We start from the raw sequence: 116,124 nt of genomic DNA, 5'->3' as shown, positions 1-116,124 counted from the left end.
TTAGAGAAGCCTACCTCATGAGGTATATAGAAGAAGTCCACGCTGGTTTATTTAAGTCCTCCCGGCTCCTCACACACAGTGAACGATGGCAACAAACAGAAAAAGGATGTTGATGACGCGACAGTTTTTGCTGAAATAAAGTGACACCCAGCGGGTCAAAATGCTTATGTTATCGTGGCTTAACGCAGCGGTTCCCCAGTCTTGTTTCCAAACTGCGTTGCTAATTCAACAGTTGCAACAGCTTGAAGCTACACGGAGGCAGCTGGCTTCCCCCCAGCTTCCACACACAGTCAGCAGGGACACCCGATACTAACTACTACCAAGTGTTTGCTTCTAACCTGACGGTGTTTGAATGAAACCTCCTTGCAATCCAAGCTCTACCAACCTTCAAGCAGCAACATGAGTTCCAGCTAAACAACGAAATGCATAACGGCTGCACCGCACATTAGAACCACAAAGGCAGGAGCCACAAAACCAGCAAGACGACTTCACAGAACTTCGAACAGCACAGAAACTTTTTTCCCCTTTCCAAGGATGGGTAACACAACTGGGCTTAATAATCATACTAGGCTAAGCAAAGACTGTTTATTGGATTCTTTGTGATGTTTATAAGTTTGATTTGTGTTGATGTGATACTTTGGCGTGGCCAGCCGCCATTTCAGAAGCACGCTCACTCACACAGACACACACACACACATGCTCACATACACATCTTTATATATTATGTACACCTTTAGTAATTTGTGTTTTTATACTTTATTATCTTCATAATTAATGTTTTTTTTAACAAATGTTTTTTCATTAATGTTGCATAAGTGAATTTAGCCAACCTCAACTTCGGTAGCAAGTGGGCCAGATAAGAAAATCATGGTGGGTGTGAGGGCCGCACAGAATATTTATCAATTAATGGCTAAAAAGGAGAAAAAGTAATGTACATTTCCACAGGTAAACAGTCACACACGCATCTCTTTTCTTTCACTTTATATAGGTAACAGACTGTCATTCTATTCCAAAACACAGGAAAGCTATCAAGCTTTGATACAGAAGTGCAAAAGTTGTGAACTGAACATCTTGAAACAGTATCCATCACAATAATAGTAAATAAGTCTTCAACAACATTCCAAAGCAGAAATAAGGTGCTTTACAGGTTAAAATCCATGAACGCAGACAGCCAGATGAATCTGGTAAAATGGGATCCACCATATTAACAAAAAATGGGCCGACTCATAAACAACCCAAAAATAAGGTGCGTATAGCAGGTTCATGTCCATATTTGTTAAAGGTAAGAACTAAAACTCCAGTCAAACCAAAATGGAGTCTCTTGAACCATAACATAGATTTGTAGTCTGTGCGTTTACAGTTTTATAGCATCAGATGCCTCAGTCAGAGTATTTTAATACTACACAACTAGCTTAACTTATCAGAACTCTGATGTTTCGAGCCTGTTTAACTCAGTGAGAGAAATTACATTGCCTTGATTTGGCACATTCAATATAGTTTGGCTCATAAGTAGTAAGGGCAACCCTGAGACACTCGTGTAGCTTTTCATTGGTCATGGAGCAACGTGCCCTGGTTTTAATTGCATTCATGTGAGAAAAGCTAGGTCTAAAGTGAAAATCTTTAACTTTGTTTTGAAGGCGCACATCCTCTCAACCAAATCAGCGATAGACTTTTCCCGCCCCTGAACGTCCAGATTCAGAGTGTTCAAGTGTCCAAAAAGGTCACACAGAAAGTGGACTTCTGCCATAAACTGTCATCCATCATGCGCTCCAAGAAGTGTGCTGCCCGTTTGTGTTTACACGTGCGAAGGAAAGACAAAATCTCCTGGCGGAGTTCACAGAAACGAGCCCAAACCTTTACTTTGTTAAGCCAGCTGACATCACTGTGAACCAGCAAGTCAGTGTGCTCTGCAGATGCATCAGCAAGCAACATACGGAAGAGGCGATGTTGAAGGCTGGAGGTTGAGCGGATGAAATTCACAGTGTTCATAACAGTATCCATGGTGTTTTTCAGATCGCCGCTGAGCTTTGTGCACAGTACCGCCTGATGAATGATGCAGTGTAAAAACTGCATATGCTGGGCCATGGCTGCCAACCTGGCCACCAGCCCTTTCACTCTACCGGTCATAGCAGGAGCTCCATCCGTAACCAACAAGCAGACTTTTTGTAAATCCAGTTCATGCTCATTCAAAAACATGAAAATCTTTTGGATGATCACTTCACCTGTAGTGTGTCCCTCCAGCAGAACGAGCCCCAGCAGTTCCTCCTGAAAGCGCATTCCATCATAAAACCTCACATATATGCACAGCTGGGCCACGTCGGTACAGTCAGTCGATTCATCCACAGCGATAGACATGAATTCTGCTTTTCGAAGGTTTTCCAAAAGCTTCCCCGCGACATCTGTTGCCAGTAGCTCCAGTCTGCGGAGAGTTGATGAGTCCACTTTTTTAATGGCTGAAGTGACGCTTTCCTTCACTTTTTCGTCAACAACCATCTCATCAATAACTGCAAGCATGCAGTCTTTAACAGTCTCCAACTCGGTAAAGGGCCTCTTCTGCCTGGTTAGTGTTCAGGCTACGTGTAGAGATGCTATCATGGCTCTCTCTTGTTCCGTGCAAAAGCGACTAAGGGCACACTGACCTCGTTGAAAAGATGCTAACAGTCCATTTACTTTCCTCCTCCGTTCATCCGAGCCCTTGGGAAACTGTTCGAAAATGAGCCATGACTCTACTTGTAGTGCCTCTTCACATTGTATTCGTTCATCACAGCAATCGATTCGCTGCACAATAAACACATTGGCTTCTTGCCCATTACGGTGGGCAAAGTAAATAAATGCTTTTCTGTCCATTCACTTTGGAATTGGCGGTTTTCACCGTCAACTTTACGACGCTTCGGTTTTGAGAGAGACATTTCGCAGCTTCTTGGTAGCGTTAGCTAGCGCATGTGTTTCAATGGGCAGCCAGACCAGAGCCATAGTGATTAGTGGGTTGCGGCAACCAATACAGGTGCTTAACATTAAGACGTAACACAGTCTATGGACGTAACCATACAGGCTGGTTGAGGCAACAGTGGAATTTTTTTTACCAATCTACACTGATTTGCAGGTAGTCTTGCGGGCCATAGTTAAATTCAAACAGGCCGCATCCGGCCCTGGAGCAACTAGTTGAATAGGCCTGCTCTACAATGTCTAGAACTCTATATCCTTCAACTTAGCTAACTATACATATGGTAATTTTGGTTATAGTTTTTAATTTGATTGCTAATCAGAGTTCCGAATTTTTAGTTAGTACTTTTATGAGACTTAATCAATAAATTGTCTGACTTTTGTTGACTTTTACTCGATACATTTGAACACAAATTTCGGTACTTTCTACTTCTTATATTCTCAAATCTGGCTCGTTACATGAGCACGTTGCACCTCTCAGACCCTAAACGTCCGGAGTTTGGTCGGGCTGCCTTGGTCAACCGGGATCGGTACCAGTAATGATGCCTCCACAGGTTCAACTTCGGGGGGGGGGGGGATTTCAGCTTCCTGTCAGACTGGAGGATATAGCTGGGGGGAGTGAGGGGAGAGAATTTAGCTTCCTGATAGCTTGGTGTATGAAACTATTTCTGAGTCTGGTGGTGCGGCAACGGAGGGTAGGAGGCTGAACAGACCGTGTGCGGGGTGGCTGGTGTCACTCACAATCGAGGTGGCTTTCCGGGTGAGGCGGGTGGTGTAAGTGTCTTGCAAGGAAGGGAGTGGGGCACCAATGATCTTACCAGCTGTGTTTACTATGCGTTGCAGTTTTTTCCTGCTGTGGTCAGTGCAGCTACTGCACCACACAGTGATGCAACTGGACAGGATGCTTTCAATGGTGCCCCTGTTAAGGATTGAGTGAAGGTTTGGACCCCAAAGCAGACACGACGAGTTGTTGATGGGTAAATTAACAGAGTTTATTTGCAGGAGAGGTAGATGAAGGCTGGAACGGCAGGGTGCTGGCTGGCTTGGGGATCCTTGCAGAGAAGAGGATGAGGAGCCGGGTGGTGAGGCACATGCAGGTTCTGGGTTGAAGGAAAGCACAAAGGTTAGAGTACATCTAAAGGACACGAAGGTAGAGAGTTCTGCAGTGCTACAGCTACCATAGTAGACCGAATAATCTGAAGTGGTGAGTAGACCAGGCTTTTATGGAGGGGGATGATTAGATGGATTGGGAGCAGGTGTGCCTCGTCCTGCTGCAGCCACGAGACAGCCACGCCCCCTGCCACACACAACACACAGGGAGAAACCAGAAGGGAAGGGGGAGACACAGCAACACAACACAACAACAAACACAAACCCCACAGCCCCGGGAGAAAGTGTTCAGGATGAGTGTGGGATCTCTCGCTCTCTTGAGTTTGCGGAGGAAGTATAGGCGCCGCTGGGCTTTCTTCGCCAGTGATGCAGAATTGGTATCCCAGGAGAGGTCCTCAATGATGTGCACCCCCAGGAATTTGGTGCTGCTCACTCGCTCCACAGCAGCACCACTGGTGGGTACTCAGTGTGGCTTTTCCTGAAGTCAACCACAATATCCTTTGTCTTACTGACATTCAGCAGGAGGTTGTTGTTTCTGCACCAGGTGGTCAAAAGGTTGACCTCCTTCCTGTAGTGGGTCTCATCGTTCTTGGTGATGAGACCCACAAGAGTTGTGTCGTCCGCAAACTTCACCATGTGATTGGTGCTGTAGGCTGATGTGCAGTCATGAGTCAGCAGGGTGAAGAGCAGGGGACTGAGCACACAGCCTTGTGGGGCCCCTGTGCTGAGTGTGATGCTGCTCAAGTCGTTTTTGCCGACCCGTACTGCGTGTGGCCTCTCACTGAGGAAGTCCAGAATCCAATTGCAAAGGGAGGTGTTGAGCCCCAGCTGGTCCAGTTTACAGATGAGTTGTTGTGGAATTATAGTGTTAAACGCTGAACTAAAGTCTATGAAAAGCAATCTAACATGAGCCTGTTTTTTACCGGTGGGTGAGGGCTGGGTGGAGAGCAGAGCAGATTGCGTCCTCTGTCGAACATTTGGCCCAATATGCGAACTGAAAGGGGTCCAGGGTGGGGGGGGGGGATGGACTTGATGCGAGACATGACTAGCCGTTCAAAGCACATCATAACGATGGGGGTCAGTGCCACAGGGCGATAGTCATTGAAGCAGGATGGAGCCGGTTTATTTGGCACAGGTATGATGTTGGAGGTCTTGAACTGTGATGGAACAGCAGCCTGACTCAGAGAAGTATTGAAGATATCCGTGAAGATGTCCTTAAGCTCCTCTGCGCAGTCCCTCAGTACACAGCCTGGAATGTTGTCTGGACCTGTTGCTTTCCGGGATTAATAGTGGAGAGTGCCCTCTTCACACTTTCTGAGTTTTTCTGTGGGCTTGTGTTGTTTGTTGTTCGAACCGTGCAAAGAAGCTGTTGAGGTCATTAGGCAGAGAGATGTTGTCGTCGCAGGTCTTTGATGCAGGCTTGTAATTTGTTATGGTCTGGATGCCCTACATTTTTATTACACCACATCTAATATACTATGATGTGCAATTTTTTTTTATATTTTATACTGAAGACAAAACTTTTTTGTTGCAAAACTTTGCTTAGTTTATTTCATATTTCCAGCACGAAATGTAAATTATTTGTAAAATTAGAAAACAGAAGATTTTAAATACGTTCATAAAATGAAAAAGCATGCAAATATTCACACAAATTAGGTGAAGAACTTGTGTGCTACCATCATAAATATTCCCAGAGCTCAGATGTACTAGGATTCATTCTTGTTCATCAAATGTTTCTTGGTGTTGTTTTCGGGCTTAAACAATATGATGTAACACTTTGGAGCAAATATACACAGAATTAATCCAAAGCTGGAGGCCAGGATGGCAAATATCTCCACAGCCACAGTGAATTTACCAGGAGAGCTGACGTAAGCTGGAATAAAAGTGATCCAGACGGCACAGAATATCAACATGCTGAACGTTATGAGCTTTGCTTCATTAAAATTATCAGGTAGCTTCCGAGCTAGGACGGCTAACACAAAGCAAAAGAAGGCCAACAGGCCTATGTACCCAAGCACAGCCCAGAACCCAATGGCTGAACCTAACGCACACTCCAGGATGATTCTCTCCTTGTATGTGGTCAGGTTTTTCATTGGAAAAGGGGGACTGACAACCAACCAAATGATACATATTAGAACTTGAATAAACGTGAAGGACACCACAGTCATTCTTTGCTGTGGAGGGCCGAACCATTTCATGATGTTACGACCTGGAAGTGTTGCTTTAAAGGCCATTAACACCACTATAGTTTTCACGAGGACACAAGAGATGGAAAGGACGAAGGTGATGCCGAACGCCGTGTGTCGCAGCATGCAGGACCACTCGGAGGGCACTCCCATGAAAGTTAGTGAACATAAGAAACACAGAGTCAGCGAGAAGAGCAGCAGGAAGCTCAGCTCGGAGTTGTTCGCCCGGACAATCGGGGACGTCCTGTGATGAAAGAATACGGCTGCTGTTATGATGGCGAGACACGCGCCGCCAACGGAGAACGCAGCCAGGATGATTCCCAGGACCTCATGGATGGAGAGAAACTCTACAGGCTTAGGGAGACACGTGTTTCTCAATGCGTTGGGCCAGAACTCGTCAGAGCAGGGGAAGCAATCAGGAGAATCTGAAAAAGTAAATGAAGAAAAACACATTCAGCAGCCTTATATTTGATGTAAACTTTATATAATGAACACTATGTGCGGGACAGAGGTAATGAAAATCATACAATACGAATTGTCCATAAATGAAATGTTAAAATGCATGTGGGGGTTGGAAGAAAACAATAATGGTTTGAAAGAAAGTCACACCCAAATATAACAAGAAATAAATTATAAAAAACAGTATAACAGTGACAACTGATCCAATTTTAAAGAAATTCCCTACATCCAGACCAGAGATATCATGTTCAAGAAAACAAGATTATTATGAGGCCAAGGTTATGTGGCCACCAATGACCTGGAGCTTTGGCTCCAAAAATCAGGTCAGTACATCATGAAGTCCAATTGAACGTTTGTGTTAAATGTTAAAGGATTCCCTAAAGGTATTCTTGAGATATGTGTTGACAATAATGGGACGTACATCAAATAACCCCAAAACAATATGCTTCCAGCAGAGGCCCTTCTTCAGACCTGCTTTGTCCCAAATGTTACCTACAAGTCGGTGGGTGAATCAACTGGTGTTGAACATTCCTCATGTTCTTATTTCACCTGTAGCATTGCTTATCTCTCCCTCAGGACATGGTACACAGTCATAGCAGCAGATGGGTTTCCCTGTCTGCAGCACTTTACGGGTTCCTGCAGGGCAGCTCTCCGTGCACACTGAAGCAGGCACCTGTCACACAGACACAGACAAACTCACACAGATATCACACTATGGCTACACAGCTGATTTAAGTATTACCTTTTGGCTCCTCACCTGTGTGCCACCCTCCATCCATGTGAAGTTCTTGCTGATGTGGAATTCCTGTCCGACCGGCAGCGACGCATTGTAGTGCCCCACTGTCACCAACTCAATGCTGCCACTCGCACTTCTGTGCCAGTTGACCACGTCATATGTGGCCACCGGGTCTCCGTTTGCATCAAACGACACATCATAACCGTTCTGGGAAAAACTGACTTTCTTCAGCTCAGTAAGAACCTGTGAAGATGAAATGAAAGAAGACAGGAAGTCAATAATGTAAAGTACATTTTCACATTGCTGCGTGACATATTTGTTTGGACTGACCTGTTTGGACTCTATCCTGGTGAGTTTGTCACACTCTCTTGTAGAGTTAGTTTTCTGGCACACTGCGTTATGAATTGCATGAGCTATTGCATAAACGGCCTTGTACACCATGTTGGTGATGCGGAGCTGAGACGTGTCGGTGTACGGGATCTGGAGCGTCTGTATGTCTTCAGTTCCATCACATAAACTCTCTCCTGTGGCTCCACCTAAAAAACACAATGAGGAGGAAACTTGGCTTTTAACTAATTATCATTTACATTTATGAGATAATAAGAAAAATGTACTATAATAATATTTACAAAAAATATGAATATGATATTATCAGAGTGTATTGTGCTGGTCCGTTATAATTATATATCATTATAATTATTATTGTTATGGTATCACTGCACATTATTAATATCATGAAAACTGTGAGTATCCTTTTAAATAACTTTATTATGTTTTTAATGTTCTCCATTTTTAAGTTTACGTTTCATCTCTGTTTATTTATCTTATTTGTCTTCTATTTTTCACTTATTTAATATCTTTTTAATTATTATCTTTTACCTTTTATTTTCATTTAGCATATTATACCTTATTTATTTGAAATATTCTCTTATTTCAAATATTTTCATCTCATATGTGCAGTCATCTCCTGATTGTTCATGTATCTATGATGTAAGTCGTGAATCATAAATTAATAAACGTTAATTTCCAGGCAGCTCCACAAACAAACACAACTGATTGTGTCACTTATTTTCTATGAAAAAAAAAAAGTCAGCACAACTTCCTCACTCTGGTTCAGCCTGCAGTCGAATTCACTCTCCCAGAACTCAGTCAGCACCGGGGACGGAGACACTTTGGTCAGGGGCAGATCCAGCAGGAAGTCCCTCAGGCCGGGGATGACAGCTTGCTGGATGCCAATTCCAATGGCCCCGGCTAAGAAGGAGAACCTCCACAGCTGTGAGTCAGTCACCCAGCCCTCGCTTCCTAACCACTGACGAGGAGGAGAAGGCTCCCGGGACAGCTCCTCCAACAGGATCTTCATTTCTCCAGAGGCTGCGAAGGCCACAATAACTGTGGCTGTCGACCTGGAGAGATGATGTAATGCATGATGCACACAGTTAATATGAATAATGATCTTTTAAACCAGCAAAATGAGAAATTCAGTCTTTTGAAATTACAGTTTCTCAATGAGTATTTTTATTCAGGACTATAAGATCAGTAAACTAAAAAACATGAAGAGTCAGTTATTATTCAGTATTATTTATTACATTTTTTTTGTATTTGCACTATCTTAATAAAATCATTTCCTATATTCTAATGTTGTGTGACTGAATATATTTACCTGCGGATCACTTCAGCCACTCTCTGGATCTTGCTGCGCGGGTTGTTGCGGTAGAAAGACTCGGAGTACTCCACGCAGATGCCCTCTCTTTGCGCTGCTTCCAGGAAAGACGCCATGCCATTGTTGCCATAGTCCGAATCCGAGTGCACAGCACCGATCCACATCCAGCCGAAGTATTTGACCAGTTTGGCCAGCGCGTCGGCCTGGTACTTGTCACTGGGTATCGTCCTGAAGAAACTTGGGTACTGCTTCTTGTTGGAGAGGCAGGCGCACGTGGCAAGGTGGCTCACCTGGAGCAACACAGTGGTATTCTTCATCTCAAAAACAACTGTGAATAGCACTGGTTTATAATGAATGAACTGTACAGAAACACAAATAGATTTACTTGAGGGATGTTAAAGGGCCCGAGGACGCGCGACATGCTGATGGATGGTGTGGAGCCGGTCTCGCCAACGATGGCCATCACCATTCCGGACTGGGAGCAGTTGTGGTCATTGCCGAGGCCGAACTCCGGGTCCTGGCCGTTAGCGAGCTGTAAGGCCAGACGCGCCGCCATCAGCACCGAGGCACACGAGTCATGGATGTGGTAACCGAGTTTGACGCCCGGCAGCAGGTTCGAACTGTTGTTGATCTCCTCAATGGCGTAGATCATGGCCCGTGAGTAGCGAATTTCGCGGGACTCGATGCTGCACATGCACACATGTATGTGAGCATGTTGTTGTTTACAAAGGATGGGATTACATGTTTTTAGGGAAAATCACAGGCCTAAAAATAATAATAATAATACCAACAGGAGTGCTACTACTACTACTAATAGTTATAATAATACTCATAATTATCATCATAGCCTAATCATATTAACGGAAAAACCTGAGGCATAGTAATTGTACTAATAATACCACTACTAATGAAAATATTATTTATACATACATATGATATATATTATTAATACTACTACAGCTACTACTACAACAACTAATAATAATTATAATAATAAGTTGCTGTTACTAAGTGCTCAACACAGAACCCAAATTAAAAACAAGAAAATCATAATTTATCATATATAACTTCATAATAAGAATAGTTCAAAAATATTATTACTACTACAAATACTATTACTAATATATACTGATATAAATAATAATAGTAACTACAATTTATAGATATACCAGTCCCAAATTCTCAAAAAATGTAATGCAGGTCAATATTCAACTAATTTCCCAGCGTTAATCCATTCTTCTGTGAAATATTAATAAATGTAAAAAAAAACTGTTTTCATTTAAGAATCACAAATCATAATCTATTCTCCAATAGCAACATTGTTCACATTTTTTATATAACACATGTAACTTAACATGAGAAAAAAGTAAAACTTCAAGATTTTAAGCACAATATACAAGTTAAAACATTCATGTCCCAACACAGCCCAACATCCTTTTATTCCCCACTTCTCACTTTTATACATACCTCCCAGTGCACCTCAGAGGCTCAGGCATCGTTGTGTAGTTATACCTCACTTTGTGCATGTAGTAGTGAATGGAGAAAACCCCCCCAACCACATAGTCCCCGTCCATTGAGAAGGCAGGTGGATGAGCCGTACCCTGCAGCTTACACTTTATCCCAGCCCGGTTCAAACCAAGAGCAGAGTTCAGTTCAAACAAACCCAGAGCCCACATGAGGCAAACAAAGAGAGCTGAGATCCCCATCATCCCCTAAGTGTGTGCATGTGGGCAATAAGTGTGTAATCACTGCTTATATAGCTTTTCAGACTAAAGATTCCCTCCTACTGTACGTAATTTTACTGTACATCACCGAGAGGATGTCCTTGCTGTGTATTTTTCAGTTCCTTAGCCTTATGTACTTTATAACCATCCTGAGTCCCTCTGTTTCTCTTCTACTCTTGTTAAATTACCATTTAAAACAAACAAGGCCAAACATTTCACACACTCATGGATATCAGTCATCTGAATATGCCAGATTTGTTTTCGGTTGAGAGCCATGAATTGTTCCCTGGAAAATTTCCCCAAAACACTTAATCTCACATTGTTAGATTAGGTGTGTAGAAAAAAACCTGAATCGCCACTTTGACCTGATCCACAACTAAATTGAATGTGTCCTTTTCTTGGCTCATGTCCCATCATTCCACAAGGCTTTGTTAAAATCTGTTCATATAAGCTGCTAAAAAACAGACAAATGGACAAGGGCGAAAACATAACCTCCTCGGTGGAGGTAACTAAGCAACCTCATAATTATAACTAATACCCAAAACAAAAAAAAACTAAATTAAAATATAGTATGATACATGCAACTCAAAACACAGTGATTCAAACAATAATTAAAAATAAATGAATAAATAGGGGCAATAACAGCCCACAGTCATACAAACAGTGTTTTTTTTTAATAAAATGCAGAGATCTACGAAGGCTCAACCAAATCACAAAGAGATGGAAGGTGCTAATTATATTTAATTTGAATTATTAAGTCATTTAGTATTTTAAAGGAAACCACCCTTAAAACATGAGTTCAACCGAAACACTAGTAAATGTGCAATTGTTTACTTCAGCTTTTACTAATTCAACAGACTGTAGAGTTGTACTTTTAAATGATGGGTCACCAATTCCTCTCTACAAGGAGGTTTATTATAGTGAGGGAGAACAAATCCCCATTCAAAAAAGTATATACACCAAAAGTTCACTTCAACCTGACATGTTACCGTCTCAATTTCATGAGTAGCACTTGATGCCGTTGCCTTGTTCTTGTCTTTAATCTCATTCATACTTTTGTTATATACAGAATAACGATTTATTGATCTTTCCATTCAAGATAGTTCATGGTGATGGAGAGACAGAAACTCAAGATGACCAAGATCCACCTTCACAAAAGCAAAATAATTAAAATCAAAGTGCCTGAATTATGAAATCATGTGTATAAATTTGATATGAGCTTTCCCTCCCCCAAATGTCTGCCCCATACCTGATGGGCGGGATGGAACTATAAGGAAATCCCCCTGCATATAAAATCAAGCACTCCTGCATTAAGATCAGAGATGGGGTTGGAGGGACGGATGGCAGTAATGGGGCCATTTCTAGACACATTTTTCTCCTTTCACAGCTTCTCATTGTTGATTATGTTCCCTTCCTCCCTTTTCTCATCTGAGTCGTCCTCTCACTCCTCATCCTGTAAGATTAGGAGGCAGTTTTATCTCAATGGGATGCACAAGCCTGGTGATGTGATTCTGGGTGGGTTGTTTGAAGTCCACTACACCTCCGTGTTCCCTGAGCTGACGTTCACCTCAGAGCCGACTCAGCTCAGCTGCCAGGGGCAAGTCTCACACTCCTGCAGAATTCAACAGTTGTATCATATCAACATATATAACTTCACAACTGGTTAATTGTGTCTGTTTATGTGTTAGCTTTGACCCTCCAGGCTTCAGACATGCCATGACCATGGCCTTTGCTATCGAAGAGATCAACAGAAGCGCTGACCTGCTGCCTAATGTGACTCTGGGATACAGTCTGTACGATAACTGTGCCACGCTGGTGATTGGATTCAGTGCCGCGTTGTCTCTGGCCAACGGTCGAAAGGAGGACTCTCTGCTTCAGGAGGCATGTGTGGGGCCACCTCCAGTCCTGGGGATTGTGGGTGATCCCTTCTCAACGTTTTCTATCGCCGCTTCTGATGTGATAGGTTTATTCAAACTGCCCATTGTAAGTTTCTTTTCAATCTTAGCTTTGCTTTTGATGTTAATGAATTATTAAATTAGTTCTGCTGACCTGTATGAGAAGCAATTGCTGTATGGATACCATATGTTGCTGTTTTTTAACAGGTGAGTTATTTTGCAACGTGTTCCTGCCTGAGTGACCGTCAAAGATTCCCGTCCTTCTTCAGAACAATACCAAGTGATGCTTTTCAGGTGAAACTCTATCTACAGATAACAAATTCAAATTATGGCTCACAGGAAATTGTTTGCACATCAAAGATGACCCCTGGATTTTGCCTCAGACACAATACTGGATTTAAATGAATGAGCACCATAAGAAGAATTAACTGAAGACCTGAATCTTTGCACTCATCCCTCCCTCTGTTCACTTAGGTGCGTGCCATGATTCAGATACTTCAACATTTTGGCTGGACGTGGGCAGGCCTGCTGGTCAGTGATGATGACTACGGACTCCACGTTTCCAGATCTTTTCAGCCTGACTTGGCTGCGTCTGGTGGAGGTTGTCTGGCCTACACAGAGATCTTACCCTGGGGTGACGACCCAGTCGAACTAGGGAGGATTGTGGAGGTGATGAAGAAGTCCACAGCTCGTGTGGTCATCGTGTTTGCACAGCAGATCCACATTATACAGTTAATGAAAGAGGTATTTACTTATTTAACTCTTGTGGCGACTTAAGATTTGAGAGTCAACCTCATTTTAAATTGTGCATTTGTCTCTTACTAGGTGTATTACACTGGTCTGAGTTTTGTATGTTCTATATTTTATAATTGTTCTGTGCCACAAAGTAAATTAAAGCTGTTGTACATAAGTCTGAAAAAAATATATTCAGTATAATGTAATGCACAGGTGGTGAGGCAGAATGTGACAGGCCTGCAGTGGATGGCCAGTGAAGCCTGGACATCAGCTGCTGTGCTGCAGTCCCCTGACCTCATGCCGTACCTGGGCGGAACACTGGGCATCGCCATCCGTCGGGGAGAAATACCAGGACTCAGGGACTTTCTGTTACACATCCGTCCTGACAGAGAAGACAACACTAACAATGGAAATAGCATGGTGAGATTATAATCTTACAGGCAGATCATTATATAATGATGAAATTGATTTCAGCCTCTAAATGCATTTCAGGTGAGACAGTTTTGGGAACACACATTTCAGTGTAGATTTCCTCCAGCTCCGGCTGCTTGGATGGAAGCAGCAGGAGCGTTGTGCACTGGGGATGAAGACATAGAGAATGTGGAGACAGAGTTTCTAGATGTCTCTAACCTCCGGCCTGAGTACAATATCTACAAGGCAGTGTATGCTCTGGCGTACGCGCTCGATGACTTGCTGCGCTGTGAGCCAGGGGGAGGACCGTTCAGCAGCCACAGCTGTGCTGCTGTGCAAAGCCTGCAGCCATGGCAGGTGTGAAGTTTACAATTAACCCTTTGTTAAACTGATCCCCCATGTTTGACACTTTAATATTATAAACTGTGATATGACGAGGTCTGGTAGCATTTACTCTGTATTTTCTTTTAGTAAAAGAAAAAATCTCCTGTCTCAAGACAAAATACACAACATCAACTTCATTGGTCGAAGCATGGAACTCAGTAGAGCCCAAACCAAGATGTACCAAATTGTACACACTAGATATCACTAGATACCCGTAGCCGGGGTAAAGTGAGACACAAGACCACTTTTTTTAAAACAATCATATTTTCACTGCCCTTTGTCCTGAAGACATTCTGTTCATTTCCATTGCTAGAAAACATCCTGAATTAATGGGAAATGTATACATTTTACTGATATATCATTTTAGCTCGCCTAGAGGGGAGCAAATGTAAAAAATGTCCGCCCTTTCCCCGCTCTCCCCTAGTTTCTATGTAATCTGTCTTAGAAACATACCAACAAACCAATGGACAGGGGTAAAAACATAACCTCTTTGACACAGGTAATTAAAGCTAAAAAATGTAAGTATATATATATTGTACATTTACGGATGATACATTTTTATGTAGTTTGTATGAAATTCTGAAAGCTTGTGATCAATCGAGAAAGTAACATGTTCTCCATGATAATCTGTTGATCTTCTGTTTGCTCCCCATTGTAGCTTATGTATTACTTGGAGAAGGTCAACTTCACCACACCATTTGGTGATGAAGTGTCATTTGATGAAAACGGTGATGCCTTACCGATCTATGACATCATGAACTGGCAGTGGCTTCCTGATGGAGGAACTAAAGTTCACCTTGTGGGTGAGGTTAGGAAATCAGCCACTAAAGGTGAAGAACTCACACTTCATGACGACAGGATCTTCTGGAAATTTGAATCCAAACAGGTTAAATATATTTGTTGTGGTTTATGCTCTTGTTTAATATGGCATGGGATATTAATATCCAATAGTTTAGAATAACTGTTTCTATGATGATGACTGCAGGCTCCTCGGTCAGTCTGCAGTGAGAGCTGTCCTCCAGGAACCCGCATGGCCAGAAAGAAGGGGGAACCTGTGTGCTGTTTTGACTGTGTCCCTTGTTCTGAGGGAGAGTTCACAAATGAAACAGGCTGGTATCAGTCCAATTTTATAAAATACCATCATATATTATCCATCCATCCATCCATGCATCATCTATACTGCTTTAAGGGTGGAGGAAGGGGCTAGAGCCAATTTTTTTTTTTTTTTTTTTTCTATAGACTCCATGGAGTGCAGCAGCTGTCCAGAGGATTTCTGGTCCAGCCCCCAGCGTGACCACTGTTTTCCAAAGAAAACAGAGTTCCTCTCCTACCATGAGCCTCTGGGTATCTGCCTGACCACCGCCTCCCTGCTGGGCACGATTTTCTCGGTTGTCGTCCTGGGCATCTTCATCCATCACCGCAGCACCCCCATGGTGCGTGCAAACAATTCAGAACTCAGCTTCCTGCTCTTGGTTTCACTGAAGTTATGTTTCCTTTGCTCTTTGCTGTTCATCGGACGACCCAGAGAATGGACGTGCCAGCTGAGACATGCAGCGTTTGGCATCAGCTTTGTGCTTTGTGTATCGTGTATCCTGGTTAAAACCATGGTGGTGATGGCGGTGTTCAAGGCCTCCAAGCCAGGAGGGGGAGCCAATCTGAAGTGGTTTGGCTCTGTGCAGCAGAGAGGGACAGTTTTGGTTCTTACTTCTGTTCAAGCAGCGATCTGCACTGCCTGGCTTGTGTCTGCTTCACCAGCTCCTTATAAAAACACCCAGTATCACAATGACAAGATAGTGTATGAGTGTGTAGTTGGCTCCACGATCGGCTTCGCAGTGTTGCTTGGCTACATTGGATTACTGGCTGTGCTCAGCTTCCTGTTAGCTTTTCTGGCGAGGAATCTCCCCGACAACTTCAACGAGGCCAAACTCATCACTTTCAGCATGTTGATCTTCTGCGCAGTGTGGGTAGCCTTCGTCCCTGCTTACATCAACTCACCAGGCAAATACGCAGATGCAGTGGAGGTATTTGCCATCCTGGCCTCTAGTTTTGGCCTCTTGGTGGCGCTGTTCGGACCCAAATGTTACATCATCCTATTGAGACCAGAGCGGAACACAAAGAAAGCAATCATGAGTCGAGGCCACACAAAGTGACAAAATTAACTCTTGAGATAAATCTGTGAAATAATCTGATCCTCTGTGTTTTTTAATCCCAACGAGATTATCAGATTAAACTAAAACAATAAAGATGTGTTTATTAAAATGACTAACATGGTTGTATATTATTACATTGAAATAAAGTTTTTTTTCTTGAATTATATATTTGTTAATTCCCTGGGACAAGAACATTGTTGACAGTAATGCTTTAAAAAGAAATAAAGTAATTTTCAACTCTACTTTTGTCAGTGACTAATTGTGCATCTAACAAACAAAAACGCAGGCCCGCTACTCATTACTTTCATTTCAGGCTGACAAACGGAGACGTCATCTGACTTTATAAGTGAATCTGTGGATCAGTGTTAGCCCACACAACGGTCCAGAGTTTAATTCAAGTGGTTTCTTCAAAAAAACATGGACATGACTTTTCCTTCCTCAAAGCAGGTGACAAAAATATACAACTCAGTTGTTGTCTATATGAGAAATTTACCTACATCAGTGTCCAAAAATAATTTTGTCAACTAAAAACCTCGTTATTATAATCTTTGTTCCACTCTTTACGTCATCATAGAGATAATAGTGACCAGTGGTCGGAAGTAAACAAGTACAAATACTTTGTTAATGTTTGGACCTGGTATATGTGAACTACAGTTTGGCCTACATGTGTAGTCAAAAGGCTAAAGGCTGAATTATAGTCCTGCGACTGCAACCGCGGAATGCCACGCAGCTGCATCGACGGACTCGTTTTGGTTTATACTTCTCTAACGTGCTGCGCGTGTTGCAACGCAATTCACCGCCAGAACCCTAGGCGGAGTAACGTTTTTTTTCAAAGACAAAACACAAAAAGAAGAGATGTCTTCTTCTTCGTCGACTCTTTATTTACATCGCCACTCCGGCTCCAAATAGCCTATTTCTGGCGGACAAATCGGCCAGTCAGTGACGGGTTATACAAGTGGTCATACTTTCGGATCTCTTCTGCAAAGTGCTCTTCTATTTGGTCCATATTCGTTCTTCTAAATCTTCCGTGATTTCCGCGTATTGTGGGGCATGAAACCGGAAGCTAGACTTCGGACGGGATGTAGTAAGCAGACCAATCACAAGCCTTGCGGGCTGCGTGAGGCTCGCGTCGCTTTGTCGTGTAGTTAGAAAAATTGGTGGACGCACGCAAGCCCGCAGAGGGAACGAAAGGGGCGTGTTGCGTGTCTTGCGTGCATGCGTGCGTGCGTGCAACCCGACTATAATTCGGCCTTAAGGCCACATGTCCTTTGTTCTGGAGAAAACTAGAGCCTCCAGAACTCAGTCTCCCACGGTGCCTCAATGTCACACAGAGGTGTGAAAACCGACCAGGGACACAAGTGTCAACCACTATTGGTCACTCTGGACCCATGACCTATGAGGTCACCAAGCCAATAATAGACCAGGTCTCCTCTCTCTTCTGTCTCTTTCCATGCACCTCTCTGAGAGGAGCACACCGCTCTTCCTCGATTCCTCTTTTCTACACCACCCTCCGAAAGGAGCAGGCTGTCCAGCTCACTCTGTCCGATTCCTCTTTCCACGAAACCCTCAATGGAGGAGAGGTGCAGCTTGCAGGGCATCTCTCCAATGAAACCTCCTTGCAATCCAAGCTCTACCAACCTTCAAGCAGCAACATGAGTTCCAGCTAAACAACGAAATGCATAATGGCTGCACTGCACAGCAAAACCACAAAGGCAGGAGCCACAAAACCAGCAAGACGACTTCACAGAACTTCGAACAGCACAGCAACTTTTTTCCCCTTTCCAAGGACGGGTAACACAATTGGGCTTAATAATCATACTAGGCTAAGCAAAGACTGTTTATTGGATTCTTTGTGATGTTTATAAGTTTGATTTGTGTTGATGTGATACTTTGGCGTGGCCAGCCGCCATTTCAGAAGCACGCTCACTCACAGACACACAGACACACACATACTCACATACACATCTTTATATATTATGTACACCTTTAGTAATTTGTGTTTTTATACTTTATTATCTTCTTAATTAATGTTCTTTTTAACAAATGTTTTTTCATTAATGTTGCATAAGTGAATTTAGCCAACCTCAACTTCGGTAGCAAGTGGGCCAGGTAAGAAAATCATGGTGGGTGTGAGGGCCGCACAGAATATTTATCAATTAATGGCTAAAAAGGAAAAACAGTAATGTATATTTCCACAGGTAAACAGTCACACACGCATCTCTTTTCTTTCACTTTATATAAGTAACAGACTGTCATTCTATTCCAAAACACAGGAAGGCTATCAAGCTTTGATACAGAAGTGCAAAAGTTACATAAAAAATATAAACAAAAAATGAGTGTTTTTCTGACATGTCCATATCCACAAATGTAGAAAACAATTTGAAAATAGTATAATAGTATTCAGAAATCAGATTAAGAATAAATGAGCCTGTTGAGGAAACAAAAACAATTCCAAGCAGAAATTAGGTAGTTACAGCAGGTTCATATCCCAAAATGCATAATGTGAACTGAACATCTTGAAACAGTATCCATCACAATAATAGTAAATAAGTCTTCAACAACATTTCCAAGCAGAAATAAGGTGCTTTACAGGTTAAAATCCATGAACACAGACAGCCAGATGAATCTGGTAAAATAGGATCCACCATATTAACAAAAAATGGGCCGACTCATAAACAACCCCAAAATAAGGTGCGTATAGCAGGTTCATGTCCATATTTGTTAAAGGTAAAAACTAAAACTCCAGTCAAACCAAAATGGAGTCTCTTGAACCATAACATCGATTTGTAGTCTGTGCGTTTACAGTTTTATAGCATCAGATGCCTCAGTCAGAGTATTTTAATACTACACAACTAGCTTAACTTATTAGAACTCTGATGTTTCGAGCCTGTTTAACTCAGTGAGAGAAATCACATGCCTTGATTTGGCACATTCAACATAGTTTGGCTCATAAGTAGTAAGGGCAACCCTGAGACACTCGTGTAGCTTTTCATTGGTCATGGAGCAACGTGCCCTTGTTTTAATATCATTCATGTGAGAAAAGCTAGACTCACACTTGTAGGTGGATCCAAACATTGTTAGTATTAGCAGCGCCACTTTCCTGATTGTGGGGTACTGGTATTGGCTAACATGGTTACACCAAAGTTCACTGCACCCTCAGACAGCAAGTGCTGCTTTAAAGCAAATGAGGACTGGATCAACCATTTCCATCTGAAGGATGCTCTCATCAATGCAAGACATTACCTCTTTTGCTTTTACACAGAAGTCTGCCTCAGGTTTGATGGAGAATGGGTCACGAGCATACTGCAGTACCTCAATAGGAATATTGAAGCCTTGAAATCTCTCAGTGAAGTTATCAGTCAGTTTTCTCATAAAGTTTGTCATGACTGGAGTTATGTGTCCCAGGTGCTGCACTCATGAATCCACAGTTCATGTTGTGAGAAGTGCAGCAACCTTTCTGCCATTCTTTGTTTTGAAGGCGCACATCCTCTCAACCAAATCAGCGATAGACTTTTCCCGACCCTGAACGTCCAGATTCAGAGTGTTCAAGTGTCCAAAAATGTCACACAGAAAGTGGACTTCTGCCATAAACTGTCATCCATCATGCGCTCCAAGAAGTGTGCTGCCCGTTTGTGTTTACACGTGCAAAGGAAAGACAAAATCTCCTGGCGGAGTTCACAGAAACGAGCCCAAACCTTTACTTTGCTGAGCCACCTGACATCACTGTGAACCAGCAAGTCAGTGTGCTCTGCAGATGCGTCAGCAAGCAACATACGGAAGAGGCGATGTTGAAGGCTGGAGGTTGAGCGGATGAAAAGTGTTCATAACAGTGTCCATGGTGTTTTTCAGATCGCCGCTGAGCTTTCCGCACAGTACCGCCTGATGAATGATGCAGTGTAAAAACTGCATATGCTGGGCCATGGCTGCCGGCCTGGCCACCAGCCCTTTCACTCTACCTGTCATAGCAGGAGCTCCATCCGTAACCAACAAGCAGACTTTTTGTAAATCCAGTTCATGCTCATTAAAAAACGTGAAAATCTTTTGGAAGATCGCTTTACCTGTAGTGAGTCCCTCGGGCGGAACGAGCCCCAGTAGTTCCTCCTGAAAGCGCATTCCATCATAAAACCTCACATATATGCACAGTGTTGAGATATATTCATTATGTACTCAGATGTATATGTAATGCTGTATTGTAATATGTATATATGGTTACGCCACAGGATGGCGCCAAGGTACAGGCTATAAGAGCCAACCTGCTATATGTTAGTGTGTCAGTTAAAGTAGCTCTGACCGTGAGACTGATGTGTCAGCAGCCTGTTAATAAATACGCCAACAACGGCTAAAGATAACGCCATCATTTATTCTTTCCTCCGAATGCAACGGTAGCTGCAGCAATAGTGCAACACAACTCAACAGGTTATGGGCCCAGGAGTCGTTCGAAGAAAAGTTTGAAAGTTAGAAAGTCGCAACGAACCGCGTGGTATCGGGAAGCTAGCTACGGAGAAGAGCAAGCTTGCATGATGGAACACTGAGGGACGAGCAGGTTGCCTCGACCGACATTCGACGGAGATGAGACCAAGTATGAGATTTGGGAAACCAAAATGCTGGGATATCTCCATTTGAATGGACTAAAGGACACTGTTCTGAGAGAACCGACGTCAGAACGAGACATAGCAGCAGATGCAGGTAAAAATGCTGACGCATATGCAGAGCTAATTTTACTGTTGGATGATAAAAGCCTCTCGCTAGTTATGAGGGATGCACCTAATGAAGGAAGAAAAGCTCTGAAAATATTGAGAGAGTATTATGCAGGGAGGGGAAAGCCCCGTATAATCAACTTGTACACCACGTTAACATCGCTTCAGAAGGCAAACCATGAAAGCATAATGGACTATATCATCAAAGCAGAAACCGCCATCACAGCGCTGAGGAATGCGGGTGAAACGTTAGGAGACGGACTGCTAGTGGCTATGGTTTTAAAAGGACTGCCTGAGAGTTTTAAGCCATTTGCAATACATGTGGCCCACACGGACGATAACATCACGTTTGCAGAATTCAAGACTAAACTACGAAGTTTTGAAGAAACAGAGAAGATGAACGCAGCTGAGTCGAGCGACAGCGTGATGAAAACTCAAGGGAAAAGAGGAAGGCGTCCCGCCGAAACAGTCGCCCGTGGCTGGAACAAAGAAGACACAGAAATGTTATGTTTCAAGTGTGGCATCAAAGGCCACAGAGCGAAAGCGTGTCGACAGAAGACATGGTGTAGTTTTTGCAGAAGTGACACCCACAAAGATGCAACGTGCAGGCGTAAGGACAAACAAGATGGTGTGAATAAAGTCTCAGAAGATGCCGACGAGGACTACGCGTTCACCGTGAGAGACGGAGGAACCAGAACCCAGCGGCAGCCGGCGCGCAGTATCCAGGATAGGGGTCTGATGGTGGACACTGGAGCTACCTCTCATGTCATCACTGACATAACAGTTTTCAAGAGTTTCGACAGCGCGTTCAGGCCAGAAACTCACATTGTCGAGCTGGCAGACGGCACCCGGTGCAGCGGGATAGCTCAGCGGAGGGGGAATGCTGAGGTTTCCCTCATCGACAGCACGGGACAGCGACGAAAGGCGACACTGAGAGACGCTTTGTTCGTGCCGTCATATCCCCAGAGCATCTTCTCAGTGAAGGCAGCTACTACGAGTGGAGCTACGGTTGTCTTCAAAGAAGATAAAGATGTCCTTATAACCAGAGGAGGTACCAGATTTAACATTCATGTGTATGGAAAGCTGTATTATTTGCATACTGAATCTGAATCTAAAGATAAGTGTAATGCCTGTCACGACATACAGACATGGCATGAAATATTAGGCCACTGTAACTATGACGATGTTCTTAAGTTGCAAAATGTTGTTGTAGGTATGCAGATCAAAGGCAAAACGAGTAGGCCGGAACAAGAGTGTGAGGTGTGTATTCAGGGAAAGTTTGCTCAAACCAGAAATAGGGACCCTGATACCAGAGCAAAGGCTCCCTTACAGATGGTACACACAGATCTTGCAGGTCCCGTAGCCACTGAGTCGAGAGATGGTTACAAATATGTGCAATCATTTACTGATGACTACTCAAGTGCAGTATTTGTTTATTTTCTAAAGAAGAAAAGTGACACAATACAGGCTACAGAAAATTTCCTAGCAGATATATCCCCTTATGGGAAGGTGAGGTGCATCAGATCCGACAATGGAACAGAGTTTACATGCAGTGATTTCCAAGCACTGTTGATGAAGAATAAGATCAGACATGAGACGTCAGCTCCTTATTCCCCACACCAGAACGGAACAGCAGAGAGGGGTTGGCGTACTCTTTTTGAGATGGGTAGGTACATGATAGTTGAAAGTGCACTACCAAAGCAGCTATGGCCCTACGCTGTAAAAACAGCAGCAATGGTACGGAACAGATGTTTTAACAGACGTACAGGGCAGACTCCTTATGAGCTGCTAACAGACAAAAAGCCCAATGTATCCAAAATGCAAAAGTTTGGGTCTGTATGTTACACGTACAAACAGAGCAAAGGGAAGCTTGATTCCAGATGTGATCAGGGGCATTTTGTAGGTCACGACAAGAACAGCCCAGCGTATTTGGTGTATCATCCAGATACAAACAAAGTACAAAAACACAGACTAGTAAAGTTTGTGAGCAAGTCAGCTGTGGAAAAACAAACACAGACAGGTGAGCCAGACCCAAGTGATAGCTATGATGACACTGTGAGACCCAGGACTAGTGGAACCACGCCGGGGGTCAGTAGGAGTACAGAAAATGCTCCAGAGTCAAGTGTGACAAGTGGTGAACCAGAGAGTAGAAGGTATCCAACTAGAGAAAGAAGGAAGCCGAGTCACTTAAATGACTTCATAACTGAAAACTGTGTTAGTGATGCGGTTCATATCACAGTAGACTACTGCTGTAGAGCAGTGTGTGGCATTCCACAGACATTTGGGGAGGCAATGGAGTCAGATAACTCAAAAGAATGGGCAAAAGCCATGGATGAGGAAATCCAATCCTTAGACGAGAACAAGACCTTTACCCCGACAGCACTGCCAATAGGCAAGGAAACAGTGGGGGGTAGATGGGTTTACGCCATCAAGACTGATGTAGATGGGAGAGACAAATACAAAGCAAGGTTTGTGGCCAAGGGTTACAGCCAAAGAATGGGAGTAGACTACGGGGAGACGTTTTCACCCACGGCAGACATGACGAGAATAAGGGTGGTGCTACAAAAAGCTGCACAGGAGAATTTACTCCTCCACCAAATGGACGTGAAAACTGCGTACTTGCACGCGCCCATAGATTATGAGATCTACATCAATCCACCAGAGGGTTATGAAGAAAAAGAGGGTATAGTTTATAAGCTAGAGAAATCCCTTTACGGTCTTAAACAGTCCGGCCGAAATTGGAATAGGGTTTTGCACAATTGCCTAACTGAGGATGGATTCACACAAAACCCAGCCGACCACTGTGTTTATGCCAAAGAGTCAAATGAAGGGAAGGTGATCATAATCACATGGGTCGATGACTTGATCATTGCAGCAAGCAATGAAGAGAGACTGAAAAAGGTGAAAGAGATGCTCGCAGAAAAGTTTAAGATGAAAGATTTAGGCAAACTCAAACATTTTCTGGGTATTGATTTCAGTCAATCAGATGGATGTGTAAAGATGTCACAGGAAAGATACACTAACAAGATACTACAGCGTTTTAATATGCAAGATTGTAGGACCAGAGAAACACCCTGTGAGCAGAAGCTAGAGTATACTGAAGATGCAGTAAAGATGGAAGATGTCAGGATGTACAGGGAGGCTGTTGGTAGTCTTATATACTTGACTACTTGTACCAGACCGGATTTAAGTTTTGTGGTGAGCAGATTATCACAGTATTTTGCTGAGCCTACAGAGGAGCAGTGGGTCACTGTGAAGCATGTTTTAAGGTATCTCAAAGGCACTGCAGAGAAAGGGTTAAGCTTTAAGAGAAACGACAGTGAGGAGCTAGGTATACAAGCCTACAGTGATGCTGACTGGGCGGCTGATACAAGTGACAGACGCAGTACCACAGGATACTGTGTCAGTCTTAGTCAGAACAGCTCTCTAGTCTCGTGGAAGACTAGAAAACAACCCACAGTTGCGCTATCAACCTGCGAGGCAGAATACATGGCACTGGCTTCAACCATACAGGAGTGTCTATACCTGGAGCAGTTACTAGGGGGTATAGATAACTACAATTGCACACAAACTATTGTACATGAGGACAATCAGGGGACAACAGCTCTTGCCAAAAACCCTGTACACAGACAGAGGTGTAAACACTTTGACATAAAGTACCACTTTATCAGGTCAACTGTGATTGAGGGAAGGGTGATTTTGATGTATTGTTCTACTGATGACATGGTTGCTGATGTAATGACCAAACCTGTAAATAAGTTGAAACTGAAGAAGTTTGCAAATGCTCTTTTTGGAGATTGATATGTGTATGACAGAGGTTCACATTCATTCTGTTTTTCTGTGTTTCTTTTGCTTGAAGTATAGCAACCTGAGTACAAGTGGGGGTGTTGAGATATATTCATTATGTACTCAGATGTATATGTAATGCTGTATTGTAATATGTATATATGGTTACGCCACAGGATGGCGCCAAGGTACAGGCTATAAGAGCCAACCTGCTATATGTTAGTGTGTCAGTTAAAGTAGCTCTGACCGTGAGACTGATGTGTCAGCAGCCTGTTAATAAATACGCCAACAACGGCTAAAGATAACGCCATCATTTATTCTTTCCTCCGAATGCAACGGTAGCTGCAGCAATAGTGCAACACAACTCAACACACAGCTGGGCCACGTCGGTACAGTCAGTCGATTCATCCACAGTGATAGACATGAACTCTGCTTTTCAAAGGTTTTCCAAAAGCTTCCCCGCGACATCTGTTGCCAGTAGCTCCAGTCTGCGGAGAGTTGATGAGTCCACTTTTTTAATGGTTGAAGTGACGCTTTCCTTCACTTTTTCGTCAACAACCATCTCATCAATAACTGCAATAGTCTTTAACAGTCCCCAACTCGGGAAAGGGCCTCTTCTGCCTGGTTAGTGTCCAGGCTACGTGTAGAGATGCTATCATGGCTCTCTCTTGTTCGGTGCAAGAGCGACTAAGGGCACGCTGACCTCGTTGAAAAGATGCTAACAGTCCATTTACTTTCCTCCTCCGTTCATCCGTGCCCTTGGTAAACTGTTCAAAAATGAGCCATGACTCTACTTGTAGTGCCTCTTCACATTGTATTCTTTCATCACAGCAATGGATTCGCTGCACAATAAACACATTGGCTTCTTGCCCATTACGGTGGGCAAAGTAAATAAATGCTTTTCTGTCCATTCACTTTGGAATTGGTGGTTTTCACCGTCAACTTTACAACGCTTCAGCTTTGAGAGCGCATGTGTTTCAATGGGTGCATGTGTTTCAATGGGCAGCCAGACCAGAGCCATAGTGATTAGTGTGTTGCGGCAACCAACACAGGTACGTAACATTAAGACGTAACACAGTCTCTGGACATAACCATACAGGCTGGTTGAGGCAACAGTGTAACTCAATGGCTCTAGGTTAGATGTCTCAAAGTATAAGAGGCGTGTCCGTTATTTATTTATTTTTTTACCAAGCTACACTGATTTGCAGGTAGTCTTGCGGGCCATAGTTAAATTCAAACAGGCCGCATCCGGCCCTGGAGCAGCTAGTTGAATAGACCTGCTCTACAATGTCTAGAACTCTATATCCTTCAACTTAGCTAACTATACATATGGTAATTTCGGCTATAGTTTTTAATTTGATTGTTAATCAGAGTTCCGAATTTTTAGTTAGTACTTTTATGAGACTTAATCAATAAATTGGCTGACTTTTGTTGACTTTTACTCAATACATTTGAACACAAATTTCTTTACTTTCTACTTCTTATATTCTCAAAACTGGCTCGTTACATAAGAACGTTGCACCTCTCAGACCCTAAGCGTCCGGAGTTTGGTCGGGCTGCCTTGGTCAACGGGGATCGGTACCGGTAATGATGCCTCCACAGGTTCACCTTCAGAGGGGGGATTTCAGCTTCCTGTCAGACTGGAGGATATAGCTGGGGGGAGTGAGGGGAGAGAATTTTGCTTCCTGATAGCTTGGAAACTATTTCTGAGTCTGGTGGTGCGGCAACAGAGGCTCCGATACCTTCTTCCAGAGGGTAGGAGGCTTAACAGAGCGTGTGCGGGGTGGCTGGTGTCACTCACAATCAAAGTGGCTTTCCGGGTGAGGCGGGTGGTGTAAGTGTCTTGCAAGGAAGGGAGATGGGCACCAATGATCTTTCCAGCTGTGTTTACTATGCGTTGCAGTTTTTTCCTGCTGTGGTCAGTGCAGCTACTGCCCCACACAGTGATGCAGCTGGACAGGATGCTTTCAATGGTGCCCCTGTTAAGGATTGAGTGAAGGTTTGGACCCCAAAGCAGACACGACGATTTGTTGTTGGGTAAATGAAAAGAGTAGAGAAGATGAAGGCTGGAACGGCAGGGTGCCGGCTGGCTTGGGGATCCTTGCAGAGAAGAGGATGAGGAGCCGAGCGGTGAGGCACACAAAGGTTCTCGGTTGAAGGAAAGCACAAAGGTTAGAGTACATCCAAAGGACATGAAGGTCGAGAGTTCTGCAGTGCTACAGCTACCATAGTAGACCGAATAATCTGAAGTGGTGAGTAGACCAGGCTTTTATGGAGGGGATGATAAGATGGATTGGGAGCAGGTGTGCCTCGTCCTGCTGCAGCCGCGAGCCAGCAACGCCCCTGCCACACACAACACACAGGGAGAAACCAGAAGGGAAGGGGGAGACACAGCAACACAACACAACACCAAACACAAACCCCACAGCCCCGGTAGAAAGTGTTCAGGATGAGTGTGGGAGCTCTCGCTCTCTTGAGTTTGCGGAGGAAGTATAGGCGCCACTGGGCTTTCTTCGCCAGTGATGCAGAATTGGTAGCCCAATGATGTGCACCCCCAGGAATTTGGTGCTGCTCACTCGCTCCATAGCAGCACCATCGATGGTCAGTGGTGGGTGCTCAGTGGGGCTTTTCCTGAAGTCAACCACAATCTCCTTTGTCTTACTGACATTCAGCAGGAGGTTGTTGTTTCTGCACCAGGTGGTCAAAAGGTTGACCTCCTTCCTGTAGTGGGTCTCATAGTTCTTGGTGATGAGACCCACCAGAGTTGTGTCGTCCGCAAACTTCACCATGTGATTGGTGCTGTAGGTTGATGTGCAGTCGTGAGTCAGCAGGGTGAAGAGCAGGGGACTGAGCACACAGCCTTGTGGGGCCCCTGTGCTGAGTGTGATGCTGCTCGAGGTGTTTTTGCCGACCCATACTGCGTGTGGCCTCTCACTGAGGAAGTCCAGAATCCAATTGCAAAGAGAGGTGTTGAGCCCCAGCTGGTCCCGGTTACAGATGAGTTGTTGTGGAATTTTTTTCAGTTACTTAGCCTTATGTACTTTATAACCTTCCTGAGTGCCTTTGTTTCTCTTCTACTCTTGTAAAATTACCATTTAAAACAAACAAGGCGAAACATTTCACACACTCATGGATATCAGTCATCTAAATATTCCAGATTTTTTTTCGGTTGAGAGCCATGAATTATTCCCTGGAAAATTCCCCAAAACACTTAATCTCACATTGTTAGATTAGGTGGGTAGAAAAAAGCCTGAATCGCCACTTTCACCTGATCCACAACTAAATTGAATGTCTCCTTTTCTTGGCTCATGTCCCATCGTTCCACCAAGTTCTGTCAAAACCTGTTCAATGTTTTTTCATATAAGCTGCTAAAAAACATACAAATGGACAGGGGCGAAAACATAACCTTCTCGTTGGAGGTAACTAAGCAACCTCATAATTATAACTAATACCCAAAACAGAAACTAAATTAAAATATAGTATAATAAATGCAACTCAAAACACAGTGATTCAAACAATAATTAAAAATAAATGAATAAATAGGGGCAATAACAGCCCACAGTCATACAAACAGTGTTTTTTTTTAATAAAATGCAGAGATCTACGAAGGCTCAACTAAATCACAAAGAGATGGAAGGTGGTCATTATATTTAATTTGAATTATTAAGTCATTTGTATGTTGTATGTATTGCGTTTTTATGTTTCTATGTTAATTGTAAGCACCAATTACCAGAGCAAATTCCTTGTAGGTGTAAACCTACTTGGCAATAAAATACTTCTGATTCTGATTCTGATTCTGATTTAGTATTGTAAAGGAAATCTTAAAACATGAGTTCAACCGAAACACTAGTAAATGTGCAATTGTTTACTTCAGCTTTTACTAATTCAACAGACTGTAGAGTTGTACTTTTAAATGATGGGTCACCGATTCCTCTCTACAAGGAGGTTTATTATAGTGAGAGAGAACAAATCCCCATTCAAAAAAGTATATACACCAAAAGTTCACTTCAACCTGACATGTTACCGTCTCAATTTCATGAGTAGCACTTGATGCCGTTGCCTTGTTCTTGTCTTTAATCTCTGTCATTCATACTTTTGTTATATACAGAATAACGATTTATTGATCTTTCCATTCAAGATAGTTAATGGTGATGGAGAGACAGAAACTCAAGATGACCAAGATCCACCTTCACAAAAGCAAAATAATTCAAATCAAAGTGCGTGAATTATGAAATCATGTGTATAAATTTGATATGAGCTTTCCCTCCCCCAAATGTCTGCCTCATACCTGATGGGCGGGATGAAACTATAATGAAACCCCCCTGCATATAAAATCAAGCACTTCTGCATTAGGATCAGAGATGGGGTTGGAGGGTAGGATGGCAGTAATGGGGCCATTTCTAGACACATTTTTCTCCTTTCACAGCTTCTCATTGTTGATTATGTTCCCATTTTCCCTTATCTCATCTGAGTCGTCCTCTCACTCCTCATCCTGTAAGATCAGGAGGCAGTTTTATCTCAATGGGATGCACAAGCCTGGTGATGTGATTCTGGGTGGGTTGTTTGACGTCCACTACACCTCTGTGTTCCCTGAGCTGACGTTCACCTCAGAGCCGACTCAGCTCAGCTGCCAGGGGCAAGTCTCACACTCCTGCAGAATTCAACAGTTGTATCATATCAACATATATAACTTCACAGCTGGTTAATTGTGTCTGTTTATGTGTTAGCTTTGACCCTGCAAGCTTCAGATTTGCCATGACCATGGCCTTTGCTATCGAAGAGATCAACAGAAGCGCTGACCTGCTGCCTAATGTGACTCTGGGATACAGTCTGTACGATAACTGTGCCACGCTGGTGATTGGATTCAGTGCCGCGTTGTCTCTGGCCAGCGGTCGAGAGGAGGACTATCTGCTTCAGGAGGCATGTGTGGGGCCACCTCCAGTCCTGGGGATTGTGGGTGATCCCTTCTCAACGTTTTCTATCGCCACCTCTGATATGATGGGTTTATTCAAACTGCCCATTGTAAGTTTCTTTTCAATCATAGCTTTGCTTTTGATGCCTTTTTTGAGTAAATCTGAAAAGTGAAATGTTTTGATTAGGACATGAACATTGTATTGCGGGGCCTTTTTTGATTTTAATGAATTATTAAATTAGTTCTGCTGACCTGTATGAGAAGCAATTGCTGTATGGATACCAGATGTTGCTGTTTTTTAACAGGTGAGTTATTTTGCAACGTGTTCCTGCCTGAGTGACCGTCAAAGATTCCCGTCCTTCTTCAGAACAATACCAAGTGATGCTTTTCAGGTGAAACTCTATCTACAGATAACAAATTCAAATTATGGCTCACAGGAAGTTGTTTGCACATCAAAGATGACCCCTGGATTTTGCCTCAGACACAATACTGGATTTAAATGAATGAGCACCATAAGAAGAATTAACTGAAGACATGAATCTTTGCACTCATCCCTCCCTCTGTTCACTTAGGTGCGTGCCATGATTCAGATACTCCAATATTTTGGCTGGACGTGGGCAGGCCTGCTGGTCAGTGATGATGACTACGGACTTCACGTTTCCAGATCTTTTCAGCCTGACTTGGCTGCGTCTGGTGGAGGTTGTCTGGCCTACACAGAGATCTTACCCTGGGGTGACGACCCAGTCGAACAAGGGAGGATTGTGGAGGTGATGAAGAAATCCACAGCTCGTGTGGTCATCGTGTTTGCACAGCAGATCCACATGATACAGTTAATGAAAGAGGTATTTACTTATCTAACTCTTGTGGCGACTTAAGATTTGAGAGTCAACCTCATTTTAAATTGTGCACGTGTCTCTTACTAGATGTATTACACTGGTCTGAGTTTTGTATTTTCTATATTTTATAATTGTTCTGTGCTACAAAGTAAATTAAAGCTGTTGTACATAAGTCTGAAAAAAATATATTCAGTATAATGCAATGCACAGGTAGTGAGGCAGAATGTGACAGGCCTGCAGTGGATGGCCAGTGAAGCCTGGACATCAACTGCTGTGCTGCAGTCCCCCGACCTCATGCCGTACCTGGGCGGAACACTGGGCATCGCCATCCGTCGGGGAGAAATACCAGGACTCAGGGACTTTCTGTTACACATCCGTCCTGACAGAGAAGACAACACTAACAATGGAAATAGCATGGTGAGATTATAATCTTACAAGCAGATCAGTGGTTATATAATGATGAAATACTGTGATTTCAGCCTCTAAATGCATTTCAGGTGAGACAGTTTTGGGAACACACATTTCAGTGTAGATTTGCCCCAGCTCCGGCAGCTTGGATGGAAGCAGCAGGAGTGTTGTGCACTGGGGATGAAGACATAGAAAATGTGGAGAGAGAGTTTCTAGATGTCTCTAACCTCCGGCCTGAGTACAATATCTACAAAGCAGTGTATGCTCTGGCGTACGCGCTCGATGACTTGCTGCGCTGTGAGCCAGGGGGAGGACCTTTCAGCAGCCACAGCTGTGCTGCTGTGCAAAGCCTAGAGCCATGGCAGGTGTGAAGTTTACAATTAACCCTTTGTTAAACTGATCCCCCATGTTTGACACTTTAATATTATAAATTGTGATATGAGGAGGCCTGGTAGCGTTTACCCTGTATTTTCTTTTAGTAAAAGAAAAAATCTCAAGTCTCAAGACAAAATACACAATATCCACTTCATTGGTCGAAGCATGGAACTGAGTAGAGCCCAAACCAAGATGTACCAAATAGTACACACTAGATATCAGTCCCATAAATGTGGATGTGTTTTTTTTTAATCAAGATCCATAAAGTATTCCCTTGGAAAAGGTGGTTAATTCATGGATCAGCCTCCTGATTCAGAAATATATTTTATTTGTTTGAATTCTACCACCAAGTCTTGTGATAATCAGTAGGGGAGAGCGGGTAATGTGGGACATCGGGTAATTTGAGACACCCCCTGTATCTAGGCAACGGAACACATTTGTGGTCATTTTACCATTATGTTTTCAAGCCCCTCCCATTCCCCCCTTGCCATGAAGGAGAAGTTGGTGCTGGTGCTGTGGAAAGTATGTTTTTTCACAAAAGTGGTAAAGTGGGACAAATGCTGTGGGGTAAGGTGAGACAGTGTCTCACTTTACCCCACCATGAAGCACAAGTTAAGTTTAGTCTTATTTTGAACATATTTTAGTGATATATTACATTATATATGTTTTAATGTCATAAACATTGTAGAAAAGCCATCATGCCAAGAAACTATACACCAGGAAGACAACCTTGGGCCAAACACCCCTCGCAGAGATGGAGAGTGCAGCCGCTGAGGTCAGGCAAGGAAAGAAGTCCTTAAGAAAAGCTGGAAGGGATAGAAATATTGAAAAGACAACCCTCAAAAGATTCATACAGAAAAAAGAGAAAGGGAAAGTAAAATCAGTAGCCTGGGGTGTAGGAGCTGAGGCAAAGAGAATATTCACAGATGAGATGGAGGAGGAGCTTGCCAAACACTTGAAACAACTAGCTGACCAGTTCCATGGCCTTGCTCCAGTTAAGTGCTGTGAACTGGCATTTGAATACGCAGAGAAAAACAATATCCCTGTCCCTGCCAATTGGAATGAGAAACAATGGTCAGGTAAGCTAGGGTGTGCAAGAGATCACATGAATCATAATAATCATAAATGTGCTTAATTGACCAATCCCCATGATAGTCCGATATTAGTTTTGGAATGTGTGGTTGTCAATCTAGCTGTCAGGATGTTAACTATTACAACATGTGTTGTTATGGTAGTTTTAAAGTGGAAAAAGTAAGTGGATCACTTTACCCCGTAGCCGGGGTAAAGTGAGACACAAGACCACGTTTTTTAAAACAATCATATTTTCACTGCCCTTTGTCCTGAAGACGTTCTGATCATTTCCATTGCTAGAAAACATCCTGAATTAATGGGAAATGTGTACATTTTACTGATATATCATTTTAGCTAGCCTAGAGGGGAACAAATGTAAAAAATGTCCCACATTACCCCGCTCTCCCCTAGTTTCTATGTAATCTGTCTTAGAAACATACCAACAAACAAATGGACAGGGGTAAAAACATAACCTCTTTGACACAGGTAATTAAAGGTAAAAAATGTAAGTGTATATAGATTGTACATTTACGGATGATACATTTTTATGTAGTTTGTATGAAATTCTGAAAGCTTGTGATCAATCGAGAAAGTAACATGTTCTCCATGATAATCTGTTGATCTTCTGTTTGCTCCCCATTGTAGTTTATGTTTTACTTGGAGAAGGTCAACTTCACCACACCATTTGGTGATGAAGTGTCATTCGATGAAAACGGCGATGCCTTACCGATCTATGACATCATGAACTGGCAGTGGCTTCCTGATGGAGGAACGAAAGTTCACCTTGTGGGTGAGGTTAAGAAATCAGCCACTAAAGGTGAAGAACTCACACTTCATGACGACAAGATCTTCTGGAACTTTGAATCCAAACAGGTTAAATATATTTGTTGTGGTTTATGCTCTTGTTTAATATAGCATGGGATATTAATATCCAATGGTATAGAATAACTGTTTTATGATGATGACTGCAGGCTCCTCGGTCAGTCTGCAGTGAGAGCTGTCCTCCAGGAACCCGCATGGCCAGAAAGAAGGGGGAACCTGTGTGCTGTTTTGACTGTGTCCCTTGTTCTGAGGGAGAGTTCACAAATGAAACAGGTTGGTATCAGTCCAATTTTATAAAATACCATCATATAGTATCCATCCATCCATCCATCCATGCATCATCTATACTGCTTTAAGGGTGGAGGGAGGGGCTAGAGACACTTTTTTTTTTTTTGCTTCTATAGACTCAATGGAGTGCAGCAGCTGTCCAGAGGATTTCTGGTCCAGCCCCCAGCGTGACCACTGTTTTCCAAAGAAAACAGAGTTCCTCTCCTACCATGAGCCTCTGGGTATCTGCCTGACCACCGCCTCCCTGCTGGGCACGATTTTCTCTGTTGTCGTCCTGGGCATCTTCATCCATCACCGCAGCACCCCCATGGTGCGTGCAAACAATTCAGAACTCAGCTTCCATCTCTTGGTTTCACTGAAGTTATGTTTCCTTTGCTCTTTGCTGTTCATCGGACGACCCAGAGAATGGACGTGCCAGCTGAGACATGCAGCGTTTGGCATCAGCTTTGTGCTTTGTGTATCGTGTATCCTGGTTAAAACCATGGTGGTGATGGCGGTGTTCAAGGCCTCCAAGCCAGGAGGGGGAGCCAATCTGAAGTGGTTTGGCTCTGTGCAGCAGAGAGGGACAGTTTTGGTTCTTACTTCTGTTCAAGCAGCGATCTGCACTGCCTGGCTTGTGTCTGCTTCACCAGCTCCTTATAAAAACACCCAGTATCACAATGACAAGATAGTGTATGAGTGTGTAGTTGGCTCCACGATCGGCTTCGCAGTGTTGCTTGGCTACATTGGATTACTGGCTGTGCTCAGCTTCCTGTTAGCTTTTCTGGCGAGGAATCTCCCCGACAACTTCAACGAGGCCAAACTCATCACTTTCAGCATGTTGATCTTCTGCGCAGTGTGGGTAGCCTTCGTCCCTGCTTACATCAACTCACCAGGCAAATACGCAGATGCAGTGGAGGTATTTGCCATCCTGGCCTCTAGTTTTGGCCTCTTGGTGGCGCTGTTCGGACCCAAATGTTACATCATCCTATTGAGACCAGAGCGGAACACAAAGAAAGCAATCATGAGTCGAGGCCACACAAAGTGACAAAATTAACTCTTGAGATAAATCTGTGAAATAATCTGATCCTCTGTGTTTTTTAATCCCAACGAGATTATCAGATTAAACTAAAACAATAAAGATGTGTTTATTAAAATGACTAACATGGTTGTATATTATTACATTGAAATAAAGTTTTTTTTCTTGAATTATATATTTGTTAATTCCCTGGGACAAGAACATTGTTGACAGTAATGCTTTAAAAAGAAATAAAGTAATTTTCAACTCTACTTTTGTCAGTGACTACTTGTGCAACTAACTAAAAATTACTTAAATTTCGGCATGCCCGCTACTCATTACTTATGATTTCTTTGATAACTACAGGCTGACAAACGGACACGTCATCTTACTTCATAAGTGAATCTGTGGATCAGTGTTAGCCCACACAATGGTACACAGTCAAATTCAAGTGGTTTCTTCTAAAAATATGGATATGACTTCTTCTTCCTCAAATCAGGTGACAAAAATATACAACTCAGTTGTCGTCTATATGAGAACTTTACCAACTTCAGTTTCCAGAAATCATTGGCAGCAAAAGCACTTATGGGTAAAGTCTGGGAAACAGTGAAATCATTTCCCACTGTTGAGGCTACAATAAATAGGCAGATGAAAACATGGTTATTATAATCTTTGTTCCACTATTTACGTCATCATAGGGATAATAGTGACCAGTGGTGGGAAGTAAACAAGTACAAATACTTTGTTACTGTTTGGACCTGGTATTCGTGAACTACAGTTTGGCCTACATGTGTAGTCAAAAGGCTAAGGCCGCCTGTCCTTGGTTCTGGACAAAACTAGTGCCTCCAGAACTCAGTCTCCCAGGGCGCCTCAACGTCACACAGTGGTGTGAAAACCGACCGGAGACACAAGTGTCAACCACTATAGGTCACTCTGGACCCTATGACCTATGAGGTCACCAAGCCAATAATAGGCCAGGTCTCCCCTCTCTTCTGTCTCTTTCCATGCACCTCTCTGAGAGGAGCACACCGCTCTTCCTCGATTCCACTTTTCTACACCACCCTCCGAGAGGAGAAGGGTGTCCAGCTCACTCTTTCCGATTCCTCTTTCCACAAAACCATCAATGGCGGAGAGGTGGAGAGAGAGGATTTAGATTTTCAGGGGGGGGGGGGGGGGGGAGGCGCTCGGAGGGGATCTCGCCCAGGGCGCAATTCCATGTAGAACCGCCGCTGACAGTGCCTGTCTATTTTATAACAGTAGGTCTTGGTCCTTCCTCCTCGAAAGTGCGCACGCATAGTCCCTCCCTCTTGGCATTGGAATCCAGGAAATGACAAGGAGCACTTCCTGGATTATGTAGAATTTATTTGATTGGACCTGCCTCTTGCTTCACTCCTGAATTTTGGTCCACCTGCACCATACTCTGGGCACATTAGCATTGATGTATGTTTTGCCTTGAGGTATTTTGATCTGTGAAAAGAGAGGAAATGAAAAAAGGAAATGGTAAATGTTTATGAACTGGTTGAAAAAACTTAATTCAGCAAAGCTGTTGTTATTAGGATATATAAAATGTATGCTCCTCATCTGTGAATTTGAGAACCCCCGAAAATAATTTGGTATATTTCTGTATACCCTCTATAGTGGACATGGCAGATTAACCTCATGTAATGTTAATATTTGTCTTGGTTTGTAATGTTCTTTGAACACCATGACAACGTTTGATGAGTGTCCATAAAAGGAAATTTGTTGTCCCAAACATCTGCTTTTGCTTTTTGTTGTGACTGAGTTGTTTGAAGTCCGCTACATATGTGTCTTTTCTGCAGTGGTGTATAAAGTATTTGAAAACCATACTTGAGTAAAAGTACAGATATCTTACCTGAAAGTGACTTCGGTAATAGTAAAAGTCACCCGTAAGAAAATGACTTGAGTAAAAGTCTTAAAGTAGCTCATATTAAATGTACTTAAGTATCAAAAGTATCTGGTGTTGAAATGTACTTAAGTATCAAAAGTAAAAGTACACGTACCAAACTTAAACATGCTAAGTGTTTTTATGGTAGCCCTATACAGACACAAGTGTCACAGTTCTCTGTGCCCCTCGTCCTCTCTCTTCTCCTTTTTCCCGCAGGTGCTGCTCGTCTCACTAGATGACCCGGCTCACCAGGCGCACCTGCACTCATCAACTGCTCCCTATATCTGCCCTGGCTGAGCACGGAGTCATCGCCAGTTCGTCCTTGTCACTACAGTGGTAGTTTCTCGTTCTCGGCTCATAGTCATATCCTCCTGTGATTATTCTCCCAGTTAATCCTCGTGTCTGTTCTCCTGTCCTCCAGTTACCCCGTCATCCTGCTCACCTGATTCTCCTTCCCGCTGACGAACTCCCGGAGCCATCAGCTACCCCGTCATCCTGCTCACCTGCTTCTCCATTCCTGCTGAAGAACTCCCGGAGCCATCAGCACTCCCTCGTCCTGCCCTCCTGCCTCTCCCCTTCGCTGAAGAACTCCCGGAGCCATCAGCACTCCCTCGTCCTGCCCTCCTGCCTCTCCCCTTCGCTGAAGAACTCCCGGAGCCATCAGCACGCCGTCTATCCACCTTGTCCCACGTTAAATAAATATCATTGAACGCACCACCTCAGTGCTCTGTGTTTTGCCTCCGCTCTGGGGTCCACCCGTCGCGTATCGTAACAACAAGCAACCCAAAATTATTCTCATCAGGATTTATTTCAACTAACTGAAAAATTATAACAAAAATATACATATAAGGTATATTTGTAAACATTCAAACCCCAGATGCTGAGGTTCAAATAGTATTGGACTAGTGCATCTGATCTTCTAGGGACAATACAAAACCAACACAACAGAATAAACAAGGGCCTCTTAAGTCTTCCTAAGATCAATAATAGACCACAGTATAACCACTAAAAAATTGTTAACTGTAAATATCACTAAACTTGGACCTTTCACTTTCTAATCAGCAGCATGAATGATACACAATGCCCCTTATGATAGCTCAGCAAAAGGAAACAAGTTCTAGGCAAACAAAATAAGATAGTTTCTCTTTCGTTAACAAACTGCAGAGTGCTAGTACAGAGAAGAACAGGCCAAATTTCAGACCGAATAATAAAGACTGAACTGAAACGAGCTCCTGCATGAGCACCTGGATAATTCTAAAGGGAATAAATGGATGGGGAATGTGCTCGCATTGATCACATCCCTGCCCTTTGTACACACATCGCTACTCCCCATTGGATGGTTTAGTGAGGTCCTCAGAATTGCCCCTCCAGAGTCGGTAATGGCCATGGCGGAATGCCAAGAAGACGATCAAACTGGACACTAAAGGAAGTACAACTCGTAACAAGGTTTCCTCCGGACGATTAGGGTCTTGCGCTGGACTACCCCCCCCTGAGAGATTGACAATTATATTCAGATTTTAATTTGTAACGAGTAACGAGGTGTTCAATGTCAATGTAACGGAGTAAAAGTAAATCTTTTTTCTTTTTTCTTTTAAATGTAGTGGAGTAAAAGTAGAAGTCCTGATGAATATAAATACTCAAGGAAAGTAAAGTAAACTTTTGATCAGCTGATGAACAGCCTACTTCAGTTAAATTGTTGTTTTCAATAAATTGCCTGCTCACAACTTTTGGGCTCTTGTTCCCATTTCTTCTTTTTGCATTTTGAAACTCTACTTAGAACCTTCCTAAGATTCAACAGTGCAAAATGCAAATTCATGAAATTTTTTAACTGGTCTTAAGATTTTGATCAGGAGTGTATGTGTGTATACACACATATCTAATGCATGTATTTAAATAATGTACATCTTTATCAGAAGATGTAGTAGTTTGAAAAATGTAGCTTCAATGAAGAAACACAACAAACGGATACAGAAATATATGAGTAGGACAGTGACTTAAAATGATTTTAACAACATTAAATATGCTAAGGGGAGATTTAAGACATGAAACTGGATGTGTGTGCGTGTGTGTCTGTATGTGCGCTCAGAATATATGCCCTGTATGAATACATATACACATACAATTATATAGTGTATACACACATATCTAATGCATGTATTTAAATAATGTACATCTTTATCAGAAGGTGTAGTAGTTTGAAAATTGTAGCTTCAATGAAGAAACACAACAAACGGATACAGAAATATATGTGTAGGACAGTGAGTTAAAATGATTTTAACAACCTTAAATATGCTAAGGGGAGATTTAAGTTTTGTGTGCGTGTGTGTCTGTGTGTCTGTGTCTGTGTGTGTGTGTGTCTGTGTGTGTGTGTGTGTGTGTGTGTGTCGGGGCGGGGCGGTGAGAGGGGGAGTGGGTTGTTGGTGAGGGGGGGGGGGCGGGCGGTGAGGGGGGGGGGGGGGGGGGGGGCAGACAAAACAGGTCAAATCTGAGGAAGGCTGTTTTAGACAGGGTAAAAAGGGTGCTGTTTTAAATGATCCTTGTGGTATTTTGACCAAACATTTTTACAGACATTTCATTAAGACCCCAAGGAACCATATCAACTGTGGTGAAATGGGCATAATATGTCCCCTTTAAAATAACAGAATATAGGCCACTCTGTCAAATGCCAAATTTCTTCCTTCAAACATGAATTTGTTTTCTTTCAAATAAATCAGATTATTGTCACTATGTAATCAGATTGGCCCATTTGAAACCTGATTGAAAACATCAACCTTGTCCCTTCTTAAACTGAAGGATCGGCTGTGGTTCAGGAGGTTGAGATGGGTTTGATTCCTGTCTTCCTCATTCCGTCAAGGCGATATTGGGCAAGACCATGTATGGTGGCGTATGAATGATGAGTGATCGAGAAAGTGCTGCACATAGAAGTATTGTATGAACTTGTGAGTGGGTGGATGACAAAACTGTACAGTCTTGGTGGCACTGTTAGGACCCAAATGTAGAACAATTCGGCTGAAACCGGAGAAACCTGAACAAATCATAGGTTTTCTTATTTGTTACATGAATAAAATTATCTTATGTGGTTGATTTAAATTTTAAATTTGTTTAAGTTGCTGCCGACCATTTCTGATGTATTTGTTAACACTCCAGGCAAACAATGTTACAATAACACTTGAGGGCACTGTAACCAGTATTTATTTTATTTTAATTACACCACATCTACTATACTAATATGTGCAATTTGTTTTTATGTTTTATGATGAAGACAAAACTCTTATTTTTGTTGCAAAACTTTGTTTAGTTTATTTAATATTTCCAGCACGAAATGTAAATCATTTGTAAAATTAGAAAACAATAGTTTTAAAGACGTTCACGAAATTAAAAAAAATTAAAAAAGCATGCAAATGTAAATATTCACATAAACTAAGGGAAGAACTTACGTGCTGCCATCATAAATATTCCCAGAGCTCAGATGTACTAGGACTCATTCTTGTTCATCAAATGTTTCTTGGTGTTCTTTTCGGGCTTAAACAATATGATGTAACACTTTGGAGCAAATATACACAGAATTAATCCAAAGCTGGAGGCCAGGATGGCAAATATCTCCACAGCCACAGTGAATTTACCAGGAGAGCTGACGTAAGCTGGAATAAAAGTGATCCAGACGGCACAGAATATCAACATGCTGAACGTTATGAGCTTTGCCTCATTAAAATTATCAGGTAGCTTCCGAGCTAGGACGGCTAAAACGAAGCAAAAGAAGGCCAATAGGCCTATGTACCCGAGCACAGCCCAGAACCCAATGGCTGAACCCAACGCACACTCCAGGATGATTCTCTCCTTGTATGTGGTCAGGTTTTTAATTGGAAAAGGGGGACTGACAACCAACCAAATGATACATATTAGAACTTGAATAAAAGTGAAGGACACCACAGTCATTCTTTGCTGCTGAGGGCCGAACCATTTCATGATGTTACGACCTGGAAGTGTCGCTTTAAAGGCCATTAACACCACTATAGTTTTCCCAAGGACGCAAGAGATGCAGAGGACGAAGGTGATTCCGAACGCCGTGTGTCGCAGCATGCAGGACCAGTCGGAGGGCGCTCCCATGAAAGTTAGTGAACATAAGAAACACAGAGTCAGCGAGAAGAGCAGCAGGAAGCTCAGCTCGGAGTTGTTCGCCCGGACGATCGGGGACGTTCTGTGATGAAAGAATACGGCTGCTGTTATAATGGCGAGAAACGCGCCGCCAACGGAGAACGCAGCCAGGATGATTCCCAGGACCTCATGGATGGAGAGAAACTCTACAGGCTTAGGGAGACACGTGTTTCTCTCTGCGTTGGGCCAGAACTCGTCAGAGCAGGGGAAACAGTCAGGAGAATCTGAAAAAAGAAAGAAAGAAAAACACTTTCAGCAGCCTTATATTTGCTGTTAACTTTATATAATTAATACTAGGAGCTGGACAGATGTAACAAAAACCAGACAATTCGAATTGTCCATAAATGAAATGTCAAAATACGTGTATGAGGTGGAAGAAAACAATAATGGTTTGAAAGAAAACCACACCAAAACAAACAATACTGTTTATTTATGAGTATAATATTAACAACTGATCAAATTTTAAGAAATTCCCTACAACCAGACGAGAGATATCATGTTCACGAAACCAAGATCATTATGAAGCCAAAGTTATGAGGCCACCAATGACTTTGACATTTGTGCTTTGGCTCCCAAAATGAAATCAGTACATCATGAGGTCCAAGTGAAAATTTGCACCAAATGTTAAAGGATTTCCTAAAGGTATTCTTGAGATGTGTGTTGACAATAATGGGACGTACATCAAATAACCCCAAAACATAATACTTCCAGCATTGGCCCTTCTTCAGACCTGCTTTGTCCGAAATGTTGCTAACAAGTCGGTCGGTGCATCAACTGGTGTTGAACATTCCTTGTGTTCTTATTTCACCTGTAGCATTGCTTATCTCTCCCTCAGGACATGGTACACAGTCATAGCAGCAGATGGGTTTCCCTCTCTGCAGCACTTTACGGGTTCCTGCAGGGCAGCTCTCCGTGCACACTGAAGCAGGCACCTGTCACACAGACACAAACAAACTCACACAGATTAACACACTATGGCTACACAGCTGACTTAAGTGTTACCTTTTGGCTCCTCACCTGTGTGCCACCCTCCATCCACGTGAGGTTCCTGCTGATGTGGAATTCCTGTCCGACCGGCAGCGACGCATTGTAGTGCCCCACTGTCACAAACTCAATGCTGCCACTCGCTCTTCTTTGCCAGTTGACCAGCTCATATGTGGCCACCGGGTCTCCGTTGGCATCAAACGACACATCATAACCATTCTGGGAAAAACTGACTTTCTTCAGCTCAGTAAGAACCTGTGAAGATGAAATGAAAGAAGACAGGACGTAAATAATGTAAGTACATTCTCACCTTGGTACGTATATGACGTATTTGTTTGGACCGACCTGTTTGGAATCTATCCTGGTGAGTTTGTCACACTCTCTTGTAGAGTTAGTTTTCTGGCACACTGCGTTATGAATTGCATGAGCTATTGCATAAACGGCCTTGTACACCATGTTGGTGATGCGGAGCTGAGACGTGTCGGTGTACGGGCTCTGGAGCGTCTGTATGTCTTCAGTTCCATCACATAGACTCTCTCCTGTGGCTCCACCTAAAAACACAACGAGGAGGAGACTGGGCTTTTTACTTATGATCATTTACATTTATGGAAAATAATGAGAAGAATGTCAATGAAACCTGTATTAATATGCATAAAATAATTAAATGAATATGATATTATTATAGTATTATGTAGTATTGTGCTGTTCCATTATAATTATATATCATTATAATTATTATTGCTATGATATCACTGCACATTATTATTAGTATGCAGCATGTACACTGTCAGTATCCTTTTAAATAACTTTATTGTGTTCTTAATGTTCTCCATTTTTAAGTTTACTTTCACCTATGATTATTTATCTTCTATTTTTCACTTATTTAATATCTCTTTCATTATAACCTTGTACCTTATTATATTTTCAGCTTGCATATTTATACCTTATATATTTGAAATATTATTTTTTTCATGTATCTTTGATGTTAATTGTGAACCACCAATAAATAAACGTTAATTTCCAATTTCCACACAACACAACTGATAGTGTAACTCATGTTCTATGAGGAAAAAAAACAAGTCAGCACAATTTCCTCACTCTGGTCCAGCCTACAGTTGAATTCACTCTCCCAGAACTCAGTCAGCACCGGGGACACAGACACTTTGGTCAGGGGCAGATCCAGCAGGAAGTCCCTCAGGCCGGGGATGACAGCTTGCTGGATGCCAATTCCGATGGCCCCAGCACAGAAGGAGAACCTCAGCAGCTGTGAGTCAGTCACCCAGGCCTCGCTTCCCAACCACTGACGAGGAGGAGAAGGCTCCCGGGACAGCTCCTCCAACAGGATCCTCATGTCTCCAGAGGCTGCGAAGGCCACAATAACTGTGGCTGTCGACCTGGAGAGATGATGTAATGCATGATGCACAGAGTTAATATGGATAAAGATTTTTTAAACCAGCAAACTTGAGAACTTCAGTGTTTTGAAAGTAGAGTAATTTTATTCAGGCCTATGAGATCAATAAACAAAAAAACAAAGAGTTCTTAATCAGTATTATTTATTACATTTTTTTGTATTTGTCACTATTTGAATAAATATATTTCTATTCATATATGTGACTGGATATATTTAGTGGCTTTAATGCGCAGAAGTTCAGTGTCAACACAGCCTCTGGTGAAGAAACCTGCGGATCACTTCAGCCACTCTCTGGATCTTGCTGCGCGGGTTGTTGCGGTAGAAAGACTCGGAGTACTCCACGCAGATGCCCTCTCTGTGCGCTGCGTCCAGGAAAGAAGCCATGCCATTGTTGCCATAGTCCGAATCCGAACGAACAGCACCGATCCACGTCCAGCCGAAGTGTTTGACCAGTTTGGCCAGCGCGTTGGCCTGGAACTGGTCACTGGGAATCGTCCTGAGGAAACTCGGGTACTGCTTCTTGTTGGAGAGGCAGGCACACGTGGCATAGTGGCTCACCTGGAGCAACACAGTGGGATTCACCATCTCCAAAAACAACTGTGAATAGCACTGGTTTATAATGAATGAATTGAGTAGAAACACAAATAAATTTACTTGAGGGATGTTAAAGGGCCCGAGGACGCGCGACATGCTGATGGATGGCGTGGAGCCGGACTCGCCAACGATGGCCATCACCATTCCGGACTGGGAGCAGTTGTGGTCGTTGCCGAGGCTGAACTCAGGGTCCTGGCCGTTGGCGAGCTGGAAGGCCAGATGCGCCGCCATGGGCACCGAGGCACACGAGTCATAGATGTGGTAACCGAGCTTGACGCCCGGCAGCAGGTTCGAGCTGTTGTTGATCTCCTCGATGGCGAAGATCATGGCGCGGGAGAAGCGCACCTCGCGGGAGTCGATGCTGCACATGCACACATGTATGTGAGCATGATGGAGTTTACATAGGACGGGATCACATGTTTTAATGGGAAAATCACAGGCCTAAGAATAATAATAATAATAATAATAATAATACGAACGGGAGTACTACTACTACTACTAATAGTTATAATAATACTCACAATTATCATCATAGCCTACAACGAAAAAGTTACAGGCATAATAATTGTACAAATAGTACCACTACTAATGAAAATAGTACTGCTTGTACTACTAGTACTACTACTGCCACAACAACTCATAATAATTATAATTATAATAACTTACTTTTACAAAGTGCTTCACAGACAGACCATATCAAAACAAGAACATCAAACGCCTTCATATATAACATCATAATAAGAATAGCCGAATAATTGTACTACTACTACAAATAAAATTACTAATACTACTAATATATACTATTATTAATAAGAATAATATCTACAATTTATAGACATACCTCTAAAAATTCACAAGAGATTTAATGCATGTCAATGGTCAACTAATTTAACACAACTAATGACTTTTAAATTCATATTCATCTGTTCTTATTCTGTGAAATATTAATAAAGAAGATGTTGAAAAAAATCGTTTTTCATTTAAGAATCATTTATCATAATATTTTCTCCTACAGCCATACATTATAATATAATACATTTAACTTGATGTAAAAAATGAAAACAACAAATTTTAACCGCAATATACAAATTTAAAACATTCATGTCCCCACACGGCCCAACATCCTTTTATTCCCCACTTCTCCCTCTTATACATACCTCCCCATGCACCTCAGAGGCTCAGGCATCGTGGTGTAGTTATACTTCACTGTGTGCATGTAGTTGTGAATGGAGAAAACCCCCCCAACCACATAGTCCCCGTCCATTAAGAAGGCAGGTGGATGAGCCGTATCCTGCAGCTTACACTTGATCCCAGCCCCGTTCAAACCAAGAGCAGAGTTCAGCTCAAACAAACCCAGAGCCCACATGAGGCAAACAAAGAGAGCTGAGATCCCCATCATCCCCTAAGTGTGTGCATGTGGGCAATAAGTGTGTAATCACTGCTTTATATAGCTTTTCAGACTAAAGATTCCCTCCTACTGTACGTCATCTTACTGTACATCACAGAGAGGATGTCCTTGCTGTGTATTTTTCAGTTCCTTAGCCTTATGTACTTTATAACCTTTACTGAGTTCCTCTGTTTCTCTTCTTCTCGTGTTATATTACTATTTAAAAAAAACAAGGCTCAACAGTCCCCTTTACATTCAGTCGAGCCATACAACATTTCACACACTCGTGGATATCAGTCTTCTAAATGTGCCGGATTTTTGGGGTGTTGAGAGCCATGAATTACTCTCTGGGAAATTGGTGAAAATATCCAAAAAAAATCTCACATTGTTAGAGTAGGTGGTTTGAAAAAAGTCTGGATTGCCACTTTCATCTGATCCACAACTAAATTCAATGTGTCCTTTTCTTGGCTCATGTCCCATCATTCCACAAAGCTTTGTTAAAATCTGTTCAATGGTTTTTCATAAAAGCTGCTAAAAAACAGACAAATGGACAGGGGCAAAAACATAACCTCCTTGGTGGAGGTAACTAGGTAACCACATAATTATAACTAATACCCAAAACAGAAACTAAATTAAAATATAGTATGATACAAGCAACTCAAAACACAGTAATTCAAACAATAATAAAAAATAAATGAATAAATAGGGGCAATAACAGCCCAGAGTCATAAAAACAGTGTGTTTTTTCATAAAATGCAGAGATCTACGAAGGCTCAACCAAAAGAGATGGAATGTGGTAATTATATTTAATTTGAATTATTAAGTCATTTAGTATTTTAAAGGAAACCCCCCTTAAAACATGAGTTCACCCGAAACACTAGTAAATGTGCAATTGTTTACTTCAGCTTTTACTAATTCAACAGACTGTAGAGTTGTACTTTTAAATGACGGGACACCGATTCCTCTCTACAAAGAGGTTTATTATAGTGAGGGAGAACAACTCCCCATTCAAAAAAGTATATACACCAAAAGTTCACTTCAACCTGACATGATACCGCTCAGTTTCATGAGTAGCACTTGATGCCGTTGCTATGTTCTTGTCTTTAATCTCCTTTGTCATTCATACTTTTGTTATATACAGAATTACGATTTATGACTCTCGATGACTTGCTGCGTGTGAGCCAGGGGGAGGACCTTTCAGCAGCCACAGCTATGCTGCTGTGCAAAGCCTAGAGCCATGGCAGGTGTGAAGTTTACACTTAACCCTTTGTTAAACTGATCCCCCATGTTTGACACTTTAATATTATAAACTGTGTTATGACGAGGTCTGGTAGCATTTATTCTGTATTTTCTTTAAGTATCTTCATTTATTACTATTTATTTATTATTTAAATAAAGTGTTTTTTTCTTGAATTATATATTTGTTAATTCCCTGGGACAAGAATGTTGTTGACAGTAATGCTATAAGAAGAAATAAAGTAATATCAACTCTACTTTTGTCAGTAACTACTTGTGCAACTAAATAACAAAAAAAAATATTTAAATTTCAGCAGGCCCGCTATTCATTACTTATGATTACTTTGATAACTACAGGCTGACAAACGGAGACGTCATCTGAATTCATAAGTGAATCTGTGGATCTGTGTTAGCCCACACAATGGTCCACGGTCTAACTCAGGTGGTGTCTTCTCGAAAATATGAACATGACTTTTCCTTCCTCAAAGCAGGTTACAAAAATATACAACTAAGTTATCGTCTATATGAGAACTTTCCCAAAAATCAGTGTCCAGAAACTGCTGTCAACTAAAAACATGGCTATTATAATCTTTGTCCCACTATTTACGTCATCATAGTGATAATACTGACCAGGGGTGGGAAGTAAACAAGTACAAATACTTGTTTACTTCCCACCACTAGTGTTGTGAACTACAGTTTGGCCTACACGTACAGTCAAAAGCCTAAGGCCGCAAGTCCTTTGTTCTGGAGAAAACTAGTGCCTCCAGTACTCAGTCTCCCAGGGTGCCTCAACGTCACACAGAGGTGTGAAAACCAACCAGGGACACAAGTGTCAACCACTATTGGTCACTCTGGGCCCCCTGACCTATGAGGTCACCAAGCCAATAATAGAACAGGTCTCCCCTCTCTTCTGTCTCTTTCCATGCACCTCTCTGAGAGGAGCACACCGCTCTTCCTCGATTCCACTTTACTACACCACCCTCCGAGAGGAGAAGGGTGTCCAGCTCACTCTTTCCGATTCCTCTTTCCACAAAACCATCAATGGCGGAGAGGTGCAGCTTGCAGCTCATCTCTCCAAGGAAACTGTCGTTGCGTGGTCGTTTATTTTTCTATTATCTATCATATCACTGTGTGGGGAATTGGCAAATTGGCGCCCCTGCAACTGCAGCGCCCCTACTTGATGCTGTGTGAGAAAGTTGAAGGGGAGGGGGCGCGGGGACAGTTCACCAAAGGTCTCCCAAATGGAACGGACAAGGGGGGGATCCACTGTATAGAGCAGTGATTATCAAACTGTGTGGCGCGCCCAATGTTTTAACGTCCGCATCTCTTTAACGGCGGAGCAGTAAACAAATCGCTCTTTCGCCGTAGACAGGGGTCTGCAACCCGCGGCTCTGAAGAGCCGCCCTTCTGCAGTGGCTTCCTGAACAGTGTTGTGTGTGTCGCGGACAGCACACACACACAGGCGCCGGGGCTCCGCCCCCGCTCTGCTCACTCTCTCAGAGACACACACAGTGAGATCAGAGCTCGTTCACGTGAATCAGCCGTTCAGGGACAAACAAGAGACGGTGTTCAAAAACCAAGTTGAAAAGAAAGTACGATGAAGCCTGTCTTGCTGTTGGGTTCCAGTCAATATGGTAGGACATGAGGAGAGACCAGTGTGTAATTTATGTCTGAAAACTCTATGAGAACCAACAAATTATGAAGACTCTTATAAACAAAAACAAAATAAGAACTTCCCTGACCTGCCATCAAAAACCTATAAGTTATTCTTAATATTTTATATTATTGTATATCTGCTCTTGTTAACTTTTTTCTATATCTGATTGTGTATATTTTTGCCACTTTTATGTTGTAACTTATACTGTGTTGTGCAGAATTGTGTGCATTGATTTATTTTTTTCAGGGGGGGGGGGGGGGGCGCTCGGAGGGGATCTCGCCCAGGGCGCAATTCCATGTAGAACCGCCGCTGCCAGTGCCTGTCTATTTTATAACAGTAGGTCTTGGTCCTTCCTCCTCGAAAGTGCGCACGCATAGTCCCTCCCTCTTGGCATTGGAATCCAGGAAATGACAAGGAGCACTTCCTGGATTATGTAGAATTTATTTGATTGGACCTGCCTCTTGCTTCACTCCTGAATTTTGGTCCACCTGCACCATACTCTGGGCACATTAGCATTGATGTATGTTTTGCCTTGAGGTATTTTGATCTGTGAAAAGAGAGGAAATGAAAAAAGGAAATGGTAAATGTTTATGAACTGGTTGAAAAAACTTAATTCAGCAAAGCTGTTGTTATTAGGATATATAAAATGTATGCTCCTCATCTGTGAATTTGAGAACCCCCGAAAATAATTTGGTATATTTCTGTATACCCTCTATAGTGGACATGGCAGATTAACCTCATGTAATGTTAATATTTGTCTTGGTTTGTAATGTTCTTTGAACACCATGACAACGTTTGATGAGTGTCCATAAAAGGAAATTTGTTGTCCCAAACATCTGCTTTTGCTTTTTGTTGTGACTGAGTTGTTTGAAGTCCGCTACATATGTGTCTTTTCTGCAGTGGTGTATAAAGTATTTGAAAACCATACTTGAGTAAAAGTACAGATATCTTACCTGAAAGTGACTTCGGTAATAGTAAAAGTCACCCGTAAGAAAATGACTTGAGTAAAAGTCTTAAAGTAGCTCATATTAAATGTACTTAAGTATCAAAAGTATCTGGTGTTGAAATGTACTTAAGTATCAAAAGTAAAAGTACACGTACCAAACTTAAACATGCTAAGTGTTTTTATGGTAGCCCTATACAGACACAAGTGTCACAGTTCTCTGTGCCCCTCGTCCTCTCTCTTCTCCTTTTTCCCGCAGGTGCTGCTCGTCTCACTAGATGACCCGGCTCACCAGGCGCACCTGCACTCATCAACTGCTCCCTATATCTGCCCTGGCTGAGCACGGAGTCATCGCCAGTTCGTCCTTGTCACTACAGTGGTAGTTTCTCGTTCTCGGCTCATAGTCATATCCTCCTGTGATTATTCTCCCAGTTAATCCTCGTGTCTGTTCTCCTGTCCTCCAGTTACCCCGTCATCCTGCTCACCTGATTCTCCTTCCCGCTGACGAACTCCCGGAGCCATCAGCTACCCCGTCATCCTGCTCACCTGCTTCTCCATTCCTGCTGAAGAACTCCCGGAGCCATCAGCACTCCCTCGTCCTGCCCTCCTGCCTCTCCCCTTCGCTGAAGAACTCCCGGAGCCATCAGCACTCCCTCGTCCTGCCCTCCTGCCTCTCCCCTTCGCTGAAGAACTCCCGGAGCCATCAGCACCCCGTCTATCCACCTTGTCCCACGTTAAATAAATATCATTGAACGCACCACCTCAGTGCTCTGTGTTTTGCCTCCGCTCTGGGGTCCACCCGTCGCGTATCGTAACAACAAGCAACCCAAAATTATTCTCATCAGTTTTTATTTCAACTAACTGAAAAATTATAACAAAAATATACATATAAGGTATATTTGTAAACATTCAAACCCCAGATGCTGAGGTTCAAATAGTATTGGACTAGTGCATCTGATCTTCTAGGGACAATAAAGAACCAACACAACAGAATAAACAAGGGCCTCTTAAGTCTTCCTAAGATCAATAATAGACCACAGTATAACCACTAAAAAATTGTTAACTGTAAATATCACTAAACTTGGACCTTTCACTTTCTAATCAGCAGCATGAATGATACACAATGCCCCTTATGATAGCTCAGCAAAAGGAAACAAGTTCTAGGCAAACAAAATAAGATAGTTTCTCTTTCGTTAACAAACTGCAGAGTGCTAGTACAGAGAAGAACAGGCCAAATTTCAGACCGAATAATAAAGACTGAACTGAAACGAGCTCCTGCATGAGCACCTGGATAATTCTAAAGGGAATAAATGGATGGGGAATGTGCTCGCATTGATCACATCCCTGCCCTTTGTACACACATCGCTACTCCCCATTGGATGGTTTAGTGAGGTCCTCAGAATTGCCCCTCCAGAGTCGGTAATGGCCATGGCGGAATGCCAAGAAGACGATCAAACTGGACACTAAAGGAAGTACAACTCGTAACAAGGTTTCCTCCGGACGATTAGGGTCTTGCGCTGGACTACCCCCCCCTGAGAGATTGACAATTATATTCAGATTTTAATTTGTAACGAGTAACGAGGTGTTCAATGTCAATGTAACGGAGTAAAAGTAAATCTTTTTTCTTTTTTCTTTTAAATGTAGTGGAGTAAAAGTAGAAGTCCTGATGAATATAAATACTCAAGGAAAGTAAAGTAAACTTTTGATCAGCTGATGAACAGCCTACTTCAGTTAAATTGTTGTTTTCAATAAATTGCCTGCTCACAACTTTTGGGCTCTTGTTCCCATTTCTTCTTTTTGCATTTTGAAACTCTACTTAGAACCTTCCTAAGATTCAACAGTGCAAAATGCAAATTCATGACATTTTTTAACTGGTCTTAAGATTTTGATCAGGAGTGTATGTGTGTATACACACATATCTAATGCATGTATTTAAATAATGTACATCTTTATCAGAAGATGTAGTAGTTTGAAAAATGTAGCTTCAATGAAGAAACACAACAAACGGATACAGAAATATATGAGTAGGACAGTGACTTAAAATGATTTTAACAACATTAAATATGCTAAGGGGAGATTTAAGACGTGAAACTGGATGTGTGTGCGTGTGTGTCTGTATGTGCGCTCAGAATATATGCCCTGTATGAATACATATACACATACAATTATATAGTGTATACACACATATCTAATGCATGTATTTAAATAATGTACATCTTTATCAGAAGGTGTAGTAGTTTGAAAATTGTAGCTTCAATGAAGAAACACAACAAACGGATACAGAAATATATGTGTAGGACAGTGAGTTAAAATGATTTTAACAACCTTAAATATGCTAAGGGGAGATTTAAGTTTTGTGTGCGTGTGTGTCTGTGTGTCTGTGTCTGTGTGTGTGTGTGTCTGTGTGTGTGTGTGTGTGTGTGTCGGGGCGGGGCGGTGAGAGGGGGAGTGGGTTGTTGGTGAGGGGGGGGGGGGCGGGGCAGACAAAACAGGTCAAATCTGAGGAAGGCTGTTTTAGACAGGGTAAAAAGGGTGCTGTTTTAAATGATCCTTGTGGTATTTTGACCAAACATTTTTACAGACATTTCATTAAGACCCCAAGGAACCATATCAACTGTGGTGAAATGGGCATAATATGTCCCCTTTAAAATAACAGAATATAGGCCACTCTGTCAAATGCCAAATTTCTTCCTTCAAACATGAATTTGTTTTCTTTCAAATAAATCAGATTATTGTCACTATCTAATCAGATTGGCCCATTTGAAACCTGATTGAAAACATCAACCTTGTCCCTTCTTAAACTGAAGGATCGGCTGTGGTTCAGGAGGTTGAGATGGGTTTGATTCCTGTCTTCCTCATTCCGTCAAGGCGATATTGGGCAAGACCATGTATGGTGGCGTATGAATGATGAGTGATAGAGAAAGTGCTGCACATAAAAGTATTGTATGAACTTGTGAGTGGGTGGATGACAAAACTGTACAGTCTTGGTGGCACTGTTAGGACCCAAATGTAGAACAATTCGGCTGAAACCGGAGAAACCTGAACAAATCATAGGTTTTCTTATTTGTTACATGAATAAAATTATCTTATGTGGTTGATTTAAATTTTAAATTTGTTTAAGTTGCTGCCGACCATTTCTGATGTATTTGTTAACACTCCAGGCAAACAATGTTACAATAACACTTGAGGGCACTGTAACCAGTATTTATTTTATTTTAATTACACCACATCTACTATACAAATATGTGCAATTTGTTTTTATGTTTTATGATGAAGACAAAACTCTTATTTTTGTTGCAAAACTTTGTTTAGTTTATTTAATATTTCCAGCACGAAATGTAAATCATTTGTAAAATTAGAAAACAATAGTTTTAAAGACGTTCACGAAATTAAAAAAAATTAAAAAAGCATGCAAATGTAAATATTCACATAAACTAAGGGAAGAACTTACGTGCTGCCATCATAAATATTCCCAGAGCTCAGATGTACTAGGACTCATTCTTGTTCATCAAATGTTTCTTGGTGTTCTTTTCGGGCTTAAACAATATGATGTAACACTTTGGAGCAAATATACACAGAATTAATCCAAAGCTGGAGGCCAGGATGGCAAATATCTCCACAGCCACAGTGAATTTACCAGGAGAGCTGACGTAAGCTGGAATAAAAGTGATCCAGACGGCACAGAATATCAACATGCTGAACGTTATGAGCTTTGCCTCATTAAAATTATCAGGTAGCTTCCGAGCTAGGACGGCTAAAACGAAGCAAAAGAAGGCCAATAGGCCTATGTACCCGAGCACAGCCCAGAACCCAATGGCTGAACCCAACGCACACTCCAGGATGATTCTCTCCTTGTATGTGGTCAGGTTTTTAATTGGAAAAGGGGGACTGACAACCAACCAAATGATACATATTAGAACTTGAATAAAAGTGAAGGACACCACAGTCATTCTTTGCTGCTGAGGGCCGAACCATTTCATGATGTTACGACCTGGAAGTGTCGCTTTAAAGGCCATTAACACCACTATAGTTTTCCCAAGGACGCAAGAGATGCAGAGGACGAAGGTGATGCCGAACGCCGTGTGTCGCAGCATGCAGGACCAGTCGGAGGGCGCTCCCATGAAAGTTAGTGAACATAAGAAACACAGAGTCAGCGAGAAGAGCAGCAGGAAGCTCAGCTCGGAGTTGTTCGCCCGGACGATCGGGGACGTTCTGTGATGAAAGAATACGGCTGCTGTTATAATGGCGAGAAACGCGCCGCCAACGGAGAACGCAGCCAGGATGATTCCCAGGACCTCATGGATGGAGAGAAACTCTACAGGCTTAGGGAGACACGTGTTTCTCTCTGCGTTGGGCCAGAACTCGTCAGAGCAGGGGAAACAGTCAGGAGAATCTGAAAAAAGAAAGAAAGAAAAACACTTTCAGCAGCCTTATATTTGCTGTTAACTTTATATAATTAATACTAGGAGCTGGACAGATGTAACAAAAACCAGACAATTCGAATTGTCCATAAATGAAATGTCAAAATACGTGTATGAGGTGGAAGAAAACAATAATGGTTTGAAAGAAAACCACACCAAAACAAACAATACTGTTTATTTATGAGTATAATATTAACAACTGATCAAATTTTAAGAAATTCCCTACAACCAGACGAGAGATATCATGTTCACGAAACCAAGATCATTATGAAGCCAAAGTTATGAGGCCACCAATGACTTTGACATTTGTGCTTTGGCTCCCAAAATGAAATCAGTACATCATGAGGTCCAAGTGAAAATTTGCACCAAATGTTAAAGGATTTCCTAAAGGTATTCTTGAGATGTGTGTTGACAATAATGGGACGTACATCAAATAACCTCAAAACATAATACTTCCAGCATTGGCCCTTCTTCAGACCTGCTTTGTCCGAAATGTTGCTAACAAGTCGGTCGGTGCATCAACTGGTGTTGAACATTCCTTGTGTTCTTATTTCACCTGTAGCATTGCTTATCTCTCCCTCAGGACATGGTACACAGTCATAGCAGCAGATGGGTTTCCCTCTCTGCAGCACTTTACGGGTTCCTGCAGGGCAGCTCTCCGTGCACACTGAAGCAGGCACCTGTCACACAGACACAAACAAACTCACACAGATTAACACACTATGGCTACACAGCTGACTTAAGTGTTACCTTTTGGCTCCTCACCTGTGTGCCACCCTCCATCCACGTGAGGTTCCTGCTGATGTGGAATTCCTGTCCGACCGGCAGCGACGCATTGTAGTGCCCCACTGTCACAAACTCAATGCTGCCACTCGCTCTTCTTTGCCAGTTGACCAGCTCATATGTGGCCACCGGGTCTCCGTTGGCATCAAACGAGACATCATAACCATTCTGGGAAAAACTGACTTTCTTCAGCTCAGTAAGAACCTGTGAAGATGAAATGAAAGAAGACAGGACGTAAATAATGTAAGTACATTCTTACCTTGGTACGTATATGACGTATTTGTTTGGACCGACCTGTTTGGAATCTATCCTGGTGAGTTTGTCACACTCTCTTGTAGAGTTAGTTTTGTGGCACACTGCGTTATGAATGGCATGAGCTGTTGCATAAACGGCCTTGTACACCATGTTGGTGATGCGGAGCTGAGACGTGTCGGTGTACGGGCTCTGGAGCGTCTGTATGTCTTCAGTTCCATCACATAGACTCTCTCCTGTGGCTCCACCTAAAAACACAACGAGGAGGAGACTGGGCTTTTTACTTATGATCATTTACATTTATGGAAAATAATGAGAAGAATGTCAATGAAACCTGTATTAATATGCATAAAATAATTAAATGAATATGATATTATTATAGTATTATGTAGTATTGTGCTGTTCCATTATAATTATATATCATTATAATTATTATTGCTATGATATCACTGCACATTATTATTAGTATGCAGCATGTACACTGTCAGTATCCTTTTAAATAACTTTATTGTGTTCTTAATGTTCTCCATTTTTAAGTTTACTTTCACCTATGATTATTTATCTTCTATTTTTCACTTATTTAATATCTCTTTCATTATAACCTTGTACCTTATTATATTTTCAGCTTGCATATTTATACCTTATATATTTGAAATATTATTTTTTTCATGTATCTTTGATGTTAATTGTGAACCACCAATAAATAAACGTTAATTTCCAATTTCCACACAACACAACTGATAGTGTAACTCATGTTCTATGAGGAAAAAAAACAAGTCAGCACAATTTCCTCACTCTGGTCCAGCCTGCAGTCGAATTCACTCTCCCAGAACTCAGTCAGCACCGGGGACACAGACACTTTGGTCAGGGGCAGATCCAGCAGGAAGTCCCTCAGGCCGGGGATGACAGCTTGCTGGATGCCAATTCCGATGGCCCCAGCACAGAAGGAGAACCTCAGCAGCTGTGAGTCAGTCACCCAGGCCTCGCTTCCCAACCACTGACGAGGAGGAGAAGGCTCCCGGGACAGCTCCTCCAACAGGATCCTCATGTCTCCAGAGGCTGCGAAGGCCACAATAACTGTGGCTGTCGACCTGGAGAGATGATGTAATGCATGATGCACAGAGTTAATATGGATAAAGATTTTTTAAACCAGCAAACATGAGCACTTCAGTGTTTTGAAAGTAGAGTAATTTTATTCAGGCCTATGAGATCAATAAACAAAAAAACAAAGAGTTCTTAATCAGTATTATTTATTACATTTTTTTGTATTTGTCACTATTTGAATAAATATATTTCTATTCATATATGTGACTGGATATATTTAGTGGCTTTAATGCGCAGAAGTTCAGTGTCAACACAGCCTCTGGTGAAGAAACCTGCGGATCACTTCAGCCACTCTCTGGATCTTGCTGCGCGGGTTGTTGCGGTAGAAAGACTCGGAGTACTCCACGCAGATGCCCTCTCTGTGCGCTGCGTCCAGGAAAGAAGCCATGCCATTGTTGCCATAGTCCGAATCCGAACGAACAGCACCGATCCACGTCCAGCCGAAGTGTTTGACCAGTTTGGCCAGCGCGTTGGCCTGGAACTGGTCACTGGGAATCGTCCTGAGGAAACTCGGGTACTGCTTCTTGTTGGAGAGGCAGGCACACGTGGCATAGTGGCTCACCTGGAGCAACACAGTGGGATTCACCATCTCCAAAAACAACTGTGAATAGCACTGGTTTATAATGAATGAATTGAGTAGAAACACAAATAAATTTACTTGAGGGATGTTAAAGGGCCCGAGGACGCGCGACATGCTGATGGATGGCGTGGAGCCGGACTCGCCAACGATGGCCATCACCATTCCGGACTGGGAGCAGTTGTGGTCGTTGCCGAGGCTGAACTCAGGGTCCTGGCCGTTGGCGAGCTGGAAGGCCAGATGCGCCGCCATGGGCACCGAGGCACACGAGTCATAGATGTGGTAACCGAGCTTGACGCCCGGCAGCAGGTTCGAGCTGTTGTTGATCTCCTCGATGGCGAAGATCATGGCGCGGGAGAAGCGCACCTCGCGGGAGTCGATGCTGCACATGCACACATGTATGTGAGCATGTTGGAGTTTACATAGGATGGGATCACATGTTTTAATGGGAAAATCACAGGCCTAAGAATAATAATAATAATAATAATAATAATAATACGAACGGGAGTACTACTACTACTACTAATAGTTATAATAATACTCACAATTATCATCATAGCCTACAACGAAAAAGTTACAGGCATAATAATTGTACAAATAGTACCACTACTAATGAAAATAGTACTGCTTGTACTACTAGTACTACTACTGCCACAACAACTCATAATAATTATAATTATAATAACTTACTTTTACAAAGTGCTTCACAGACAGACCATATCAAAACAAGAACATCAAACGCCTTCATATATAACATCATAATAAGAATAGCCGAATAATTGTACTACTACTACAAATAAAATTACTAATACTACTAATATATACTATTATTAATAAGAATAATATCTACAATTTATAGACATACCTCTAAAAATTCACAAGAGATTTAATGCATGTCAATGGTCAACTAATTTAACACAACTAATGACTTTTAAATTCATATTCATCTGTTCTTATTCTGTGAAATATTAATAAAGAAGATGTTGAAAAAAATCGTTTTTCATTTAAGAATCATTTATCATAATATTTTCTCTTACAGCCATACATTATAATATAATACATTTAACTTGATGTAAAAAATGAAAACAACAATATTTTAACCGCAATATACAAATTTAAAACATTCATGTCCCCACACGGCCCAACATCCTTTTATTCCCCACTTCTCCCTGTTATACATACCTCCCCATGCACCTCAGAGGCTCAGGCATCGTGGTGTAGTTATACTTCACTGTGTGCATGTAGTTGTGAATGGAGAAAACCCCCCCAACCACATAGTCCCCGTCCATTGAGAAGGCAGGTGGATGAGCCGTATCCTGCAGCTTACACTTGATCCCAGCCCCGTTCAAACCAAGAGCAGAGTTCAGCTCAAACAAACCCAGAGCCCACATGAGGCAAACAAAGAGAGCTGAGATCCCCATCATGTGTGCGCATGTGGGCAATAAGTGTGTAATCACTGCTTTATATAGCTTTTCAGACTAAAGATTCCCTCCTACTGTACGTCATCTTACTGTACATCACAGAGAGGATGTCCTTGCTGTGTATTTTTCAGTTCCTTAGCCTTATGTACTTTATAACCTTTACTGAGTTCCTCTGTTTCTCTTCTTCTCGTGTTATATTACTATTTAAAAAAAACAAGGCTCAACAGTCCCCTTTACATTCAGTCGAGCCATACAACATTTCACACACTCGTGGATATCAGTCTTCTAAATGTGCCGGATTTTTGGGGTGTTGAGAGCCATGAATTACTCTCTGGGAAATTGGTGAAAATATCCAAAAAAAATCTCACATTGTTAGAGTAGGTGGTTTGAAAAAAGTCTGGATTGCCACTTTCATCTGATCCACAACTAAATTCAATGTGTCCTTTTCTTGGCTCATGTCCCATCATTCCACAAAGCTTTGTTAAAATCTGTTCAATGGTTTTTCATAAAAGCTGCTAAAAAACAGACAAATGGACAGGGGCAAAAACATAACCTCCTTGGTGGAGGTAACCAGGTAACCACATAATTATAACTAATACCCAAAACAGAAACTAAATTAAAATATAGTATGATACAAGCAACTCAAAACACAGTAATTCAAACAATAATAAAAAATAAATGAATAAATAGGGGCAATAACAGCCCAGAGTCATAAAAACAGTGTGTTTTTTCATAAAATGCAGAGATCTACGAAGGCTCAACCAAAAGAGATGGAATGTGGTAATTATATTTAATTTGAATTATTAAGTCATTTAGTATTTTAAAGGAAACCACCCTTAAAACATGAGTTCACCCGAAACACTAGTAAATGTGCAATTGTTTACTTCAGCTTTTACTAATTCAACAGACTGTAGAGTTGTACTTTTAAATGACGGGACACCGATTCCTCTCTACAAAGAGGTTTATTATAGTGAGGGAGAACAACTCCCCATTCAAAAAAGTATATACACCAAAAGTTCACTTCAACCTGACATGATACCGCTCAGTTTCATGAGTAGCACTTGATGCCGTTGCTATGTTCTTGTCTTTAATCTCCTTTGTCATTCATACTTTTGTTATATACAGAATTACGATTTATGACTCTCGATGACTTGCTGCGTGTGAGCCAGGGGGAGGACCTTTCAGCAGCCACAGCTGTGCTGCTGTGCAAAGCCTAGAGCCATGGCAGGTGTGAAGTTTACACTTAACCCTTTGTTAAACTGATCCCCCATGTTTGACACTTTAATATTATAAACTGTGTTATGACGAGGTCTGGTAGCATTTATTCTGTATTTTCTTTAAGTATCTTCATTTATTACTATTTATTTATTATTTAAATAAAGTGTTTTTTTCTTGAATTATATATTTGTTAATTCCCTGGGACAAGAATGTTGTTGACAGTAATGCTTTAAGAAGAAATAAAGTAATATCAACTCTACTTTTGTCAGTAACTACTTGTGCAACTAAATAACAAAAAAAAATATTTAAATTTCAGCAGGCCCGCTATTCATTACTTATGATTACTTTGTTAACTACAGGCTGACAAACGGAGACGTCATCTGAATTCATAAGTGAATCTGTGGATCTGTGTTAGCCCACACAATGGTCCACGGTCTAATTCAGGTGGTGTCTTCTCGAAAATATGAACATGACTTTCCTTCCTCAAAGCAGGTTACAAAAATATACAACTCAGTTATCGTCTATATGAGAACTTTCCCAAAAATCAGTGTCCAGAAACTGCTGTCAACTAAAAACATGGCTATTATAATCTTTGTCCCACTATTTACGTCATCATAGTGATAATACTGACCAGGGGTGGGAAGTAAACAAGTACAAATACTTTGTTAATGTTTGGACCTGGTATTTGTGAACTACAGTTTGGCCTACACGTACAGTCAAAAGCCTAAGGCCGCAAGTCCTTTGTTCTGGAGAAAACTACAGCCTCCAGTACTCAGTCTCCCAGGGTGCCTCAACGTCACACAGAGGTGTGAAAACCAACCAGGGACACAAGTGTCAACCACTATTGGTCACTCTGGGCCCCCTGACCTATGAGGTCACCAAGCCAATAATAGAACAGGTCTCCCCTCTCTTCTGTCTCTTTCCATGCACCTCTCTGAGAGGAGCACACCGCTCTTCCTCGATTCCACTTTTCTACACCACCCTCCGAGAGGAGAAGGGTGTCCAGCTCACTCTTTCCGATTCCTCTTTCCACAAAACCATCAATGGCGGAGAGGTGCAGCTTGCAGCTCATCTCTCCAAGGAAACTGTCGTTGCGTGGTCGTTTATTTTTCTATTATCTATCATATCACTGTGTGGGGAATTGGCAAATTGGCGCCCCTGCAACTGCAGCGCCCCTACTTGATGCTGTGTGAGAAAGTTGAAGGGGAGGGGGCGCGGGGACAGTTCACCAAAGGTCTCCCAAATGGAACGGACAAGGGGGGGATCCACTGTATAGAGCAGTGATTATCAAACTGTGTGGCGCGCCCAATGTTTTAACGTCCGCATCTCTTTAACGGCGGAGCAGTAAACAAATCGCTCTTTCGCCGTAGACAGGGGTCTGCAACCCGCGGCTCTGAAGAGCCGCCCTTCTGCAGTGGCTTCCTGAACAGTGTTGTGTGTGTCGCGGACAGCACACACACACAGGCGCCGGGGCTCCGCCCCCGCTCTGCTCACTCTCTCAGAGACACACACAGTGAGATCAGAGCTCGTTCACGTGAATCAGCCGTTCAGGGACAAACAAGAGACGGTGTTCAAAAACCAAGTTGAAAAGAAAGTACGATGAAGCCTGTCTTGCTGTTGGGTTCCAGTCAATATGGTAGGACATGAGGAGAGACCAGTGTGTAATTTATGTCTGAAAACTCTATGAGAACCAACAAATTATGAAGACTCTTATAAACAAAAACAAAATAAGAACTTCCCTGACCTGCCATCAAAAACCTATAAGTTATTCTTAATATTTTATATTATTGTATATCTGCTCTTGTTAACTTTTTTCTATATCTGATTGTGTATATTTTTGCCACTTTTATGTTGTAACTTATACTGTGTTGTGCAGAATTGTGTGCATTGATCTATTTTTTTCAGGGGGGGGGGGGGGGGGGGGGGGGCGCTCGGAGGGGATCTCGCCCAGGGCGCAATTCCATGTAGAACCGCCGCTGCCAGTGCCTGTCTATTTTATAACAGTAGGTCTTGGTCCTTCCTCCTCGAAAGTGCGCACGCATAGTCCCTCCCTCTTGGCATTGGAATCCAGGAAATGACAAGGAGCACTTCCTGGATTATGTAGAATTTATTTGATTGGACCTGCCTCTTGCTTCACTCCTGAATTTTGGTCCACCTGCACCATACTCTGGGCACATGAGCATTGATGTATGTTTTGCCTTGAGGTATTTTGATCTGTGAAAAGAGAGGAAATGAAAAAAGGAAATGGTAAATGTTTATGAACTGGTTGAAAAAACTTAATTCAGCAAAGCTGTTGTTATTAGGATATATAAAATGCATGCCCCTCATCTGTGAATTTGAGAACCCCCGAAAATAATTTGGTATATTTCTGTATACCCTCTATAGTGGACATGGCAGATTAACCTCATGTAATGTTAATATTTGTCTTGGTTTGTAATGTTCTTTGAACACCATGACAACGTTTGATGAGTGTCCATAAAAGGAAATTTGTTGTCCCAAACATCTGCTTTTGCTTTTTGTTGTGACTGAGTTGTTTGAAGTCCGCTACATATGTGTCTTTTCTGCAGTGGTGTATAAAGTATTTGAAAACCATACTTGAGTAAAAGTACAGATATCTTACCTGAAAGTGACTTCGGTAATAGTAAAAGTCACCCGTAAGAAAATGACTTGAGTAAAAGTCTTAAAGTAGCTCATATTAAATGTACTTAAGTATCAAAAGTATCTGGTGTTGAAATGTACTTAAGTATCAAAAGTAAAAGTACACGTACCAAACTTAAACATGCTAAGTGTTTTTATGGTAGCCCTATACAGACACAAGTGTCACAGTTCTCTGTGCCCCTCGTCCTCTCTCTTCTCCTTTTTCCCGCAGGTGCTGCTCGTCTCACTAGATGACCCGGCTCACCAGGCGCACCTGCACTCATCAACTGCTCCCTATATCTGCCCTGGCTGAGCACGGAGTCATCGCCAGTTCGTCCTTGTCACTACAGTGGTAGTTTCTCGTTCTCGGCTCATAGTCATATCCTCCTGTGATTATTCTCCCAGTTAATCCTCGTGTCTGTTCTCCTGTCCTCCAGTTACCCCGTCATCCTGCTCACCTGATTCTCCTTCCCGCTGACGAACTCCCGGAGCCATCAGCTACCCCGTCATCCTGCTCACCTGCTTCTCCATTCCTGCTGAAGAACTCCCGGAGCCATCAGCACTCCCTCGTCCTGCCCTCCTGCCTCTCCCCTTCGCTGAAGAACTCCCGGAGCCATCAGCACTCCCTCGTCCTGCCCTCCTGCCTCTCCCCTTCGCTGAAGAACTCCCGGAGCCATCAGCACGCCGTCTATCCACCTTGTCCCACGTTAAATAAATATCATTGAACGCACCACCTCAGTGCTCTGTGTTTTGCCTCCGCTCTGGGGTCCACCCGTCGCGTATCGTAACAACAAGCAACCCAAAATTATTCTCATCAGGATTTATTTCAACTAACTGAAAAATTATAACAAAAATATACATATAAGGTATATTTGTAAACATTCAAACCCCAGATGCTGAGGTTCAAATAGTATTGGACTAGTGCATCTGATCTTCTAGGGACAATACAAAACCAACACAACAGAATAAACAAGGGCCTCTTAAGTCTTCCTAAGATCAATAATAGACCACAGTATAACCACTAAAAAATTGTTAACTGTAAATATCACTAAACTTGGACCTTTCACTTTCTAATCAGCAGCATGAATGATACACAATGCCCCTTATGATAGCTCAGCAAAAGGAAACAAGTTCTAGGCAAACAAAATAAGATAGTTTCTCTTTCGTTAACAAACTGCAGAGTGCTAGTACAGAGAAGAACAGGCCAAATTTCAGACCGAATAATAAAGACTGAACTGAAACGAGCTCCTGCATGAGCACCTGGATAATTCTAAAGGGAATAAATGGATGGGGAATGTGCTCGCATTGATCACATCCCTGCCCTTTGTACACACATCGCTACTCCCCATTGGATGGTTTAGTGAGGTCCTCAGAATTGCCCCTCCAGAGTCGGTAATGGCCATGGCGGAATGCCAAGAAGACGATCAAACTGGACACTAAAGGAAGTACAACTCGTAACAAGGTTTCCTCCGGACGATTAGGGTCTTGCGCTGGACTACCCCCCCCTGAGAGATTGACAATTATATTCAGATTTTAATTTGTAACGAGTAACGAGGTGTTCAATGTCAATGTAACGGAGTAAAAGTAAATCTTTTTTCTTTTTTCTTTTAAATGTAGTGGAGTAAAAGTAGAAGTCCTGATGAATATAAATACTCAAGGAAAGTAAAGTAAACTTTTGATCAGCTGATGAACAGCCTACTTCAGTTAAATTGTTGTTTTCAATAAATTGCCTGCTCACAACTTTTGGGCTCTTGTTCCCATTTCTTCTTTTTGCATTTTGAAACTCTACTTAGAACCTTCCTAAGATTCAACAGTGCAAAATGCAAATTCATGAAATTTTTTAACTGGTCTTAAGATTTTGATCAGGAGTGTATGTGTGTATACACACATATCTAATGCATGTATTTAAATAATGTACATCTTTATCAGAAGATGTAGTAGTTTGAAAAATGTAGCTTCAATGAAGAAACACAACAAACGGATACAGAAATATATGAGTAGGACAGTGACTTAAAATGATTTTAACAACATTAAATATGCTAAGGGGAGATTTAAGACATGAAACTGGATGTGTGTGCGTGTGTGTCTGTATGTGCGCTCAGAATATATGCCCTGTATGAATACATATACACATACAATTATATAGTGTATACACACATATCTAATGCATGTATTTAAATAATGTACATCTTTATCAGAAGGTGTAGTAGTTTGAAAATTGTAGCTTCAATGAAGAAACACAACAAACGGATACAGAAATATATGTGTAGGACAGTGAGTTAAAATGATTTTAACAACCTTAAATATGCTAAGGGGAGATTTAAGTTTTGTGTGCGTGTGTGTCTGTGTGTCTGTGTCTGTGTGTGTGTGTGTCTGTGTGTGTGTGTGTGTGTGTGTGTCGGGGCGGGGCGGTGAGAGGGGGAGTGGGTTGTTGGTGAGGGGGGGGGGGGCGGGCGGTGAGGGGGGGGGGGGGGGGGGGGCAGACAAAACAGGTCAAATCTGAGGAAGGCTGTTTTAGACAGGGTAAAAAGGGTGCTGTTTTAAATGATCCTTGTGGTATTTTGACCAAACATTTTTACAGACATTTCATTAAGACCCCAAGGAACCATATCAACTGTGGTGAAATAGGCATAATATGTCCCCTTTAAAATAACAGAATATAGGCCACTCTGTCAAATGCCAAATTTCTTCCTTCAAACATGAATTTGTTTTCTTTCAAATAAATCAGATTATTGTCACTATGTAATCAGATTGGCCCATTTGAAACCTGATTGAAAACATCAACCTTGTCCCTTCTTAAACTGAAGGATCGGCTGTGGTTCAGGAGGTTGAGATGGGTTTGATTCCTGTCTTCCTCATTCCGTCAAGGCGATATTGGGCAAGACCATGTATGGTGGCGTATGAATGATGAGTGATAGAGAAAGTGCTGCACATAGAAGTATTGTATGAACTTGTGAGTGGGTGGATGACAAAACTGTACAGTCTTGGTGGCACTGTTAGGACCCAAATGTAGAACAATTCGGCTGAAACCGGAGAAACCTGAACAAATCATAGGTTTTCTTATTTGTTACATGAATAAAATTATCTTATGTGGTTGATTTAAATTTTAAATTTGTTTAAGTTGCTGCCGACCATTTCTGATGTATTTGTTAACACTCCAGGCAAACAATGTTACAATAACACTTGAGGGCACTGTAACCAGTATTTATTTTATTTTAATTACACCACATCTACTATACAAATATGTGCAATTTGTTTTTATGTTTTATGATGAAGACAAAACTCTTATTTTTGTTGCAAAACTTTGTTTAGTTTATTTAATATTTCCAGCACGAAATGTAAATCATTTGTAAAATTAGAAAACAATAGTTTTAAAGACGTTCACGAAATTAAAAAAAATTAAAAAAGCATGCAAATGTAAATATTCACATAAACTAAGGGAAGAACTTACGTGCTGCCATCATAAATATTCCCAGAGCTCAGATGTACTAGGACTCATTCTTGTTCATCAAATGTTTCTTGGTGTTCTTTTCGGGCTTAAACAATATGATGTAACACTTTGGAGCAAATATACACAGAATTAATCCAAAGCTGGAGGCCAGGATGGCAAATATCTCCACAGCCACAGTGAATTTACCAGGAGAGCTGACGTAAGCTGGAATAAAAGTGATCCAGACGGCACAGAATATCAACATGCTGAACGTTATGAGCTTTGCCTCATTAAAATTATCAGGTAGCTTCCGAGCTAGGACGGCTAAAACGAAGCAAAAGAAGGCCAATAGGCCTATGTACCCGAGCACAGCCCAGAACCCAATGGCTGAACCCAACGCACACTCCAGGATGATTCTCTCCTTGTATGTGGTCAGGTTTTTAATTGGAAAAGGGGGACTGACAACCAACCAAATGATACATATTAGAACTTGAATAAAAGTGAAGGACACCACAGTCATTCTTTGCTGCTGAGGGCCGAACCATTTCATGATGTTACGACCTGGAAGTGTCGCTTTAAAGGCCATTAACACCACTATAGTTTTCCCAAGGACGCAAGAGATGCAGAGGACGAAGGTGATGCCGAACGCCGTGTGTCGCAGCATGCAGGACCAGTCGGAGGGCGCTCCCATGAAAGTTAGTGAACATAAGAAACACAGAGTCAGCGAGAAGAGCAGCAGGAAGCTCAGCTCGGAGTTGTTCGCCCGGACGATCGGGGACGTTCTGTGATGAAAGAATACGGCTGCTGTTATAATGGCGAGAAACGCGCCGCCAACGGAGAACGCAGCCAGGATGATTCCCAGGACCTCATGGATGGAGAGAAACTCTACAGGCTTAGGGAGACACGTGTTTCTCTCTGCGTTGGGCCAGAACTCGTCAGAGCAGGGGAAACAGTCAGGAGAATCTGAAAAAAGAAAGAAAGAAAAACACTTTCAGCAGCCTTATATTTGCTGTTAACTTTATATAATTAATACTAGGAGCTGGACAGATGTAACAAAAACCAGACAATTCGAATTGTCCATAAATGAAATGTCAAAATACGTGTATGAGGTGGAAGAAAACAATAATGGTTTGAAAGAAAACCACACCAAAACAAACAATACTGTTTATTTATGAGTATAATATTAACAACTGATCAAATTTTAAGAAATTCCCTACAACCAGACGAGAGATATCATGTTCACGAAACCAAGATCATTATGAAGCCAAAGTTATGAGGCCACCAATGACTTTGACATTTGTGCTTTGGCTCCCAAAATGAAATCAGTACATCATGAGGTCCAAGTGAAAATTTGCACCAAATGTTAAAGGATTTCCTAAAGGTATTCTTGAGATGTGTGTTGACAATAATGGGACGTACATCAAATAACCCCAAAACATAATACTTCCAGCATTGGCCCTTCTTCAGACCTGCTTTGTCCGAAATGTTGCTAACAAGTCGGTCGGTGCATCAACTGGTGTTGAACATTCCTTGTGTTCTTATTTCACCTGTAGCATTGCTTATCTCTCCCTCAGGACATGGTACACAGTCATAGCAGCAGATGGGTTTCCCTCTCTGCAGCACTTTACGGGTTCCTGCAGGGCAGCTCTCCGTGCACACTGAAGCAGGCACCTGTCACACAGACACAAACAAACTCACACAGATTAACACACTATGGCTACACAGCTGACTTAAGTGTTACCTTTTGGCTCCTCACCTGTGTGCCACCCTCCATCCACGTGAGGTTCCTGCTGATGTGGAATTCCTGTCCGACCGGCAGCGACGCATTGTAGTGCCCCACTGTCACAAACTCAATGCTGCCACTCGCTCTTCTTTGCCAGTTGACCAGCTCATATGTGGCCACCGGGTCTCCGTTGGCATCAAACGAGACATCATAACCATTCTGGGAAAAACTGACTTTCTTCAGCTCAGTAAGAACCTGTGAAGATGAAATGAAAGAAGACAGGACGTAAATAATGTAAGTACATTCTTACCTTGGTACGTATATGACGTATTTGTTTGGACCGACCTGTTTGGAATCTATCCTGGTGAGTTTGTCACACTCTCTTGTAGAGTTAGTTTTGTGGCACACTGCGTTATGAATGGCATGAGCTGTTGCATAAACGGCCTTGTACACCATGTTGGTGATGCGGAGCTGAGACGTGTCGGTGTACGGGCTCTGGAGCGTCTGTATGTCTTCAGTTCCATCACATAGACTCTCTCCTGTGGCTCCACCTAAAAACACAACGAGGAGGAGACTGGGCTTTTTACTTATGATCATTTACATTTATGGAAAATAATGAGAAGAATGTCAATGAAACCTGTATTAATATGCATAAAATAATTAAATGAATATGATATTATTATAGTATTATGTAGTATTGTGCTGTTCCATTATAATTATATATCATTATAATTATTATTGCTATGATATCACTGCACATTATTATTAGTATGCAGCATGTACACTGTCAGTATCCTTTTAAATAACTTTATTGTGTTCTTAATGTTCTCCATTTTTAAGTTTACTTTCACCTATGATTATTTATCTTCTATTTTTCACTTATTTAATATCTCTTTCATTATAACCTTGTACCTTATTATATTTTCAGCTTGCATATTTATACCTTATATATTTGAAATATTATTTTTTTCATGTATCTTTGATGTTAATTGTGAACCACCAATAAATAAACGTTAATTTCCAATTTCCACACAACACAACTGATAGTGTAACTCATGTTCTATGAGGAAAAAAAACAAGTCAGCACAATTTCCTCACTCTGGTCCAGCCTGCAGTCGAATTCACTCTCCCAGAACTCAGTCAGCACCGGGGACACAGACACTTTGGTCAGGGGCAGATCCAGCAGGAAGTCCCTCAGGCCGGGGATGACAGCTTGCTGGATGCCAATTCCGATGGCCCCAGCACAGAAGGAGAACCTCAGCAGCTGTGAGTCAGTCACCCAGGCCTCGCTTCCCAACCACTGACGAGGAGGAGAAGGCTCCCGGGACAGCTCCTCCAACAGGATCCTCATGTCTCCAGAGGCTGCGAAGGCCACAATAACTGTGGCTGTCGACCTGGAGAGATGATGTAATGCATGATGCACAGAGTTAATATGGATAAAGATTTTTTAAACCAGCAAACATGAGAACTTCAGTGTTTTGAAAGTGGAGTAATTTTATTCAGGCCTATGAGATCAATAAACAAAAAAACAAAGAGTTCTTAATCAGTATTATTTATTACATTTTTTTGTATTTGTCACTATTTGAATAAATATATTTCTATTCATATATGTGACTGGATATATTTAGTGGCTTTAATGCGCAGAAGTTCAGTGTCAACACAGCCTCTGGTGAAGAAACCTGCGGATCACTTCAGCCACTCTCTGGATCTTGCTGCGCGGGTTGTTGCGGTAGAAAGACTCGGAGTACTCCACGCAGATGCCCTCTCTGTGCGCTGCGTCCAGGAAAGAAGCCATGCCATTGTTGCCATAGTCCGAATCCGAACGAACAGCACCGATCCACGTCCAGCCGAAGTGTTTGACCAGTTTGGCCAGCGCGTTGGCCTGGAACTGGTCACTGGGAATCGTCCTGAGGAAACTCGGGTACTGCTTCTTGTTGGAGAGGCAGGCACACGTGGCATAGTGGCTCACCTGGAGCAACACAGTGGGATTCACCATCTCCAAAAACAACTGTGAATAGCACTGGTTTATAATGAATGAATTGAGTAGAAACACAAATAAATTTACTTGAGGGATGTTAAAGGGCCCGAGGACGCGCGACATGCTGATGGATGGCGTGGAGCCGGACTCGCCAACGATGGCCATCACCATTCCGGACTGGGAGCAGTTGTGGTCGTTGCCGAGGCTGAACTCAGGGTCCTGGCCGTTGGCGAGCTGGAAGGCCAGATGCGCCGCCATGGGCACCGAGGCACACGAGTCATAGATGTGGTAACCGAGCTTGACGCCCGGCAGCAGGTTCGAGCTGTTGTTGATCTCCTCGATGGCGAAGATCATGGCGCGGGAGAAGCGCACCTCGCGGGAGTCGATGCTGCACATGCACACATGTATGTGAGCATGTTGGAGTTTACATAGGATGGGATCACATGTTTTAATGGGAAAATCACAGGCCTAAGAATAATAATAATAATAATAATAATAATAATACGAACGGGAGTACTACTACTACTACTAATAGTTATAATAATACTCACAATTATCATCATAGCCTACAACGAAAAAGTTACAGGCATAATAATTGTACAAATAGTACCACTACTAATGAAAATAGTACTGCTTGTACTACTAGTACTACTACTGCCACAACAACTCATAATAATTATAATTATAATAACTTACTTTTACAAAGTGCTTCACAGACAGACCATATCAAAACAAGAACATCAAACGCCTTCATATATAACATCATAATAAGAATAGCCGAATAATTGTACTACTACTACAAATAAAATTACTAATACTACTAATATATACTATTATTAATAAGAATAATATCTACAATTTATAGACATACCTCTAAAAATTCACAAGAGATTTAATGCATGTCAATGGTCAACTAATTTAACACAACTAATGACTTTTAAATTCATATTCATCTGTTCTTATTCTGTGAAATATTAATAAAGAAGATGTTGAAAAAAATCGTTTTTCATTTAAGAATCATTTATCATAATATTTTCTCTTACAGCCATACATTATAATATAATACATTTAACTTGATGTAAAAAATGAAAACAACAATATTTTAACCGCAATATACAAATTTAAAACATTCATGTCCCCACACGGCCCAACATCCTTTTATTCCCCACTTCTCCCTGTTATACATACCTCCCCATGCACCTCAGAGGCTCAGGCATCGTGGTGTAGTTATACTTCACTGTGTGCATGTAGTTGTGAATGGAGAAAACCCCCCCAACCACATAGTCCCCGTCCATTGAGAAGGCAGGTGGATGAGCCGTATCCTGCAGCTTACACTTGATCCCAGCCCCGTTCAAACCAAGAGCAGAGTTCAGCTCAAACAAACCCAGAGCCCACATGAGGCAAACAAAGAGAGCTGAGATCCCCATCATGTGTGCGCATGTGGGCAATAAGTGTGTAATCACTGCTTTATATAGCTTTTCAGACTAAAGATTCCCTCCTACTGTACGTCATCTTACTGTACATCACAGAGAGGATGTCCTTGCTGTGTATTTTTCAGTTCCTTAGCCTTATGTACTTTATAACCTTTACTGAGTTCCTCTGTTTCTCTTCTTCTCGTGTTATATTACTATTTAAAAAAAACAAGGCTCAACAGTCCCCTTTACATTCAGTCGAGCCATACAACATTTCACACACTCGTGGATATCAGTCTTCTAAATGTGCCGGATTTTTGGGGTGTTGAGAGCCATGAATTACTCTCTGGGAAATTGGTGAAAATATCCAAAAAAAATCTCACATTGTTAGAGTAGGTGGTTTGAAAAAAGTCTGGATTGCCACTTTCATCTGATCCACAACTAAATTCAATGTGTCCTTTTCTTGGCTCATGTCCCATCATTCCACAAAGCTTTGTTAAAATCTGTTCAATGGTTTTTCATAAAAGCTGCTAAAAAACAGACAAATGGACAGGGGCAAAAACATAACCTCCTTGGTGGAGGTAACTAGGTAACCACATAATTATAACTAATACCCAAAACAGAAACTAAATTAAAATATAGTATGATACAAGCAACTCAAAACACAGTAATTCAAACAATAATAAAAAATAAATGAATAAATAGGGGCAATAACAGCCCAGAGTCATAAAAACAGTGTGTTTTTTCATAAAATGCAGAGATCTACGAAGGCTCAACCAAAAGAGATGGAATGTGGTAATTATATTTAATTTGAATTATTAAGTCATTTAGTATTTTAAAGGAAACCCCCCTTAAAACATGAGTTCACCCGAAACACTAGTAAATGTGCAATTGTTTACTTCAGCTTTTACTAATTCAACAGACTGTAGAGTTGTACTTTTAAATGATGGGACACCGATTCCTCTCTACAAAGAGGTTTATTATAGTGAGGGAGAACAACTCCCCATTCAAAAAAGTATATACACCAAAAGTTCACTTCAACCTGACATGATACCGCTCAGTTTCATGAGTAGCACTTGATGCCGTTGCTATGTTCTTGTCTTTAATCTCCTTTGTCATTCATACTTTTGTTATATACAGAATTACGATTTATGACTCTCGATGACTTGCTGCGTGTGAGCCAGGGGGAGGACCTTTCAGCAGCCACAGCTGTGCTGCTGTGCAAAGCCTAGAGCCATGGCAGGTGTGAAGTTTACACTTAACCCTTTGTTAAACTGATCCCCCATGTTTGACACTTTAATATTATAAACTGTGTTATGACGAGGTCTGGTAGCATTTATTCTGTATTTTCTTTAAGTATCTTCATTTATTACTATTTATTTATTATTTAAATAAAGTGTTTTTTTCTTGAATTATATATTTGTTAATTCCCTGGGACAAGAATGTTGTTGACAGTAATGCTTTAAGAAGAAATAAAGTAATATCAACTCTACTTTTGTCAGTAACTACTTGTGCAACTAAATAACAAAAAAAAATATTTAAATTTCAGCAGGCCCGCTATTCATTACTTATGATTACTTTGATAACTACAGGCTGACAAACGGAGACGTCATCTGAATTCATAAGTGAATCTGTGGATCTGTGTTAGCCCACACAATGGTCCACGGTCTAATTCAGGTGGTGTCTTCTCGAAAATATGAACATGACTTTCCTTCCTCAAAGCAGGTTACAAAAATATACAACTCAGTTCTCGTCTATATGAGAACTTTCCCAAAAATCAGTGTCCAGAAACTGCTGTCAACTAAAAACATGGCTATTATAATCTTTGTCCCACTATTTACGTCATCATAGTGATAATACTGACCAGGGGTGGGAAGTAAACAAGTACAAATACTTTGTTAATGTTTGGACCTGGTATTTGTGAACTACAGTTTGGCCTACACGTACAGTCAAAAGCCTAAGGCCGCAAGTCCTTTGTTCTGGAGAAAACTAGAGCCTCCAGTACTCAGTCTCCCAGGGTGCCTCAACGTCACACAGAGGTGTGAAAACCAACCAGGGACACAAGTGTCAACCACTATTGGTCACTCTGGGCCCCCTGACCTATGAGGTCACCAAGCCAATAATAGAACAGGTCTCCCCTCTCTTCTGTCTCTTTCCATGCACCTCTCCCAGAGGAGCACACCGCTCTTCCTCGATTCCACTTTTCTACACCACCCTCCGAGAGGAGAAGGGTGTCCAGCTCACTCTTTCCGATTCCTCTTTCCACAAAACCATCAATGGCGGAGAGGTGCAGCTTGCAGCTCATCTCTCCAAGGAAACTGTCGTTGCGTGGTCGTTTATTTTTCTATTATCTATCATATCACTGTGTGGGGATTTGGCAAATTGGCGCCCCTGCAACTGCAGCGCCCCTACTTGATGCTGTGTGAGAAAGTTGAAGGGGAGGGGGCGCGGGGACAGTTCACCAAAGGTCTCCCAAATGGAACGGACAAGGGGGGGATCCACTGTATAGAGCAGTGATTATCAAACTGTGTGGCGCGCCCAATGTTTTAACGTCCGCATCTCTTTAACGGCGGAGCAGTAAACAAATCGCTCTTTCGCCGTAGACAGGGGTCTGCAACCCGCGGCTCTGAAGAGCCGCCCTTCTGCAGTGGCTTCCTGAACAGTGTTGTGTGTGTCGCGGACAGCACACACACACAGGCGCCGGGGCTCCGCCCCCGCTCTGCTCACTCTCTCAGAGACACACACAGTGAGATCAGAGCTCGTTCACGTGAATCAGCCGTTCAGGGACAAACAAGAGACGGTGTTCAAAAACCAAGTTGAAAAGAAAGTACGATGAAGCCTGTCTTGCTGTTGGGTTCCAGTCAATATGGTAGGACATGAGGAGAGACCAGTGTGTAATTTATGTCTGAAAACTCTATGAGAACCAACAAATTATGAAGACTCTTATAAACAAAAACAAAATAAGAACTTCCCTGACCTGCCATCAAAAACCTATAAGTTATTCTTAATATTTTATATTATTGTATATCTGCTCTTGTTAACTTTTTTCTATATCTGATTGTGTATATTTTTGCCACTTTTATGTTGTAACTTATACTGTGTTGTGCAGAATTGTGTGCATTGATTTATTTTTTTCAGGGGGGGGGGGGGGGGGGGAGGCGCTCGGAGGGGATCTCGCCCAGGGCGCAATTCCATGTAGAACCGCCGCTGCCAGTGCCTGTCTATTTTATAACAGTAGGTCTTGGTCCTTCCTCCTCGAAAGTGCGCACGCATAGTCCCTCCCTCTTGGCATTGGAATCCAGGAAATGACAAGGAGCACTTCCTGGATTATGTAGAATTTATTTGATTGGACCTGCCTCTTGCTTCACTCCTGAATTTTGGTCCACCTGCACCATACTCTGGGCACATTAGCATTGATGTATGTTTTGCCTTGAGGTATTTTGATCTGTGAAAAGAGAGGAAATGAAAAAAGGAAATGGTAAATGTTTATGAACTGGTTGAAAAAACTTAATTCAGCAAAGCTGTTGTTATTAGGATATATAAAATGCATGCCCCTCATCTGTGAATTTGAGAACCCCCGAAAATAATTTGGTATATTTCTGTATACCCTCTATAGTGGACATGGCAGATTAACCTCATGTAATGTTAATATTTGTCTTGGTTTGTAATGTTCTTTGAACACCATGACAACGTTTGATGAGTGTCCATAAAAGGAAATTTGTTGTCCCAAACATCTGCTTTTGCTTTTTGTTGTGACTGAGTTGTTTGAAGTCCGCTACATATGTGTCTTTTCTGCAGTGGTGTATAAAGTATTTGAAAACCATACTTGAGTAAAAGTACAGATATCTTACCTGAAAGTGACTTCGGTAATAGTAAAAGTCACCCGTAAGAAAATGACTTGAGTAAAAGTCTTAAAGTAGCTCATATTAAATGTACTTAAGTATCAAAAGTATCTGGTGTTGAAATGTACTTAAGTATCAAAAGTAAAAGTACACGTACCAAACTTAAACATGCTAAGTGTTTTTATGGTAGCCCTATACAGACACAAGTGTCACAGTTCTCTGTGCCCCTCGTCCTCTCTCTTCTCCTTTTTCCCGCAGGTGCTGCTCGTCTCACTAGATGACCCGGCTCACCAGGCGCACCTGCACTCATCAACTGCTCCCTATATCTGCCCTGGCTGAGCACGGAGTCATCGCCAGTTCGTCCTTGTCACTACAGTGGTAGTTTCTCGTTCTCGGCTCATAGTCATATCCTCCTGTGATTATTCTCCCAGTTAATCCTCGTGTCTGTTCTCCTGTCCTCCAGTTACCCCGTCATCCTGCTCACCTGATTCTCCTTCCCGCTGACGAACTCCCGGAGCCATCAGCTACCCCGTCATCCTGCTCACCTGCTTCTCCATTCCTGCTGAAGAACTCCCGGAGCCATCAGCACTCCCTCGTCCTGCCCTCCTGCCTCTCCCCTTCGCTGAAGAACTCCCGGAGCCATCAGCACCCCGTCTATCCACCTTGTCCCACGTTAAATAAATATCATTGAACGCACCACCTCAGTGCTCTGTGTTTTGCCTCCGCTCTGGGGTCCACCCGTCGCGTATCGTAACAACAAGCAACCCAAAATTATTCTCATCAGGATTTATTTCAACTAACTGAAAAATTATAACAAAAATATACATATAAGGTATATTTGTAAACATTCAAACCCCAGATGCTGAGGTTCAAATAGTATTGGACTAGTGCATCTGATCTTCTAGGGACAATAAAAAACCAACACAACAGAATAAACAAGGGCCTCTTAAGTCTTCCTAAGATCAATAATAGACCACAGTATAACCACTAAAAAATTGTTAACTGTAAATATCACTAAACTTGGACCTTTCACTTTCTAATCAGCAGCATGAATGATACACAATGCCCCTTATGATAGCTCAGCAAAAGGAAACAAGTTCTAGGCAAACAAAATAAGATAGTTTCTCTTTCGTTAACAAACTGCAGAGTGCTAGTACAGAGAAGAACAGGCCAAATTTCAGACCGAATAATAAAGACTGAACTGAAACGAGCTCCTGCATGAGCACCTGATAATTCTAAAGGGAATAAATGGATGGGGAATGTGCTCGCATTGATCACATCCCTGCCCTTTGTACACACATCGCTACTCCCCATTGGATGGTTTAGTGAGGTCCTCAGAATTGCCCCTCCAGAGTCGGTAATGGCCATGGCGGAATGCCAAGAAGACGATCAAACTGGACACTAAAGGAAGTACAACTCGTAACAAGGTTTCCTCCGGACGATTAGGGTCTTGCGCTGGACTACCCCCCCCTGAGAGATTGACAATTATATTCAGATTTTAATTTGTAACGAGTAACGAGGTGTTCAATGTCAATGTAACGGAGTAAAAGTAAATCTTTTTTCTTTTTTCTTTTAAATGTAGTGGAGTAAAAGTAGAAGTCCTGATCAATAAATTGCCTGCTCACAACTTTTGGGCTCTTGTTCCCATTTTCTTCTTTTTGCATTTTGAAACTCTACTTAGAACCTTCCTAAGATTCAACAGTGCAAAATGCAAATTCATGAAATTTTTTAACTGGTCTTAAGATTTTGATCAGGAGTGTATGTGTGTATACACACATATCTAATGCATGTATTTAAATAATGTACATCTTTATCAGAAGATGTAGTAGTTTGAAAAATGTAGCTTCAATGAAGAAACACAACAAACGGATACAGAAATATATGAGTAGGACAGTGACTTAAAATGATTTTAACAACATTAAATATGCTAAGGGGAGATTTAAGACGTGAAACTGGATGTGTGTGCGTGTGTGTCTGTATGTGCGCTAAGAATATATGCCCTGTATGAATACATATACACATACAATTATATAGTGTATACACACATATCTAATGCATGTATTTAAATAATGTACATCTTTATCAGAAGGTGTAGTAGTTTGAAAATTGTAGCTTCAATGAAGAAACACAACAAACGGATACAGAAATATATGTGTAGGACAGTGAGTTAAAATGATTTTAACAACCTTAAATATGCTAAGGGGAGATTTAAGTTTTGTGTGCGTGTGTGTCTGTGTGTCTGTGTCTGTGTGTGTGTGTGTGTGTCTGTGTGTGTGTGTGTGTGTGTGTCGGGGCGGGGCGGTGAGAGGGGGAGTGGGTTGTTGGTGAGGGGGGGGGGGGGGGGGGGGCGGTGAGGGGGGGGGGGGGGGGCGGGGCAGACAAAACAGGTCAAATCTGAGGAAGGCTGTTTTAGACAGGGTAAAAAGGGTGCTGTTTTAAATGATCCTTGTGGTATTTTGACCAACATTTTTACAGACATTTCATTAAGACCGCAAGGAACCATATCAACTGTGGTGAAATGGGCATAATATGTCCCCTTTAAAATAACAGAATATAGGCCACTCTGTCAAATGCCAAATTTCTTCCTTCAAACATGAATTTGTTTTCTTTCAAATAAATCAGATTATTGTCACTATGTAATCAGATTGGCCCATTTGAAACCTGATTGGAAACATCAACCTTGTCCCTTCTTAAACTGAAGGATCGGCTGTGGTTCAGGAGGTTGAGATGGGTTTGATTCCTGTCTTCCTCATTCCGTCAAGGCGATATTGGGCAAGACCATGTATGGTGGCGTATGAATGATGAGTGATAGAGAAAGTGCTGCACATAGAAGTATTGTATGAACTTGTGAGTGGGTGGATGACAAAACTGTACAGTCTTGGTGGCACTGTTAGGACCCAAATGTAGAACAATTCGGCTGAAACCGGAGAAACCTGAACAAATCATAGGTTTTCTTATTTGTTACATGAATAAAATTATCTTATGTGGTTGATTTAAATTTTAAATTTGTTTAAGTTGCTGCCGACCATTTCTGATGTATTTGTTAACACTCCAGGCAAACAATGTTACAATAACACTTGAGGGCACTGTAACCAGTATTTATTTTATTTTAATTACACCACATCTACTATACAAATATGTGCAATTTGTTTTTATGTTTTATGATGAAGACAAAACTCTTATTTTTGTTGCAAAACTTTGTTTAGTTTATTTAATATTTCCAGCACGAAATGTAAATCATTTGTAAAATTAGAAAACAATAGTTTTAAAGACGTTCACGAAATTAAAAAAAATTAAAAAAGCATGCAAATGTAAATATTCACATAAACTAAGGGAAGAACTTACGTGCTGCCATCATAAATATTCCCAGAGCTCAGATGTACTAGGACTCATTCTTGTTCATCAAATGTTTCTTGGTGTTCTTTTCGGGCTTAAACAATATGATGTAACACTTTGGAGCAAATATACACAGAATTAATCCAAAGCTGGAGGCCAGGATGGCAAATATCTCCACAGCCACAGTGAATTTACCAGGAGAGCTGACGTAAGCTGGAATAAAAGTGATCCAGACGGCACAGAATATCAACATGCTGAACGTTATGAGCTTTGCCTCATTAAAATTATCAGGTAGCTTCCGAGCTAGGACGGCTAAAACGAAGCAAAAGAAGGCCAATAGGCCTATGTACCCGAGCACAGCCCAGAACCCAATGGCTGAACCCAACGCACACTCCAGGATGATTCTCTCCTTGTATGTGGTCAGGTTTTTAATTGGAAAAGGGGGACTGACAACCAACCAAATGATACATATTAGAACTTGAATAAAAGTGAAGGACACCACAGTCATTCTTTGCTGCTGAGGGCCGAACCATTTCATGATGTTACGACCTGGAAGTGTCGCTTTAAAGGCCATTAACACCACTATAGTTTTCCCAAGGACGCAAGAGATGCAGAGGACGAAGGTGATGCCGAACGCCGTGTGTCGCAGCATGCAGGACCAGTCGGAGGGCGCTCCCATGAAAGTTAGTGAACATAAGAAACACAGAGTCAGCGAGAAGAGCAGCAGGAAGCTCAGCTCGGAGTTGTTCGCCCGGACGATCGGGGACGTTCTGTGATGAAAGAATACGGCTGCTGTTATGATGGCGAGAAACGCGCCGCCAACGGAGAACGCAGCCAGGATGATTCCCAGGACCTCATGGATGGAGAGAAACTCTACAGGCTTAGGGAGACACGTGTTTCTCTCTGCGTTGGGCCAGAACTCGTCAGAGCAGGGGAAACAGTCAGGAGAATCTGAAAAAAGAAAGAAAGAAAAACACTTTCAGCAGCCTTATATTTGCTGTTAACTTTATATAATTAATACTAGGAGCTGGACAGATGTAACAAAAACCAGACAATTCGAATTGTCCATAAATGAAATGTCAAAATACGTGTATGAGGTGGAAGAAAACAATAATGGTTTGAAAGAAAACCACACCAAAACAAACAATACTGTTTATTTATGAGTATAATATTAACAACTGATCAAATTTTAAGAAATTCCCTACAACCAGACGAGAGATATCATGTTCACGAAACCAAGATCATTATGAAGCCAAAGTTATGAGGCCACCAATGACTTTGACATTTGTGCTTTGGCTCCCAAAATGAAATCAGTACATCATGAGGTCCAAGTGAAAATTTGCACCAAATGTTAAAGGATTTCCTAAAGGTATTCTTGAGATGTGTGTTGACAATAATGGGACGTACATCAAATAACCCCAAAACATAATACTTCCAGCATTGGCCCTTCTTCAGACCTGCTTTGTCCGAAATGTTGCTAACAAGTCGGTCGGTGCATCAACTGGTGTTGAACATTCCTTGTGTTCTTATTTCACCTGTAGCATTGCTTATCTCTCCCTCAGGACATGGTACACAGTCATAGCAGCAGATGGGTTTCCCTCTCTGCAGCACTTTACGGGTTCCTGCAGGGCAGCTCTCCGTGCACACTGAAGCAGGCACCTGTCACACAGACACAAACAAACTCACACAGATTAACACACTATGGCTACACAGCTGACTTAAGTGTTACCTTTTGGCTCCTCACCTGTGTGCCACCCTCCATCCACGTGAGGTTCCTGCTGATGTGGAATTCCTGTCCGACCGGCAGCGACGCATTGTAGTGCCCCACTGTCACAAACTCAATGCTGCCACTCGCTCTTCTTTGCCAGTTGACCAGCTCATATGTGGCCACCGGGTCTCCGTTGGCATCAAACGAGACATCATAACCATTCTGGGAAAAACTGACTTTCTTCAGCTCAGTAAGAACCTGTGAAGATGAAATGAAAGAAGACAGGACGTAAATAATGTAAGTACATTCTCACCTTGGTACGTATATGACGTATTTGTTTGGACCGACCTGTTTGGAATCTATCCTGGTGAGTTTGTCACACTCTCTTGTAGAGTTAGTTTTCTGGCACACTGCGTTATGAATGGCATGAGCTATTGCATAAACGGCCTTGTACACCATGTTGGTGATGCGGAGCTGAGACGTGTCGGTGTACGGGCTCTGGAGCGTCTGTATGTCTTCAGTTCCATCACATAGACTCTCTCCTGTGGCTCCACCTAAAAACACAACGAGGAGGAGACTGGGCTTTTTACTTATGATCATTTACATTTATGGAAAATAATGAGAAGAATGTCAATGAAACCTGTATTAATATGCATAAAATAATTAAATGAATATGATATTATTATAGTATTATGTAGTATTGTGCTGTTCCATTATAATTATATATCATTATAATTATTATTGCTATGATATCACTGCACATTATTATTAGTATGCAGCATGTACACTGTCAGTATCCTTTTATCCTTTCATGTATCTTTGATGTTAATTGTGAACCACCAATAAATAAACGTTAATTTCCAATTTCCACACAACACAACTGATAGTATAACTCATGTTCTATGAGGAAAAAAAACAAGTCAGCACAATTTCCTCACTCTGGTCCAGCCTGCAGTCGAATTCACTCTCCCAGAACTCAGTCAGCACCGGGGAGACAGACACTTTGGTCAGGGGCAGATCCAGCAGGAAGTCCCTCAGGCCGGGGATGACAGCTTGCTGGATGCCAATTCCGATGGCCCCAGCACAGAAGGAGAACCTCAGCAGCTGTGAGTCAGTCACCCAGGCCTCGCTTCCCAACCACTGACGAGGAGGAGAAGGCTCCCGGGACAGCTCCTCCAACAGGATCCTCATGTCTCCAGAGGCTGCGAAGGCCACAATAACTGTGGCTGTCGACCTGGAGAGATGATGTAATGCATGATGCACACAGTTAATATGGATAAAGATTTTTTAAACCAGCAAACATGAGAACTTCAGTGTTTTGAAAGTAGAGTAATTTTATTCAGGCCTATGAGATCAATAAACAAAAAAACAAAGAGTTCTTAATCAGTATTATTTATTACATTTTTTTGTATTTGTCACTATTTGAATAAATATATTTCTATTCATATATGTGACTGGATATATTTAGTGGCTTTAATGCGCAGAAGTTCAGTGTCAACACAGCCTCTGGTGAAGAAACCTGCGGATCACTTCAGCCACTCTCTGGATCTTGCTGCGCGGGTTGTTGCGGTAGAAAGACTCGGAGTACTCCACGCAGATGCCCTCTCTGTGCGCTGCGTCCAGGAAAGAAGCCATGCCATTGTTGCCATAGTCCGAATCCGAACGAACAGCACCGATCCACGTCCAGCCGAAGTGTTTGACCAGTTTGGCCAGCGCGTTGGCCTGGAACTGGTCACTGGGAATCGTCCTGAGGAAACTCGGGTACTGCTTCTTGTTGGAGAGGCAGGCACACGTGGCATAGTGGCTCACCTGGAGCAACACAGTGGGATTCACCATCTCCAAAAACAACTGTGAATAGCACTGGTTTATAATGAATGAATTGAGTAGAAACACAAATAAATTTACTTGAGGGATGTTAAAGGGCCCGAGGACGCGCGACATGCTGATGGATGGCGTGGAGCCGGACTCGCCAACGATGGCCATCACCATTCCGGACTGGGAGCAGTTGTGGTCGTTGCCGAGGCTGAACTCAGGGTCCTGGCCGTTGGCGAGCTGGAAGGCCAGATGCGCCGCCATGGGCACCGAGGCACACGAGTCATAGATGTGGTAACCGAGCTTGACGCCCGGCAGCAGGTTGGAGCTGTTGTTGATCTCCTCGATGGCGAAGATCATGGCGCGGGAGAAGCGCACCTCGCGGGAGTCGATGCTGCACATGCACACATGTATGTGAGCATGTTGGAGTTTACATAGGATGGGATCACATGTTTTAATGGGAAAATCACAGGCCTAAGAATAATAATAATAATAATAATAATAATAATACGAACGGGAGTACTACTACTACTACTAATAGTTATAATAATACTCACAATTATCATCATAGCCTACAACGAAAAAGTTACAGGCATAATAATTGTACAAATAGTACCACTACTAATGAAAATAGTACTGCTTGTACTACTAGTACTACTACTGCCACAACAACTCATAATAATTATAATTATAATAACTTACTTTTACAAAGTGCTTCACAGACAGACCATATCAAAACAAGAACATCAAACGCCTTCATATATAACATCATAATAAGAATAGCCGAATAATTGTACTACTACTACAAATAAAATTACTAATACTACTAATATATACTATTATTAATAAGAATAATATCTACAATTTATAGACATACCTCTAAAAATTCACAAGAGATTTAATGCATGTCAATGGTCAACTAATTTAACACAACTAATGACTTTTAAATTCATATTCATCTGTTCTTATTCTGTGAAATATTAATAAAGAAGATGTTGAAAAAAATCGTTTTTCATTTAAGAATCATTTATCATAATATTTTCTCCTACAGCCATACATTATAATATAATACATTTAACTTGATGTAAAAAATGAAAACAACAATATTTTAACCGCAATATACAAATTTAAAACATTCATGTCCCCACACGGCCCAACATCCTTTTATTCCCCACTTCTCCCTGTTATACATACCTCCCCATGCACCTCAGAGGCTCAGGCATCGTGGTGTAGTTATACTTCACTGTGTGCATGTAGTTGTGAATGGAGAAAACCCCCCCAACCACATAGTCCCCGTCCATTGAGAAGGCAGGTGGATGAGCCGTATCCTGCAGCTTACACTTGATCCCAGCCCCGTTCAAACCAAGAGCAGAGTTCAGCTCAAACAAACCCAGAGCCCACATGAGGCAAACAAAGAGAGCTGAGATCCCCATCATCCCCTAAGTGTGTGCATGTGGGCAATAAGTGTGTAATCACTGCTTTATATAGCTTTTCAGACTAAAGATTCCCTCCTACTGTACGTCATCTTACTGTACATCACAGAGAGGATGTCCTTGCTGTGTATTTTTCAGTTCCTTAGCCTTATGTACTTTATAACCTTTACTGAGTTCCTCTGTTTCTCTTCTTCTCGTGTTATATTACTATTTAAAAAAAACAAGGCTCAACAGTCCCCTTTACATTCAGTCGAGCCATACAACATTTCACACACTCGTGGATATCAGTCTTCTAAATGTGCCGGATTTTTGGGGTGTTGAGAGCCATGAATTACTCTCTGGGAAATTGGTGAAAATATCCAAAAAAAATCTCACATTGTTAGAGTAGGTGGTTTGAAAAAAGTCTGGATTGCCACTTTCATCTGATCCACAACTAAATTCAATGTGTCCTTTTCTTGGCTCATGTCCCATCATTCCACAAAGCTTTGTTAAAATCTGTTCAATGGTTTTTCATAAAAGCTGCTAAAAAACAGACAAATGGAAAGGGGGAAAAACATAACCTCCTTGGTGGAGGTAACTAGGTAACCACATAATTATAACTAATACCCAAAACAGAAACTAAATTAAAATATAGTATGATACAAGCAACTCAAAACACAGTAATTCAAACAATAATAAAAAATAAATGAATAAATAGGGGCAATAACAGCCCAGAGTCATAAAAACAGTGTGTTTTTTCATAAAATGCAGAGATCTACGAAGGCTCAACCAAAAGAGATGGAATGTGGTAATTATATTTAATTTGAATTATTAAGTCATTTAGTATTTTAAAGGAAACCCCCCTTAAAACATGAGTTCACCCGAAACACTAGTAAATGTGCAATTGTTTACTTCAGCTTTTACTAATTCAACAGACTGTAGAGTTGTACTTTTAAATGACAGGACACCGATTCCTCTCTACAAAGAGGTTTATTATAGTGAGGGAGAACAACTCCCCATTCAAAAAAGTATATACACCAAAAGTTCACTTCAACCTGACATGATACCGCTCAGTTTCATGAGTAGCACTTGATGCCGTTGCTATGTTCTTGTCTTTAATCTCCTTTGTCATTCATACTTTTGTTATATACAGAATTACGATTTATGACTCTCGATGACTTGCTGCGTGTGAGCCAGGGGGAGGACCTTTCAGCAGCCACAGCCATGCTGCTGTGCAAAGCCTAGAGCCATGGCAGGTGTGAAGTTTACACTTAACCCTTTGTTAAACTGATCCCCCATGTTTGACACTTTAATATTATAAACTGTGTTATGACGAGGTCTGGTAGCATTTATTCTGTATTTTCTTTAAGTATCTTCATTTATTACTATTTATTTATTATTTAAATAAAGTGTTTTTTTCTTGAATTATATATTTGTTAATTCCCTGGGACAAGAATGTTGTTGACAGTAATGCTTTAAGAAGAAATAAAGTAATATCAACTCTACTTTTGTCAGTAACTACTTGTGCAACTAAATAACAAAAAAAAATATTTAAATTTCAGCAGGCCCGCTATTCATTACTTATGATTACTTTGATAACTACAGGCTGACAAACGGAGACGTCATCTGAATTCATAAGTGAATCTGTGGATCTGTGTTAGCCCACACAATGGTCCACGGTCTAATTCAGGTGGTGTCTTCTCGAAAATATGAACATGACTTTTCCTTCCTCAAAGCAGGTTACAAAAATATACAACTCAGTTATCGTCTATATGAGAACTTTCCCAAAAATCAGTGTCCAGAAACTGCTGTCAACTAAAAACATGGCTATTATAATCTTTGTCCCACTATTTACGTCATCATAGTGATAATACTGACCAGGGGTGGGAAGTAAACAAGTACAAATACTTTGTTAATGTTTGGACCTGGTATTTGTGAACTACAGTTTGGCCTACACGTACAGTCAAAAGCCTAAGGCCGCAAGTCCTTTGTTCTGGAGAAAACTAGAGCCTCCAGTACGCAGTCTCCCAGGGTGCCTCAACGTCACACAGAGGTGTGAAAACCAACCAGGGACACAAGTGTCAACCACTATTGGTCACTCTGGGCCCCCTGACCTATGAGGTCACCAAGCCAATAATAGAACAGGTCTCCCCTCTCTTCTGTCTCTTTCCATGCACCTCTCTGAGAGGAGCACACCGCTCTTCCTCAATTCCTCTTTTCTACACCACCCTTCGAGAGGAGCAGGGTGTCCAGCTCACTCTGTCCGATTCCTCTTTCCACGAAACCCTCAATGGAGGAGAGGTGCAGCTTGCAGGTCATCTCTCCAATGAAACCTCCTCGCAATCCAAGCTCTACCAACCTTCAAGCAGCAACATGAGGTCCAGCTAAACAACGAACAGCAAAACCGCTGCACCGCACAGCAGAACCACAAAGGCAGGAGCCACAAAACCAGCAAGACGACTTCACAGAACTTCGAACAGCACAGCAACTTTTTCCCCTTTCCAAGGACGGGTAACACTACTAGGCTTAATAATCATACTAGGCTAAGCAAGGACTGTTTATTCGATTCCTTATGCTGTTTATAAGTTTGATTTGTGTTGATGTGATACTTTGGCGTGGCCAGCCACCATTTTGGAAGCACGCTCACTCACATAGACACACACACACACACACATACTCACATACACATCTTTATATATTATGTACACCTTTAGTAGTTTGTATTTTTATACTTTATTATCTTTATAATTAATGTTTTTCTTTCACAAATGTTTTTTTATTAATGTAACATTAGTGAATTTAGCCAACATCTACACTGTCGAGAACTATATATCCTTTAACTTAGCTAACTATAGATATGGTTGTAGTAGTGGGGGATGGTTAGTGGCGGCTACAGGAGGGAGGGAGTGGAGATGGGGTTCTGGGATCGGTGCCAGGGAGAGAGTCTAATGGTACACAGATGTTCCAGGTTAACTAATGACTCTCTCCCCCTTATCAGCAGTAGCGCTCTGGGGCGCGGTGGAGACACGCATCCACAGGAGCCAGACTACGCCCGGACGCCGGTTGCTAGGCTGGAGAACTGAATATTATATGCGTGCGAAGAAATTGTGTGAATGTGAATTATATGTGTCCTGGAAATAAAGAAACTTGAGACACACCTACCTGTTTTCCCCTTGATTCCATACGAATAACCCCCGGTGACCAAGAGACAGGACCAGAACCCGACGCAGCCGGCCAGATGATGGAGGGGGTCGCAGCCATGCAGCGGGAGCAAGCGGTGTTTAATCGACAGTTCCTGGGGATGCTCCAGAGTCAGATGGAGCATCTCTTCGCCCAGCCCACAGCATCTCCGGGCCCCGCGGGCCGCTCCCCGTTGGCTGGTATCACGCTACATAAAATGTCGGAGGCAGACAACCCTCAGTCCTTCCTGGAAATGTTTTAGTCGACGGCGGAGGCATGTCAGTGGCCGGCGGAGGAGTGGGCAATACGTTCATCCTGACGGCCAGGGCGGAGACAGACGCTCTCCCACGCTGGCCCGACCGACCCCAGCCCCTCACCGAAGGGGCCCTCCTCAACCCCATAACCCGGTGCGGAGCCCACCAGATCCCCGTGCTAACACTGTCCCCTTCCTTTCACCCACAGTTCCCAGCCGCTACAAGCAACGCTCCCAACCCGCAGGGGGCACCTTGAATGCCTGGGCAGGAGTGTTGGAGGTGCGGGCAGCTTGGGCACTTCCGGGAGGCGTGTCCTCTCATGGAAGTGGGACAAGTGATCCGGGTTGATGGCCCTGCAACACCCTTCCCAAGAATTCAGGGGGATGTACACCAGGCTATGGTGGACTAGGGCTGCACGCAGTCCATGATTCACCAGAACCTGGTTTGACCCGGGGCTTTGGTGGAGGCTTGTTGGGTAAATATTAGGTATGTGCATGGGGATATTCACAGATACCCGATGGTGACAGTGGAAATTAGACACCAGGGGAAAAATATTATAACAATGGTCGCGGTTAGTTCCCACCTGACGCACCCTCTAATCCTGGGGACTGATTGGCCGGGGTGTCATTCTGTAGTGGGGCAATGTGTGGGGGTGCGCTAACGACAGATAGGGACATATGACGTGTGCTCGGCGCTCAGAGGTGACCCGAGGTTGTCCAACACTGTAGACAGGGGGGTGGAACCAGCAGTGACTCCACAGGAGGCACAACTGGTTCCTGAATTACACTCCATGGAAGATTTTCCACTCGAACAGTCTCGTGATGACACTCTACGCTCAGCCTTTGATCAAGTGATACGAATTAATGGTCACATGGTGTGCCCTGATGCTGCGCAGACCCTCCCATATTTTTCATTGATCAGGGACAGGCTGTTCCGAGTGAGTCGTGACACTCAGATAGGAGGAGAAACCACCCAGTTTGCCTAAAAGCCGTCGGGAAATGGTTTTCCAGGCGGCTAACTTTAACCCAATGGCTGGTCACCTGGGGTATGATAAAACACTAAGCCGGATAATGACCCAATTCTATGGGCCGGGCATTCGCAGGGAGGTGCGTCGCTGGTGCGCGTCTTGCCGTGAATGTCAACTGGTGAACCAACCAGCCATTCCGAGGGCGCCATTGCGCCCGCTACCATTAATGGAGGTTCCATTTGAGCGCATTGCTATGGACCTCATCGGGCCATTTCATCAAACTGCATGTGGATATCGCTTTGTGTTAGTCCTGGTGGACTACGCAACGCGATATCCAGAGGCAGTGCCACTGAGCACCATCTCTGCAAAGAGTGTTGCACAGGCACTGTTTCAGGTCATCTCCCAAGTCGGAGATCCTGACTGACCAAGGCACCTCGTTTATGTCACAAACACTTAGGGAACTCTACTGATTACTGGGAGTCAAATCTATTCGGACCAGCATGTACCACCCACAAACTGATTGGCTGGTCGAGTGGTTGAATAAGACATTAAAGTCCATGATCCATAAGTTCATTCACGAAGACGAGCGCAATTGGGCTAAATGGTTTGATCCTCTGTTTTTTGCAGTGCTGGAGGTGCCCCAGGCCTCCACTGGATTTTTTCCCTTTGAACTTTTGTTTGGTAGAAAACCACGGGGCATACTGGACCTACGAAAACTGGGAGGAAGGTCCAAGCCCAAGGAAGAACGGAATTCAATACGTCCTGGACTTAAGAGCGAAACTCCACACACTGGGGCGGTTATCGCGTGAGAATTTGCTCCAGGCCCAGGCACATCAACAGCGCCTGTACTACAGGGGGGCCAAGCCTAGACAATTCACACCGGGAGAGAAAGTACTTGTAATGCTTCCCTTTTCTGGCTCTAAATTGCTCGCCAAGTGGCAAGGGCCCTTTGTGATCACACGGCGGGTGAAGGAAGGTCGATTATGAGGTTGTGCGTTCTGACAGGGGTGGAGCCACACGCCTCAATACCACCTCAACCTCCTTAAAGCATGGAGAGAGGCAGGACCTGTTTCTCCGGTGTCGCTGGTGAGCGAAAGAGATGAGTTGGGACCCGAGGTTCCAAATTCTATCAATCCGGCCTTGCTCCCCTGTGATGACCATCTCACCCCGGCCCAGAGAGCAGAGATCGCCATGTTGCAGCAGCATTTTGCTGACGTGTTTTCTCCCTTGCAAGGACGCACAAAGCTTATACAACATCACGTTGAGACTTCCCCTGGGGCGTTCACGACCCTATCGGCTTCTTGAATGTAAAAGAACCATTGTTCAGGAAGAATTGGCAGCTATGCTCAAGATGGGGGTAATAGAAGAGTCTAACAGCGCCTGGTGCAGCCCCATCCTTCTTGGCGACAAGAAGGATGGGTCTGTACGGTTCTGCGTGGACTATCGCAAGGTGAACGATGTCTCACAGTTTGATGCATATCCAATGCACCGGGTTGATGAACTCCTGGATAGGCAAGTTTTTTTTCCACACTGGATTTAACCAAGGGCTACTGGCAAATTCCCCTGTCACCAGGAGAAAACAGCCTTTGCGGTACGGTTTATACCAATTTGTCACGCTTCCATTCGGGTTGTTCGGGCCTCCGGCCACTTTTCAACGCCTCATGGAGGGGATGCTGCGTCAAAACACTGCATATGCCGCCGCCTACCTGGATGATGTCATCATTCACAGTGACACCTGGGCGGAGCATGTGCAGCGGGTGGCCGCGGTGCTGGAGTCTCTGAGGCAGGCCGGGCTGATGGCCAACCCGAGAAAGTGTGCAGTTGGATGGAGGGAGGTTCGGTATCTGGGGTACCACTTGGGCGGCGGGCAAGTGCGCCCTCAGGTGGATAAAACGGCAGCCATCGCAGCCTCCCCGCGGCCCAAGTAAAAAATAGAGGTAAGACGGTTCTTGGGGCTGGCGGGGTACTACAGGCGGTTCATCCCTGCGTTCGCTGACCTGACCAGCCCTTTGACCGATCTGACCAGAAAAGGTACCTCAGATCCGGTCCAGTGGTCGGAGCAGTGCCAGCAAGCATTTGAGAGGGTAAAACAGGTACTCTGAAGGGATCCACTTCTCCATACATCTAACTTTGCTCTTCCCTTTCTCTTGCAGACTGACGCGTCGAACAGGGGGCTGGGGGCGGGTTTGTCTCAGTGGGTGAGCGACGTCGACCGCCCGGTGCTGTACATCAGCCGTAAACTGTCGGAGAGAGGGGCCAGGTACAGCACAATAGAAAAAGATTGTCTGGCAATCCAGTGGGCGGTCGACGCCCTACGATATTACCTGCTGGGACGCGCTTTTACCCTCTGTTCGGACCATGCCCCGCTCCAGTGGCTCCACCGCATGAAAGATGCCAACGCGCAGATCACTCGTTGGTATTTGGCCTTACAACCTTTTAAATTTGAGGTGATCCATTGGCCGGGGGCGCAGATGGTTGTGGCCGACTTCCTCTCCCGTTCAGAGGGGGGGGGAGTGGGTTAGGCCAGGCGGGCGGTGGAGGTATGTGGTAGTGGGGGATGGTTAGTGGCGGCTACAGGAGGGAGGGAGTGGAGATGGGGTTCTGGGATCGGTGCCAGGGAGAGAGTATAATGGCACACAGGTGTTCCAGGTTAACTAATGACTCTCTCCCCCTTATCAGCAGAACCGCCCTGGGGCGCGGGGGAGACACGCGCGGGGGAGACTCAACCCTGACGCTGGCTGCTAGGCTGGAGAACTGAATATTATATGCGTGCAAAGAAATTGTGTGATTGTGAATTATATGTGTCCTGGAAATAAAGAAGCTTGATCAGCCCCGGTGACCAACAGACGTGTTACAATTTCGGTTATAGTTTTTAAATTGATTGTTAATCAGAGTTCCAAATTTTTTGTTACTACTTTTATGAGACTTAATCAATACTGACTTTTGTTGACTTTTACTCGAAATATTTTAACACAAATTTCTGTACTTTCTACTTCTTATATTCTCAAAACTGGCTCGTTACCTGAGCACGTTGCACCTCTCACGCGCTCACTCGAGTGCCCCTTGCCTCGGCAGATACACTGAACCGGCGGATTGTTTTTCCGTCGGGGAGCAGCGCGAGACCCTAAGCGTCCAGAGATTGGTCGGGCTGCATTGGTCAACCAGGGTCGGTACCAGTAATGATGCCTCCGCTGGTTTACCTTCAGAAACTTTGTTACGAGTTTTACTTCCTCTAGATAGTCAAGTCTGATCGTCCTCTATGCGCTCCGCCAGGGCCATGACCAACTCTGGCAGGTCCAATCCGAGGACCTCACTAAACCATCCAATGGGTAATAGCGATGTATGTAGAAAGGGCAGGGACTTAATCAATGCGAGCACATCCCCCATCCATTTATTCCCTTTAGAATTATCCAGTTGCTCACGCAGGAGCTCGGTTCAGTTCAGCCTTTATTATTCTGTCGAAAATTTGGCACAAAAACTAGACTGTGTCCAGAGATTTTGTCTTCTCTGTACTAGCGCTGTGCAGTGTTGGGCAAGAGTCCCTGCTGAACTGGCCATGTGGTGGGATCCACACAATGAGTCGTAAAAGTAAGGCCTGTGAGCCAAGATGAAACCAGCTCTAAAGTTTCCAGCTAAGATCAAGCATGGAGATAGCATCTCCTCTGGGGGTAACTTCCTCCCTGGGGTTTTCCCAGAAACCCCTGCTCTGCTCCTGGCCGTTCCCACTCTGATCTGACCTCTGACACTCAATTGGCTTAAAGCCAATATCATCCCATGACCACACCTCAAGGAGGCTGGGCCTCCACAGGTTAATAAAAGCCCTGGCAACCCAATAATCGCTGCCATTTACCCTGCACTGAAGACATCACCAGACCCCTTCGGGTCTTCAGCTGATTTAGTTGCTAAAGGGGGCAACTTTAACTTTTAGTTTATCAGCCATTTTTCCCTGCTCTGAAGACGTCAACAGACCCCTCCGGGTCTTTCCAGATGATTTAGTTGCTAAAGGGGGCAACCAGAGTTATTTTCTTTCATTTCTTTCATTGTCTTTTATCTTAAGTTTGATCTTACTTTGATAGAGACTATTTTTGTTTTTAACTTGAAAAGGCCGTGCACAGGAACTCGCTCACTCGCTGGCCGAGCTCAGAGACTTTCTTTCCAAATCCACAGCTGCGTCAACCGCTGTTCATCCCTGAAGAAGAGACGAAGCCGAATTCCGTTCCAAGAACAAGAGAAGTTCGCTCGATTCGGCCCAGCGCTGATCTCCGTTGCAACCACGAGACCCACCGGAGCACCGCTTAAGAGGCCAGGACACTGATTTGTTTTCCAGGAATCCGCCCGTTCGCACGCATCCTGAGGTTTAACGAGACATTCACTGGACTCCCGGAAATCCGCGCCCCACGCGCAAGCAACACCGCGGAGGTAATTTGTTTGATTGTATGTTTGTTTGTAGATCGCTGATCTGTTTTTAGCCGTTACACGGCGGACCGAGACGTCACATCCGGTTCCTTTGTCTACTGTGTTTTCGAGAAGCGCGCGGTAACGAGCCGTCGCTTCCTTTTAACGTCTTACCGTCAGAGATATTGTGCGGAGATTTACATCTGTTAAAAGATAAATCTCACGTAACTGGACTGCCTGCTTCGCTAGTAGTTGTCTCTGACGATGTTTCCTGATCTCTCTCTCTCTCTCTCTCTCTTTCTCTTTTCTCCTAAACCTGTTTATACACACATCCGATCTGTATTTAGAATACAGTTCATGTAACATAGTTAAATCTATATTCAGAGAGGCTGGACACATCTGGAAGCCATGCGGCCCAACGCCAAAGCAGAGACAAAGAATTCTCTTTGTCTGAAAATCCCTTGGTGTAATTCATGTGACGACCACCAGTGTGAGCTCCGGCCACATGGTGTCATTAACATAGACTCCATTTTGAATAACGCAAGTTAAACCACCATTTGGAATCTATTATTGCCACGCCTCCTCTCTCCCTCTCCTCCCATTCTGGCTCTAAATTCATAACGGCTCCGCCATCTTGTTTTGTAGTCAATCCGCCATTTTGAGAGTTTTTAGGCCTTGATTCCACGAATCATGATCGGCCGCCATCTTAGATGTGATGTCACCACGTGACTGCGTCATCGCCACGCCCCCTTCTTTTTCTCTCTCTCTCGCTCTCTCACACACACACACACACACACACACACACACACACACAGAGACACATTGATAGACACAGACAGATACACACACACAGACACACATAGATGAATACATGTGTTGTTCTAAATTGTGATAAGCTGCTGCTGTTGTTATCTTTGAAATATGGGAGTTTGTTAAAATGATGAATCATTAAATAACACTAACTTTATTTCACATGCATACACGTAGACACACACACACAGAGAGACACTTTGACACAGACACACACACACCGAGACAGACATACATAGGTAGACTGCCGGTTTTACATGTATTTTCTGAATTGTGATAAGTGCTGCTGCTGTGTTTATCTTTGAAATATCGGAGCTTGTTAAAATGATGAATCATTGAATAACATTATAACTTTATTTCCCCTTTTTAATAAATGCTTTTGTAATTAAAGTATCTGTAGTCTGTGATTATTTGTGCATATGTATGTGATTGCAGCTGGATTATGATTGCCTGTGCTCGAACTTAAAACCCTTCATTGTTTATTATATAATCATTAATACTAAAATATTGAGATTATTAATATAACTTATATCATTGAGACTGATATTTAAAGATTGAATTGTTGGTCCCTGTAACCAGGGTGGTGCCCCGCGACAATAAGCAATGATTACAGATTTGTATTATTCTTAATTGATAATTTTATTGTTTTCATTAATTATTTTAACTATTATTAATGGATAACCGTATCATTTCTAATTAAATGTGTTACATTTCTTAATTAATAGCTTTATCATTTTCGATTATTTTTAAGAAATAGTTGTTATTTTAATAATCATATTTCATGATTATTAATAATTAGCCAACGTCAATTCTACTCCTACTATTGCACAACAGCAGGTTGTTAACAAAAGAGGAAAACTATCCTATTATGTGTGCCTAGAACTTGTTTCCTTTAACTGAGTTATCATAAGGGGCATTGTGTGTCATTCCTGCTACTGATTATGAATATGAATGTGAATACAGACCATTTTGCGAAATACAGACCATAAATATTAATCTGAGCACACCTGGTGGCACTGTTAGGACCCAAATGTAGAATAATTCTGCTGAAACCAGAGAAACCTGAAGGAATAAGCAGTGTTTTCTACAAATGTCATGTTTTCTAAATTGTTACATGAATGAAATGATCTTATGTTGTTGATTTAAATTTTGCATTCTTAAGTTGCTGACGATTTTTCCTCATTTATTTGTTAACATTCCAGGCAAGGAGTTTGCAAACAATGTGACAATAACATTTGAGGGCACTGTAACCAGTCTTTATTTTATTTTAATTTCACCAAATCAAATATACTATGATGTGCAATTTGTTTTTATGTTTTATACTGAAAAAAAAACTCCTATTTCTGTTGCAAAACTTTGTTTAGTTTATTTCATATTTCTAACATGAAATGTAAATTATTTGTAAAATTAGAAAACAAAAGATTTTAAATACGTTCACAAAATTACAAAGAATGGACAAGCATGCAAATAGTCACACAAACTAGGTGAAGAACTTGTGTGCTGGCATCATAAATATTCCCAGAGCTCAGATGTACTAGGATTCATTCTTGTTCATCAAATGTTTCTTGGTGTTCTTTTCGGGGTTAAACAATATGATGTAACACTTTGGAGCAAATATACACAGAATTAATCCAAAGCTGGAGGCCAGGATGGCAAATATCTCCACAGCCACAGTGAATTTACCAGGAGAGCTGACGTAAGCTGGAATAAAAGTGATCCAGACGGCACAGAATATCAACATGCTAAAAGTTATGAGCTTTGCCTCATTAAAATGATCAGGTAGCTTCCGAGCTAGGACGGCTAAAACGAAGCAAAAGAAGGCCAACAGGCCTATGTACCCAAGCACAGCCCAGAACCCAATGGCTGAACCTAACGCACACTCCAGGATGATTCTCTCCTTGTATGTGGTCAGGTTTTTCATTGGAAAAGGGGGAGTGACAACCAACCAAATGATACATATTACAACTTGAATAAACGTGAAGGACACCACAGTCATTCTTTGCTGCGGAGGGCCGAACCATTTCATGATGTTACGACCTGGAAGTGTCGCTTTAAAGGCCATTAACACCACTATAGTTTTCACGAGGACACAAGAGATGCAGAGGACGAAGGTGATGCCGAACGCCGTGTGTCGCAGCATGCAGGACCAGTCGGAGGGCGCTCCCATGAAAGTTAGTGAACATAAGAAACACAGAGTCAGCGAGAAGAGCAGCAGGAAGCTCAGCTCGGAGTTGTTCGCCCGGACGATCGGGGACGTCCTGTGATGAAAGAATACGGCTGCTGTTATGATGGCGAGAAACGCGCCGCCAACGGAGAACGCAGCCAGGATGATTCCCAGGACCTCATGGATTGAGAGAAACTCTACAGGCTTAGGGAGACACATGTTTTTCTCTGCGTTGGGCCAGAACTCGTCAGAGCAGGGGAAGCAATCAGGAGAATCTGAAAAAATTAAGAAAGAAAAACACTTTCAGCAGCCTTATATCTGATGTAAACTTTATATAATGAATACTAAGTGCTGGACAGAGGTAACGAAAACCATAAAATTCAAAGTGTCCATGAAGGAAATGTTAAAATACGTGTGGGAGGTGGAAGAAAACAATAATGGTTTGAAAGAAAACCACACCCAAATATAACAAGAAATAAAATATAAAAAACTGATCAAGTTTTAAAGAAATTCCCTACAGCCAGACAAGAGATATCATGATATCATGTATGAGGCCAAAGTTATGAGGCCACAAATGACTTTGACATTTGTGCTTTGGCTCCCAAAATGAAATCAGTACATCGTTAGGTCCAAGTGAACATTTGCACCAAATGTTAAAGGATTCCCTAAAGGTATTCTTGAGATGCGTGTTGACAATAATGGGACGTACATCAAATAACCCCAAAACAATATGCTTCCAGCAGAGGCCCGTCTTCAGACCTGCTTTGTCCGAAATGTTACCTACAAGTCGTTGGGTGCATCAACTGGTGTTGAACTTTCCTTGTGTTCTTATTTCACCTGTAGCATTGCTTATCTCTCCCTCAGGACATGGTACACAGTCATAGCAGCAGATGGGTTTCCCTCTCTGCAGCACTTTACGGGTTCCTGCAGGGCAGCTCTCCGTGCACACTGAAGCAGGCACCTGTCACACAGACACAAACTCACACAGATATCAAACTATGGCTACACAGCTGACTTAAGTGTTACCTTTTGGCTCCTCACCTGTGTGCCACCCTCCATCCACGTGAGGTTCCTGCTGATTTGGAATTCCTGTCCGACCGGCAGCGACGCATTGTAGTGCCCCACTGTCACCAACTCATTGCTGCCACTCGCACTTCTTTGCCAGTTGACCAGCTCATATGTGGCCACCGGGTCTCCGTTGGCATCAAACGACACATCATAACCGTTCTGGGAAAAACTGACTTTCTTCAGCTCAGTAAGAACCTGTGAAGTTGAAATGGAAGAATACAGGAAGTAAATAATGTAAAGTACATTTTCACATTGGTATTTATGTGACATATTTGTTTTGACCGACCTGTTTGGACTCTATCCTGGTGAGTTTGTCACACTCTCTTGTAGAGTTAGTCTTCTGGCACACTGCGTTATGAATTGCATGAGCTATTGCATAAACGGCCTTGTACACCATGTTGGTGATGCGGAGCTGAGACGTGTCGGTGTACGGGCTCTGGAGCGTCTGTATGTCTTCAGTTCCATCACATAAACTCTCTCCTGTGGCTCCACCTAAAAAACACAACGAGGAGGAGACTGGGCTTTTTACTAATTATCATTACATTTATGAAAAAACGAGATTATTTTTCTTTAAACTGACTTTACCTGTATTAATATTTACAAAACAAAATCATGAATATGATATAGTATTATGCTGTATTGTGCAGTACCATTATCATTATATATCATTATAATTATTATTGCTATGATATAACTGCACATCATTATTAGTATGCAGCATGTACACTTTCAGTATCCTTTTAAATAACTTTATTATGTTCTTAATGTTCTCCATTTTTAAGTTTACGTTTCATCTATTTTTATTTATCTTACTTGTCTTCTATTTTTCACTTATTTAATATCTATTTCATTATTAACTTGTATCTTATATTTTCAGATTGCATATTTATACCTTATATATTTGAAATATTCTCTTCTTTCAAATATTTTCATCTCATATGTTTTGGCATCTCATGTATATTTCATGTATCTTTGATGTTAATTGTGAATCACAAATTAATAAACATTGATTACCATGCAGCTCCTCAAATTGTGAAAATCAACCACACAATACAACTGATAGTGTCACTTATGTTCTATGAGAAAAAAACAAGTCAGCACAACTTCCTCACTCTGGTCCAGCCTGCAGTTGAATTCACTCTCCCAGAACTCAGTCAGCACCGGGGACGCAGACACTTTGGTCAGGGGCAGATCCAGCAGGAAGTCCCTCAGGCCGGGGATGACAGCTTGCTGGATGCCAATTCCGATGGCCCCGGCACAGAAAGAGAACCTCAGCAGCTGTGAGTCAGTCACCCAGCCCTCGCTTCCTAACCACTGACGAGGAGGAGAAGGCTCCCAGGACAGCTCCTCTAACAGGATCTTCATGTCTCCAGTGGCTACGAAGGCCACAATAACTGTGGCTGTCGACCTGGAGAGATGATGTAATGCATGATGCACACAGTTAATATGGATAAAGATTTTTTAAACCAGCAAACATGAGAATTTCAGTGTTTTGAAAGTAGAGTAATTTTATTCAGGCCTATGAGATCAATAAACAAAAAAAACATGAGTAGTCAGTTATTATTCAATATTATTACATTGTTTTGTATTTGCATCTTAATAAAATAAATTCCTATATTCTAATATTATGTGACTGAATATATTTACCTGCGGATCACTTCAGCCACTCTCTGGATCTTGCTGCGCGGGTTGTTGCGGTAGAAAGACTCGGAGTACTCCACGCAGATGCCCTCTCTGTGCGCTGCGTCCAGGAAAGAAGCCATGCCATTGTTGCCATAGTCCGAATCCGAGCGCACAGCGCCAATCCACGTCCAGCCGAAGTGTTTGACCAGTTTGGCCAGCGCTAGGGCCTGGTACTTGTCACTGGGTATCGTCCTGAAGAAACTTGGGTACTGCTTCTTGTTGGAGAGGCAGGCGCACGTGGCAAAGTGGCTCACCTGGAGCAACACAGTGGTATTCTTCATCTCCAAAAACAACTGTGAATAGCACTGGTTTATAATGAATGAATTGAGTAGAAACACAAATAGATTTACTTGAGGGATGTTAAAGGGCCCGAGGACGCGTGACATGCTGATGGATAGCGTGGAGCTGGACTCGCCAACGATGGCCATCACCATTCCGGACTGGGAGCAATTGTGGTCGTTGCCGAGGCTGAACTCAGGGTCCTGGCCGTTGGCGAGCTGTAAGGCCAGACGCGCCGCCATCAGCACCGAGGCGCACGAGTCATAGATGTGGTAACCGAGCGTGATGCCCGGCAGCAGATTCGAGCTGTTGTTGATCTCCTCGATGGCGAACATCATGGCCCGTGAGAAGCGAATTTCGCGGGACACTATGCTGCAAATGCACACATGTATGTAAGCATGTTGTTGTTTACATAGGATGGGATCACATGTTATAATGGGAGAATCACAGATCTAAGAATAATACTTGTAATACAAACAGGAGTACTACTACTACTACTAATAGTTATAATAATACTCACAATTATCATCATAGTGTAATCATATTAACAAATCATAATCTCTTCTCCTTTAGCCACATTGTATAAATTTTTTATATAACACATGTAACTTAAAATTAAAAAATTAAAACCTCAAGATTTTAAGCACAATATACAAATTCAAAACATTCATGTCCCAACACAGCCCAACATCCTTTTATTCCCAACCTCTCTCTGTTATACAAACCTCCCCGTGCACCTCAGAGGCTCAGGCATCGTGGTGTAGTTATACCTCACTTTGTGCATGTAGTGGTGAATAGAGAAAACCCCCCCAACCACATAGTCCCCGTCCATTGAGAAGGCAGGTGGATGAGCCGTATCCTGCAGCTTACACTTGATCCCAGCCCCGTTCAAACCAAGAGCAGAGTTAAGACAAAACAACCCCAGAGCCCATACGAGACAAACAAAGAGAGCTGAGATCCCCATCATCCCCTAAGTGTGTGCATGTGGGCAATAAGTGTGTAATCACTGCTTTATATAGCTTTTCAGACTAAAGATTCCCTCCTACTGTACGTCATCTTACTGTACATCACAGAGAGGATGTCCTTGCTCTGTATTTTTCAGTTCCTTAGCCTTATGTACTTTATAACCTTCCTGAGTGCCTCTTTTTCTCTTCTACTCGTCTTAAATTACTATTTAAAACAATCAAGGCTTAACAGTTCCCTTTAAATTCAGTCGAGCCACACAAAATTTCATACACTCGTTACAGACTTTTAAATGTGGTCTTTTAAACATTAGATCACTGTCAACTAAGGCTATTTTAGTTAATGAACTAGTCTCAGATTACAACATAGATTTATTGTCCCTCACTGAGACGTGGCTGCATCCTGATGAATCTGTCAGTCTAAATGAATCTACTCCCCCCAGTCATATAAATTCACAGGTTCCCAAAGAATTTGGGCGAGGAGGTGGAGTTGCTGCTATTTTTAATCCAGTCTATCAATTAATCCTAAACCTAAACTCAGCTATAACTCATTCTAATGTCTTGTTTTCAGTCTTCCACGTCAATCCAGGAAACACCAACAGCCAATCATACTTGCTGTAGTTTACCGTGCTCCGGGGGCTTATACCGAATTTTTAACGGAATTCCCTGAGTTTTTATCCAACCTAGTCCTAGTAATTATTATTGTTGGTGACTTTAATATTTATGTTGACAATAATAAAGATAGCCTTAGTGTAGCATTTATTTCGATACTAGACTCAATTGGTTTCAGTCAGTGTGTACACCAACCTACTCATTGTTGTAACCCCACACTGGACCTTGTATTATCGTACGGTGTCGGAATTGAACATTTAACCGTACTTCCGCGCAATCCAGTTCTATCAGACCATAATTTAATAACCTTCGATTTTTCAATAACTGAATATATGCCACTAATAAAAAACTCATTTTCTAGATGTCTACCTGATAGTGCTGTAGCTAAATTTAAGGAAATAATTCCATTACATTTAAACCTGTATTATCCATTGATATAACAAACAAATTCTTTAAAAACCCGAGCTCCATTGAGATCGACCACCTCGTGGGCCAAATGGTTTTCATCGTACTACCATACAAACAAGTAGCCAGTCAGATTTACCTTGAGCCTCAGTGTACTTCCAGGTTCGGCCTGTATCATTGTATCATTGATTACAAGGCAAAAAACCCTGATGACACTAAGACGCAAAGGGAATTTATGACACATGACACACGGAGCTTCTCTTTCCAGCTTCTCCTTCCTCTTCTTCATCCCTATCACATTGAAGTAGGTCATATCTCATCAGTACATGTTACTGACTTGACCCCTTCCCCGAGTCCCTTTGCTTTATCGCCCACAGATCCGGGCCCGCTGTGGCCGCACCATGGATTAAGAATGTGGATCGCGCATCAGAGGTCGCAATGGTGGATCCAGTATGGCGGATTCTAGATCCTGTGTCGCGTTGGCATCATATAATGGTGGTGGACCACGACAGAGGTCGGCGGCTGATGAGGGATCCTAAAAAGCGGCAGTGGACCATGACTGTGGCATCCGATCTGGATGGCAGATCATGATCTTGCTGGCTGCTGACCATAGACTATGATTGCAGCAGGACTGCTTGACATATAGTATTGAAGTTATCCTTCAAAATGTTTTCCCTCATCAATGCTGCTAAAAACGTTTATGTTGATGATGTTTTCCTACACCTGACATCTATTGCACTTCTGTCTGTCCTGGGAGAGGGATCCCTCACATGTGGCTCTCTCTGAGGTTTCTACCTATTTTTACCCTGTTAAAAGGGTTTTTAGTAGTTTTAGCTTACTCTTGCTGAGGGTTAAGGACAGAGGATGTCTCACCATGTTAAAGCCCTATGAGACGAATTGTGATTTGTGAATATGGGCTATACAAATAAAATTTGATTTGATTTGATTTGATATCAGTCTTCCAAATAATTATAACTAATACCCAAAACAGAAACTAAATTAAAATATAGTATGATAAATGCAACTCAAAACACAGTGATTCAAACAGTGTGTTTTTTTATAAAATGCAGAGATCTACGAAGGCTCAACTAAATCACAAAGAGATGGAAGGTGGTCATTATATTTAATTTGAATTATTAAGTCATTTAGTATTTTAAAGGAAACCACCCTTAAAACATGAGTTCACCCGAAACACTAGTAAATGTGCAATTGTTTACTTCAGCTTTTACTAATTCAACAGACTGTAGAGTTGTACTCTTATATGACGGGTCACTGATTCCTCTCTACAAGGATGTTTATTATAGATAGGGAGAACAAATCCCCATTCAAAAAAGTATATACACCAAAAGTTCACTTCAACCTGACATGCTACCATCTCAATTTCATGAGGAGCACTTGATGCCGTTGCCTTGTTCATGTCTTTAATCTCCTTTGTCATTCATAATTTTGTTATATACACAATTACGATTTATGACTCTCGATGACTTGCTGTGCTGTGAGCCAGGGGGAGGACCTTTCAGCATCCACAGCTGTGCTGCTGTGCAAAGCCTAGAGCCATGGCAGGTGTGAAGTTTACACTTAACCCTTTGTTAAACTGATCCCCCATGTTTGACACTTTAATATTATAAACTGTGATATGACGAGGTCTGGTAGCATTTACTCTGTATTTTCTTTTAGTAAAAGAAAAAATCTCCTGTCTCAAGACAAAATAAACAACATCAACTTCATTGGTCGAAGCATGGAACTCAGTAGAGTAGAGCCCAATGTACCAAACTATACACACTAGATATCAGTCCCATAAATGTGGATGTAGTTTTTTTTAATCAAGATCCATAAAGTATTCCCTTGGAAAAGGTGGTTAATTCATGGATCAGCCTCCTGATCCAGAAATATATATTTATTTGTTTGAATTCTACCACCAAGTTTTGTGATAATCAGTAGTTTCTATGTAATCTGTCTTACAAACATACCAACAAACAAATGGACAGGGGTGAAAACATAACCTCTTTGACACAGGTAATAAAAGGTAACAAATGAAAGTGTCTTGTACATTTACGGATGATACATTTTTATGTAGTTTGTATAAAATTCTGAAAGCTTGTGATCAATCAAGAAAGTAACATTTTCTCCATGATAATATGTTGATCTTCTGTTTGCTCCCCATTGTAGCTTATGTTTTACTTGGAGAAGGTCAACTTCACCACACCATTTGGTGATGAAGTGTCATTTGATGAAAACAGCGATGCCTTACCGATCTATGACATCATGAACTGGCAGTGGCTTCCTGATGGAGGAACTAAAGTTCACCTTGTGGGTGAGGTTAAGAAATCAGCCACTAAAGGTGAAGAACTCACACTTCATGACGACAGGATCTTCTGGAACTTTGAATCCAAACAGGTTAAATATATTTGTTGGGGTTTATGCTCTTGTTTAATATGGCATGGGATATTAATATCCAATGGTGTAGAATAACTGTTTTATGATGATGACTGCAGGCTCCTCGGTCAATCTGCAGTGAAAGTCCTCCAGCCCCCAGCGTGACCACTGTGTTCCAAAGAAAACAGAGTTCCTCTCCTACCATGAACCTCTGGGTATCTGCCTGACCACAGCCTCCCTGCTGGGCACGATTATCTGTGTTGTCGTCCTGGGCATCTTCATCCATCACCGCAGCACCCCCATGGTGCCTGCAAACAATTCAGAACTCAGCTTCATCGGACAACCCAGAGTATGGATGTGCCAGCTGAGACATGCATCGTTTGGCATCAGCTTTGTGCTTTGTGTGTCGTGTATCCTTGTTAAAACCATGGTGGTGCTGGCGGTGTTCAAGGCCTCCAAGCCAGGAGGGGGAGCCACTCTGAAGTGGTTTGGCTCTGTGCAGCAGAGAGGGACAGTTCTGGTTCTTACTTCTGTTCAAGCAGAGATCTGTACTACCTGGCTTGTGTCTGCTTCACCAGGTCCACATAAAAACACCCAGTATCACAATGACAAGATAGTGTATGAGTGTGTAGTCGGCTCCACGATCGGCTTCGCAGTGTTGCTTGGCTACATTGGATTACTGGCTGTGCTCAGCTTCCTGTTAGCTTTTCTGGCGAGGAATCTCCCCGACAACTTCAACGAGGCCAAACTCATCACTTTCAGTATGTTGATCTTCTGCGCAGTGTTGGTAGCCTTCGTCCCTGCTTATGTCAACTCACCAGGCAAATACGCAGATGCAGTGGAGGTATTTGCCATCCTGGCCTCTAGTTTTGGCCTCTTGGTGGCGCTGTTTGGACCCAAATGTTACATCATCCTATTGAGACCAGAGAGGAACACAAAGAAAGCCATCATGAGTCAAGGCCACACAAAGTGACAAAATTAACTCTTGAGATAAATCTGTGAAATAATCTGATCCTCTCTGTGTTTTTTAATCCCACCATGATAATCAATTTAAAGTAAAATAATAAAGATGTGTTTATTAAAAAGACTGACATGGTTGTATATTATTACAATTAAATAAAGTGAATCTGTGGATCAGTGTTAGCCCACACAACGGTACACAGTCTAATTCAAGTGGTTTCTTCTCAAAAATATGGATATGTCTTCTCCTTCCTCAAAGCAGGTGACAAAAATGTAAAACTCAGTTGTTGTCTATATGAGAAATTTAACAACATCAGTGTCCAGAAATCGTTGTCAACTAAAGCACTTATGGGTAAAGTCTGGGAAACTGACATTTTTTCCCACTGTTGAGTCAACAATAAATAGGCAGATGAAACATGGCTATTATAATCTTTGTTCCCCTATTTATGTCATCATAGGGATAATAGTGACCAGTGGCGGAAAGTAACGAAGTACAAATACTATGTTACTGTTTGGACCTGGTATTTGTGAACTACAGTTTGGCCTACATGTGTAGTCAAAAGTTTAGAGGCCAGCGCATGCTTCTGCGTTTTCACGGGCCCGCAAGCGCAAGAGCCCTTCCGGGCCCCTTACGTGCTTATGTATCTCTTCTTACGTGCTTAGGTATCTCTTCTTACGTGCTTACGTGCGTCGCCCAATTTTTCTAGCTATACGACAAAGCGAGGCGAGCCTCACGCAGCCCGCAAGGCTTGGGATTGGTCTGCCTACTACATCCCGTCCGGAGTCGTTTCCGGTTTCATGTCCCATAATACCGGCAGAAACAACGGAAGATTTAAAAGAACGAATATGGACCAAATAGAAGAGCACTTGGCAGAAGAGATCCGGTAGTATGATTGCTTGTATAACCCGTCACTGACTGGCGGATTTTTCCGCCAGAAAAAGTTCACGAGGAGCCGCAGTGGCTATGTAAATAAAAAATCGACGAAGAAGAAAGAAGGGGTCTCTAAGGTCGTCTTCAACAAAAAACATTACTCTGCCTAGTGTTCTGCCGGGGAATTGCTGTATAAGACGCGCAGCGCTTGGGGAAGGTTGGTGAAGCATGAATCACAAAGAGTCCTGCGACACAGCTGCGTGAAACGCCGCCGACGCAGTTGCAGAAGCATGCGCCGGCCTTAAGGCCGCATGTCCTTGGTTCTAGAGAAAACCAGTTCCTCAAGAACTCAATCTCCCAGGGTGCCTCAACGTCACACAGAGGTGTGAAAACCGACCAGAGACACAAGTGTCAACCACTATTGGTCACTCTGGGCCCCATGACCTATGAGGTCAACAAGCCAATAATAGGCAAGGTCTCCCCTCTCTTCTGTCTCTTTCCATGCACCTCTCCGAGAGGAGCACACCGCTCTTCCTCGATTCCTCTTTTCTACACCACCCTCTGAGAGGAGCAGGGTGTCCAGCTCACTCTGTCCGATTCTTCTTTCCTTTTACTCGTTACAATTGAACACAAATTTCTGTACTTTGTACTTCTTATATTCTCAAAACTGGCTCGTTACTTGAGCAACTGAGGTTGGCGCAACGGAAGTCTTTACGCACGTTGGACCTCTCACACGCTCACTCGCGTGCCAATTGCCTCGGGGGGCAGCGCAAGACCCTAAGCGTCCGGAGTTTGGTCGGGCTGCCTTTGTCGACCGGGGTCTGTACCGGTAATGATGCTTCCACAGGTTCACCTTCAGAAACTTTGTTACGAGTTTTACTTCCTCTAGAAAGTCAAGTCTGATCGTCTTCTCGGCGCTCCGCCAGGGCCGTGATCAACTTTGGCAGGGCCGTTTCGAGGACCTCACTAAACCATCCAATGGGTAGTAGCGATGTGTGTAGAAAGGGCAGGGACTTAATCAACGGAAACTTATTCCCCATCCTTTTATTCCCTTTAGAATTATCCAGGTGCTCATGCAGGAGCTCGGTTCAGTTCAGTCTTTATTATTCAGTCTGATATTTGGCAGCAGAACTAGACTGTGTCCAGTGAGTTTTTCTTCTCTGTACTGGCACTGTGCAGGTTGTTAAGAAAAGAGGAAAACTATCCTATTATGTGTGTCTAGAACTTGTTCCTTTTGCTGAGTTATCATAAGGGGCTGCTACTGATTAGAAAGTGAAAGGTCCATGTTTAGTGATATTGACAGTTCCAAATTTTTTAGTGGTTATACTGTGGTCTATAAGTGTTCTTAGTTAGACAAAAGAGGCACTTTTTTATTCTGTTGTGTTGATTCTTTGTTGTCCCTAGAAGTACAGATGCACTAGTTCATTACTATTTGAATTACATTATATGTATAATTTTGTTATAATTTTTCAGACAGTAGAAATAAGGCCTGAAGAGAACAATTTTGAGTTTGGTACTGGTACTGATACTTAAGTACATTTCAACACCAGATACTTTAGATACTTAAGTACATTTAATATGAGCTACTTTAAGACTTTTGCAGAAGTCATTTTCTTACAGGTGACTTTTACTTTTACCGGCTTGACTTTCAGTTAAAGGCCGGGCAAGACACGCCCCTCGCGTGACCTCTTGCGGCTTGCGTGCGTCCGCCAATTTTTCTAACTATACGACAAAGCAACGCGAGCCTCACGCAGCCCGCAAGGCTTGTGATTGGTCTGCTTATTACAACCCGTCCGGAGTCTAGTTTCCGGTTTCATGCCCCATAATACGCGGAAATCACGGAAGATTTAGAAGAACGAATATGGACCAAATAGATGAGCACTTGGCAGAAGAGATCCGAAAGTATGACCACTTATATAACCCGTCTCTGGCACACAAAGAATACGTCTCTTCTTTGTGTGTTTTGTCTTCGACAAAAAACGTTACTCCGCCTAGTGTTCTGGCGGTGAATTGCGTTGCAACACGCGCAACACGTTAGAGAAGCATAAACCAAAACGAGTCCGTCGATGCAACTGCGTGGCCTTCCGCGGTTGCAGTCGCAGGACTATAATTCGGCCTTAAGATATCTGTACTTTTACTCAAGTATAGCTTTCAAGTACTTTATACACCACTGGTTTTAGTTTGGCTGTTTGCTTCAAATTTGTATGTAGAATTTATTTTATTGGACCTGCCTCTTATGTCGCTCCTGAATTTGTGTCCACCTGCACCATACTCAGAACACATGAGCATTGATGTATGTTTTGCTTTGAGGTATTTTGATATGTGAAAAGAGAGGAAATAAAAAAAAGGAAATGGTAAAAGTTTTTAAACTTGTCGAAAAAACTTATTTCAGCAAAGCTGTTGTTATTAGGTTTTTTTAAATGGTTGCCCCTCATCTGTGAATTTGAGTTCCCCCAAAAATAATTTGGTATATAGCTGTATACCCTTTATACTAGTGAACATGGCAGGTAACATCTATGTAGTGTTAATATTTGTCTTGGTTTGTAATGTTTTTTGAACACCATGACAACGTTTGATTATTGTCCATAAAAAATAAAGCACACAATTCAATCACTTACAGGATTCTATATATATATATATATATATAATATAACTCAACGAAAACATTTACTAAATTGAATTTAACCATTTTCACTGCATTAAATCATTCAACCCCCAAACAACTGTCCCAAAAAGATTTAAATTGTTGTTGATACATTTCAATTCAATATTGTGCCAAAATGTAACATGTGATGTGGCTTCTAAATATGTATCTTAGGTCCTCCCTGCCTTTACATCACTTCCTAAAATGGTTGTCGAAGAGAATAATGATCTAAGCTGAGCTAACGAGGATTTTGAATGTGACGAGGAAATCAACTCACTCTGAGATCCAACAAGAGAGGAAAGATGAAATTGTGAAGGGAGATAATGATATTTTGGTGAAATTTGAAAAATACCTTCCACAATGGTTAACACAACAGACCTGAGAAAGGGGATGGTTGACTGCTTCCATCTAGTGGTCATATCCACAACTGATCCACAGTTGTGCATTGTTGATGTTTTACTTAAATTTAAAGAATATAGGCCACTCTTTCTCATGCAGAATTCACCCTTCACACATGAATTAGTTTTTCTTTCAAATAAAACAGATTATTGTCACTATGTAATGAGATTGGCCCATTTGAAACCAGAATGAGAACATCAACCTTTTCCCTTCTTAGACTGAATGATCGTCTGTGGCTGGTGAGGTCGAGATGGGTTTGATTCCCGTCTCCCTCATTCCACACACGCCAAGGCGTCATATGGCAAGACCATGTATGGTGGTGTATGAATGATGTGTGATAAAGAAAGTGCTGCACATAGAAGTACTGTATGAACTTGTGAGTGGGTGGATGACAAAACTGTACAGTAAAGTACTGTGAGTGGTTAATGGACAAAGAAAAGTGCTATATATGAATAAAAAACATTTACCAAATACAGACCATACATATTAATCTGACCACACGTTTTGGCCTCTTGGTGGCACTGTTAGGACCCAAATGTAGATTCTGCTGAAACCGGAGAGACCTGAAGAAATAAACAATGTTTTCTACAAATCTTATGTTTTCTTAATTGTTACATGAATAAAATGATCTTATGTTGTTGATTTAAATTTTTAATTTGGTTAAGTTGCTGCTGATTATTTCTCATGTATGTGTTAACATTCCAGGCAAACAATGTTACAATAACACTTGAGGGCACTGTAACCAGTCTTTATTTTAATTTTTATTACACCACCTCTAATATACCATGATATGCAATTTGTTTTTTATTCTGAAGACAAAACTCCTATTTTTGTTGCAAAACATTGTTTAGTTTATTTCATATTTCCAGCACGAAATGTAAATTATTTGTAAAATTAGAAAACAACAGATTTTGAAGACGTTCACAAAATTACAAAAAATTAAAAAGCATGCAAATGTAAATATTCACATAAACTAAGGGAAGAACTTACGTGCTGCCATCATAAATATTCCCAGAGCTCAGATGTACTAGGATTCATTCTTGTTCATCAAATGTTTCTTGGTGTTCTTTTCGGGCTTAAACAATATGATGTAACACTTTGGAGCAAATATACACAGAATTAATCCAAAGCTGGAGGCCAGGATGGCAAATATCTCCACAGCCACAGTGACTTTACCAGGAAAGCTGATGTAAGCTGGAATAAATGTGATCCAGACAGCACAGAATATCAACATGCTGAACGTTATGAGCTTTGCTTCATTAAAATTATCTGGTAGCTTCCGAGCTAGGACGGCTAACACGAAGCAAAAGAAGGCCAACAGGCCTATGTACCCGAGCACAGCCCAGAACCCAATGGCTGAACCCAATGCGCACTCCAGGATGATTCTCTCCTTGTATGTGGTCAGGTTTTTAATTGGAAAAGGGGGAGTGACAACCAACCAAATGATACATATTACAACTTGAATAAACGTGAAGGACACCACAGTCATTCTTTGCTGCTGAGGGCCGAACCATTTAATGATGTTACGACCTGGAAGTGTCGCTTTAAATGCCATTAACACCACTATAGTTTTCACAAGGACACAAGAGATGCAGAGGACGAAGGTGATGCCGAACGCCGTGTGTCGCAGCATGCAGGACCACTCGGAGGGCGCTCCCATGAAAGTTAGTGAACATAAGAAACACAGAGTCAGCGAGAAGAGCAGCAGGAAGCTTGGGTGTTGAGAGCCATGAATTACTCTCTGGGAAATTGGTGAAAATTTCCCCCAAAAATCTCACATTGTTAGAGTAGGTGGTTGGAAAAAGTCTGGATCACCACTTTCATCGGATCCTTTTCTTGGCTCATGTCCCATCATTCCACAAAGCTTTGTTAAAATCTGTTCAATAGTTTTTCATATAAGTTGCTAAAAAACAAAAACATAACCTCCTCGTGGAGGTAACTAGGTAACCACATAATTACAACTAACACCTAAAACAGAAACTAAATTAAAATATAGTATGATACATGCAACTCGAAACACAGTGATTCAAACAATAATAAAAAATACATGAATAAATAGGGGCAATAACAGCCCACAGTCATACAAACAGTGTGTTTTTTCATAAAATGCAGAGATCTGCGAAGGCTCAACCAAATCACAAAGAGATGGAAGGTGGTCATTATATTTAATTTGAATTATTAAGTAATTTAGTATTTTAAAGGAAACCCCCCTTAAAACATGAGTTCACCCGAAGCACTAGTAAATGTGCAATTGTTTACTTCAGCTTTTACTAATTCAACAGACTGTAGAGTTGTACTTTTAAATGATGGATCACCAATTCCTCTCTACAAGGAGGTTTATTATAGTGAGGGAGAACAACTCCCCATTCAAAAAAGTATATACACCAAAAATTCACTTAAACCTGACATGATACCGTCTCAATTTCATGAGTAGCACTTGATGCCTTTGCTTTGTTCTTGTCTTTAATCTCCTTTTTCATTCATACTTTTGTTATATATAGATTTACGATTTATTGATCTTTCCATTCAAGATAGTTCATGTTGATAGAGAGACAGAAACTCAAGATGACCAAGATCCACCTTCACAAAAGCAAAATAATTCAAATCAAAGTGTGTGAACTATAAAATCATGTGTATAAATTTGACATGAGCTTTCCCTCCCCTAAATGTATGCCCAAGCCCTGATGGGCGGGATGAAATATAAAGAAAATCCCCCTGCATATAAAATCAAGCACATTAAGAACAGAGATGGGGCTGGAAGGACGGATGGCAGTAATGGGGCCATTTGTAGAAACATTTCTCTCCTTTCATGGCTTCTCATTGTTGATTATGTTCCCTTTTTCTCTTTTCTCGTCTGAGTCGTCCTCTCACTCCTCATCCTGTAAGATCAGGAGGCAGTTTTATCTCAATGGGATGCACAAGCCTGGTGATGTGATTCTGGGTGGGTTGTTTGACGTCCACTACACCTCCGTGTTCCCTGAGCTGACGTTCACCTCAGAGCCGACTCAGCTCAGCTGCCAGGGGCAAGTCTCACACTCCTGCAGAATTCAACAGTTGTATCATATCAACATATATAACTTCACAACTGGTTAATTGTGTCTGTTTATGTGTTAGCTTTGACCCTGCAAGCTTCAGACATGCCATGACCATGGCCTTTGCTATCGAAGAGATCAACAGAAGCGCTGACCTGCTGCCTAATGTGACTCTGGGATACAGTCTGTACGATAACTGTGCCACGCTGGTGATTGGATTCAGTGCCGCGTTGTCTCTGGCCAGCGGTCGAGAGGAGGACTATCTGCTTCAGGAGGCATGTGTGGGGCCACCTCCAGTCCTGGGGATTGTGGGTGATCCCTTCTCAACGTTTTCTATCGCCGCTTCTGATGTGATAGGTTTATTCAAACTGCCCATTGTAAGTTTCTTTTCAGTCTTAGCTTTCCTTTGAATGCCCAATTTGAATAAATCTGGGATGATAAATGGTTTGATTAGGACTTGTACATTGTATTGCAAGCACTTTTTTTTTATTTTAATCAATTATTTAATTAATTCTTACTGACTTGTATGAGAAGCAATTGCTGTATGGATACCATATGCTGCCGTTTTATTAACAGGTGAGTTATTTTGCCACGTGTTCCTGCCTAACTGACCGTCAAAGATTCCCGTCCTTCTTCAGAACAATACCAAGTGATGCTTTTCAGGTGAAACTCTATCTACAGATAAAAAATACAAATTGAAGCACACAGGAAGTTGTTTGCACTTCAAAGATGTCGCCTGGATTTTGCCTCAAACGTTGTGCCTGAGGCAAAATCCTCACTTCCTTACTGGATTTAAATGAAAGAGCACCATAAGAAGAATTAACTGAGGACATGTATATTTGCACTCATCCCTCCCTCTGTCCACTTAGGTGCGTGCCATGATTCAGATACTCCAACATTTTGGCTGGACGTGGGCAGGCCTGCTGGTCAGTGATGATGACTACGGACTCCACGTTTCCAGATCTTTTCAGCCTGACTTGGCTGCGTCTGGTGGAGGTTGTCTGGCCTACACAGAGATCTTACCCTGGGGTGACGACCCAGTCGAACTAGGGAGGATTGTGGAGGTGATGAAGAAATCCACAGCTCGTGTGGTCATCGTGTTTGCACATCAGATCCACATGATACAGTTAATGAAAGAGGTATTTACTTATTTAACTCTTGTGATGACTTAAGATTTGAGAGTCAACCTCATTTTAAATTGTGCAGGTGTCTCTTACTAAGTGTATTACATTGGTCTGAGTTTTGTAATTTCTATATTTTATAATTGTTCTGTGCTACAAAGTAAATTAAAGCTGTTGTACATAAGTCTGAAATAAATATATTCAGTATAATGCAATGCACAGGTGGTGAGGCAGAATGTGACAGGCCTGCAGTGGATGGCCAGTGAAGCCTGGACATCAGCTGCTGTGCTGCAGTCCCATGACCTCATGCCGTACCTGGGCGGAACACTAGGCTTCGCCATCCGTCGGGGAGAAATACCAGGACTCAGGGACTTTCTGTTACACATCCGTCCAGACAGAGAAGACAACACTAACAATGGAAATAGCATGGTGAGATTATAATCTTACAAGCAGATCAATGGTTATATAATGATGAAATACTGTGATTTCAGCCTCTAAATGCATTTCAGGTGAGACAGTTTTGGGAACACACATTTCAGTGTAGATTTCCTCCAGCTCCGGCTGCTTGGATGGAAGCAGCAGGAGCGTTGTGCACTGGGGATGAAGACATAGAGAATGTGGAGACAGAGTTTCTAGATGTCTCTAACCTCCGGCCTGAGTACAATATCTACAAAGCAGTGTATGCTCTGGCGTACGCGCTCGATGACTTGCTGCGCTGTGAGCCAGGGGGAGGACCTTTCAGCAGCCACAGCTGTGCTGCTGTGCAAAGCCTGCAGCCATGGCAGGTGTGAAGTTTACACTTAACCCTTTGTTAAACTGAACCCCCATGTTTGACACTTTAATATTATAAACTGTGATATGACGAGGCCTGGTAGCGTTTACTCTTTATTTTATTTTTAGTATAAGAAAAGATCTCAAGTCTCAAGACAAAATACACAATATCCACTTCATTGGTCGAAGCATGGAACTCAGTAGAGCCCAAACCAAGATGTACCAAATTATACACACTAGATATCAGTCCCATAAATTTGGATGTATTTTTTTTAAATCAAGATCAATAAAGTTTTCCCTTGGAAAATGAGGAAAATTCATTGATCAGCCTCCTGATACGGAAATATGTTTTGTTTGTTTGAATTCTACCACCAAGTTTTGTGATAATAAGTAGTTTTTATGTAATCTGTCTTACAAACCTACCAACAAACAAGAAAGCATAACATAACCTCTTTGACACAGGTAATTAAAGGTAACAAATTAAAGTGTATGGTACATTAACGGATGATACATTTTCATGTAGTTTGTATGAAATTCTGAAAGCTTGTGCTCATCAAGAAAGGAACATGTTCTCCCTGATATTATGTTTATCTTCTGTTTGCTCCCCATTGTAGCTTATGTATTACTTGGAGAAGGTCAACTTCACCACACCATTTGGTGATGAAGTGTCATTTGATGAAAACGGCGATGCCTTACCGATCTATGACATCATGAACTGGCAGTGGCTTCCTGAAGGAGGAACTAAAGTTTACCGTGTAGGTGAGGTTAGGAAATCTGCCACTAAAGGTGAAGAACTCACACTTCATGACGAGAAGATCTTCTGGAACTTTGAATCCAAACAGGTTAAATATATTTGTTGTGCTTTATGCTCTTGTTTAATATGGCATGGGATATTAATATCAAACGGTGTAGAATAACCGTTTTTATGATGATGACTGCAGGCTCCTCGGTCAGTCTGCAGTGAGAGCTGTCCTCCAGGAACCCGCATGGCCAGAAAGAAGGGGGAACCTGTGTGTTGTTTTGACTGTGTCCCTTGTTCTGAGGGAGAGTTCACGAATGAAACAGGTTTGTATCAGTCCAATGTTATAAAATACAATCATATATTATGTTGTGTAATAATAGGTAGACTTCTTGGCGAATTCTTAATAATCATAAAATATGATTATTGAAATAATAAAACATATTTATTAAAAATAATACAATTATTAATTAAATGACAAAGTTATCAATTAAGAATAATGCAATTATTAATTAAACAATAAAGTTATCAATTAAGAATAATGCAATTATTAATGTAAAACAATACAATTATCAATTAAGAATAATAATATAAATTTGCAATTATAATTTATAAAAGACAAGGCACCACCCTGGTATCAGGGACCAACAATTAAATTTAAAGATCAATCTCATTTAGAAATAGTTCAATTAGAAATCTCGATTATTACTATTAAAGATTATTAAATGAACAGATTATGGAGTTCTTGACAGTGTAAGGGTTGGCAAAATTCACTTATGCAACATTAATGAAAGAACATTTGTGAAAGAAAAACATTTATTATGGATATAATAGAGTATAAAAACACAAATTACTAACAATGTACTAACTAAACCAAAATGTGTATGTGAGTGTGTGTGTCTATAAAATTCAGAGTGCTTCCCAAAATGATGGCTGGCCAAAAGGATAACACCTTCCCCCCCCCTATTGGAAAGTTTACGACATGTAGCGGGGGTCTGAACTAATTAGGTGAGATATGCGTGTATCGGTGTGGACGTTAAATCAGATAAGGGTGTAGAATGAAATGCAAAGAAAGACTCTGAATAGCCTAACAAACTAACCTTACTTTCGAATAACTTATAACCAAAGTATCACAACACAAATCCAACTTATAAACAACACACAAAATCGAATAAACAGTCTTGCATAGCCTAGTATAATTGTTAACCCCTTAATGCCTGAATAAATTTCCAAATATATAAAAAAAAAAAAAAATTGTGTTTTTGGCTGTCATACAGATGCTAAATTAATTGGAGATCGTTAACTTCAATAAAGCATATACAATAGATATAAAATTAAGGTATGACGCAAATTAGCGACATTAGGCATAACCTTAATTTAACACATTTTCCAGTCTCTGGTACGTAGATTGATGCTGCTTTTGCTTGAAATTGAATAACAACATATGTTTCCGTACAATCATTGCGGTTCCATCCTCACAGTATTTCAAATACAGCTTAATACCTAAAAATAACTTTGCTGCACAGTCCCAAGGGGCTAGTATGTATTTTCCACTCCAACCATTAGATGGCGGCAGTGTGCTTCCAATACCTTCCTTGGTATGTGTAGTATTTGCACCATCAGGCGCAATCGTCACCTCTGCGGCATTAAGACCGGAATGGGGTTTCGAAGCAAATTCGTCCACAAGGGGTTAGGCCCAGTTGTCTTACCCATCCGAGGAAAAGGGGAAATGGAAGTTGCAGTTCAGTTCACAGTTCTGTGAAGACTTCTGGCTGGTCGTATGGTTTCTGCCTTCGTGTTTCTGTTGAGCTGTGGGGCGCAGTTGCTGGTTGAAGTTCTCCTGCAGGACCTCGAGTCGCTACTAGGAGTTTGGTAGAGCTTGATTTGCGAGGAGGTTTCCTTGATGAGATGAGCTGGAAGCTGCACCTTTGCGCTTCTCTTGTAGAGTTGGATGGAAAGAGAAGATTTGAGCTGGAGCAGCCAGGAGCCAATCCCAGTGGACGTTGAGCGGTGGATACATCCTTCAATGAACAAACAAAATAGTTGGACCAACTTAAAAAATGAATTAAACTATATTAATATAATTGATAACTTTAATTGAAAGAACTTAAGTAATTTAAGTGTTAACTATAGTGTTTTCAAATTGATTACTTTTTTTTCTATAGACTACACGGAGTGCAGCAGCTGTCCAGAGGATTTCTGGTCCAGCCCCCAGCGTGACCACTGTGTTCCAAAGAAAACAGAGTTCCTCTCCTACCATGAACCTCTGGGTATCTGCCTGATGACCGCTTCCCTGCTGGGCACGATTTTCTCTGTTGTCGTCCTCGGCATCTTCATCCATCACCGCAGCACCCCCATGGTGCGTGCAAACAATTCAGAACTCAGCTTCCTGCTCTTGGTTTCACTGAAGTTATGTTTCCTTTGCTCTTTGCTGTTCATCGGACAACCCAGAGTATGGATGTGCCAGCTGAGACATGCAGCGTTTGGCATCAGCTTTGTGCTTTGTGTGTCGTGTATCCTGGTTAAAACCATGGTGGTGCTGGCGGTGTTCAGGGCCTCCAAGCCAGGAGGGGGAGCCACTCTGAAGTGGTTTGGCTCTGTGCACCAGAGAGTGACAGTTCTGGTTCTTACTTCTGTTCAAGCAGCGATCTGCACTGCCTGGCTTGTGTCTGCTTCACCAGCTCCTTATAAAAACACCCAGTACCACAATGACAAGATAGTGTATGAGTGTGTATTCGGTTCCACGATTGGTTTTGCAGTGTTGCTTGGCTACATTGGATTACTGGCTGTGCTCAGCTTCCTGTTAGCTTTTCTAGCGAGGAATCTTCCCGACAACTTCAACGAGGCCAAACTCATCACTTTCAGCATGTTGATCTTCTGCGCAGTGTGGGTAGCCTTCGTCCCTGCTTACGTCAACTCACCAGGCAAATACGCAGATGCTGTGGAGGTATTTGCCATCCTGGCCTCTAGTTTTGGCCTCTTGTTGACGCTGTTTGGACCCAAATGTTACATCATCCTATTGAGACCAGAGAGGAACACAAAGAAAGCCATCATGAGTCGGGGCCAGACAAAGTGACAAAATTAACTCTTGAGATAAATCTGTGAAATAATCTGATCCACTCTGTGTTTTTTAATCCCACCATGATTAGCAGATTAAACCAAACCAGAAAAGATGTGTTTATTAAAAAGACTGACGAGGTTGTATATTATTACATTTAAATAATTTTTCTTGAATTATATATTTGTTAATTCCATGAAACAAGAACACTGTTGACAATAATGCTTTAGCAAGAAATAAAGTAATTTTCAACTCTACTTTTGTCTGTAACAACTTGTGCAACTAACTAACAAAAAAAATTACTTAAATTTCAGCAGGCCCGCTACTCATTACTTATGATTTCTTCGATAACTACAGGCTGACAAGTGGAGACGTCATCTGACTTCATAAGTGAATCTGTGTTAGCCCACACAAAGGCCCACAGTCTAATTCAATTGGTGTCTTCTGGAAAATATGGATATGACTTTTCCTTCCTCAAAGCAGGAGACAAAAATATACAACTCAGTTGTTGTCTATATGAGAAATTTACCAACTTCAGTGTCCAGAAATCATTGTCAACTAAAGCACTTATGGGTAAAGTCTGGGAAACAGTGACATTTTGTCCCACTGTTGAGTCAACAATAAATAGGCAGATGAAAACATGGCTATTATGATCTTTGTTCAAGTCTTTACGTCATCATAGTGATAATAGTGACCAGTGGTTTGACGTAACGAAGTACAAATACTATGTTACTGTTTGGACCTGGTATTTGTGAACTACAGTTTGGCCTACATATGTAGTCAAAAGGCTAAGGCCGCATGTCCTTGGTTCTAGAGAAAACGAGTGCCTCAAGAACTCAGTCTCCCAGGGTGCCTCAACGTCACACAGAGGTGTGAAAACCGACCGGAGACACAAGTGTTCACCACTATTGGTCACGCTGGACCCCATGACATATGAGGTCACCAAGCCATTAATAGGCCAGGTCTTCCCTCTCTTCTGTCTCTTTCCATGCACCTCTTCGAGAGGAGCACATCGCTCTTCCTCGATTCCTCTTTTCTACACCACCCTCCGAGAGGATAAGGGTGTCCAGCTCACTCTTTCCTATTCCTCTTTCCACAAAACCATCAATGGAGGAGAGGTGCAGCTTGAAGCTCATCTCTCCAAGGAAACCTCCTCGCAATCCAAGCTCTACCAACCTTCAAGCAGCAACGAGGTCCAGCTAAACAACGAACAGCATAACGGCTGCACCGCACAGCAGAACCACAAAGGCAGGCGCCACAAAACCAGCAAGACGACTTCACAGAACTTGAACTTTTTTTCCCTTTCCAAGGACGGGTAACACAACTGGGCTTAATAATCATACTAGGCTAAGCAAAGACTGTTTATTCGATTCCTTGTGATGTTTATAAGTTTGATTTGTTGATGTGATATTTTGGCGTGACAAGCCACACACGCATACTCACATACACA

At 42.2% G+C, this 116,124-nt stretch overlaps 11 protein-coding genes across 11 annotated transcripts; 4 read left to right on the top strand and 7 right to left on the bottom strand.

Annotated features, from left to right (window-relative positions):
• Nucleotides 1-5,759: 5,759 nt before the first annotated feature.
• LOC128440051 (extracellular calcium-sensing receptor-like) lies at nt 5,760-10,668 on the bottom strand. Its single transcript, XM_053422627.1, has 8 exons — nt 10,562-10,668; nt 9,480-9,780; nt 9,095-9,384; nt 8,542-8,837; nt 7,765-7,970; nt 7,456-7,677; nt 7,248-7,371; nt 5,760-6,664 (listed from the first exon to the last, which is right to left on the bottom strand). Exons 1-8 carry the CDS (start codon nt 10,666-10,668, stop codon nt 5,760-5,762), a joined length of 2,451 nt encoding a protein of 816 aa, XP_053278602.1.
• A 1,577-nt stretch (nt 10,669-12,245) lies between these two features.
• LOC128440052 (extracellular calcium-sensing receptor-like) lies at nt 12,246-16,393 on the top strand. Its single transcript, XM_053422628.1, has 9 exons — nt 12,246-12,415; nt 12,507-12,801; nt 12,921-13,007; nt 13,188-13,457; nt 13,662-13,868; nt 13,941-14,216; nt 14,902-15,129; nt 15,229-15,352; nt 15,483-16,393. The coding sequence occupies exons 1-9, from the start codon at nt 12,306-12,308 to the stop codon at nt 16,391-16,393; spliced, it is 2,508 nt and encodes an 835-aa protein (XP_053278603.1). The 5' UTR covers nt 12,246-12,305.
• A 12,949-nt stretch (nt 16,394-29,342) lies between these two features.
• On the top strand, nt 29,343-34,615 carry LOC128440262 (extracellular calcium-sensing receptor-like). Its single transcript, XM_053422929.1, has 9 exons — nt 29,343-29,512; nt 29,604-29,898; nt 30,094-30,180; nt 30,361-30,630; nt 30,835-31,041; nt 31,122-31,397; nt 33,124-33,351; nt 33,450-33,573; nt 33,705-34,615. Exons 1-9 carry the CDS (start codon nt 29,403-29,405, stop codon nt 34,613-34,615), a joined length of 2,508 nt encoding a protein of 835 aa, XP_053278904.1. The 5' UTR covers nt 29,343-29,402.
• Nucleotides 34,616-39,965: 5,350 nt separating this feature from the next.
• LOC128440170 (extracellular calcium-sensing receptor-like) lies at nt 39,966-44,938 on the bottom strand. Its single transcript, XM_053422801.1, has 8 exons — nt 44,793-44,938; nt 43,696-43,996; nt 43,310-43,599; nt 42,708-43,024; nt 41,976-42,175; nt 41,664-41,885; nt 41,455-41,578; nt 39,966-40,870 (listed from the first exon to the last, which is right to left on the bottom strand). Exons 1-8 carry the CDS (start codon nt 44,897-44,899, stop codon nt 39,966-39,968), a joined length of 2,466 nt encoding a protein of 821 aa, XP_053278776.1. The 5' UTR covers nt 44,900-44,938.
• A 7,408-nt stretch (nt 44,939-52,346) lies between these two features.
• On the bottom strand, nt 52,347-57,323 carry LOC128440191 (extracellular calcium-sensing receptor-like). Its single transcript, XM_053422828.1, has 8 exons — nt 57,178-57,323; nt 56,077-56,377; nt 55,691-55,980; nt 55,089-55,405; nt 54,357-54,556; nt 54,045-54,266; nt 53,836-53,959; nt 52,347-53,251 (listed from the first exon to the last, which is right to left on the bottom strand). The coding sequence occupies exons 1-8, from the start codon at nt 57,282-57,284 to the stop codon at nt 52,347-52,349; spliced, it is 2,466 nt and encodes an 821-aa protein (XP_053278803.1). The 5' UTR covers nt 57,285-57,323.
• Nucleotides 57,324-64,759: 7,436 nt separating this feature from the next.
• On the bottom strand, nt 64,760-69,736 carry LOC128440187 (extracellular calcium-sensing receptor-like). Its single transcript, XM_053422823.1, has 8 exons — nt 69,591-69,736; nt 68,490-68,790; nt 68,104-68,393; nt 67,502-67,818; nt 66,770-66,969; nt 66,458-66,679; nt 66,249-66,372; nt 64,760-65,664 (listed from the first exon to the last, which is right to left on the bottom strand). Exons 1-8 carry the CDS (start codon nt 69,695-69,697, stop codon nt 64,760-64,762), a joined length of 2,466 nt encoding a protein of 821 aa, XP_053278798.1. The 5' UTR covers nt 69,698-69,736.
• Nucleotides 69,737-77,038: 7,302 nt separating this feature from the next.
• On the bottom strand, nt 77,039-81,852 carry LOC128440171 (extracellular calcium-sensing receptor-like). The gene is made up of 8 exons (XM_053422802.1): nt 81,707-81,852; nt 80,606-80,906; nt 80,220-80,509; nt 79,618-79,934; nt 79,049-79,248; nt 78,737-78,958; nt 78,528-78,651; nt 77,039-77,943 (listed from the first exon to the last, which is right to left on the bottom strand). The coding sequence occupies exons 1-8, from the start codon at nt 81,811-81,813 to the stop codon at nt 77,039-77,041; spliced, it is 2,466 nt and encodes an 821-aa protein (XP_053278777.1). The 5' UTR covers nt 81,814-81,852.
• Nucleotides 81,853-93,064: 11,212 nt separating this feature from the next.
• Nucleotides 93,065-97,556, bottom strand: LOC128440168 (extracellular calcium-sensing receptor-like). The gene is made up of 8 exons (XM_053422798.1): nt 97,450-97,556; nt 96,796-97,096; nt 96,410-96,699; nt 95,875-96,170; nt 95,049-95,254; nt 94,736-94,957; nt 94,532-94,655; nt 93,065-93,969 (listed from the first exon to the last, which is right to left on the bottom strand). Exons 1-8 carry the CDS (start codon nt 97,554-97,556, stop codon nt 93,065-93,067), a joined length of 2,451 nt encoding a protein of 816 aa, XP_053278773.1.
• A 2,617-nt stretch (nt 97,557-100,173) lies between these two features.
• On the top strand, nt 100,174-102,052 carry LOC128440567 (extracellular calcium-sensing receptor-like). The gene is made up of 3 exons (XM_053423315.1): nt 100,174-100,266; nt 100,873-101,100; nt 101,261-102,052. Exons 1-3 carry the CDS (start codon nt 100,174-100,176, stop codon nt 102,050-102,052), a joined length of 1,113 nt encoding a protein of 370 aa, XP_053279290.1.
• A 4,928-nt stretch (nt 102,053-106,980) lies between these two features.
• On the bottom strand, nt 106,981-108,433 carry LOC128440565 (extracellular calcium-sensing receptor-like). Its single transcript, XM_053423314.1, has 2 exons — nt 108,368-108,433; nt 106,981-107,694 (listed from the first exon to the last, which is right to left on the bottom strand). The coding sequence occupies exons 1-2, from the start codon at nt 108,431-108,433 to the stop codon at nt 106,981-106,983; spliced, it is 780 nt and encodes a 259-aa protein (XP_053279289.1).
• A 349-nt stretch (nt 108,434-108,782) lies between these two features.
• LOC128440208 (extracellular calcium-sensing receptor-like) lies at nt 108,783-114,692 on the top strand. Its single transcript, XM_053422849.1, has 9 exons — nt 108,783-108,976; nt 109,068-109,362; nt 109,562-109,648; nt 109,855-110,124; nt 110,329-110,535; nt 110,616-110,891; nt 111,492-111,719; nt 111,819-111,942; nt 113,782-114,692. The coding sequence occupies exons 1-9, from the start codon at nt 108,783-108,785 to the stop codon at nt 114,690-114,692; spliced, it is 2,592 nt and encodes an 863-aa protein (XP_053278824.1).
• The last annotated feature ends 1,432 nt before the right edge of the window (nt 114,693-116,124 follow it).

Source organism: Pleuronectes platessa, chromosome 5 (assembly GCF_947347685.1).
Source record: "Pleuronectes platessa chromosome 5, fPlePla1.1, whole genome shotgun sequence".
Classification (NCBI taxonomy): Eukaryota; Metazoa; Chordata; class Actinopteri; order Pleuronectiformes; family Pleuronectidae; genus Pleuronectes; species Pleuronectes platessa.
This window is presented reverse-complemented; position numbering and strand designations above follow the sequence as displayed.

Coding starts and splice junctions, on each gene's coding strand:
- LOC128440262 (XM_053422929.1), top strand. CDS start 29,403: ATGCACAAGCCTGGTGATGTGATTCTGGGTGGGTTGTTTGACGTCCAC. Junction 29,899..30,093: donor GTTTATTCAAACTGCCCATT/GTAAGTTTCTTT, acceptor GTTTTTTAACAG/GTGAGTTATTTTGCAACGTG. Junction 30,181..30,360: donor TACCAAGTGATGCTTTTCAG/GTGAAACTCTAT, acceptor CTGTTCACTTAG/GTGCGTGCCATGATTCAGAT.
- LOC128440170 (XM_053422801.1), bottom strand. CDS start 44,899: ATGGACGGGGACTATGTGGTTGGGGGGGTTTTCTCCATTCACAACTAC. Junction 43,997..44,792: donor CCTCTGAGGTGCATGGGGAG/GTATGTATAAGA, acceptor GTGCATGTGCAG/CATCGACTCCCGCGAGGTGC. Junction 42,176..42,707: donor TGAGGAAATTGTGCTGACTT/GTTTTTTTTCCT, acceptor TTTTAGGTGGAG/CCACAGGAGAGAGTCTATGT.
- LOC128440565 (XM_053423314.1), bottom strand. CDS start 108,433: ATGAAAAAGGAGATTAAAGACAAGAACAAAGCAAAGGCATCAAGTGCT. Junction 107,695..108,367: donor CTACTCATGAAATTGAGACG/GTATCATGTCAG, acceptor CCAATTTCCCAG/AGAGTAATTCATGGCTCTCA.
- LOC128440187 (XM_053422823.1), bottom strand. CDS start 69,697: ATGGACGGGGACTATGTGGTTGGGGGGGTTTTCTCCATTCACAACTAC. Junction 68,791..69,590: donor CCTCTGAGGTGCATGGGGAG/GTATGTATAACA, acceptor GTGCATGTGCAG/CATCGACTCCCGCGAGGTGC. Junction 66,373..66,457: donor GGATGGAGGGTGGCACACAG/GTGAGGAGCCAA, acceptor TCTGTGTGACAG/GTGCCTGCTTCAGTGTGCAC.
- LOC128440567 (XM_053423315.1), top strand. CDS start 100,174: ATGACTCTCGATGACTTGCTGTGCTGTGAGCCAGGGGGAGGACCTTTC. Junction 100,267..100,872: donor AAAGCCTAGAGCCATGGCAG/GTGTGAAGTTTA, acceptor TCCCCATTGTAG/CTTATGTTTTACTTGGAGAA. Junction 101,101..101,260: donor GGAACTTTGAATCCAAACAG/GTTAAATATATT, acceptor TGTGTTCCAAAG/AAAACAGAGTTCCTCTCCTA.
- LOC128440168 (XM_053422798.1), bottom strand. CDS start 97,556: ATGGACGGGGACTATGTGGTTGGGGGGGTTTTCTCTATTCACCACTAC. Junction 95,255..95,874: donor CAACTGCAGGCTGGACCAGA/GTGAGGAAGTTG, acceptor TGTGTTTTTTAG/GTGGAGCCACAGGAGAGAGT. Junction 93,970..94,531: donor AGAGATAAGCAATGCTACAG/GTGAAATAAGAA, acceptor TAATTTTTTCAG/ATTCTCCTGATTGCTTCCCC.
- LOC128440052 (XM_053422628.1), top strand. CDS start 12,306: ATGCACAAGCCTGGTGATGTGATTCTGGGTGGGTTGTTTGAAGTCCAC. Junction 13,008..13,187: donor TACCAAGTGATGCTTTTCAG/GTGAAACTCTAT, acceptor CTGTTCACTTAG/GTGCGTGCCATGATTCAGAT. Junction 15,353..15,482: donor AGAGTTCACAAATGAAACAG/GCTGGTATCAGT, acceptor TTTTTTCTATAG/ACTCCATGGAGTGCAGCAGC.
- LOC128440171 (XM_053422802.1), bottom strand. CDS start 81,813: ATGGACGGGGACTATGTGGTTGGGGGGGTTTTCTCCATTCACAACTAC. Junction 78,959..79,048: donor CCAGGATAGATTCCAAACAG/GTCGGTCCAAAC, acceptor TCATCTTCACAG/GTTCTTACTGAGCTGAAGAA. Junction 78,652..78,736: donor GGATGGAGGGTGGCACACAG/GTGAGGAGCCAA, acceptor TCTGTGTGACAG/GTGCCTGCTTCAGTGTGCAC.
- LOC128440208 (XM_053422849.1), top strand. CDS start 108,783: ATGTTCCCTTTTTCTCTTTTCTCGTCTGAGTCGTCCTCTCACTCCTCA. Junction 110,125..110,328: donor TGATACAGTTAATGAAAGAG/GTATTTACTTAT, acceptor TGCAATGCACAG/GTGGTGAGGCAGAATGTGAC. Junction 111,720..111,818: donor GGAACTTTGAATCCAAACAG/GTTAAATATATT, acceptor TGATGACTGCAG/GCTCCTCGGTCAGTCTGCAG.
- LOC128440051 (XM_053422627.1), bottom strand. CDS start 10,668: ATGGACGGGGACTATGTGGTTGGGGGGGTTTTCTCCATTCACTACTAC. Junction 7,971..8,541: donor CGACTGCAGGCTGAACCAGA/GTGAGGAAGTTG, acceptor TGTGTTTTTTAG/GTGGAGCCACAGGAGAGAGT. Junction 6,665..7,247: donor AGAGATAAGCAATGCTACAG/GTGAAATAAGAA, acceptor TTACTTTTTCAG/ATTCTCCTGATTGCTTCCCC.
- LOC128440191 (XM_053422828.1), bottom strand. CDS start 57,284: ATGGACGGGGACTATGTGGTTGGGGGGGTTTTCTCCATTCACAACTAC. Junction 56,378..57,177: donor CCTCTGAGGTGCATGGGGAG/GTATGTATAACA, acceptor GTGCATGTGCAG/CATCGACTCCCGCGAGGTGC. Junction 53,252..53,835: donor AGAGATAAGCAATGCTACAG/GTGAAATAAGAA, acceptor TTCTTTTTTCAG/ATTCTCCTGACTGTTTCCCC.